The 105,993-nt window shown below is 42.3% G+C and overlaps 2 protein-coding genes across 3 annotated transcripts; one reads left to right on the forward strand and one right to left on the reverse strand.

Moving 5' to 3' along the window:
- The first annotated feature begins 387 nt into the window (after window positions 1-387).
- Window positions 388-38,811, forward strand: SYTL3 (synaptotagmin like 3). Of its 2 annotated transcripts, none has more exons than XM_056342883.1 (16): window positions 388-753; window positions 4,774-5,328; window positions 6,672-6,887; window positions 10,422-10,486; window positions 13,097-13,148; window positions 14,475-14,547; window positions 15,495-15,567; window positions 18,747-18,871; window positions 22,470-22,610; window positions 25,359-25,537; window positions 26,494-26,596; window positions 28,620-28,790; window positions 29,001-29,100; window positions 30,282-30,390; window positions 31,276-31,481; window positions 38,055-38,811. In XM_056342883.1, the coding sequence occupies exons 2-16, from the start codon at window positions 5,219-5,221 to the stop codon at window positions 38,066-38,068; spliced, it is 1,737 nt and encodes a 578-aa protein (XP_056198858.1). In that variant the 5' UTR covers window positions 388-753; window positions 4,774-5,218; the 3' UTR covers window positions 38,069-38,811. The 2 variants fall into 2 exon arrangements, with proteins under 2 accessions (XP_056198858.1, XP_056198857.1); XM_056342882.1 differs by lacking the exon at window positions 38,055-38,811 and adding an exon at window positions 32,752-32,900 and having other exon boundaries at window positions 389-753.
- EZR (ezrin) lies at window positions 33,882-69,919 on the reverse strand. The gene is made up of 13 exons (XM_056342885.1): window positions 69,633-69,919; window positions 51,684-51,767; window positions 47,704-47,799; window positions 46,612-46,886; window positions 45,668-45,751; window positions 44,914-45,060; window positions 42,267-42,363; window positions 39,008-39,171; window positions 37,931-38,061; window positions 37,066-37,226; window positions 36,681-36,773; window positions 35,775-36,026; window positions 33,882-35,458 (listed from the first exon to the last, which is right to left on the reverse strand). Exons 1-13 carry the CDS (start codon window positions 69,642-69,644, stop codon window positions 35,294-35,296), a joined length of 1,761 nt encoding a protein of 586 aa, XP_056198860.1. The 5' UTR covers window positions 69,645-69,919; the 3' UTR covers window positions 33,882-35,293.
- Window positions 69,920-105,993: the final 36,074 nt, after the last annotated feature.

Genomic DNA, 105,993 nt, shown 5'->3' on the forward strand with positions numbered 1-105,993 from the left:
TTTTCGAACTAGGAAATAATTCAGATGTAATTTTGAACTTCATTACTCACAGTTGGTTCTATAATAGACTGACTTAGGATATCCAATCCTAGTAACATTTTAACTTTTAATTGCTATCTGAGATCAGATTTCCAGTTGGAGGTAAAATAATTTTCTTTTCGCTGATGCATAAAAAATAAATTCTTTTGAACTGTTATCTGTACTAATTGCTTTCTCATTCAGACCTGAATAGAAAACTATTTTGTGTCCAGGAGAGAACTGTTTGCAATACAAGCAGTTTTCTGTGCAAGTCCTGGGGACTTTGAGGTTAGTAGTATTTCACATCTATAATTTCTGAAAAAGAAATTATGTAGAACTCAAAGCCACTGCTCTTCCTGTGTGCGGCTTGAAGACGGAGCGTATTTTGATTATATCAGTCAGCTTTTATAGTCTCTTGTGCCTAGCCTCTTTTTAATGTTAGAAAAATGAAGAACTTCTCTTTGATTGTTAGTTGCTGTTGCTGGTAACAAAGCCAGAGACTTGGCAAAAGCTGTTGTGACACTAGAGCTTTGTTGAGTGTATTTGCTTTTAGCTGTTTTGGGGATGCTCCTCTGTACATACATCAGTCTAATTTTGGTGCCCAAAGGAAGGAAAGAGGGTGGAGAACAACCACCAGGGTTTTTTTTAAGGAAAGATAAATAAATGGTAAGAGTGCTACTGATCTCTTAAAAGCAGTTTACTTCCACACATCTTTGTTTGATGGCTGGTGAAAAGGTAAGGACATCAATTTAATCTATTCTATAGGACATTGCATGGGGGGGATGCATTTTTACTTACTGGAATAGTGTTTTTTAAACTGCAAAGATTTCAGGGAAAGACCAAAACTGGAACATAAGTGTTTATGGTTTTTGTTGGTTTTTTTATTGTTGGTTTTTTTTTTTTTAATTTAAGTGCTGGGATGGGATGTTACTGAAATCCCAAGACAACTTTGTTAAAACATTATCAAAGAACTTAAACTAATTTGCATGTGGGTATGCAAGGATATGAAAATTAAACTGTTGCAGCCAGGTAGTATAAAATACCACTTGTAACTTTCTTAACTAAGAATAAGTTTATGTGAATTTATTTCTATTCTATAGAATAGAAAATAGATACAAATTATGGCAGCTTTTGTGATAATTTTTACTCTGAACCTTCTTATTCTGTGTCCTAGCTACTGATGTATTACGTCCATCTTCTGGGTTAATGGATGAAGTAATCCAATTATCTCCAGCCAATGAAGGCTGTGACTTTAGAAGATCAGTTTATTTATACTTATTTAATTGTCATTATTTTGGTGATGCTTAAAGATCTGAAAGGAGATCAATAATACATTACATGCAGAGGTGCTTCAAGACAAAGCTTGCTAAGTCAGGCATTTCTAAGTTTAAAAACTTAAAAAAGAAGCTACCTTTGCAAACTTGATCTTGCCTTAGGTAGGCCTTTTGATTTTTCTTTGGTTACATAACTACATACTATTTTAGCCTGATAGAAAAAAGCACGGTGAGTTTGCACTGTGGGCATCTATGTCTCCCTCTCCTACGGTGTGACCACGTTGGTTGTCCCATCTCCTTTACGATGGCTTTGAGACCTCACAGGTTGTTTTCAAAAAGCTACTGATCCATTTGCAAGGTGCCTGATACTGGATTATTTTAAATACATAATTTAAAATTATGCTTGAACAAAATACTTTATGTGAGCTTTGTGCTGAAAAGGGGAAAATGTCATGGTATTTACTAAAGAGGTTGCAGTTGCTTTTGGTTTTACATAGAAGATGCTTGGCTTTGAGGTTAGCTGATGGTGTAAAAAAGCTAGCTAGTTGGATTCAGTGGGTAAACATGAAAGGAGAGCATCTGTGAAGATTTTTAAGATTGTTTTTTCCTGTCAAGAAGGGTCATTACTGAAAACACCACTTCTTTATTACTGCTAAAAACCTAATGTAATGCAGACAACTTTGGTGTTAGAAAAGCCCTTTACAATGGTAAAGGGCTTTTCAGTCCAGTTTGAACATCTCTGTGAAATGATTATGAGCTCAAGCCTGTTGTGGGGCACAAGGATTATCTCCCATTTTGGGGGATACAATATTTTATTTATTCATTCTTAAAGCTACCTTATCATTAAGCTAGATTTTGAGTTATCTTTGAATGTGCAAGAAAAATTGACAGAACACAGCATTTGTCAGAGCTTAAATGAAGATTAAAAAAACCCCAATTGTAGAAATGTCCAGGTGTAATATTGATAGAACTGTTGACTACATTGATATATTTTAAGCTTTATTCTATGCAGCGTGTGATGATCTTGCCCAGCAGTGAGAGCACCACGGTGGCTTTTTTCCTCTCTGCATAGTGAGAGACACTGTAGGACATAGGGCCTCCGGAACTTTTGCTCTGCAGTAAGTTTGTTCTGTTGTTTGGTGCCGGAAGATGATCCTAGTCCCTGCTGGCAATCTACTGCTGGCATTAGATTCAGTGCTTATGATTTATCACTGTGAATAGGATACGAAGTGTAGCGATAGATCAACTGGTTTTGATGATGGTGTTTGCAGTATCACAGATAGGTTGAGGTTGAATGCTCTTCTGAAGAGTCCTGCATGGGCTAGGGCAGAACCCGTGTCTCCCAGGGGGGAATAGCTGTGAGCCACACAAAGTGGAAACAAGGGGAGGCTCCAATCTGTTCCTTCCCTCACACCATTTAAATTTGTGCAAGCTTGAATAGCTGAAAGCATGTATTAAAAAAATAATATATATGCATCTCTAAATAAGAGTCTTTGTCTTCTCAATATTTTTCATACACTAAGATGTCATCTGAAACCCGTTTCCCAAAACAGGCTTGAAATATGGAAAACTTTGTGCCCTTCTGAATAAGGGAGGTAGTCTCTTTTTTTAAATAATTTGAAGGAGGTATCACATAGTAACTATTTCTGTGTTTGCTTAGCTGCAGGTGTTGCTCTTAGTAACTGTTTTACTTGTTTCTTAATAGCTCTGTAAGTCATTCGTATGTTTTCTTTAAGATCACTAGAGCGGTTTTATTGGATCCACCTAATAGTGACTATCATGAATTTGCTAACTTTTACTGATGCTTCAGGAGGATTTCCTGATGACATTGAAGATATGCTAGCCTTTGGAAGTCCTGGGAGTTTACAGAAAATGTAATTTATGCTGTAATGGGTGTCTTGGTATCCTGTATAATGCAGAGGTGTCAGAGTTTGTACTGACTGCTCTGTTAGACTGTATTAACTTAAATGGAGTTGAAGGCTCTGAACACGCTTATCAATCCCGGGATTCTTAAGGTGAAAGATGAAAGCAGGTGAAGGATACAGGGGCCTTTGAAAATGACATATATTGTGTTAAAAAATTGCTCAGGCTTTTTAGGTTTCAACTGAGTAATTTCCTGTGAAATTGCAGCTGGTAAGGAAATAAAATATGATTATGCCTATCTTTGTCTCTCTTGTTTCCACAGGAAACCAATCTCTTTTTTTTTTTTTTTTTTTTTTTTTCTTTGTTAGCACTACTGTGAAACGCTTTGTCCTTTTGATGTCTGTGGAAGGGTTTAATGGAAATATACAAAAGAATGGAATGCATACTGTTTATAAATACAAATTATTACCTCCTGCTTTTTTTGTGGGAAAATAAGTACAGTAATTGGGACAAGTTATATGTAAAGTAATTCCCTGCACCAAAAAAAATACATTGTCACTGTATAGCTGAAGTATTATTGTTGTTGGCTTGTTGTTTGGTTTTTGTGTTTTGTTGGTGGGGTTTTTTTGTAAACCTTAAAACTCACAGTATTTTAAAATAATGGTCCAGCAATGCACATAGTTGGTCACATTCTCAGCTGAGGTCCATCAGTGAAGTGTCAGTAACTGCTTTGGAAAGCATTACCCTTCTGTCCTACTGTCTAGACATTCTGCCTACAGCCTGACTGTATGTATTTAGCTCAGATTAAGTTTGAAACACTTAACCAATTTTCATATACTTATCTTTAATATTTTGTGTGCCATAAGTGGAACTCTTACGTAGTACACACTAGACAGCAGTATTAAAACTGAATATAATGAGTAAGCTGAATTAGATTGAATAATCATTTTTTTCTCTTGCAAAGTATATTTACATTATTTTCTGTTTTAGTGGGAGTTTTACAAAAGTAAAGGTCACAGAATGTATCCAAAATACAGTTGTGACTCTGTTTAAATACTTCTTGTATATTTGTACATTAATGTCACCAGTTTGAGACCAAAATTACTGGTGCACTGAGCTGGAAATAATAAATGTCTTAACTCTTTAGTGTTTGTGTGTGTTGATGAAGAGCATTATTGGGTATTAAACTGTTTATCTAGACTTGCCAGGCCTGGGTAGTTGATAGAAGTGACTCTTAGAGGGTGTCTTTCCCTCTTTCCTCTTAGGCTTGCAATGTTTTGTCTTTTCAGTAAGATAGGATTAGAAAGGCACATTTCTGTCTCAACCAGCATGACTTTTCCAGTCATGAGGCCTGTAGGCCAGCGTTCAAAACAAGCTTAAGCTTTTTTATTGGTTGTTTTATGCTAACTGTACAAAAAAATGTGAAGGTACATGGCTGAGTGTTGATGGACAGTATGGTGAGACTGTCTGAAGAATGGGACTGTCTTAAAACCTCTGCTGTATCTGAATTAGTGCATGAAAGGTCTGAATATAGCAAAATGTGGTCTTCACATACTATTTGAAATGTCTTGAAGAGGTGAGGAGGGGAGAGAATAATATGTATTCTTTGTCTCCCTAGGCCTGGAAATAGCAAATCTACAAGACCAAATTAAAAAAAAAAACCAACATTCCCTCCACTCCTTGACACTATCTCTTTATGAATTGTCCCTCCATCTGGTGACACTTAAAGCCCTATCCCGGACCTTGCTGCAAGCTCTCATCTCTTTTGGAACCACTTTCAGCAAAAAGAAGAATAAGAAGTTCTTTCATGTGAAAAAGACAAGACTGCTGTGTCCTTGCAAAGTGCTCATATTCTCTGGGTAGCAGAGATACTTCAATGATGACTTGTGTGAAGATAGACATGGTTATTTTTCTCTTCAAGGGTATGACACAGTGACTGTATCACCAATCAAGTAAGGGCAGTTAGTAAACACTCAGACTATATTATACTCTACAAAGTGTAACTTCTGGATGTAGTAGAACCATAGGACAGCGGTCTACAAAACAAGTGAAGCCTGGGAAAAATGGCCTGTGAATATAATCTAAACTTCCTTAAGGAATTAGAACGAGAGGCTGTTCTGGAAGTCCTGTACCGTGACCAGATGGTGAGAAAAATGGAAGAGGAAAGAATAAGGTATCTGCCATTTCCCTATTCCTGTATTTTGGTTCCTTTTTTCTCAGAAGTCCTTTTCTTCCTCTTTGCTGCCCTTCAAAATGTGTTCATTTATTTTAATTCTTGTTAGCTAATGCCTTTTTATTCTTTGGGAAAACTAAAGGTTATCCAGAGCCTCTTGGATTTACCATACTATTGACTACTCTACAGTGAAGATGAGCAAATACTGTTGAATGAATACTTGAGGAATTTTACTTCTAGCCCTTGTAGAAAGTTTAGCTGCTGCTTATATTTTTTCTATGAAGGCTTTATGACATTCTCATCATGTTCCTATGTAGTCCTGGTAACACAGAACATGTTCAGATCTTTGGTTTGCTTATGTAACATATTTTGCCAAGACTGGATTTAAGAATCATTAGATACATGCTCATTGTGCCGAATCCATCACTGTCCCTTCTCACATACAACAGGTAGCAAGTGCACCACACTGTCTTGGAGCTTGTTACCAGTGTCAGCAGATGTCATTGTTAGGAAAAGGATTTTCTGTATTTACTCAAATTATGGAAGTATTTCAGTTGCGAAGGGCATTTTATTTGCCTTATGTCAGGGCTAGGGCAAGGATTTCCTTGCAGCTTATACCTTGCTTTGTCACATTGCATCCCCATGTGAAACAGGGTATTTGTGTTGTTAAGTTAGGTATTTTTATTCTCTTAAATCTAGAAGCTGTATTTACAGCAAATATTTGCATAAGTATTACTGGACATATTGAATGATAACGAAAAATGAAGGGTTATAAAGAAAGTCTGAATTGGTTAGAAAATCCCTTTCAACTGTTGATGTTGCTAACAACTGAAAACATAGATATTGATTATTTGTACATGTAGTGGAAGAAAAGGTAATGAAAGGGAGAGGTTTTGATATTTTGTTCTGATATCTTTTTTATTTAACTTTCGGATGATGCATTTGTTGTGATTATTTTTACTTGATAAAAGGTTTGATTTTTGGATAAATATGATAAAATACATTATCAAATGAAAGGAAGCAGCATTTAGTCTCGGGTTTTGTGTGTGAGTATATAATCACTTGCATACACAATTTCAGTGCTGTGCCCTGAGTGTGCATAATTGACACGAACAGAACCCTGTTTTTACTCTTTATGTGTGGATGTGGTTGCATATACAGTTACAGTGCAAAAATGCTGTGTGTAGACACCTTCAGACAGTGCTCAATTGAGGTAAAATTGAGGGCATATCTCCCATTGCTAATGATATTGCACAACCAGGGCATTAGCTTGTGAATGACCTGGGGGTCTCGGTCTATTTAAATTTATTTATTTATTTACTTTACTTTACCTGGGTTTTCAGGAAACTGAAACTGCAGGTGCAGCAGCTTCAATGGAGAGGTGCAGGAAATGTACGCCATGAATACCAGGAGAGGTCTTGTGCTCGCTGTCAGAAATCACTTGGGTTGTTGATAAACAGAGGTGCAGTATGCAATGGGTGCAGCCATCGAGTGTGCTCTGAATGCCGTGTCTGCCTGAATCCCTGCCTTTGGAAATGCACTGTTTGTTATGCTCACGGGTAAGAAATTTTTTTTGGTTTGGATGTTGGATGAAGTCTTGGTAGCAATGAAATTGATGGTAATTTTGTGTTACACTTCATGTAGTCAGGATTTCTCTTCTTATATTTAGCAAAAGTTAGTGTGACAAAGATGACAATGGTAGAGCATAGGAACAGTCATTAGTTTGTGAACTGCAGAGAGAACTCCTTCCCCTGACTCAGTGCTGCACCGGAGCATCATAAGAAGTCGCTGAAGGTAGTGTGGTATAGCTAATTTCTTGACAATTTCCTAATCGTGATTTTTTTGCCTCATACTACAGGAGTGAGGAACCTGGATTGATGAATAATTTGAAGTCATGCTTTATATAAATTTCAAAAGCTAAAAGCATTAATAACATTATCAGGAATTGTTTAAATGTGGTGAGAAATCCAAATTTATTTACTTTGTATTAGTTGTTTTTTCTTTTAGTATGTCACCTCAGTTTTGTTTTCCAGGAAACCGGAAGCAATCTTACTTTTACTTTATTGGTACAATTTTAATATCCTAATACTCCGTCATAGTCCATTCTATTCATCAGAATCTTTCTAAACCAAATGGTTTAGCTGTATTTCCACCTTTGATGAAAAATAGCATTATTTAGGAAAGAAAGATAGTTTTGGAAATGAATCAGCAGCTGTGCTGGATGATATATATCCCTGTACATAGCCTGAAAATTTGAATGAAATTTTGCTTTATGCCAACACAAGACTAATACACCACTTCAATCCCTCTCGAGATGCCAAAATGAGATTTAAATAATGCCTGGGAAATGTAACGCAAGGTATTGGTCTTAAGTGAAATGAATTTCTACTACTAGTTTGGTAATTTTTTATAGTTTGGAGGAGACTGAAAGCTATCACTACAAAGATGTTCCCTGAATCCTCAATTTCATTTGCAATTACATTAAATAGGCAGATTAGCTCCATCCCTATTTGATGCAAAGCAGTTTCTAGATTTTGGTGCATGTATTTCACTATCTCTGCTTCATACTTTACACACTAAAAGGAAAGGTTATAAAGTTAACTTTCCATATCCTCCTCTAGAGACCTCCCTCTGCTTCCTCTTCCTTTAAATTGGTTTCCAGTTATTTGGTGGCTCCAGTGGAAATCCCCTATAGAGAGTGACTAGTTGTTAAGCTGCCTTGTATAGTGCTGCACAACCTTAATTATTTCATAAGCTTGTCCAGACGTTTAATGTTAAAACCAGGAAAGCACTATTTAAATGAATTAAAAGATGTTTTTACTTTTCCTTGCGGGAACTACATTTTTTGTCTTGCTAAGATAGAGGAATTCTTCAGCTGTCATTGAAATTCTCTTTATAGCAAAGAGGCAATGCATTTGATCTTGTTTAGTTGTGATGCAAACTCCACTAAAATTGGTCAGACTTCTTCCATTACCTTCAGTGAGCTTTACATCAAGGCTGCAAATCTCAAGAAGTATAGGGAGTACAGCAGTGTGGTAAATGCTACTCAGTGCCTTCTATTTACCCTGGAGAGGGGAAAATAGGATGACAGAAATGTAAGAGCTGATTTTCAAGTCCTGATCAAATCTAATTTTGAGTCTTGGTTACCACTAGAGTATTTTTTCCTGAACAAAACATTATCTGCAGCAGCACAACTGAGATTCTCTCCTAGACGCTAGGGTCATGTTTGTAATGAACATGCTTAAACGCCTCAGTGGAAGAGCATGCAGAGATAAGTGAATGTTCACTGTTTACAAAATAAGAAATTTTAAAAGCCTTGTGGAATGACAAAGTTTGTATCTCTCACCTGGAAGAGGCAACTCTTATGTGAATGCAGTTGGTCTAGTGTGTGGTTTGGTTTTTTTTAAGGAATACTGTCTTCTAGGAGTCTAGAAATACATTTGCCTTGAGGGAGTTTAGTCTGTTTTACCTGATTAGGATGGCTCTTTATCAGCTTCCTTGTCACACTTTCGATCATAGCTTAATACAGTCTTTAGCCAAAAAAAAACCCCAAACCCAAACACCCAAAGAAGGCTATTGCCAGAACTGTTTTCGTCTTGTGAGTGGTCTCATTATCACATGAGTGTGCAGAACTGGAGATTAAACTCTGGGAAGATAACTATGGGTAATGGAAAGAATATAAAGGGAAGGCTGGAGATGAAATTGAGGCACTACCAATGCAGAGCCCTTGAAGATCTAGTGCAGCCAGGGTTTTCAGACATTTACTAGTTAATAGATCTCCATCCAAAGTAAGTATCCTGTCTCAAAGTTATTTTAACCTCATTTTCAACTCATCTGTGTTCAGTTGTGCACAAGGATCTATGTTTAGGCAGGAAAATAAATAGTGCAATCTAAACAGGTAGTGATTTTTTTTTTTTAATATTCTGCTTTGCTCCTTACAAGGGTATTATTTTAAATGCCTAAAATGCCTTAAAATCAAGCCACAGAAATAAAAAGCAGGATCCTACCTATAGTTTGTCTATTTTAACATAGAGTAAGGTTAAGTGTGAAATGGCAGACCCAGGGATTTTGTTGCCTGTCCTTTGGCAGATACCACCATAGCTCTCATGTTTAGAGACTTTTGCTTTCTTAAGGAGGTAAGCCCTACACAAATTTGCTGTCTGTATGTTGTTGCCAGTTTCAAGCAATTCTGGCAGAGGAAATGGTAATAAAGAGATGAATTTCATAGAAGGAAAATTGACTACTGTGTAGAGAAGAAAGTTGAGTAGTGCCTGTACTAAGGAAATTTTTGCAGTGGGACTTCATCCTATAAAGCATCTGAAAATCCACAAGGAACAGAGAAATATGCCCTAAAAATGAGTAGGACATTTGGGTAAGAACTTGGAACCTGAAGACACCAGAGAATCCCCCACCTCAGTTAAAATTCTTTTGGTCTCTTTAATAATGGACGAGTTCAGATTGCAGCCTTCATCTAAGTCAGTTGGAGACAAAATGCAAGAGTCAAATCTGCTGAAGATCTGCTCTTGACAGAGCTATCTAGGCTGATATAATTTTATACTTGTTAATCGTTACTTTTCTGATGCTGTGATCCTGGTGTCTGTGCATTGATGTTAGTCTCCACGAAATGGAGACAGATGGGCCATGAAGCCATCACACCATCAGGGTTGTGGAGCTCAGTGGTCCCTGGCAGCCTTCCCAAGTTGTGCCTGGGAGCGTGTCCTTTATCATTAACTTTCCCTGCTCCTCGGACTAGGCTGCAGCTGGAAGCAGTCAGCACACATGCCTGGGCTGTATGGCAGGCTGGTTGTGTAGACTGGAGTGGACCCTGGCGGTGGCTTCAGAGCAGTGCCTAGAGCAGTATGTGTTGTTCTCTACGGGCAGTCCTACGTAGCAAAAAGGAAGAAAAAAATATGGAGGGGGGGGGGAGTCCTTTGCAGACCCACAGGAAAATCAGTCAATAGAGTCGGCAGTCATGAAATCTTATTTTTATTGTAGGATTAAGAAAGGTTGTTGGATTGTTAAAAAGTTATCAAGCATTTGAAGAAGTGTGCTTTGGAAAATGTTGATTCAAATGTCTTTTGCTTGTTTTTCAGAGATGTGAAAGTAAAGGCTGGTGAATGGTTCTTTGAGGAACGAGCAAAGAAATACCCAGGTGAAGGTAAATCACTGGAACAGACTGTAAATTTCTGTGTAATGTTAGTCCTCATCTAAGTGAAGCACAGAATGATGTCTGCTGGTGTATTGAATGTTTCTTCCACTTGGCGAGAGATTTGTTAGAAATTATCATGCAGTGCATCTTGTGTGCACTAAATAAAACATCAACACAAACTAGCAGAATGCATTTGGAAGTATAATTTATTTTGTATTAGTAATAAGAATAAGAAAATTGCTGGCCATATCCGTTTGAATTAATGAGTGTGTAAGACTTCTAAGAAACACAATGACATGAAATAAATATAGAAACGCTTCAAATATATGTGCAGGAAGGAAATGGTCTTGCATGCATTGTTTGTCAAAACTTCGGTTGTTTTCACTGAGAGAGTTCTAAAGCTTAAAGAAATGACAGAATGGAAAAAAGAAAAAAATTATAGCTATAAATCAATGAGAGAGCTAAATGCTTAATGTTTCTTTACTCAGCCATCTGTGCCATTGCTTTGTGTTCAGTCTTTTCAGTGCAATTAAAAAGACAAAGACCTAAAAGAAATTACAGAGGATGTGGATGGATTGCTCTACGGGGAATGTGTTTCACCAGCCAAGGGGCTGTCTTCGTTTTCACTACAGTGACTGCTGGGGTGGAGAGGATTTCCTTCCTCTTTCCCTGGAAGTGCCAGTTTGGATAGGCAACTGTTTCACTTTGTGCCTGACTGTAGCTAAATGTTACGGTTTCACTTCCAGTATCTGTGTTGCTTCTAGCTGGTAAAAAGGAAGATGCTGGGCCTTTTTAAGATCTCTTAGGAAACTTTAATGGAAATAGTTTTATAAATGGAAGAACGTAGTCAGGCAAATTTTGGGTAGTAGGTATTCATGAAAGACAGCAGGTAGCATATTAAGAACTATAATTCCTGCTAAAACAATTCATTTTAAATTTGGAAGATTTCACTGAATTCCATTCTAGTTAACACAATTTCTAATTTTAAAGTATTAGTTGACAGATCTTTTAAAGCATAGTTGTATCCAATAACCATTGTTAAGAATTTTCCCTCATATTCTTTCCAGCAAGTCTAAAGCCAGTCATTTTACCAGTCTCTCTGTTATTGAAGTTGCTATGTTGTTCTCAGACACTGAATCTGATATAGCAAGGTGCTGACTGTCCTTCTTTCCAGTGAAATAAATGAGTTCTCACCTTGCATTATCAATGCTTTGTAGGTGCTTGAAGCATTTTGCTTAGTTACTCTAATAGTAATACTGTTGACGTCACAAAGATCTAAGGATATACAGAAGATAAGCCTGCAGGGAGAAATATGTTTTGTTTAGTTCCTTTGGTTAGACCAACTGGTATAATTAAAGGGGTGAAAAAATGGCAGACTTTGAAATACAGCAGCTGTCCCAGTTAGGTTCTTCGAGCCTGGAGAGACAGTGCCCTCTCTTGGTATGAAAATATAACACTAGTGAAGTATTCACTGGAAAATAACAGGAAATAAAACACGTTACAGTGAAATTTTCTCATGTTGCAGAGTAAAAAACCTCCATGTTACATCAGTATGCTTTTTATTAATTTTGTGTAGCTTCTACCTGAAGAATAAAAATCATATTTCATAAAACTGATGGGTTTCCTTTACTGACTAATAAATTTTAAACGAAATTATTTAACGCTGCAATAAAGATACCAAATATTACTTGCTAATAACAGAGCATTAAGCCTGGAGTTCTGATTGAAATTTGTAGCAGCAATAAGCTGATTATTGTTTCTACCATCACCATGGTCTACTACTTTTACGTAAGTGATATGTTATAATTAATGACATCTTCAGCAAAGTGTGGATCACGTGATGCTTTCTGTATTAGGAATGATTAGTGATTAAGGCCACTCCAGATATTTTCAGTTGGCCATTTGTTACATGCATTTAGCCCTTCTTTCTGTTTGCGATCGCTCAGGAGCAAACTACATTTTTATGATTCTTCATTGTTCGTGCCTGGTGGAGCACTTGCTCCTTGGTGTTCTTTACATCATGTGGCTGCTCACCTGAGGAATGTGACATGGTTGCTATTTACCCACAGGGATGGCCTTAGCAAAGGGGTTTGCTCACGTTTGTGAGTTGGTCATGTGTTTTCACGATTGCTCAGATCTCTAGTAGGAAAAGTGAAAAGAATTTTTCATAAGATGCAAGAGATGACCATGTGCCTACTCTCGTATGCATTTTCAAGCTTTCCATAGTGTTTGAGTTTTATGGTTGAAGTGTGCACTATCTGCCTCCTGGATCTTGGGAAGCTGAGAGCACTTAGCCTGCAGGAATGGGCCTGTTAGCATCCGTGCCTGATTGTCCTCGGCATTTGTGAAAAGCTGGTCTGAACATGTCACCTGCAAGAAGTGAAGGTGGTCATGATACAGTTTGTGATATAAGAGAAACTTGTGTGTTGCTTGGCATGTATCCTGCTACATCGGGTGGGGGTTGATTTCACTCCTGACTTGCATGTGTGTGAGCTTTTGTCAATACAGGCCGCTTTCTGAAAGACACTGAGTTTAAAAAGTGTTGTACAGGTGTTAGTAACTGCTGTTGTTGCTAAATAACCTTTGGGTGGTTTGGGGGTTTTTTGTTCTCCTTCGCAGGCAGACATGAAACAGTTGGCGCAAAGCTCTTGAAATCTTACCAGAAACTGAGGTAAGACTCAAAAAAGGACAAATGGTCCTAGGACACTGAGAATTTGTATAGGCGAGATATTGTATGTTATAAACCAGCCAGAAGTTTGTATTTTTTTGTTATGAAAACCAAATTTCAGTACCTTTGGAGTGCAAATGATAAAAGCATAGAAAAATCGGCACTTTGTCAGCTATCCATAGAAAGGGTCTCAAGTACAAAAAAGAATACTATGTTTAGAGTAATATTGTCTTATTTACTTAAAATGAAGAGACATTTTTGTTATATGTGCTTTTGTTTTTCATAGCTGTTTACACCATTATCTTTCAAATTTACACATTACTTTTAAAGGCTCAGAGGTGAAAATTATCGACTAGGTGTATTAGCAAAAGCATCATTATTTGCTCAATGGGAGATATTGCTGATTTGATAGCTTTAGAATAAACAGTAGACAAGAAGCTCTATATTCAGTAAGACACGTCCACTTCCCAAACTTCAAACGAGGAAAAGGTCCAGCTTACATGGAATAAATATATTTTGACTTGATGCCTAAGCATGACTGTACTTAAGTTATTACCAGTGGTACATAATGAAACAACAGTCTACTTAAACTATATTGTATAAAAGAAACCCTCTTCCTTAAAAAAAAAAAAAAAAGCAAAAATAAGATACAAAGAGATGGCCTCAATTTTACGATAATTATCTGATGAGACATAGCTGCATAAGACAGAAACTTATGGTCAGCTAGATATGATCCTAACCAGGGCTGCATAAGGACTTCCTTTTACCTAGATGTGGTAAAAGTAAAAGAGAATGCAAAAAGGAAGTTCACCGGCAGCCTTAGGGTCCATGATTGTGCTGTGATAACAGAATTGGTCAGATAAGTCCTATTTTTATTTTACAGAGAGGGGCTATTTACAACAGATGAAATGGCTGGAATGCTGTAAAAGGGCTGTAACAGTTTTGGGCCCAGGCAAGGAAGGATCCTTTTAGTATTGTAAATAAAGATGACTGTTTTCTGAAAATAGGGGTGTGTTACACAGGAATTGTGTTTTAACACTTGGGACACAGACTGTAATACTGCCAACCATATAAAAGTCTTGGAAACCTGTCCTAAATTAGGTCTTCCTGATTGTTTTAAATTATTAATTCTGCCTAGAGCAGCCCAAGATTGAGAAGATAGAAAGGTAGTCCTAATTCTTACAGAGGCAATAAGCCTGTGCTGCGACTCTTAAAGACACAGGGTCTCAACTCAGATCTTTAGATACTGTGCATGAACATGGTGTATTTATCCATCTATTAGCATAATATATTAATTGTTGCACTGTTTATTGTCTCTTAAATTCCTAGTAAAATTTCTGTCGTACCTCCAACTCCACCTCCTTTCACAGAATCCACAGCAGGAAGCAATGTGATGGTAAATGTACGTATTACAAAATATACATATACACACACCTCTTAGGGTGTCATGAAAAGACCAGCCACAGAAATACAGTAAATAGCAACTGCTGTAGCATCATATTGCAATATAAATTCTGCTTTATGTTCCTTTGTAAATATTTTTTTTTAATCTGCTTTGATAGGAGAGAAAGGTCAGAGGCTATCATGAGGGATATTTTCAGTTAGTGTTCAGTTTTTGAGGGAAGCAATTAACCGCTCTACCTCGTCCTAGAATACTGCATCTGGGTTTTTTGTGCCTCACTACATGAGGGTTCGACTGAGATCTCCTCAGCTTCCCTCCAGCCTGAAGGATCCAATGATATTCAATAGTCATTTATAAAGTGATCATTCCACATATTACTTTCATTACTGAGTGACAAACAGTGAATTTGATGGTTGCCTTTGCCTTAGAGTTTCTAGTGGACAGAATAATAGGATATGGCTCAGAACTAATCAAAATCACACTACGTTACTCTTTCAGTTCATTCTGTATGGGGTCATAAGGCCCTGGTTTTGAAGCCCACTGCAATTCTGTAAACATTCTAATATGTGTATACCTGGAGACTGATTCAGAGCCACGGGAGCATCTGTAATAGATAGGTCTTTCCTACTTGAAGTATTAATTACATTACAGCAAATCAGTGATGTAATTAGTTGTACTTATGAAATTGCTGTGTGATCTTCCTACAAGGAGTTCTACTTATATATCGAAAAGCGTGGAACTGAAAAGATCATTTTCCATCTTCATACATCAGTTGTGACAGTTTTCAACCATGTCAACATGTCCTCAGATGCATTTGTCTACAGAAGTGAGCAAAGGGCTGCGGCCTTACCATCTGATTGTTATGTGGTCTGTAGATGTCTGATCGTGGAAACTTACAAACAGCAAATATTTTGTGTTTTCTTACTCTTGGCATCTCCTGTTTGCAGGAACTCGGACAGTCTAAAAGTTTTAATAAATCTGTGGAAAACTTGTTTTTATCTCTCACAACACATATAAAAAGTAAGTTGCTTTCACTGCTTTGTCATTCTAGAGTAATGTAGTCAGATGTTTCAAACTTTCGGCCAAATTGTTGGCCAAAAATAGTTATTTAAAAAGGGTATTAAGTAATGGCTGAAATGACTAATGCCAAGACTGAGCCAACCTGAAAAATAATACAGTAAGCCTAATTCTTCAGTATTCTGCTAGTTTAACAAGCTGATGATACCAACCCAGAATGCCTTTCTTGTAGAGATGTGAAAAGAATGTATGATGTTATCTTTAAATGTACTGGGTGTTCAGATGCAGTATACTTACTTCATGTTAGCACAGAGTAATAACCACTTTCTGCTGTAGTGATCTTTGTGTTATCTCACTGAACCCCAACTGACCCTGTCAAAGAATCTATCATGTAATGAAAATAGAGTTTAATATTTTCATTCACTGGCAATTTTCAAGAGGACTTCCTTCCTCTTTCTCAGTCTGTCTAGTTATGTGGTTTCTTTCAGTGCATACTTCTAAAAGCCAGCCAGTCCTAACAACTCTTCTTTCATTCTGGTACTTTTGATTCCTTCCGTGCACTTACGCTGCCTGCTGTTCTTTAGGGTGCAGGTTGTGTATGTGTCTCTGAGGCTAACTACACTGAGAACAGCCAGCCTTTGTGAAGAGCAAATTAAAGGCATCAGTGTCCAGAGGAAAACAGCTTCTGAGCCTTATGAAGATTACAGGGGGTTGCAGATTTGCATGTATTTGAATAAGCCTTAGTGTTTTCTTACTAGCTTCGTTTTAGACAATCCCAAATGTGAGATTAGACCTGAATAAATTTGGCTTTAGTGCCTTTCTGCCTTTCCCCCTAACTCTTGTCTTAGCTCTTGTTTGGTCTTTCCTCTAACTTCTTCCACCCATCCTAAAGGCCTGCTTTCCTTTAACTAGACAAATTTAATGTTCCGTCTGTGTGAACACATGTTAAAGCTATGCAAGCTAATTTAATGGTTCACTGCTACCAAAAGGAAGGTCCTATTTCCCCCTGGTCTGTCTTCTTGCTCTATTTCTGGCCTTATGCTGCCATCGCTCACCTTGAATTAGCACCTGTGTTTCTGGACCCCTCTGGAAACTGATTTAGCTAATTAAAAAGGCAGAACATTAACCCAGACAAAACACATAGGTACTTTTCTGCTGGTTTAGTGAGTTAAATTGGCTCAAGGTAGGGTATATATGTTGGAGCCTGCACAACAGAGGGTGCTGTGCCGTGTGGCCAGGAGCCAGGGGTTAAGGAGGGAAGAGCAGTGGTTGCAGAGGGGGATTGACATCAAGCTGTTCAGTTCAGATGAAACCCCACTCAGGTGCTGTCATATCATCCTCAGGGTAGAACCTTTTAATTTGTGAGAAAATAACAGGCTGTTGCACTCACTGAAGTCCATAATTAAAAAGTATAGGAAGTCTTACAGAGAAAAAGACTGGGGCTCCTCGACTTAAGGAAAGAGCTCTTTCAGACAGTGTGGCCTCTTAATGAAACCTGGTACTGTGCTGATTAATGCTTTCGGTCAGGAGTGTCTAAAGTTAGTACTTAGTATCTTATCTAGATGAAAGTGTCCTCGTTCGCAGAGGTATTTTGTACACCCAGCTCCTGTGTATTGCAGTAAATAAACCCGGAGAACCTTGTTATGCCTCTGATTCTATCACTGGAGCCAGTGAGTGTGTGTGTCTGAGAGCAGTGGGAACAAAGGATTAGCGCGTGCAGCACAATGCCACCATTGTGCTATCTGCTCGTTATGCTGTTACCTCCTGTTCCAGCGTGGTTTGGCAGCAACAGGAGATTATAATCCAATGGTTACCATTTGGTGAATATAAAATGAGTTGCTGGTTGTAGTTTTATTTGCAGTGCGAAATCACCCTTGGCACTGGAGATAGCATCCATCTTACTGACCATTTGGGTAGAGAAGCCAAAGGAGGAATAGATATGAAAACTGAACAAACAATCATTTTTTTTCCTCACAGTAACCTGTTCATTTTAAGAGGGTGTGAGGCAAGCTTGTGTTTCTGCTTCTACTGCTGGTCAAGCTACTCAGATTTTATCTGCTCCTTTAGATTTCTTACTCCAGTCTCTTCTATGATCTCTGATTTCACTGTGTGTTTTAAAAACATGGTTTCATTTACAGCCAGAGATGACTTAATTGAGCCTGCCTGTCAATATATCACATGATGTCTTAATGGTGTACATAGAGTACGGTAAACATCTGAGGACCAATTGCTGCTAATAACAAAACTAACCCAAAGTGGCTTTAAAAATCACACTTTAGAGTGCCATTGTTTTTGAATACCATAATGACATACTGTCTGCTGTCTGAGGTTCCTCCACAGAGGCTGATGTTGTGAGAGAAATATTTATTTCTTCTGTATGAATTAAACATATGATAGCTATTTCATGTACCACTTAAAAGTCATTAATTCTTCATGAGAGACTAGGACTTACAACAAAGTGTCTGCTGCTAAGCCTACTAGTTTTCAACTTCAGAAATCATGGATAAGTGCTGCCCTTTCCTTTAAGTGAAATTCTGGCTGTATCCTGAGGAATAAGAAGCAAAAAGTGGTTCACTAAATGTCCAGTTGCCCTATAGATTTATTTGACAATAAACTAGATGTTACTGAAGTGCTAATTCAATAAAGTACTTAAGTATGGACATAGCTTATCCATATGAGTGATGTTATTGGAGTCGGTGAGGGCTACTCATATTCTTAAAATTATATGTGATTTGGGACCAGAGTATGTAATAGCTCTCCTTTCATCCATATTTTGTATAAATTTCTAAGTATTTTCCAATATGTTTTGCTTTATAATTTCCACTGTTGTGTCACTGTGTTGTTAGAATGATCTTGCTTTTACCCTGAAACAAACCAAACTGCTTTACAAATCAAACTGTATATAGGGACTGTAGTAGCTACCACACAATTCCTTGCAGCAGCTATAATGATAAGAAGCAAGGAGCGTAATTTCCAGTTGAAAAGGCAGGAAAGATTCAGGTAGGCAAAATATAATTATACAAAATGGGACAAGCACTTGCCTTCCCATCTGTTTCTTACTCTTAGGAGATCAATACTAAAATTGCAGGATGAAAGTTTGAAAGCTACAGAATTAACCTATAAATCTACAGGATTGCTCTCAATGTTTATTATGGTGACTTCTCTCTTTATTTTCACTTCAGAGATCTCTAAATCCCAGAATGATATGGCTGACAGACGTCTTCTAACCACAGATTATGGGCAGAGCATGGAAAGAAGGAAGCAAAGAAGGAGCCAGTCTGACACTGCCATCAATGTTACAAGCAGGGTATCCATGTTGTTATACACAGTCTCTAACTCTAAGGGCTGTTTCAGGAACGGAATATATTTGTAAGACTAATGACTTACACAGTGGAATTTTACTTTTATTATACAGGCAGTGCTTAGCTGATGTTCACTGACCCTGGCCAGAAGCCTGATTCCTCACGAAGTTTTTGACTGAGTCTGCACACTTGATCTCAGCTCAGAGCTGGAATGTTAGACTGAGATTTTACAAAGACCCTCACACAGGGAGAGAGAGGATGGGTTGTTTGGCTCTCAGGCACTCACAGGCTCTCTTGAGGCTGATTGATGTCTGCTCTTTGTGATTGTTGGGCTGCAGGGAGGTGCTCTGTCTCTTGTTCTCCTCCTGCCCCTCTTACTGCTGAACCAAGCTATGACCATCCAAAACCCATCCTGATGCTTTCTGAGCACTTTTTAATTTGGGAAAAAGAAAACGCTGACTGCTGTTAGTTGTTGGGCAATTTCCCTTTTCCTTTTGCTTTGGTTACAGTCTCTAGCTTTCAGTGTTTTCCTGAGGAGTTTGACAAAAATCCAGCAGGACTGAAGATGATGTCACGCATCTGCTGTACAGTTACACAGAAGATTTTGTTTTGTACACTTTTACCTCTCAAGTGACAGAACTTTGTCCGTACTCAATTTTCCACATAATGTGTACTTACTGAATCTCCTTGTTCATCTGAATGAGGTAAATGTGGTCTGCTAAGTGCCTGAATTAGATGCTGAGAAAAGCTTTTGCTTCGGGCCAGACCTCATGGCAAATATTACTCACAGCTCCCTTGGTGCACACTTGTCACTTTCCTCTGAAGCGTTAGGTGTTGATAAGTGGAAGAAACAGGATGTCAGACCACATGGGCTAGTGGTTTAAATTGGCCCAGAAGGGTCTGTAAACTCTGGAAAATTAGTTCTGGTATTTTTGTATGCAATTATATTATATGGCAACAATTATTAACTACCTGAGTGCTGCTTTGATTGTGGCAAACCACACTTCAGTGTGACTTTATTCCAGTGGCAGAACACTGCTCTTCTAATGCATTGGAAAACATCAAGTTGGAGGTGATATGAACTTAAACTATGCTTCGTTAAATGCTGATCACACATAGCCTGTCATGTTTAAAAGATGGATATGGATTCTTTGGCTTTTAGAAATATATTAGTAGGAGATTCCAAATTATTTGTGTGTGGGTTTAATAGCCCATTTAAAGATTTAGGACTTAATTTATGTCTACCATTTCCGTTACAGATTTTGAAAGATAGGTTTCAATGCTGTTTGTGTGTCAGAGTACTATTTCTCTGAGTCAGGAAGCTTTTGTTTCATTCAAACCAATTAGACTATATTTAAGCTAGAATTTTAGTTTTGCTAGAATTGCTGTTGATACCTTTTTCTTGTAAAAGTCATCTTAGCCATTTAGGTTGTTTTAATATTGAAAGAAATTTTACTTGTCTGTCCTTGCATTTATATGATGACTTAATGTATCTTTACTGTGATCTTAAAAGTTATTTTTAATCTCTATTAATGTCAATGGCACTATTGCATTATTCTTCCATTTATTTTTTTCTTTTCCATCTTTTTTTTCTTTCTTTAAATAAAGGTAGCTGTTTACATCCTTACTAGAACTATGGCTTAAGTTTAGGGACAGAACCTGTTTTAAATTACGCTTGCAAACCAACTAATTACTCACAATTATAACAAAATATGAAGTAGAAATCTTACTTGTGATTTCCACCCCAGAAAGAGCTTTCATTTTTGGAGAATGAATCAAAACATTATTTGTTCCCCTAGAAAGTGTACATTTTTCTCCTAGGAATGACTGGGAAGTAATAGGTGTAACTGCCATTTTGAATGTGCCAGGGTATAAGACTGGGGCACCACTTTATTCTCAAGAGCACTGTCTGTTTCTTGAGCAAGTTTTCCAAGTTTGTGATATGTTCAGAGCTTGATTTCTTCAGATTAAGTTTGAAAGAGATTGTGTTTAACTTCAGTGGTAGTGAAAAAACAATCCAATGGCAAGAACTACCAGCCAACGTAAAATCTGGACTTAGGAAATTAATTGAATCGTGTTTTCTAGGGCCTTTCACCATCAGAATCTCTTAAGTTCATTAAAGGAACTGCAACTATACCTGCCTTACTGGGGGAACAAGCAGACACATGAAGCTTTGGAAGCTGTCTGCGGTGCATTGGTAGCTGTGTGTTACCCCTCTTGTGACAGCAGATGCATGCTGCTGCAGGGCTAGGTGGGAGTCTTGCTTATGTGACCTGATGTGAAGTTTAGCACTGGTAGTTATGTTGCCTTGTCAATCACTTCTGTTCTGTTTAACACAATAGAGAAGTCTTTATGATCCAAGTAGAAGCTAAAATTCATTGTGTAGTAGGTTATGTTGGTTAGCAAGTGAAATTGGTGGTGTTTCAGTTTTTTCTAATGCAGGGGACAATTTCTCTGCTGAGAAACATGATGTTTTGGTTTTGTTTGGGGGTTTTTGGTGGCTATATTCTAAATGCATAACAGCATACTGGTTTGGATTTTGCACATCCTGTTTTTTCAGAAGTAATCTCAATATATTATCTCCTCTGTTGTCCTCATTCTTTAGTGCTTTCTGCTGATTGTGTAGGAGGGGTTCCCAGGTTTGTTAAAGATATATTACCTGTTCCTTTTATGCAAATAAGGCCCAATCCTTTTTGTCGATTCAGTTACACTATATTCTTTCTAGTCTTTCAGGTAATCCCTGTTATACTTTTTTTAAAGAAATTATTTTCTTAGATCCTAATCACCTAAATTTTTTTACCTCACTCTTTTCCTATTCATTGAACTGTGAACGTACTTCTCATAGATTGTATTCTCTGGGGTAGCTGCATGCCAGAATGAGCTAAAATCTATTTTCAGCATATTTCTAGCCATCTGTATTAGTCTTTTGGCACTTCATTCTATTGTTATTGGTAACAGAGGTGGCTGAAGGTAAAGCTCAAGGAGTTTTGTTACTATATATCATAATTTTTCACAAATTATCAGGGTTTTCTTGGGAAAATGGGAAAGGTGAATGGACTTAGTTAAAGCAAAGTCAAGAGCACCTCAGAAATTTAAGCTTTTCCTGTAAGTAGAGCTAAACAAGAACTTGTGAGTCTGTTTCTATTTTCATTACGTTCATTCTTGCATGGGTAGACATGGGCATGTGTCATGCATATTGCAAAGTACTATTTTTAATTTCCTAGAGGCAAGAGGGTTTTTTTCTTCCAAAATTACTGTTTTGTTAAAGGCTAATAAGGCTTTTATTAGCATATTGCTACTTTTGGTGTGTTATTAGTAGGCTGTTGTTAGTAGTTGCTGTGGTGGTGATCCTTAGGTTAGGTAGTGGTTTGTTGATTTTAGAAAATTACGAATACAATGAATGTACTTCTAGCTGGGATGAAAGAGTTGTAAATCAACATCTAATGAAGTTACTACATTGCCTTTGAAAGCAAGCCAGCTATGTGGCATTGATCAGAGTGAATTGTAGCGATTTGCTACTGATTTTTCTTCCGATAGCATTCCTGAGGGAATCAATGCTTTTTTCTTCAGTATAAAAAAAATTACTTGATAAATTTCTTACAGATTAAAAGTACACCCAGTCTTCAGCAGCTCATCGCTGGGGCCCAAAATGACAGTGAAATTCTGACCAAAAGGAATTGCAAGGAGGAAGACATACCAACCAGTCCCACAAGTGACGCAGTTTTCTGTGATGGCAGAAAACATGTAAGTTAAAGGGTGAAGCACAACAGAGCAGGTGCTTAATGGGAACATACATAAAAGCTAAGATCTTGTGCAAAATGTTCACGTATTTTGGGTTATATTATGAAATGAAGGAAGAATTTTACTTAGGTTTGTATCTGATGAAAGTCTGACTACCCTTAGCACAGTCCTCATAGTAACACTTTTTGCAGTGAACTTTTTGCAGCATAAGCCCAATCAAATTAATAATGGATAATTGATAGATGGATAGATCCATTAATAATGAATAACGGATAGATCAGCTTCCTCTGAATTTTGCAAATGCAACTAACATTCTTCCTATTTTATGTTAGGGTTGGGATCATGGAACATGGCTCTTTCTAACCTAGTAGCTAGTTTTTTCTCTTAAAACTTTATTTAGCAGAAGGGTTTTGTTATTCTGCAAGAACTGTGGTAATGGAAATGTCAGTGGAAAATCAAATGTCAGAGTGTCAGCGGATGAAAAGGAAGCTGACAGTGATGGAAGCCAGGGGAGCAGTTCACAGGTTTAGGGGATGGCACTGAATCATTGACTGATGGATGGTATTTTGCAAATGAGAGAGGAGGAAGCCAGTTATGAATTAGTTCAGCACATGCTTTAAAGCTTCTGTGATTAACTGTGGAAGCTAATTTTTATGTATTAGTGATGAGGTTAGGCGGGGTGAAGTGTCCAAAGAATCCATGGTTGATGTTGTAAAGAAGGGAACTAAAATGACTTTTAGGGAATCAAATCAGCCTGCTCACTTTGCAGAGAAGTATAAACACACACAAGGACCTTGGTGCTCTCTGTCATTTACCACGTTGTGGAGTCTGAGATGTTAAACTGACAAATGGATAACAGTTTTGGATGACATTTGTGTTTCTAATGAGAACCGTCTGAACTGGGCTCTAAACAGCCCAGGCTTAAAACTGAAACATTTTCTATCTTACAAAGGGAAAGATCAAGTACCATTAAAATTTCCTTTGTGGGTAAGTGTTGGATGTTGATGACTGCTTCATGAAAATGTGTCTTTCAAAAAACCAGATGGCATTGCTTCCAGTCATGCCAGCCAGAGTGTGATCCATGAAGTCATTGCTAAACCCTAGTTCACTGAATGAAAACGATGAACGATTTCTGAACGATTTCTGCATTGAATCAGTGTGACTCCTGATCAGGTGGGAGACACATGTATTTATAGTCCAAACATCATTAATCAGAACACCTATGCAGCCTCTCTAAACAAATAAGAGGTTCTGTGGAAGAAATATGAGGGACTTTTGCAGAACTTTTTTGAGCACATATGACCTAAGACAAAAAATCTGTTTGCATTCCTTTGTCATGAAGGATTTTGGTGGAAAATAAGCATTTTGTGGTCAGATGAATAAAAATATATCAGTGAGTGAAAGAGCAGAGCTGAACAAAGCTGCAGGGAAATGGATTACACTGATACACACCTCGTGGAGGGAGCAAGGTTGCACACAACAAGCGTCAGGTCAGGACAATCCCAATGCTTGTTGTGACTTCCTCAGTAAGCAGTCTGACCCTTCTTTTGTCAAGTTTGTATGTTACTTAGAGCTTGTAAGATAGATAACTTCTTGAATTAATTGAGCTGTTGGTATGAATTTTAAAATGAATATTTGGCAAGCTGCTCAAGCGAAGAACATCATCTGCATGGAAGAGAGATACGATCTTACAAACACTGCTCTGCACTCTTAACTGCTGGGTTGTGCAATGCAGAACTCCTGGGTTAACCAGTCCTGTGTGGGCTGGTGTTTATTTTCAGAGGGAGGGGTGATCTGACAAAGGTATCTTAGCAATCTAGGGCAGTGTTGCTGTGAGATTAATCATAATTGTGTCTTCGTGACATATGCTATGTAAGTTTCTAGGGCTCACCTTGAAGAATATCTTTATAAATTAATGCAGACCAAACTATTTTGATTGAGTTGACAGTTTGTTACAGTGAAGGCTAGATAGTACCATAAAGTTACATGTCTGTGCTGGGCCACAGGAAGAATTAAGAGTTTTTTCCTTCATTGCAGTTTTATGGCCTCTGTAAATGCTAGATAGAGTTGCTGTTTATATATGTGGATGGACAGCGTCCAACCTTTGCTCCATAGGCAGAAGTAGATGAAAGGAGAACAAAATGGCTAAGGCGAGTTAGGAAACACCTTCTTTATGCACCAGCTTATGTCAACTGGATGCCTTTGTATTTTAATCTTTCCTGAACAGACTGCTCCGCTATGGAGTATGTAATTTTTGTAAGGAATTGGGGCATCTTGTAGAATATTTACTGGATGTGCAAGGCCACTTTCGGTTCCTGTAATACATGGTAGAACCCAAATGTCTTGGCAGTGTATTAAAAGCAGTCTAGTTCAATGTTTTGTGTGTTCTCAGATTTCAGAGGGGTTTTTTCACTCTTCCCCTTTCAGACACTTACCTTGTTTTTCTCATGGGAAGCCACATGGCAGTTTTATTCAGAGACAGTCTCTAGATCTAGAAGCTACCTAAGAAAGCATTTTCTTAGCCTAGAGAGCTTACTGAAAAGAAGAAGGCAAAGCAGTAGTTGCAATTGCAGTCATGATTTTCACAGCTGTTATGGAAGCAACAGAATGTTTTATACAGGTTACCATAAATTTTCATGATTTACAGTAGCTCTGCAGGCATGTCTGTAAAGATACTGACCTCTGAGGGAAATAAATGCTTTGTCCTGTTTGATCTGAAGCTACTTTCCCCAAACATTTGTCTTTTCTTAGGGGAGTTTGTATAGTCTTAACAGCACTTGCACTGAGACTGGCAATTTTGGCAAGACTAATGTCACAGGAGAAATAGAGTTTGCCATAAGATACATCTTCAAAGCTTGCATCTTAGAAATTTGCATCAAGGAATGCAAGAACCTGGCTTATGGAGAAGAGAAGAAGAAAAAGTGTAACCCGTAAGTATTTTGTAGAGACTGAGAATAGAAAAAAAAAATAAGGAAAATATTCTTGCTTTAAGATACATAATCGATTGATGTATGATCACTCCTTTCCTTGCCAAGCTGCGAGCAAGCACTCTCTATTGGTAATACTCCTTAGTTTTGAAGCCATAATGCAAATACAGCCCACTGAACTCACATGAAAGGGAATATTTAAGTATTAATGTTCACATGACCTACACATGAGGAACTTTGAGTAGGAATGTATTGGTACTTGATAGTGGTCCAACTCAGCTTGCAGAAATTTTTTTACTGGTTTTCCTTGAATCAGTGTTAGGGCAACTTTCAGCACTTTAAACAATCTTCCACTTTCACTGTAGTGGCTATTATAACAATTAGCACTTGTAAGATTTACAAATTATTATATACTATTTGCATGATTATACCTTTTTTTTTTTTGCTACATGGTACTTGGTGATATAAAGATAAGATATTTTCTTCATTAACAAGCAGCAATGATCCTAAAGTTGATTTTGGATTTGTTTTTTTATTTGAGCACATTATATGCTGTTTGTTGTCATCATAAAACTGTTACTACAGCTGACAGGGTGACTTCTTTGGTAGTGATTTTATCAGAGGCCAAGAGCATGAAAATGAAAGATTCCTATTCAGATCCTAATCCTTTCCCAATTAGAATAGAATTGAAACACATTAGCTGAATGATATACAGGGATCCTTATAGTCTGTCTGCTTTTATTGAGAAAAGATATAAACCACAATTTGCCATTTTATTGCTTGGAAAATTACAAAGTCAATAAAATTGTTTAAGAATTAAGAAAAAACTCTCATCTAATTAATTTTTCTTCTCAATTTGATTACTTTTATTCCTGACCTCCCTGATGTTCCCCCTGCCCTGTCCCCCACCTCCCCTCCTTTCTGGTGACTTTCCCTATATCCTTCTCTCTTTCTACAAGGTATGTTAAGGTTTATTTACTTCCCGATAAATCTCCTCGGAGTAAGCGGAAGACGGCTGTCAAAAAGAGCACAGTGGATCCAGAATTCAATGAGACTTTGAAGGTACCATTTTCAGTTGTGTGCTGCAAAGTGTGCTTTTCCATGGTAATGTCCTCTTTTGTAATGTGCAATTCTGCAAGTTCAGAGCTGTCCTGATGGAGCAAATCTAGAAGTCACTGACAACAAATTTTTTTAAAAAAAAAACATGTTTTTCAGTTCAAATAAGAGAAAATGCTTTTGGAATTACAGTAGTAAATTGCAAACCATTGGAAGAGTCTGCCTTTGTCCATGAAAACACTTTTAGTGAATTCCAGTGTTGTTACCATGTGACAAAAGCAAAGTATAGACACATTTTTTTGTACATTCAGGAGCTAGGTGTATTGCAGAGCAGTTAGTATTTTACACAAGTGTCCCTTTCAACTGATGCTCCTTTTGTCAGTGCCACTGGAGTGTCTCTCTGCAGTTAGCTGAATGCTAACTCAGTTCCACCACCTTTGAAATGTTGTCTGCTTCCTTTTCCCTGGGCAACTGATGCCAGGCCATCTTTGTAGTGTCCAATTTCAAACATTAATAATCCCACCAGAGAACAGTAGTTATGTTTTTAATTCCTTAATGCCTTGCAATATTACTTCTTGCATCCTTGTAAGAACTGTGTGTAGAAAATAGGAGCCCTTATTCTCACCTCAGATACACCTAATGAAATGTGAAGCTGAAGCTGAGTACCATCGTCTGGGAGAGGCTGGATTAGTTTGGTTGTTCCCAGCTCCAGTTTTGTACTCAGATTGCTACAAACTTATTTTTTGTGTGCATAGCGAGTTGCAGTAGCACGTAAGATGATGAGTTCTTCGGTAATATGTTATCTTGGAAGAGACTTGAAACGAAGTTAATGGAGGGACAAACTTGCACAGTTGCTCCTTGAACTACTCAAAAGTTTCACTGTTACCCCCATCACTTGGTGTGTATGAACATTAGGAATTTGGAGTGAGGGAAATAGGCAAAATGTTTGAAAAGACCATCGTTAAAATTAGATAACAACAAAAAAGATTTATGTAATGTATGTAATTCTCATATACAGCCCAAAGTTTGTATATAGGGTTTAAGTTGGGAGGAAAAAACCCTTGCAGATGGAATAATTGGTCCCAATGTTATAGTGCCCTTTCTGGTGCCAGAGTCATGCAGAACTGATAAAGCGAGAGTGAGAGCCATGCCTGAACTTGCTGCATGAACGGTAAAGGTAGTTTTAGTTAGAAATCTTTTAAATTCATTTAATTATTAGTTTATCCAGGGTAGCAGAAATGGTCAAAAGAGCATAGTGCTAGTGCAGGTAAACTACATAGTGACACTGAGCTCCAGCTCAGTAGGATTCAGCTGCAAATTAAGGCACGTATATTTAGATAGCTGCATGCATGAGAGATGTGTAAATGCTCTTGGAATCACTGGAGCCCAGGGTGATTCAGCAGCTTAAACGTGGGTAGTGATGTCCTCGTCCATGCCATTGCCTCCAGCTTTCAGTCCAGGTGGGTGCAGGTGACCTGTAGGGAGGCTGTCACATTTGCCAGTCTCATGTGGGTACATTAGATACCCAAAAATGTCTCAGAGGGCTCTAACTATGTTTTGGGAGTGGATCAAGGCTTTAATTAGTGGTCAGGTGAATGACTGCCTTGCCCTGACTGACTGCACTGAGTAATGTCCACTGACCACAATGGAAGTTTTAGCAGCTTTGTTAGGTGTCTTAATCTTGAACTGGCCTCCAGAGCAGCCAAATTCTGGGGGGAGTGTAAAACAAAAATATAAAAAACCACCAGCAAAAATGGTCAAGAATTTATAAAGTTCTGAATTAATAATCAAAATTTTTAGTAAGGCAGGTCAAGGTATTCCCGGAATGTTATTTCATATTTAGATGAGCATTACTTTAGCGTTTAAGTAGTGGGGTAATATGTAGATTGCAAAGCAAATTCAGACAACATGGTTCTGTCTGCATCCAGGTGCCTTCAGCCATGCTGCGGCCAGGCTTCCTTTGAGCAGGTTATGAGCATTGGCCCACATTCATCCTGTATTGCTTTGTAAATGCTGTTTATCTTTCTAGTACAAGATTGAATACTCCCAGCTGGGAAGTCGGCAACTGCAGGTCTCTGTCTGGCATGCAGGAGCATTCAAATACAGAGTATTTTTGGGGGAAGTGGTGATTTCACTGGCAGCGTGGAATTTTGAAGAGAACTCGATGCAGTTGTTCAACTGGTACCAGCTCAAACCCAAGGTGATTCTTAGTTTTTGTGCTTAGTTGTATCTTAAGAGCAAGATGGAGTGAAAGCTATGAAAAAGTTCACCCTTCTGAGATCGTTGAGAGAAAAATGCTGTCAATCCAGCCCATATTAGTAAGACATGCTGCAAACATAAATAAGCTGTGAGAAAGATGTGAAACAGAATGATTGCAGTAACACAGATTTCTGTATGTCCCTTTCTTCAGCTTGAAAAGCCTGAGGTTGATCTTATTCAGTACAGTGGTGAACTCCTTGTGTCTGCAAGACTGTCGGTACCAGCGCAGTATAACAATTTCCAGTTTGAAGGTATAAAATCTTTCAGCATACGTGAATTCCTTGGCTAGAAAACAGTTGAGGTCAATGAAGAACAATGTGTCCATATAAAATTCCTCTATGGGGTTCATAACAGCTCCTGCAAATGGTAGTTTGTGGTGTATTATATTTGAAATTGATTAAAATCCAAACGTTTTCCAACTTCATCTTTTAGTTTTTAATGCCAACAAAAGCTGCACATTATAATGGCAGCAGTATGATGCATCCAGCTGTTTGGCAAGCTTGTGCCTGTCATGGTGTTGCCAGTAGACCTTATTCTGGAGGTGATGCAGCAGTTTTACTGCCCAAGGTAGAGACCAACAATTTAGGGAAAAGGTGGAAGAGAAACGGCTGCAAGGGTACCAGACTGGCACCCTGGGCTTCCTCCAGTGCTCTCATTTTAGAGAGATGGTTTCACTTGGAAGGTGTTACGTTCAAAAGGTAAACTCAGGATTTGGTTTTCATTAATGAAAGACTTGTAAGGTACCTTAAGTTACCTTAAGTACTGCTGTGGTGTGTTAGAGCAAGCACTTGCTGGCGGAGTAAAATAAACACTTTGGGGGGGAGGGGTAGGACAGCCTCATTTTTCTTACCTGCCTAGACCATGGTGAGGTACACAGAGGTTCAGAGCTCTGGTAATGCTGTGTCAGGACCAGAGCAACAGGTAGAGACCAATAGGAAGATCTAATTAGCTGTTAGGTTAATTTGATTGCCTTTTCTTTTCCAAATGACCCCAAAGTTACCAGCTTGCTTTCTTCCATTTTTCCTCCCTATACACACCTGTGTATTGGGTCTCTGCTCTGTAACTAGAGCTGTAACAGAGGAGCATTATCATACCGTAAGTTTGGCTGTTTCTCCTGCTTCTGGCTTTGTTGCAGAGAAAGGCTTCTGTGGGTACTGCCCAGTGTTTACTTTTCATAAATATAACAGAAAGCTCTGTCTTTGGAACAGGAGTCACAAAGCAACCTGCTACTCATTGCTTGCTTTTTTGTGTGTGTGAATCATACACTGTACGAGCAAGTTAAAGTCTTTCAGATGATTCCAATATAGCACTATGAGTCCTTATCCCAGTAGCACTGCTTAGGCTTTTTCTTACTTATAGCAGCATCTTAAGCCATCTAACTTATCTAGCTGAGCTAACTGGTTATTTCATGTGATAAATGCTCATGTTTCAGGAAATAAAGACCAAGGAGTTCCCAAATGCCAGCTTCAGGTTATGATATTTGGGGCCAAGAACTTGCCCATGCTGAGATCTGCTGGAAAGCCAAACTCATTTATTAAAAGGTATGTATGAGACCTAACACTTCAAACAGAAAGTGCCACACGCATTCTGGTCAAATGTATGTATTAACATGTTTTCATCAGGAGACTGGCAGGTGAAAGTGGTGTTGTCCACACTCTCAGTCAGACTTCCTTGTAAATGTGACATTTGGGTGTCTGCACAACAGCAGCACTCACCAGGGCAGTGTGGGTCCCACCTGCTCTTTGGGTCCTGAATGGAACTTCAGAATTTACCAATGTCATTAAAATTTAGAGTTCACTGGTGTAAGTATCTGTTTTTACATATGAGGAGAAGAAAAATAAAAGTCCAAATCAAGATAGTCTTTCTGTTCCTATTTTCAGCTGTGCCTTTGCAGAATTAAATATAGCTTTGGATACACTGAAAAGGAAACTTCTATCCTTTCTATTCTAGATATTTTATAAGAGGAGGGGCTGAGTTTTTCTTCAATGCACTGAGTAGTCTGTATGCAGGATCATTTTACTCTTCTGTCAGGCATCAGAAGCCATTGGAAGTGTCATACTGGGGTACACTGACAACATCTCATAAAGCTGTTTCACTGTCTTCAGTGAAATGGGTGAGCATTTCATCCTACTGAAAGGCAGGTTTCAGGCAGCATTGCATATCAGAAGGGGGAGCAAAGACTCCTTCAGCAGTCAGTGACAGCAAAGGAAAAGCAGACCAGAAAAGCCGACTTGCACTCACACTGAAGGCAGACAGGAAAAGGAGCAAGTCCCAAAATAAACACACTAGTACCATGTTCTACCTTGTACTTAAGCTGAACTTTTTTGCTATTTAAGGCAAACCAAAGGGCCCTAGTTGATTATTGCAAATGTTCCATTTTCTGGATAAGTCAGTAACCTTGCTGAACTCTCGTTGTTTTTGGGAAGTTGTCTTATCCTTCCAGACCGAGCAGAGGTAAAGCAAAAGTCTCCTGTCTTGAAGAAAGAAGCCTGTCCCCAGTGGAAGCACTTGTTTGTCTTTGATAGTGTGACCCCAGCTCAGCTACAGCAATCATGTCTACACTTGACTGTCTGGGACCAGTCAACTTTCAGCTCAAGCGATCATTTCCTAGGAGGAGCCAAGCTTGGTGCAAGTAAGTTATCACTAAAAATTGAAGGTAATTTGGGAAAAAGTTCGCTTAGTTTACATTCAAAATAATATTATTTACACTGTGCTATTTATTACCTGCTATCATGTGCCTACACTTACAGCCCCAGCCCCTGTCCTAAAGCAACTTGGCAGTCTTGGGCTTTGATCCTGCAAGAACCAATGCACATGTTTTAGTTCACGTCTGTGCAGAAGCTCAAGGCTGTCAGTAGGAATTTTCAGGAAAAGCCATTTGCTAGCATGGTAACTTTTAGAGTCAGAGCCTGGCCATGCTAAGATAGGCACAGAGAAGTTGGGTGGACTTAACTCATCTAGAGCTCCATATCTGTTTTTCAAGACTTGTTCCTTGAGTTGTTTTCTATGCAGTGGCTAATTTCAACTACTATCTCATCAAAAGGAAGCATGAGAACTAACTTCTAGTAGACTCCAGCCTTGCTTTTGTTTGTGCTTATTATTTTACATCTACAAATTGGTCCAATCGGTGGGAGATAGAGAAACTTGCTCAGAAGAGGCTATTGCACATCTGAGTTTTGCGCTCTGTGACAGAAGAGCGAGCTTTCTCTCTCAAGACTGAGGAAATACCTGAGAAAGCCTCTGCTCACTGAAGAGGCCCATTTAACTGGTAGTTGAGTAGGGAAGCATTGTCACTTGAACACTGCTCAGTGGAGTCTCTCACCCCTGTCCTCCCAGAGAGTGAGTGCTTTGATTTCAGTATTTGAGATGAAAGGCTCAAAAAGACTGAGGATCAGTCACTTTGTTATGGTATCAACATGCACTTTAGAGTATTACCACTAGTAGTAACTCAATGCTGTGCAGGCTTCCTCGTGAACTTCTTTTGAGTGTGCTTCCCAGCATTTTCCTTTCTGCTAGAGTGGGAACTACCTGCTTCTGAGTGAAGACGACTAGCCAAGCCCTAAGCCCAGCATTAAAGTCACTGGAGATGAACCGAAGCAGTGGACTTAATAGCAGAATGGCATTATTAGTGTGCACGCTTGCTCCTCTGCTTTTAGTCATACAACCAAAAACTTTTTCTTCGCTGTAGGCTGAGTTCTTCAGAGAGCGATCCTAGTTTAACAGGTCATAAATAATGCTTCAAAAGTATAGCTACAATTTATTGCAATTAATGCCTTGGGAGTTACAGAACAGCTGAAATTGCTGTAGAAGTGGGAGAAGCAGGGTGGTTATTACCTCGTCAGCTGGGCCGGAGGCTGGGTAAGGCCAAGTGAAAAGTAACTGTGACTTCTGCTTTCTTGCAGAGGAATTTTTTGACTCTACAGACCTTGTTTCTCAGTCTGTGGTCCAATGGCAGGAAGTGCTCTGCAGCCCAAACGTGTGGATGGACTTCACACTCATACTGCATTCAAATAAGGAAAACTTTAAATCATAAGAGATTACCACACAACAACTTTTCCTTTCCCACATGTGATGTTTTGTATTCTAGTGGCACATACCTTTCAGGGGGGAAAGGTACACTGCAACAGTACCTACTCCAGCTTTTTGGGAAGAGTTATCCATTTGACAGCATGTGATGTTCTGAGGGTTTTACTTCACCAAAAATTCAGGCTCTGTTATGTGTCTCTAGCCGGAGTATAAGGTTAGTATCGTTTCCTCAGGGGTGACTAACTATTTAAAATACATTATGCTGACAAGGCAACAGTAGCCAGATGATATGCAGTTTTCCATTTCTGGGCATAGCAGAACTGTAATTAATTTAATCACAGAGAGGAATACTTCTTAGAGAAAATACCTGTCACCTTAACGTTACATGCTTTCACTCTGAGCTTGACACTTTACACGTGTTCAGAGAGAACCAAGAACTAGCTTATCTTTAACTGCTTGCTGCAGATGGGTGTTGCTAACACCTCTGCTTCAGAACCATCTACAGTGCCACTATTATTTTGCATGACCCTAGAAAGCTTTGGCCTGTGGCTATACGCCTCTCAAGCATGCGCTGTATCATGGTGCTTAAAAACCAATTAAACATTAAGCTCTCCCTCAGTAGGAGTGTGGGGCGACAGCTAATAGAACAAGTGTAGCTGTAGGAAATTCATTGTTCTTATCAGTTGCCAATGTAAGACAGTATTAACAAGTCTGATGCATATAATATACAGCACAGGACAATAATTTAGCTAAGGTTATTTGTTCACGTGAACTGGTGGGGATGCAAGCTTAAGGCCCGGCTACTGTGTCAGTTCAATTTGCCCCAGATGTAGTGTCATGTTCAGCAAAACTTCAATATATACAACTGTAAGTAGTGCTGCTGTTACATACCTCTAAGTCATTACAGCAAGTATTCTCCTTTCTTCCTTTCCAGGTCAATGAGGCCTTTAAGGGCTTCAGAGTTAAAAGTCACAGGGATTCATATGCTCAGCTCAGGAACTAAAAGAGCAGTAGCACACCTTACACAAAATACACCCCACACAAGAAACACCTGAGTCCAAGTCCTTTGTTACTTTGCAGATCTTTTATTTAGATGTTTGCTGCTGCCAATAAAAAAAAAACCACACAAGATTCAAGTCAAGTATAAAGCAGCGTAGATGTTGTAAATGGAAGAGAAGAGCTGACAACATACTGTATCTCACTTTCTAACAGATTTTCAAGGAAAGGGGGAGATTATAGGGGAAGGAATGGTCACAGAAATGCTCTCCACTAGAGAGAATACAACTGTGATATAAACAAGCAGTCCCTTCATCTTTGGAGTCTGAAACTTTAAATCAAACATTTAAAAAAATTAGAAAATTTGTTAGAAAAATAGGTGCAGTAAAATTGTATATATTGGATCAGGTGTACATATAACAGTTTTCATTAAGTAAAAAAATGATCTTTACAAATAATCAGCTGCACTGTATCAGACTACAGTGTTGTTTAGACATTTTTACAGATGCAAGTCTTATTAAATCTGAAAAGTAACAAAATATACAGAGCAAAACTATTTCCCTTTAAACTAGTATTGCAATCCATGTACTGCAAGTTTTACACACACATATATATATAAATACTACACTATAACTGATCAGTAATGAAGCTGGAATGCAAACACAGTAGTGTATGAGATTCCAACAGAGTACTTGCCTAGCTTTTACTCGAGGAGGGTATCATTGTCTCTGAGCCATCACTGCAGTACTTCTCCAGCTGAGAGCAGCAACCAGAAAAAGCCTGACTTCTACGCTAAGTAGTTCTGAGGTGCTGTCAGTTCTTCTGTGTGCATGGTGGGGCTGGGGGACAGACAGGACCTGGGCATCAGGACCACAGGGAAAAACCCAGGGTTTACAGACAGACATGCATCCATGTACACACACACATACAGGTGCTTGCAAATCCTGACTTCTACTCGGCTGTTGGAGACTATGCTGTAGCTAATAACACAAAGATATATGGCACAAAATTCACCCACAGTTGCTTATTTTTAGACCAAGCTGAATCCAGCATCTGCACAGGGCACATATCTTCAAATAGAAGCACGGCCTATGAAAATTTATCTTGCTTAAAGAGAGATGTGACTTAAGGCCTTTTGGCACTAAGCAAAGGCATGAGCAGCTTCCAGGATCAGTGGTATGATGAGTTTTGAACTGTACCAAATTTAATAGAAGGTATGAAATAAAAGGGAGATTCAAACACCTCTGGGTTTAGAGAACATTTGTTAAGTGTCATACAGTGACCCCTCCTCAGGGAAGAAAACAAAACCCAACCACAATTTAAAAAAAAACAAAACAAAACAAACAAAAAACCAAACCAAAACAAGAACACAGCTTTAAGATCTGCCTTTCCCACAGTCCCGCCTTCTTAGTACAAGCATCATTACATCGCCTCAAACTCATCAATTCTTTGCTTGGTGTTGCCTTGCCGGATCTGCCGCAGCGTCTTGTACTTGTCACGTCCCTGTCGCATGTTCTCTGAGTGGATGATGTCATTGTGGGTCCTCTTATTTTCATCTCTGGCCTGGGCCAGCTCATCTGTCAGTGCCTGCAACATAAAGAACATTAAGTTTCAGCTCATAGCAGTAATATTCTTTGGTGAGAGCTGACAGTTGTCAGATGACTGGACCCAGTGATATGGGTACAACATATGCTTTCCATAAACAGTATGGGTAATGTAAGTAATCTCAAAGCCTGAGCAATGACAGTAATCTTTATATACCTTGTCTTTAATTCAAACTGCCTATAAGAACTGTAAATGAAGAGAAACTATCATGCGTTGTGTGCTTAACCAAGTGGTTAAATTATCTATTTTCCAGGAATGATTATTTCAATTACTCTGCCTCATCCAAACATTGTCTTACCCTCAGTTGCATCTGTACACGTTCATTCTTTTCTGCTTCAGTAATGCGTTTCTCCTCGTTACGGTCATTCCTGATCCCCTCACTGGAGAACTCTGCACTGTAGGCAGAGTACTCGGATCCTTCATCTTGCAAGTTATCGTGGACATGGTAGTTCAGTGGCTCGTAGACAGGTGGTGGAGGTGGAGGTGGAGCAGTCATTACAAGGTGTAGCTCCTCCTTTGTCTTTACCAGATCCTCCTGGGCTTCCTTGGCCTTTGGGCAGAGTGAAAAATATTGTAAATGCATTTCTTGCTTTAAACCAGCTTAATGAACGCTTTAATGCTTATATTCCCAGTTTTTTCAATTTACTGTGAAAAGCAGGAAAGAGGGAATTAAATCCCTGCAGCTGACAGTACTGTGTTACAGTCTTACACAGAACAATCTTTTTTTTTTTTTTTTGGCTGGTGATGCTATCATCATCCACTGTGTAATGTGCAGGGGATCAGAACAAACAATCTTCTTCCAACAAAACAGTCTAGGAAAATTAGTTCTGTGGAAAGCTACAGTTACCTTTATCCCGTTCTCCCCATTTGAAGAGCTGTAGACTGTAGATATGGGTTCCACACAGCAAGAACTTAGGTTCCCGGGTTGGCATTTTTAATGCAGTTACACACTAGGCAGTCAGCTTTCTCACCACTTCTGTGGTTCCGCCCTCCCACACGGTCTGCAGTGCCAGTTAGAGGGCACCAGGAGCACCAGGCCCTCCAAGCCTTGCATGGTTTACTTTTGGGTTTAGTGCATCAAATTATTAAACTCTCCTGACCCAGGTACTAGGAAGCCACTGACAACAGCACACTCTGCTCAAGACTGGCAAGTGTTGTGCTCAAGTGTGGAGCTTCAGAGCAACATTGTAAAGCAGATACTCACTCTGATTTGCCACTCTTCAACCTCACTCTCTTTACGCCTCCTTGCCTCTTCAAGAAGCGCAATCTTGGCTGTATACTCTGCAAGCTCTGTAGCCTGTTGAATAGTAGAACTAGAATTCTAAGAACTCTTAAACAAACGAACAAAAAAATCAAACAACAACAAAACACTGCTGACTGAGAAAAGACGCAAGTGTTACACTGCAATAAAGGCTGAACCGGAAATTATGAACAAAACAGCAGATTGCTCACGATAGAAACCAGCATCACACTAATGCTACGACATGGTCTAGTACTTCACTGCACCGTATTTTTCCCCAGAAACAAGTTGTTGCCTTACTCATAGTAACATGCCTCTATACCTTATCCTCAAAATGACTGGGTCTTACCAGCTGTTCCTGGCTCTTCATCTGGTCCATAGTTTGTCTCTCCAGCTCTTCCTTGGCCTGCAGAGCAGCCAAACGATCAGCTTCCAAGCGTTCTGCTTCCTCCTGGGCTCGTTTCCTTTCCTCCTCCAGCTGAATGGCTCTTTGGATCTGAGCTGAGAGCTCTAGAAAAAGATGGATCAATGTGGTTGGTCCACAAGCCTGGTCAAAGTGAAGGGACTACAGACAGTCTCTTAGGTAACTGCAGAAATCATGACAAACACTTTACTCCAGCTTGCAATATCCCTTCACTGTGCACCTCAAAGTAATGTTTTGCATAATGCTTCAACTAACTGAATTCAGAAGTAGTCAACTGCACATTATAATTAAAACTTCTGAAAGAAACTTGCACTGAAGTCTGTAGCACTGACACAATCCTGCTGCCTTTCACTGACAGTTTACTGCAAGGACCTGATGTTGCCGTCTCAAATCTGCTCATGTACATTGAAACAGAAGCCTCTGTTTCACTGGGAAGACTTGTTCCCAAAGTACTTTTTTCTGTTAGGAGTTAAGTAAAAAGTACTTGAAAGCTGAACAGCTCTCTGCTGGAAGAGGCTGTACTACTTAAACCATCTTGGCAACAGGGGAAAACAGAGTTCATGCCTTCCAGTTCCTAAATACAATCAGCAGATATTATGCTACTTTCATACTTTGGATGATCTTGGCAGTATGAGCACATGTGTATATTTATCCATAAAGGCAGATATTGGCAAGCCTTGCCAAGAGATCCCAGTGTCACCAGATCCAGGCTAGGTGTAGGCAGCAACCCATGTAACAGTTCCGTGGAGCAGAATACACATGGTCTGGCCAGCCAGTACAAGTACTTCACCTTTCTCTGCTTTCTGAGTCTTCATCTCATACTCTTGTAGCCTCACCAGCAGCTCCTCCTTCTCCCTCAACATTTGCTCTTTCTCCTTCTCAATTGTCTCCCTCTTCTTCTTTTCATTTTCTAGTTGTTGCCTGTTAGAAACAGATTTCATACTTGAAGCTCATGTCAGACCTAAGCTACAGCCAGGCAAGAAAGTTGGCTGGGCAGCTCTCCAGGCAGCTCAGTGGGAAGTGACAGCCACAAAGCAAGAACCAGAAGACAGAAATACCTATCGCCTGCTCCTTCACCACGTCAAAAGTTTTGCTCAGTTTCGGATATCACATTTCATAAAAACATTTCTATTATTCTTGCCTGCTGCAGAAATTTAGAATGCCAAATAGCTACTAGATGCAGAGAGAGAAAGCCAGGACTCTGTACTGCACAGCAGAGATCTAACTTTGTTACTTCCGTCATGGGAAATTCAAGGTGGTGTAAAAACACGAGCACTGAGGGAATGAAGACAAACAAGCCACAAATACAGGAGAAAAGCAACATTATTTCTTGAATCATGAGCAACCTGCAGCCAGTGGTAGAAGACCAGTGGGATTGCTTATCCTTTTCCCTTGCCTGTGAAAGGTCTCCCAGTCCCCTCTTCTCTCTTCACGCATGCTCCCTGTGAAGGTTTCCCCCTTACTCCCAGCCACCCCATGGTGCAAGAGATAAATGAGGTCCTAACACTCCAGAGTCAGGAGAACCCCCCTTCAGGTGTGTGCCCCACACAGGAGCCCACTGTGCCCTCACCTCCACATCTCCCTGCAGCTCTCAAGACTGCCACCAGGACAGCAGACTACAGGGTCACAGGTCCAAGCAAGAACAGTAACGCTCACAGTCCAGCTGCAGGATAGCCCGAGCTCAGCCCCGTAAGCCAGAGCTCCAGGGCCACACGTGCCTCATGAACGTGGCACAGCTCGCAGCCTTGCTTGAGTGAAACCCACGTCACTGACCGCTGCCCTGCACATACAGCTGCTGGTTGAACCCTGGCAGTTTGGTGTCGTTTATCTCTGCCGCTTCATCTCCGCTGTCCGTGTCCAAGCTCACCTTTCCAGTTGTTTCTGGTGCTTTTCCTCCCGGGCCTGGGCTTTCATCTGCTGCACCTCGATGGTGTCGGGCTTCCTGCGCCGCATGTACAGCTCGTGGTTACCCATGCAGAGCTGCAGGATCCTCTTGTTAATTCTCAGACGAGGGGCGTAAAACACAAAGTCCTAGAAGACAGGCACCACACAGTCAGGTTTCCAAGCATGCTAACTGCTAACAGATCATCTCGCCCCTAATTTCACTGTAACCAAGACATACACACAGGCCACTTAAATATAGCAGCAGGGGCTGCCAATATCATCTGAAGCCAAAACAGTTGTTACTTATATTCTCCAGTTAAACTCTACAAAGAATTGACAAGTTACTCTTTTATTAAAAGTATCTTTTAGAGAAAATTAACAATCTCCATTTAAAGGAGACTGCAGAGTTTGGAAATGCTGCAGAAGATTCTGGGTTGCAGGTAACCATCTGGGCAACTCGTAGACCTCTAGGACTAAGTAATTAATTTTTCAATTTGCATGGGCTTGTGACTGAAAGATAAAGCATGAATGTATGGCAGTCTATTAAAGTAACTTTGTAGAATTCTCTGATCTATTTAAATCAATATTCAAGGCATCATCTGTGTTTTTTCAGAGAAAGAGAAGAAACACCTTCCAGTATCATTCTTTCCTCTCCGTGGCATTTCCTAGGCCATTAAAAGTGTCAAATGAAAGCTCCGCCCCCCCCCCCCCCCTTGAACCACCAAACATAGGGGCTATTTGGAATATTGGGTCGCAGGCAGTAAAGAAAACAAAAGATATTCTAAAATTTCTGGTTCAGCAAAAAGAACCCCAGCTTTCTTCTTATAACCAGGCTTTTACAGAAACTACACACCAGACTGGATCTTCTAGAAGTAGATCTGCTAAGAAGGGGATACCGAGGACCAAGTTCATTGCCTGCCTGGTGATTTTTCCTGAGTCCACAACCACACGTGTTTACAGTGTAGTCTGAACTTACACAGTGAGCAAACTGCAACTTTGTGCCTTTTTTGCGGACTGTGATATGAGCCGTAGGCAAGCTGCCACCATAAACCAGTACCCATTCCTTACACTCACTCTCCTATGGACCACCTCACTTAGGAAGAAGTGGAAGTGAGAAGGGGCACACAGGCTCTACACTTGCATGGCAGCAGAGATAATTTTTTTAAACGGCCTGAGGTCAGAAGCACAAGTTGTGGCCATCTCTGGGGAAACCAGAAGTCACACTAGGAGCGATGAAAAGCTCTCCATGTACTGTTAAGATGAACATGAAAATGCTGAGAAAGCCTCGTTTTCTTCAAGGTGTTTTCCCAATTCCCATACTGACCACAAACAAGGCTGTCAGCGCAGCAAGTCGTGTTCCCCCACCAAATCATGCCAGAGCCGTTCTGAGCTGCACAGGTCCGACACTGCTAACTGTACCTGTTCATCTGACCTCCTGCTTCTGACAAGTAATTTTAAAAACATTTTGTGTAAATTGTGATAAACAGGTCCTATCCTGAGGCAAGTTCATTCACATGGAAGTATATACCGAAGGCATGGACTGTGGTTGCATTTCTCATTTAAGGCCATAACATTCACATGAAAACACAAAAGAATCCCCTTTTCTTTTCTAATCCCCACCTTCCCCCTGGTCTCACACAACTGGGAGCTTCACAGCTCGATATTTTAAAGGTCATGTGCTGAAGATGTTGGAGTATGTAGGCAGAAAGGCCTAAAAACCTGAAAAGTTTATTCTGGCCAAGGTGCCACAGGACTCTACCCATTGCATTAGTGTCCATTTAAACACAGACACGTAGAATCCTCCAAATTAAAGGGCAACTTGCAATCGCATCTTGGGTGGACTGAATGTTTTGCAGTAGTTATAACACTTGCCTTTTAAAAAGGAGACACAAGCACATGAAAAGACCCAGACAACTTCCTGAATGCTCAGAATTAGCACCCAGATAAATTCTTCTTTCAGGCACAACATGAAACAGACCACCACCCAGAGGGACAAGGACAACTGACACAGAGACAGGAAACATCACTGAGTTTTTCAATGTTAACACCTTTCTGTGTCATCCTCTTGCAAGTCTCCCATTTCAAATTCAGTCAGATTTACTGTTGGGAATGGGATGGAAAGCTGTGATCCGTAAACAGGAGATTGATATTTCATAATGTGTACAACATATCCAAGAGGCTCTTCTACTATTGAGAAAAGCATGCCTGACAGACCAGCTTTCCGTCTCTGAGGAGTTTTGCTGGCTTTCACTAACATGACAGAAAGAAACTCTTCTCCCCACCAAACCCCAGGCTGTTATCTGCAACACACTGTGCATCAGCACACTGTGCACCAGCATCCTTTAAATTACTGGGAGGACCTTTTCCTGTTAAAGAGATTTATAAGCAATCACCCTTTGCCAAATCCAAACTGCTTATTATTTCTCAGGGCTGTATTTACCCACCAAGGCCAAGTACTGGGGTGGGGGAAGAGAAGATGAGGCCTTTCTCAACTATTCCAATAGTTTCACAAGACTGACAGAATGAGATCCACCTATACCAGTTATTCCACTATGCTCTCAACAGGTCAAAGTAAGTTGCTAGTTCTTCACTAAAATAACTGAAAACATGTTTGTAAGTATTGAAAAGCAACATTCACAGGTAGCTACATTTCAGTTCTCCACAGAAATCACATCTCTGCCATTTATCCCAGTATTCAAGAAGTTCCATGAACGCCATGGTCCTTAACTCACTTTTACTCTTTCAGTAGCGTAGAAGTGAGCATTAAGATGCAAAACCATATGTATCTATGTGGTTTTGCAGTAGCATTAGAATGATTTTTGTGGGGCGTTTTTTTTTTTTAATGGACAAAAAAAAGTTACCTACCAGCTTCCAGGCACTGAGAGAAATGGGGAGAGGACTGGTCTCAGCATAATCTGGCTACACAAAGACTCACAGAACTAGCAAAGAATCTCAGATTTAAGCATAGGGCTACCTAGTTTTCTAGGAAAAAGGGAAAAAAAAAAAAAAAAAAGACACTGCAGTTGTCAAATCCTTGTCTTTCTGTATGTTAGATACTGGCACAAACCCTTTACTTATACTGCACAGAAAAGCAGACAACTCTAAATACACCTTAAATACTGAGACTCATTTTGCATCTGATGTCTGCAGCTTTCTCCTGTCCAAAGACTACTTTATTTTGAGATGAAACAGTATAAGTTGTTCATATGCAGTATCCAGGAATATATTCTAGTTATACTTACTGGTGCCTTCTTGTCAATAGGCTTTATAACAAACTTCTTGTCATTGAAAGAGATATTTCTGATTTCGCTCCAGGGGAACCCAATCTTTGGAGTCAGTCTGGAAAGAAGAGAAATAGTTTTAAGACATGATGCAATTAACTTTTTTCCCGCCACATTGCTTCTAACACACAGACTCAGTGGGACACAACACTTCCAACTCCCAACAGAGAGAAGACAGTAGTTGAACCAAAACCCCACAGCAGGAAAAGAAGCCCAGTCACCTCCCTTATAGAGTCTCGTCTCATTCTGGTCAGCCACCCTACTGACCTGTGACTACGCAATAGGGATGGTCTCTACTGAAGCCACACACTCAGCTTTACCAAACTGCTACTTTAAGTTCATTTCTTTTAAATCAGGGCCTGAAATCTGCAACATGCAGACTTTAGGCATATGGGCTGTGCTTCCTGGGAGCTCCTCATACATCAAGGGAGGCGTAAGCCAAAGTAACTCAGCTGCTCCACACACCTTCTAGCACCCACAAAAAGTCTACCCTGCTGTGTTACAGCTAGCCCAGCTACCTCCATCCTGCCTTCCCTTCGAAAGTACTGGGCAGGCACAAACACAACTGACAGAAGCAGATTTCTTGTCTTTTGTTTCCTCCTCTTGTTATTATCTAACCCATCCAATACATGTGTGTCTGGCATACGCTGAAGTGCCAACAATTATTTCTAGCAGATATTTGAAGACATGAGTATATAATGTTCAGCACTGAGAGAAACGTCTATCATCACTGAACCACTTGAGCTCTGTAAGAATCCTTTCTATGGAGCTCATTGGTTAAGGAAAAAAGCTGACAATTTTGGAGAAATTTGACTCATCACAGAGATGGAAAGCTACTACATAGCTATTTCATTGGGCCCAAGCACACAAAAAAACCCAAACCTGCCTCATTTAAAATCGGACATCAAGAATAAAATACATCCTCTTCAGAGCTTACCATTCCCTAACCTTTAACTTAACTGCAAGGTTATGCAACACTGTATGTAACATTAAGAACTGTAAAGAAAATTATTTGATTAGACTACAATTAACTAATTACTCCAGTCTCAGTCATATTAAGTGTTTCAACCCTAGACAATACAGTATGGCAGACAACTAAAATAATTCACTTATTAGTAAGTTCTATTGCAGATTCACCTCTTTAATGCAGAAAAAAAAATGCTTGAAAACACCTAGAACTGTGACGCTGACATAAAATGCGGTATAGAGGCTCACACCCCTATAGCACGGTCTCATTTTCCTTAGGCTGAACTTCAACAATGAATCTTTGCTTTTTCACCTTTGCCCCAGTCCCCAAATTTTGCACATACAAACCAGAGGTGAGGTACACATTACTATTTTCTTAGCCCCCATATCTGCTCAAAAGACTTAATTACATAGTAGCAAGAACTACAGTAGAAATAAGCAGTTTATTCCAGCACTGTATTTGTTTTGCAAATGCTCTTGATAGCTCTTTGCAGTCCAGGGCTATATTCTGTCTGCTTCTGCAGCTTGAAAAACCTGTTTGTGTGACCATGGTTACATAGCAAGACTAGTCATTCAAGACTAAAGTATTACATGAGCGAAACTACTTTTCTTTCAAGTGACACTCCTTGCTTTCTGGGTGACAGCACATATTAGCATTGCAGAAGAGACTGCATTTCTCTTTGCCATCTTAACAGAAGCTCCAGAGAGTTCCAATTAATACTTGGGTTGCATTCAAAGCTTTTTGGAGGCAAAGATGTAGGACAGGTGAAATCCCTTCTGTATTACAATGGTAGTCTGTTATAGATTAGTGACATGAAACCAATACTTGGACGGGGGGCAGGGACGCAATGACCAAACAACAGAAAAGTCTAGACCAATCCTTTATCTAAAAAAACGTCAGTTTTAACTTCCCTTCAATCCTTCAGTTGTGAAGTATTAGAAGAGACTTAGCAGGCTTAGACACAGCTGTTCTCACCTTCCTTTTGTGTTTATTTATAGACGTAGTCTATCATTTCCCACCTCTTATCCCATTAATAAAGGTTCTGCCTTTACCAAAAGGGCTGATTAAAACTATGCATACCTCAGTGAGACCTCATTTCATTCCTTGCTCCCAGTAACTATCTAGGTTAACGCTTCCCTGGATTCTGAGTGTTACCCAGCTTTGGGTTTGCGGCTATTTGTCTTTTTTCAAACCCAGGTAGTTGTATGCACATCTGCCATTAACTTCAGTATAAGAACAGCCTTAGATATCCAAACACTCTGCAGCTATGTTAGCCTCTCGAGGTTCTCGTATTGTACCCACTGCTGGCATAACTGGCACCTCAGTCAAGGAAAAGCTTGGTAAACTCCTTAGTTCAGGGTTCAGCTCTACAACTGTGCACTGTTTACCAGGTGGCATTGTACAACTGACATCTCTTTTTATATGTAGGAAGCATTAGCATGTAAGGCTACAAAGGTCAGGAAAGTCAAGAAAGCATAAATGATGTGAAAGCTCATTTCCTAGCACAGCTTCACCTACTGATCCAGAACAGAAACAGGAGCAAGCTCTAAACTTTGCCCTGATACTGTAAATGAGAAATGCCCCTTGGTTCCCACAGCAGCCCTCGCTCTGTGAGATCAGAGGTGAAAACAAAGGCCTTACTTATCATCCTTTTCATAGATGTTGAGTCCCAAGGCATCAACCCCCAGCCAAAGGTCAGTTCCTTTCTTATTCTTGATTTCAAAATAGTTGATTCCGTACATCTCCAGGTCTTGAGCAATCTTCAGGTATTCCAGCATGGCATTCTCTCTGGTTGAGACAGGAAGCAAAGCAGATGTCAGCCCCCCGTTTATCTGACTATTTCAGAAAGCACAAAACCTTTGGAAGAAACACATAACTCCTCCTAAACCCACACATCAAACAGGAGTTAAAAACTGAATGGGATTCACTTTAGAAGTTATGATATTACACCTATGAAAACACACACACACACATTTACCAAACCTTAGTATTTCTGGACAGAAAATTAGCCACATTCATCTCTTTCAGCATTCATCCTCGTCTCAAGATACAATAGGAAAGGTACAGGATCTGAACCTTCTGCACCTGCCAGTGCAAATGCTTCAAGGTTAGACATACACCTTCACTTTTTTCCCCACTCAAAGTCATCACTGATACACTGTACATGGGTCCAGGATCTTCAGAAAGCCATCCCAGACACTTTTCAGCACCACTGCAAATATCCTACCAAGTTTTACTATGTGATTCAATGCTGGTCCAGAAAATATACACCAAGAGTTCCCTACACAGGCGACTCTTGGGAGTCTTATTTCAAAATCACGTTGTGGAACTGCAAGCTTAAGGTAATGAACCAGCAACGAAATGACCAGCCTAAGGAGCAATACAGAACACTTACTTGAGCATGCCGCTGTGTTCAGCATGCCACACCTGGATCCGTTCTTCCCACTGCTCTCTGGAGAGTTTATGCTGGTCCATCACCCTATACAAAGAAAGGCAAATTAGCAAAATTGGCTTTATGTTCTGCTGTATCCATTGATGCCGAGTTTTGCTATAGTCTTACTGAAATATTAGTCCCACCCGTGAAGTCTTACTGAAATTAAAAGGAAGATCCTACTCAGCCCAAAGTCTGTGAATCAGAGCATTACAGAATGAACAAAAACCTTCTGCAAAGCCATTGTGGTCACCGACCAGAGACATGAGAGGCATAAGTAGAACACTTTAAAAAAAAAAAAAACCCACAAAAAAACCCCCCACGCCGACAAAAAAAATCACATATACTCTGTAGACACCAGCAGGTTAAAGCAAAGCAAAAGCTGGTGTCATTCCTGGTATTAGACACTGCTGCAGAGTGTCATCAGGACGCATAAACAGAAGCCATTTCTCTGGTAACAGAGACTTACCCTGTACAGGGGACTACGTAACCTCAAGACATGCTTTCCAGATACAAGCTTTTTAGGACTACAAGGACACACAACCCAGCCTTCTCCAGGGATGACATATCTAGACTGAACGCTGCTCTTTTCTTAAAGAGGAGACATTCATACTGCCAGTTACCAGCATGGCAGCAATGTTCAGGAAAGAAAAGCTGAATTCAAAAGTATACTTCCTCTCCCTAACCAACCCAAGGAGAGAGTATAAAAACATACTCTAATATGACAGAAAGAAAAAAATGAAGGAAAAAACTCAAATGCATGCAGTTCAATCGAAAAAACCAAACATGCTTTTAATGAAGCTCTTTATATTTAACTAGGATGCAAATTCTTGACTTTAAAAAGAAAGCCAAACAACAAAAAAACCACCCTAAATAAAATGGGAGACTGTATCGACCAACTCCTTCACCTTTGGGGGATCAGGCGCTCTGAATTGAGGTATCCAGGCTTGTGCACATCTTTGCTGTAATCTCCAAATTTGGCCTGCACAGCATAGGAGCCAAGAAGTACTGCTGTTTCAGGAGGACAGTAGATCTCATCGCTGAGGATCCCTTCCTTCACCTGCAGGAAGAAGAGCTTCTGTGTGATGTCCTGGATCAGCTCTTCAGGTACATCCTCTGGGAAGAACTTGGCACGGAATTTGAACTGGAGGGGATTCTCCTTTCTGATTTCTTGAGCGGAAACCTGAGGACAGAGGTGACAGCACAACTAAGCAGGGTTGCAAACAACAGAATACACTGCTTTTACTCAGAAAAAAGGATTAGGGGCATTTGCCTTCAGAGGCGAGTGACTGGCAACTCATTACTGGAATGCCTTAATTCTGGCTGCTTACTGGTATGAGAATACAGGGGAAATGCGTTACGTTTTCCAAAGCAGCCAGTGAAATTTTTTTTTGCACAGCAAACCTTGGTCACTGGAGAATGATTTTCCATGCTGTACGAGATGGCAAACCCATCCAAGTATTGTATTCATTTGAGAGAACAGCCCCCTGTTGTTAAACAGGTAAGTCACCAGCTGCCCCATCAAGAAAAACAGTTCATAGCCTTGCAAGAAATGCAAGTCCACAAAAAAGAGCACATCAGAGGCATCAGTGCTCTGTTACAACTGCCCAGCTTTGAACTGACTTATCTTTCTGATTAGTGCAACAACTGATCCTGCACAAGCAGAGACTAAAACCCTCACTAACCATGATGTTCTTCCAGTCAGCAAGAATAGCTGCTTCTACTCAACAAAGTACAAGATCAAGCTGCTGTTGTACATCTGATAAATGCTATAAAGCTTTCTACAATTCACACGGAGAGAAAGGGCAAACTTCCACCATACCACACCTCCTGCAAACAGTTCCCATGAAGGTCAAGCTCTCTCTAAAAATAATCCTGGAGTTATGAGAATTAAGGAACAGTCAACAACAGGCACAAAGTTTACAAAGCTGCAGCAAATAATACACCAGAAATCATCTAAGCTTTAACCTTTGTTCAGCAATTAGCCCAAAGTCTGTTACCTTTTTATCAAGCTTCAGCCAAGTCTGGAATCCTTTGTTGTCCACATACTGAAGACCAAAGTACCACACTTCTCGCAGACCTATGGTTTTAACCACCTGAAACAGAAAGGTCAAATAAAGAAGTTATTGCAGGTAACGGTTCACTTGAAGTCACAGTATCCTCTCAAGTCCCACATCACCTGCGGGTGCAGGAAACAGCCTAAACCTCTCATCTGGCATCTCTTAATTTCATCTTGTTGACAAAGACATATAGCTGCCATAGTAGATGACAGCAATGGCATAGGCTAAGCTACTTGTCCCTCCCAGTTCCTAGAAGACAATTCTGGGGAAACCAGTAGACACAAACAGGGCAAGCGACAGACCACCAACTGCAGATTTGAGACAGACAATGCTTTTAGGATACTTAATTAGTTTTGGCTGTAGTTTCCCGCAATTTTTCTTACTGGTGAGCTAGAGGCCAGCAGTCTGTAGCTTGGAAGCAAAAGCTTTCTGGGGCTGGTAAGGGAGATAGGGAAAAATGCACCACTCTGATTAGCACTCTGTGAAGTACTGTTTGTGTGATGTTGACTAACGGGCAATCTGTAAGGTTTAGTGATATAAGCAGACCACAAAAATTGCATAGTAGTATGAAAAATGTCACTAAGCAAATATAACTTTTAAAGATAAAGAGATCAGTGCCTACTAGTTGAGGAAGTGGGATAGCTTCATAGCTAGACATTGTGGGGTGTATTCAGTAGGCTACAGTTTATATGCTCTACTTCAGCAGGGCCGTAAGTAACTAGTTACAACTACAGTTTATGTTAAAAAAAACCCCACAGCCCAACAAACAAAAAACCCCAAACTCCACAACTTTTTTTTTAAAGGAGATGGGGTCTGAAAGTACTTCAGCCTTTACTTGACTACAATTCCTTTTCCCTCCTCCCCCAAAGTGGCTTGTTTCACCACAGAACAGACAAGTTTTCCAACAGCTAGATGTATTTTTAGAAGGGTCTGAACCAGGCTTTACTCAATCTAGCAGAAAAGCAGGGGTATGCTGAGCATAGTGCTTCCTGTTGCACAAAAAAAGTGTTGCAACTTTGTTAAAATAGAGTTGCATAAATCAAGCAGTTATCTGGTCATTATCTCTGAATGCCTCTTACAACAGAAAAAGTACTTTTTCTGTAAATCAAGTCAGAAAGCTTGCAAAAGTTCTGACCCCTCAAGTTCTTCCCAAAACCTAAAGGCAAGGAAGGAGAAAGTACTAAGCTAAACTTCATAATTTGACTATTTGAGTTCCAATACAAAGATTAAAGATGTTGATGTTTTATTCTGAATTCTGGGAAATGGGTTGTAGACTTCCTCCATAGCAAAACACGGAACAACTAAGAACCAAGGCACTAAATTCAAGATGGGAGATGCCTCCCCCACCCGCAAATGCATGAAATGCAGAAGCTAATCTTAAATCTGCCTGTTCCACCCAGAAATGCATTCGCTCCCAGAAACTGCCAGCTCGCCTCCATCTGAATTTCTTCTCCTTGTAGTCGGGATGGCACACGACTGCCTGGGAGGTACTCCAGCCAGCTGCAGAGCTGCTGCGTTGGTTCCCAGGACACTTCGGACCATTGTGGGGTAAACTCTGCACAGGTCGGGCCTGAGTGGAGCTGAACTCTATAGTCACAGGTTTCCACTATTTTTCCCTTTCTATAAAAAAAGTGAGCTATATTCCACCTTATGTGCAGGACACACACTAGCAAAGCCTAAAGCACAAGGGCACTGCCAGAGTAGTTTTGCTAGCTGACAGCCAGGTCGTCTTGTGGTTTTTAAAAATAGCCTGCTTCTTCAAATGCCCTTCCCCCTCTACAGTGCTTCTACAGTTCAAGTTGGGCCACTCCCCATACCTGCAAAAACCTGTTGCCTTCATATGCTTTATCTGAGTGTAAACTCCATCCAAGATAAGGGCCTAGCAAAAGGCTTGCACAGCAGAAGCAAAGAGAGGATGTCAGAACAGCTGCAGCTGAACATACAGTCTTTACCTTCCCTGTTTTTGTGCTGCACACTTCCACCTTAGTCTTCTCTTGATATGCAGAAATGCACTCCAACAAGGAATGGACTACAGATAAGAATTTCCAGTCACAGGTTTTAAACCTGAGCCATAGGATGTAAGGAGCAAATCTTCATGAGGTGATAATTTATTCCAACTGTGCAATAAGTGCTGCAACAAAAGTCTTCAGAAATCTAGAACTACCTAGACAGCAAGCTAGAATTATCTTGGACCTGAAGCATCCTGCCATTTTCCATGTTCTCGGGATTTTGTGCTTCTCTGCTGGAGGTCAAGAAAGTGGTTTCTTCTGCCAGACAGATGACCCTAACTCTTAACACATGTAAATGTTAGGGAATACATGGAGGACAAAAAAGTCCTCATTGAATCCTTGCCATAAGGAACATAGGAAAGGACATATTCGTACTGTCTGGTCTAAGGCACTGCTTTTAAAAAACTGGGATGTGGATTTTTGTACTCTTAGACACAAAACCAGAGTTCTCTCTTTTGGGTTAACATGGAAGGGGCTGAGGAAAAAGTCATCCCGATGCAAGGGTAATCAGTAGTGAATGAAAGGTCAAACACCAAATGGTGGTTCCATAAAAATGCAGGTTTTGTATGCACTTCACCAAAGTTCCACTCAACAAGTACTCAATGTTTATCCCACATCAGTAATAACCAAAAGGAATCCAATTTAATACTCAACACAATTTGTAGTACTCTATTTTGTACTGTGAAGTTCTGCAGCGATTATAATTTGATTTCCTCCTTTCATTCCCTCCAAGAACTCACTAATAATTTTTTTGTTTGTTTGTTGGCGTTTGGGGTTTTGGGGGGGGGGGGGGTGGGGTTGGTTTGTTTGGTGTTTTTTGGAAAAGTACTTCTCACTGCACAGCTGCCATAAGGCCTAGCAAGTTCTAGCTAACTCACTGAAACAAGAGATTGTGCCAACAAAAACTTCGAAGGAATGGACATTGCTTAGCCAATTCTGCCTACCTGAGCTAAATGACCCTTTGCTATCAAGGCCAGCAGTGGACAAGGGGAGAAGTGCAAAAGGATTGCTGTAACACTTCATGAACAGCTTAGTACTTGTAACTGAAGTCAATTCTTAGTTGTTTTTTTTTTTTTTTAAATTCCAGAACAGTATTTTTTTCTGCTCAAATCTAGGCCTTGCTTCAGTTTTGTAAGAGCAAGCTACTTCAGAAAACAATAAAAAAGCTTTACAAAGTGCTCTCTGTTTATTTTAGTTGTCTTTATCTGACCTTTGTAGGTCCATCTCCAAACAGACCTGTGCATTGTTAATGCAGTAGCAGAAAGAGTAACAGCAAGGGACAAAAGCGTTGGCTACTCATGCCTGTCACTTCCCCGGGAACCCCCAGAGGAAAGCTGTACAAGTCTCTGCTCCATCCTGCTGCACAGGGACTTCTCACAAGGTATACTGCTGTAGCTGCTGCATGGAGATCACAAACTCCTCTGGTTTCCCAGTAGTCTGGCAAATTTGAACACCTGTGGCAAATGGCTACCTCCAACCCAGCTTCTGAATGCACGCGGCTATGCCTACACTTTTGTCAGTCACCTCAAGACCTCATTCTGAAGGGTTTTATGTACAGGGACAACATTGCAACTTTGGAATTTAAGAAAGAAATAAGAGCTAAGCTGCATTTCAAAGCACGAAGTGCATTTTTACATGCTACCTATGCTGTCTAAAAATTTTGGATCCCTTATATCACCCAACATTGCTAGGAAGGCAGGTTTCACAGGAAAATAACATACCTGCAAGAATTTTTGCTTTTTTCTTTTACTGTGATGGAATTTAGAGATCTTAGTTCAGACTAGAGCCCTTTGATTGGAAGGTGGAGAGAAAAGAGAGAGGTAGGTTTGGAATCTAGACTTAAGAAAACATTATAGTGTGAGATGTACCCCAAGCTTGAACAACAAGAGCCCATACCAACCCTTCACTGACCTGATCAAACAGCTGTTTGCCTGTAGTGTTTGGCTGGATGGCAAACTCCAGTTCTGCATCCATAGTAACAACTCGAACATTGATCTAAGGAGAAAAACAAAAAGCATTGTTTAAGATGTATTGAAAGCTGTTTCTCAGTGTTAACACAGTACTTTGTGTACAATACAGTCTTCACGCTTTGATGCACTACCGTAACCTCTGTAATATACACACTTAAGCCCCAATTAGATTTGTATTATCACACCAGCAAACTTAATTGGGGCACTGAATTTGCTGTCTTATCCAGATTGTCCTGCAGGTTTTCCCACTCAACACAGGACTGGACTGAGCTTCTAGTTACACAAGTTACAAGTTGACCATTTTAGAATTGACCATTTCCAGGCCTAAACTCCCCTAGAATAAGGGTTCCTGTGAGTGCACGGCATGCTTGCCTGCAGGCCATTCCTTGGATTACGAGAGGCCCTAATGACTAAATTAAATTTAAGACTTATAAATTAACTTCCATTTATATTAGAGCTGGAATTAATCTGAGGTTTTAAAGGCAAAAGGCTGCAGATTATTCTTATGAAGCATTAACCCGATAAACATTCATTCTTTCCCTCAAAAATCTACTCAACACATAAAAACAGCAGTTAAGGGTACTGAATGATACTACAGGGCAAGAGTTCACTAAGCTATTGCTGTTAGTGAAGAAACAACATAACCAGATTTGCTGCAATGGCAGTAGATTGCAAGGCAGAGGTTACTATTGTATACAGAAGGCAAGAGTGTTTAATGACAAGAAAAAGTCTATTAGCAGTTAATCAGGAGACAAAATGAGCAACTAAGCTTGCAGGGAATAGCATAAGGACCAGCAAAATGGCAAATCAGGAAGGATTATCTCCAACTGTTCCAACTACAGGAGACTATTGCTTGCAGTATTATACTAAGTCTCAAAAAAACCCCCAACCACCAAAAAACAAATTTAAAACAAACAAAAAAACAAAACTGGGATGATTGTGTAGTATAGTTCTACTAACAAATTTGTAGCTTGGTATTTTAAAGGAAAGAGAGAAAAAGGTGGACATGTAAGCACAAAGCTAGACAGCAGGTAAGCTACAGGCACATAAGATTCCACGACAATTTCCCAACATTTTTCACATTACAGAAAGCCAGAGCTAACAGATCAGGAGAGCCTGTTACAGCTGCAGCACTGGTGCCCAGTGCAGAGGCACACACTTTAAGAAATGAGAGGAAGGGGCAGAAGAGGAATAGAATCACTCACTACAAAGCCTTGACACTGCAGTAGTTTCCAGATACTTAATTATGTATATTTAAACTCTAGGAGAAACGTCAGGTAAATCAATGTTACAGTTAACACAAAACTGTGAATAGAACAAGTTGCCTCAGCTAGTTTTAGTCAAACATATTAGAACAGTTTGCATTCCTTTTTTAGCGAGACATGAAAGCATCAAGTGCCTTTTAGCCTTTATAGAGTTGTTTCTTTCTGCTCTCTCCCAGATGCTAGAGTACCCTCCTATAGGAAGATAACTGAAGGCAGTTTCCAAGTCATGGAACCCCAGAACTGAACCAGAGAAGATGATGCTTAGATGCCCTGTCACTTACAAGCTGTACTTTTAAAACACAGTCCTTTAAATCAGGACTTTTTTTTAAAAAAAATCCTCTAAAAGCAACAAGAAAGAACAAGCACTAAAGGTTTTCCAAGAGCTCCTTTTCCCAACTGTAGCATCTGAGATCCGTAATGGAGCATGGAAGTATGCTTAAGGCTTTCTTCCTGTGCCTTAAGAATCAAAAGTTTCCCAAACACCATTTCCAGCGTAGGAAGGGAGAGGAAGTTCAGATACCAAATTCTCAGGAACAGCAAGGCTGCAATTCAGAGATGTGACCTTAAAAAGCTCCTGTTGCTTAATCCCTCTCTTAACAATAAATCCTTAATCATATTCTAATCCCTTTCTACCCCCTTCAAGAAAACATATGCTCATAATCCACAGTTCTGTATTGTGCAAGTTACTGTACTTCTGGCTGAAACGCTGCAGTGGGTGTAAAACAAGTATCGCTTTACACACTGGAGAACTTGAGTGGATGTGCTTCCCACTCCTTCCCAGAAAACCTGCAGGATGTTGGCTGAGCAGAGAATTCCAGCTGGTGTCAGTACCTCTGTCTTGCGCTCTACCTCCTTAGTGGTTATCTGCTAGTAAAAAGAGGTGAACTCCCTAGTCTAGGGGGATACTCTGTATTATTTCAAACCTAAAAGACCCTTCTGGATACAGTCCCTTTCCCAAAGGATCAGCTACATAGTGAGCTATTTAGTGCTAAAATCATCTACCTGCTATATCTTTTAAGAATTATTTTAGTATTAAGACTAAAATTTGAAGTAATCTGCTTTCCACCTCAACCATTTAAAGCCATAAGCATGTAGGCACATGACTACTTGGTTATCCAAAAAGCTTTCAAGGACACTTGGGGCATACGGTAAAGGTTAATTTCTGTGTTCTTAAAGGGCTGAACAACCAGCAGGATAAAGAGGAATTCCCTGGTGTGCCCTCAGACAAGCTGCTAGCCGCACGACAAGGGCAGCAAGAAGAGACAGGGCCTCAAGCAATGTCACTTCAATGAGTTGATGACTGCCTGGCAAAACCCTTTGAGTCTCTTTCATGCCATATTAAGTCTTCTTACTTCTCACCTCCAAACCTTAGCCTTGAAATCAAGAATATAATGGTTTTAACAGTGTTTCTAAACAGATGCCCTACAGAGAAGCTGGTAGTGAAACAGGCAAACAGAGCTTAACCCACTTGAAACCCTGGTTTAGACAGTCTGAAGAAACCTTGACATCTTTTAGACTGAGACACAACCAGTTTGGCATTCAGCTCAGACCACATGAAACTCCCCATGGCACCAAGATGATTAAGTCAAAACACCCAAGGGTGCTAACAGAGTCAAGATATTGTTGGGGAGAAAACCAGGGAACAACTCAGACTAATTTGTATCAGCAACAAAAAAAGCAAGACACAGTTAAGACAACTTTCACAAGTGAAGTCCTGCTTACCCTGTGTAGGCAAGGCAGGTCATTTGTAAGATCCCCATCAAACCCTGGCAGTTCCCCAAGACAAAACTGAAGCTATAACCAAAAAGAAACCAGTTTTTAATTGTTTCATAGCACAGGTGCATGGAGGTGGAGAGGAACACATGGCTGTTATACATGAAAAAAGGGTTTTTAAATACACATAGCATGCTAAAAATCCTAGACAGTAAGATGTAACTTCCTTCTCAACAGGCCAGTGCCATAACACTTTATGATTACACTTTTATGTCTGAGACTAACATACTCAAAATGAATGACAAATAGGGCCTTAGAAGGTTTGCTTGTGTGTACGAAAACATTACAGAAGACAAGGACTTTCCTCTTCTCTTGTCTTAGGGTGCATAAAATTGGTAACAGATTCGATCCAGAGGGAAAAAACATGCTGTTGAAAAGACAACACCATTTGCATTAAAAGGAAAAAAATCTCTATGCATTGTAAGAGACTACAGAAACCAAAGAACTTACTACACTGGGTGACTGAACACTAATTCCATGACATCAGACCGTTCAGGGTAGACTGTAACGTGTTACCTACTTTTCCAACTGGGACAAGAGAGTGGAAGTAAGATGAAAGACTTAACATCTCTTCTAATGTTAAGTCAGTAGATTGATCTATGGAACACTGCAGCCTTTCAGAGACTGTGCACTATACAGTATCTAACTTGGCAAATTAACATGCCATTTGAAAAACATTCAGAAAACTTTGCCTCTTATGGAGGAAACAAGCTGCCAACCAGCTGAGTGGCATCATCTCCTCCGTGCAAGATCCAAGGCATAAACAGGAATCCAAGATGACATTGCCTCTTCAATTCCTTCCTCTCAAACACCCAATTTCCAGGTGTGTTGGACACTATGCATACGTAGGTAGTTTCTCCTAAGGTCTCTCTTGAGCTATACAGCCTGTTGGTCAAGAATCTGTCTCCAGTTGCAGGTAACATGGTATCTCTGAAGTTAACCATCCCCCACCCCTCCCCTCCCCTGCCCTGATATTGCAGCTCCACTGCAAAATATCCTACACTCAAAAGGAAAAGGAAGGCAGAACAGGGAGAAAACCCACAGCCAACACACACAGTAAGCCATCACGGATATTTTGCACCTTGATGCATGAAATCTAATACCTCTTAAGTCCACCTGCATAATAATATAGTTCAGTAGAACCATGAAGTTGTGCAAGTAAATTTAAATACCATACAATTATTTCCAGTGAATATATAAGATAAAGAACAGTAAATACCAACTTTTACCCATACACACAAGACAAACCAGTATTTCATGTGTTGCATATCATTATAATTATGCAGTTCTAAATACCTCAGACAATGCTCAGGAATATTTTCTTCCTCTTTCCAAGCAGGGATAAAGACCAGTCTCTTAAATAGCAGGTTTACAAGTGCAAATGTTAGCGAAGTATCTTCCCAAGTGGTGGCAATTAGCAGTATCATAGTGTAGAAACCTAGATAGGCATGCCTTCTTTCTTCATCACTGGATGTCTGGAAATCTCAGGCAAGTAGCTAGTACACGTACAGCATTTAAGTGCTGTACCTGCACAACACATACCATGAAAAACAGCATGCGGGCCTATTAAGGTTTCTTGCAAATAGGCAAACTGACCGTACAGCACGTGGACATACTTGTGCTGAAGGAATACGGCAATCTTAACAAATAAGAGAAAGCAGTGGTAACAAGAATACTATTAAGCAAGCAGTAGTATTAAGCTTGCATCCTCACTTCTGCAGGTCTAATCCTTCACCAAATAAGCAACAGCTACCATTGTACTTGTAGTAAAAGACTTCTGCCCTGAGTTGCGATGCATCTGCACAGATGAAGCAATCTCATTTCAACCTTAGGCATCAGGCCTCTTCATAGCCACATGTAGCGATTAGGTATCCGGTAACAGGAAAAATAAACTCATGTAGCAGCATCACAAAGGCACTGAAACTGCTCTCTCTTCTTCCATCTTCTTCCATGCATTAGTGTTCATTGGTTCCAGGCCCAAAAATAAAGATTGATATTGTGCTAACTGATGGAGTAACTGTAGTCCCAGCTCCTGGTAACTGTTTTTGGAAAATTTTCAACTCTGATTAAAGAAAAAAATCCTACAGGCTCCAATGCTCAGAGCTGACATGCTAACACCTTGCTGTCTGCGTTTCTCTGTCCTCTACAAGTTACTTAAGTCAACTTAAGTTCAGAGACCGTGGAGAGGAGAGGATAACTCTGGGAGGGTAAGTAGCACAAACAACTGGAAAGATATTTGTTCAATTTTTTATATTATTCTTCAGTACCTAAAAACATCAACATGTCAAGAACACAGCACTTAGAGCCAGTTCTGTTTCTTCTCTCACTGAGTAACCTGTCTGATGGATCAGACCTCATCTAATAACATATTTTATGTGGCCCCATGTGACAGACTAGGCATACAACAAAATTTGAGCCATGTGAAATTACAACTGAATGACAAGTTGCGCATCTGAATTCTCCATAGCTTCTGTCAAAGCAGGACACAATATCATGAATATCAAGCAAATTTATTTTATGATATCAAATTATATAAAAAAATTTGATTTGCTGATGCAGGACCGCCAAAGCACGGCTTCCCTCCCAGTTGGGCTCAGCACCTTCATCTTGCTGGAACTACTGTAGCAACACATTCTGACCTGTAGGTCTGAGAAATAGTTACAGGTGTTAACTTGGAGAGGTCAGAACAGACAAGAGGCAGGTGAAGGGATGAACAAATTACAGGCCTGCAAACAATGGCTTGCAGCATGACTGAAGACAAGGATGTGGTCTATTACAATCCCCAGAAAAACACCCCATTTCCTGGTATGATGCTATTGCATAGAAGGAAAAATTACATTCTTGTGTGTATGTGTCACCAGAAGCATTACAGGCGACTGTTCTGTTCTGCTTCCCTGACGACTTGCTGGTTGGAATGCTGTCACCCAGATCTGAATGCCTCTTTTGGAAGGGAGCAAGATATTCCAGGAAAGTCTGCACTACTCTGCAGGTCAGGTGGTTTTGGGTTGGTTGTGGGGGTTTCGGGGTATTTTTGTTTCAAACTGGAGTTGATTTGTTAGCATGGCACTGATCTCTTCCAAACGCAGTTGTCTGAAACATGATGTATCTATAGAGAAGACAGCAACTTTTAAACCCACAAGGCGAAAAATACCAAAAAGCCCTCTTACTTTCTTTTCCTGTTACCCAGCCTGCAAAATAAGTGCCCTGATATCATCCACTCCAGCAATATGTAACTACTTCCACACAGCCTTCAGACAGCATAGGTTCAAGTCCTCCCCAGTGCTACATTTTTATGATTTAAAGGGTCTCCATGAACTAAGATGAGAAGGCAAATGACAAACCTGCAATTTCTTTTCTATGGGAAGGAGACTCTGATTCTCATGAGAGTGCGAGAGAGATGTACAGCACAACACTGAAGAAAGCCTTTCACATGCTCCTACTCTGCTCCCATGCCAGAATCATTTCTGTGCTACCTGCCCAACACACCTAGCATTTCAGAGAAGGCAGTGGCAGCACAGCAAAACAGTCCTGAGCGTTCCCTTCCAGACTGAAGAGCACACAGTTTGCCGACAAGGGAGAAAACAGCCTCATCAGTTCACAAAACACGAGTAGGGGATGGTCTCACTGGCATCCACTTGACTGACAAGGCAAGCTCATTGCACCCATTTAACCGACCCAGTTTCTCAGCATACCATGTTAAATCAAAAAGACCAAACTGCAAATGGAAGGACACATTCCATTTCAAATCTCGTGTTAAACATTGCTTCCTCATTGCAAATAAATGGGAACATTAAGTCACATTCCACTGAAATTCCTCCGAATCCATGAAGCACTTAAGTATTGCTGTACTTGCAACAGGTGAAATTAGAGTCGAGTAGTCTGGTCTTTGTTCCTTAAAACCTTGCTCACCTTCCCAGAAGAGGGGGAAATACCATTGAGGGCAAATACAGTTGCATATAATCTAGAAGGTAGTAGTTACTTTAAAATTGTCTAGCGTGGTTGTTAGCCTTAACTACTAGTCAACTTTAATGCAACAGCTTGTACAACCATATTTTTTTTTGTAGTATTCTTATGTATTTAAGGAGCAATAACTGTATCAGCTATACTTAACTTTAATTTCTTAACTTTACACTAAGTTTACTCAAGGCAATAGGATCCCAGGTATTTGCTGCTCTTGTGTAAGGTGAAAAAGCCTTATAACAACTTAAGAGGAAGATCTTCTGAAGAGAAAAAAAAGAAAAAAAGAAAAAAAAAAAAAAAGAGTACTTTGAGGGGAAGCCAAGAATAATTTTTAAGTGAAATTTGTAAGCTAGACTCTTTTGGATGAAGGGGGTGGGGGGGGGACGCTTATGTGTCAGGAAAACCTTGAATACCCATATCTGGGGAGTCATCCAGAAATTCCAGTTTTAGCAAAGCAGGTTGACTTTTCAGAACAAAATCCTCCCTCCCTGCCAGCATACACAAACAGATCATAAGAAAGCCAACCTATTGAGCTTGCTTTTGCAGCCAGGTCACTTAACTCTTCTTCATGAGATAGCACAAAATCTTCCTTATAATTAAGCATGAAGATAATCCTAGCACATAAGTTTAAACTTTTTTAGTTTAGATGAGCAGAAGAAGATGATATACTAAATTACCTGCCTATCTCAGTTTCCTTAACCAAAGCCTGATATATCCTCTGTCAGCACATAATAACTGCATAGCAGGCATCTGCATGAAAAGCTGAGAAGCAGCCATGGCTGTAATCCAGTTCTTTACCTAAGGTCAAGCAATAACGTCCTGCATGCCATAAGATCATGAAGATTCCATGCAGGTGTGGCAAGCTCACATGACACCACCTCCGATGGCCCCGGTTCCCAAATGCCTAGGTCTCAGCCAGACTTCCAGCACCTTCCACCACCTCTAGTCAGCTCCATACAGTTAACATTATTTGCTCAGTGAAACAGTAAAAACAAGCAAGTACTCTTCCCAGAGAAAAATCTTTCTTCACCCACCAAGGTTTCCCCCAACTCTTCCTTAACAAGCAACCTACATCATTCTGTCTTGAGTTAGGAAGAAGTAAAAAAAATTGAGACACAGATGCCTTATTAAAATTTTAATTTTTTTTTTTAAATGTTCTGGCAAGACATAAAGCAATGCAGTTTGAGCCTGAAAGGCCCCAGGATATTGCCCTTAAACAAAGCGCTTGTGCATTTAGGAAGCCCATATGTTCTTCATGCAAAACATTTGCTCTCACTTTCTGTGAGGGATCCAAGAATGGCTTACTCTGAACACAGACAACATTAAGAAGCAGAAGGAGGGTTTATGGTGTTCTGTTGAAATACATTAAGTTTTAAGACTTTCTGATGCTGTATAATACTGTTAGCATTGTTGGAATGTCTGTGTACAAGCTAGAGCCTATTCTTTACAGAAGGAACACACACCAGTGACAGCAGGCTCAGCGCGGCACTGCTGCTTGGACAAGCCATTTGCCCTCAGTGGATGTTAGGATGGATTTAGGAACACTGACTGCAGCAGCAACAAGAGGTCCTTTGTACCTAAAGGATAAATACAAAGGGAATCTACAGGCCACTGGAACAAACTCTTTCATGCACAGACTGTTTTATCATGACTGCTGTTGCATCTAATTAAACGTAATGAAGTTGCAAGACTAAGGCTTTACACATGAAGTTTAAACAAAAGCCCCACAACCAATCCTTAAATAAGCTTTATCTCACTAAGTCACTCAGAGTCCAAGTGAATCAGATCATCTTTCGTGGTCTTCCATCAAAAACATCAACATGGGGACAAGTGTAGATAAAACAGAGGTTTAAGATGTCAAGTTTTATTAGGATTTAAGAATCTTGTAAACAATGTAACATCTCCAATATTTATATGAGTCAGCTACATAAAGTAATATGATCCTTCTGTGATTCTTGTAAGGGAAAATAAAATTAAAAAAATGCGGAGTACATCATAGTCTTGATCCAGAACACAAGCACAATTTCATACCTCTGCTTGGCTTTTTCATTTGGAAGTGACAGGCACACAACAATTTACGCAAAAGTCAAACTCCACACTACCAAGTCGCAACAAACAGTGAAGAGGTCTGAAGGCATGAATAATCTAAATAAAAGCTGTAATAGCCTCAGAGCTTCCCCTGAATCCAAGGCAGATTCTACACCAATACTGGTGCCTTTTATTCCAAAACTTATGCAGAGGCATAGGTTCTAACGACATGCATGGAAAACCCAGAGCCATTCCGAAGAGTCAGAAGTCTGACAGATACTCACCTGGAGACCCAGCAGCCACACAGCCTGTCAGTGTACAGCTCTCAACACCTTCAGTAGTCCCTGCATGAACAGTACTAGCACAAGGTATGATGGTTGTTCTTCAGGGGTGGACAACCAGCACATTATATTGGAGCAGAGTGGGCTGTGTGAATGCAGGGAGAGCCTGTGACTGTAAACAAATTGTTTAGAGGAAAGTAGCCTTTTTTGGGCTGCTTGTTTCTGTAGGGAGTAGATTGTGTTTCTTCCACACTGGAGAATCAATGCTGGGGAAAGATACTTCAAACAGGACGTTATTATTTCCACTGTGTAGAACTACTCTTGAATTGGGGTTCTTTCCAAGCCAAAAAGCCTCTTCAGATACTTGTTTCCCAATTACTTGCTAGAGAAACAGTAGGCTTCTGTCACTTCAAGTGACAGCAGAGTTTGCGTTTCAGTTTGTACAGCCAAGTTTCTACAGTTTCTGTGACTGGTGTTTTAGGCCAATAGCTCAAAGAAAATGAGATGTCTAGCTGGAACTCCAGGTAGTCAATTGGCAGGCAAGCCAGATTAGTAGCTTTGAAAAGGCTTCTCTCAGAGACCTAAATTATTATTTAATCTCACAGGATTATGCCGTGAGCGTTTAAGGGGACCAAGAACCAGCTGTTGGAGAAATGTTCTCAACAACCATGCTCTTCCTAGATGGAGATGTTATAGGACACAAAGCAGTATTTTCATCAGATGCAAACTGGAAAAAGCTCAAGGATGTTCAAAGGCATGGAATAATTTCCATGCAAGGATCAACTAAGCTAGTTAGGACTTCTCAGTTTGCAAGAAAATTAACTGAGGCTAGGATATAAGAGCACATAAATTAATGAGTTACATGAACAGGGTGGACAAAGACCACATGTTCATTGCGCTATCAATAGTATAACTAACAGGGCATCACCACTCTGAACAAGAAAAAGGCTTTTTAAATAGTGTTGTAGCAAGGAGTTTTTTAGATAACTTTCCAAACAGTGTGAAGGTTATCTAGGACAGCCTTTGTTAAAGCATACTGTGGATGCTGGAATTCACATGGCTTCAAGGGGAAACCGGACAAGTTCACAGAAATCCATTTAGTAACTCATTATATAGGAACTTCCAGCCTCCAAAACCTCTGCAGCAGCTCAGAGGAAAGCAATGATGTGTATCTTTGAAATACTCTTCCTTAGGCATCAGCTTTTGGCCAACATCAGGGGTATACTATCAGGCTACAGGGGCTTTCTGCCTCACCTACAAGGCCAGCCATGCTCTTACAGAAGTCTAAGTGCAGAAGGGACATGAACCCCATTTACTTAACAAGAAATAGCAGTTCAGCAAGTCACACAAGACCTGGTAATGATGTACATTCATTCTGCGTTCTAGATAAGAATCCATTTGTCAAAGAGGGATTTATCGATTCAATACCCTACCCTTCTGTTTTACCTGTTCCATAATCAGCGTCTTTCATTTTACCTCATGGACTTTGGTGGAACGTACCACATGGTATTTGCGAAATTTATGAGTGGGATTCTGTGATGTGATCACCTCTGATAGCTTGATAACCTGATTTACATCCTATACATTACAATGCTTACACTTCCCAACAAGGTACTTCAAACAGTACAAAACAGGTACTATTTGCTCCCTGATAAAGGTAGGTCATTGCAAGTCCTGGAATGTCACCTAAGCACAAAGAGATTGCTCTTGAGAAGCTATAGATCACACAGGGAAAGTGATTGGAAGGATCAGCAAAATACCACTTCCTGACCCCTCAAACAGCTTGAGGGCTTCTGAGATGAAACTCTTCACAGGCCCTTCACTACAGAAGTGTGATGGCAAACAAATATGCACCAGTGATTCCCAAAGCGTACCCAGAGAATAGTGTGGGCAGAAAAAGTAACTTTCAAAAGTTTCCTTGCACAGCTGCATCAGTTTTTAAAGGCAAAAGCTATTCTCTCCTACAGCGAGATCACTAAATATCAATTACGCAAAGCCACCCTCTAATTCACACCACATACTTTGTACACCAGGAACTTTCTATGATCACTTATATCTACAAAGACAAAAGGTTGTGAAAGCTTAGCTTGCTTAATTAAAGTGTACTCGGCAAGATGTTAAGAGTAACTTTAGCTCCCACAAAGAGCTCTGAAGCCCAGATCTTACCATACAGACTTTTAAGTCCTCTACCGGGCTACACTGGTTAAATTCAGGCACCCCAGTATAAATGTGAGATTCTTTAATCTCTACTTCTTCAGGCAGCAGGCAGCTCAGATCTGCTCTATGCATCTGCAGAATGGTGGTCTCTTGGCAGAACTGAGCATCTCTACACCCATTTCATAAGTGTGTTCAGGATTCATCAACTGGATGCCTATTGACTCATCCCCAGAGAAGCCTCTCACACACATTACACACACAGAGGCTGTAATAATCACAGCAAATACAGATAATTTCATGTAAAATCAAGACAGGAAGAGATGGTGATAGTGATGCCTCTGCATTTTACAAAACAGCTAGAGCTGTTCATGAAACTGGGAGGGAGAAGCAAGAGCACAATAACCCTCTCTCAAAAAGGGCAATTCCACACTCCCTTCCCAAAGCTAGCAGGCGGCTACAGACTTACTGTAGGGGTGTCAGCACCTCTTCCGTTGAGCCTACACAGTAAGTAGCCAAATACAAGTCTTTGGTCATCAGGCAACAATTTCTCTAGCTTAGTCAATTAGAAGATGAATCCTGCATGTTAATTCTTAGACTTCGGATTTTTACTTTAATTGAGAGCTGATAGTATCAGGTGCTCATCAGTCCCAGCTGAGCACATGGCTGCTACTCATGCGCTCTCAAAGATGAGAGCGGATGCAGAGAAGGCAGGTGATTTTTCCCCACTATGAAGTAGGAATTAGGAGAAACAAAATCTGGATCTGAACAGATGAGCAATATGGAAGCAACATGGTTAGCTGCTGTACTTGAGCTACGTCTTGTTTCCAGCCTCACATAGCAAAAATTTTCTCCCTTTCCTAGGGGAAAGGATCCCATACATGGCTCAGTAAAAGCCAGACACTTCAGTTACTTCTGCAAAAAGCTGCACTGCTCAGCTCACAGGCTAAATTTTTATCTAATGCTGAAACCAGGCTTCAAAGCAAGCACACAACACAGCTAAAATACATTACTTAACAGTGTGCAGTGTGGTTCACTGATCTTAGGCAGCACTGCCTTCCTTCAAGGTCAATTGAGTGATTATGGGATTTGCAGCGTGCATAAAGCTCTTTGGACAGAGTGCCAAACAAGAACAACAGTGATTCGGGAATCTTCAGTGGTCATCAAGACGACTTATTCTCAAAAAGTCCTGACATACCACAGCTTTTTTTCATGGACTGAGGAAGACGTTCATGTAGGCGGAGGGAGGAAGAACAGGAAGGCTTATCTCCCCCCCTCTGCCCTTTAAGAAGGCTAAGAAATTCTTTAAGCAGTGACTAACATAACAGTTAACACCCTTGATTTCTCTGGAACAGCTAACATCCCAGAACAAACTGCCCTCAGAAATGCTTACTCAGCTCATGCAGTAAATAAGGTTTTTGGCACAACTGTGAGCTCATTCTCTTACAACTTTAGTTGCGAACTACTCCTTAAATTTACTGTTAATAGGACCCTCCACCTTCCTTTTGCAGCTATGAGTGGGAGTTCTCACATTTGGCATAGGGAAGCTTCCTTACATTTCCATTTTGCACCACAGATACACCTCCTGGTATCAAGTATGCTATACACCAAATCATCCGATGTACTGCAATTGGTGCTTACAAGGAGAGTGTAAGATTTTATTCCTGGCTAAATCTATAACTATCCATAAGCTAAGAGTATTTTAATTAATTATAAGCACTTAAGGATATGAAAATATATTTTTATTTCTGTCCAGTTCTAGCAATCTGCTGTGAAGAACTCAGACAAAACTGCTATGTGTAGTTAAAAGATACATAATCAAGAATAAATTAGGAATATCTGAGAACAATTATTATTTGTATTTAGCATAAATTCCTGTCACTACATTTGCATCTCTTTGGCCTAGCTTGTCATAAACCTGTTGAACTTATGATGCCATAACCTGTTCACAGACAGCTGAAGGTTTGGCAGAAGACTTGCATGCTGTCTTCAAGGACTTTTTTTCAGAATTCATGTATATTCAGCATCAAACAGGTATGGAGGACTTGTCTAACCACCTAATGCTTAGCACACACTAGCACATTATTAACAACAAAACGGGTGGGAAAAAGCTTTTGAGTCATCGGTTCCTGTTCCCCACTCCTACAGGCAGCAGCATTAAATCGTCTCCTTGTCAAGCTTTATGTTAAGGGATGTTAGGTCCTGGAACAGTCTCCTAATAAGAGCAACAAGGAGTAAAAAAACCCCACTCCTACCCACCCACAACACCAACACCACCAAATCCAAAAAAACAAACAAAAAAATATCCTAAACCACACCACACACACTTGACTGCTCTAATGTTTAAAAGTCTCTTGAGCCACGAGTTCTGCTTAGAGCAATTCTTCCTCTTCTTTGGCATTTGAACCTTTACATTTTATACAGGTGAAGGAAGAGGTAACTTCTTTAATTCTGCCATGCTAAACCAGCCAAGCACTCTCTTATTGTGAAGTGGTTTTCTGCCTCTAGTCATCCCCAAACCCTTCTCTACATTCAGCTTTGAATTTGTCTCTTCTGGACACAGGTAAGGGCAACTTATATTCAAGGAAAGAGTTCGCTAGCACCTTCTATTAATGCTTTCTGTTAGAGAAACCCTATGCATTGCAGATGGCATGCACAAGACAGTCATACTACCACCGATGAACCCATATCCTCCCATCCTATATAGTGAGGCACCTTCTTCCTCCACACCTCCAAGTTTAACTATTGCAATGGGACCTTCTTGCCCCAGCCCTTCAACCCCCTGTATATGGTGGTCCTCTGCATCAATAATACCTCCCCCTCAACAGCACGGCATTAGCAGATTTCATTAGTATGCTCAGCTTTCTGACCACAGGCTATTAGTAAAGGTATTAAAAAATGGTGCTTCTGGATGTCATTCACTTTATTTTCTCTTCAGCACCAGAAGCTGTTAGACTGCATTTACTGCTGTGCTCTCCTTACACATTTTATACGCATACACACAAGTATTACAGATTCTTGTGTGACACTACATCAAATGCTCTACTGCAAAGCTGACTTCATTTCTTGTGAAGCTTTAATTTTTTTTTTCTCCCAAGAGGAAATTAAAAAAAAATAAATAATCTACCTTCGATAAAGTAACTGCTGGTAGGTCAGATCAAATTAACAGGTCTGCAGACCAGAGATCATATTCCCTTCTTCAGTAAGCACTGTTCATTAGCCCACAGCCATGCTGTTCTTGCCACAATTTATTAGACTGGTTTGTTTTGCAAAAGGATGTAATTCAGCTGAAACACCATCCATTCAGTGAGTCAAACAGAAATAAACTGGTAACACACACCTAAGAAAAACACGGAGTGCATGCAGGCACTACAGCAATGAAAAGATGTAAAGCTGAGCAAATAAGTTTATTTAGCATTTCACTTGTTTCCAGATAGCATAGCAAGATTTGGACAAGATGACATCCCTTGCATTTCCTTACATAATAATTCACCACCTGTGAAGCCTAATGAACCTCTGTACAGACTAGATGGAAATTATGTATCTGAACTGTTGATGAACTCCCAGCCATCAGCCCTTATGAACTGCTACAAGTTATATATTTATAGCTTACCTTAGAGAGACCTCATTACTTTGTAACTGTCAAACATGGCAGACTGACTGTATTCGAATTATAAATCAACACTTGCCTATACTAACAAATACATTTATTTCAGATATTTTTTTTTTACTGTTACTAAAATTTGAGTGCTATAAACATGCATCAGATCCCACTAATTGTGATTAAACATTACCATAAAATCTGGAATATAGTTCGCTTTCTAGCACTTTGGTACTCCATTAAAATATGTTCTAGTGTTAATGGATTTACTATTTTTTTACTGTGAAAGAATAAACTACATGATCTGTAAGCTTTGTGCATACATGCTTAATTTTTTAAAACCAACAGTTTCATATAAAAGGTTTAACTTACTGGTTTTAGGGGGTGTGGGTTAGCATTGCCAAAGTTTTGCTTTGGCATCTTAATCTTTACTTATAAACAACTGATGACCAGTGTTTCAAACTCCCACAGCAGCATGAAGTCTGCCAAGCAACATCATATTTACTTCTGCCATGCAGACAAGACACATGCAAATAAGCGTAGGTAATAAATATTTAGTAGCCATGTTAAACACCTCTCAGAAACAAACTGCTTCCCTGTGCGTCCCAAGAGTTCATGCTATCATTCCTCACGCATGCCAAAGGCTGTTGTCACATTCATCCTGAACACAGTTCTGCCTCTGGAGTGACGGCTTTACATTCTCTCCCCCGGCCCCCTGCAAACGCACAGGAATCCTATTTAGCTGTATTAAGACCAAATGAGCTGGGTTGGGAAGGATCCAAATCCAGTCTCAGTCTGAAGCAGTCAGACCAAACAGTGTGTTTTATTAAAATAACCTCTGCAAAATTCCTTTTTGTTTTACAGTAAGGTGGCAGTTAGCCCTACTGAGCAGCAGATTAAAAAAGGCACTTATATTGTACAAGCTACTGGCATGAAGCCGCGTCCATAAATCCCAGCTAGTAGGTCACATCTCAGAAATCATTAAAGTACAGCTGTCCTTCCCCAGAAGGCAGCAGTTTACACCATCCATTTCTGTTATTCAGTGGCTAGTAAGCAAAGAAACAAACAAAAATCACCATCTATGACAGAATATGAACATAGCCATGCCAGGTAAAAGGATGAATACAGCTGTTTGATTTTTGGTGGGGTTTTTTTGTTGTTGTGATGTTATTTGGTGGGGTTTGTTTTGGGTTTTTTTTGTTGTTGTTGGGGTTTTTTTTGTTTGTTTGTGGGTTTGTTTTTTTTTTAAGAGATTAAAGAGTCTTTCGACACCTATCCATGGCTTCCAGTACGACTTAGTCCTAAATCAGGATTTCAGATTATTCTGACCAAGATATTTCAAGAAAGCACTCTGTAATTAGCAAATGGCTAATAAGGCTGAGAGAGATTATTCACACACAACCTTTTATATCCATGCATTATAAATTATATATTTGTTCCCGCAGTTGCAGAAGGGTCCTTCCAGTATACATTTTTATATGCAGTAATATGTCACCTCCTACTGATGAAATACAGCCAAAGAAACTGAAAACGACTTGGTACCTTTTTTTTTTTTTTAGTTGGTTTACAGAAACTGCAATCTAAATTAACCTAACCACTTTTTTCTTTTTTTTTTTTTTTTTTTTTGGGGGGGGGTGGAGTACATTAAACCTAACTTTAATGTTATGGTGGTAAAACATCAATTGCTTATTACCATAAAGATAAGCCTGTTAACTCTCATTTCACAGAGTGCAGCTAATACTCGCTTGAGTCCTTCACTGTGCTGTATTTTAAGAAATACTGCCTCTATTGAAAATAGACAGCAACAACAATTCGTTCTGATTATGCTCATCAGGGCTCAAAAGTGTGCCTGGTCCAACGACTGCTCAAGGCTTCGCATCAGGCAGTTGGTTCCCCAAGGGAATTAATAGTTTCTAACCAGCAGACTTTAAAACAAGCAAAATATGCACTATGAGATTCGGGGGGGGGGGGCGGTTGTTGCATCAAGAAAGTGACAGGGACAAAAAAAGATAGTCAAGTTTGTTCAATTTAAAAAAAAAAAAAAGGAGACAAAAAGAAGAAGCAGGTTTTTGATAGTGACTAGTAAAGAGCAGCGTGGAGAAGTGCGTTAAGAGTCCCTGGCATTAGCTTTTAGCAAAGCAAGGGGAAAAAAGTTTCTCCAACGTTTACAGGCACATGCACGTTTCCTGTAGAAAAACGCACAGGCCATGCAAATACTGAATGGAGGTCTGCGCAGTTTGGCTCTCTCTCGTTAGCGGGAGTGTGGTAAAAGCTCTTTCAGAGTTGCTGGGGTCGTCCGTATGTTTCTAGCGCGGCAGCGCTGCAGAAGACGGAGCGATCCACCCTTTGATCCCTCCAGCACCCTCCCGGAGCTCCCTCCCCTGCCGCCGCAGCGGGGGGGCGGCGGGAAGGCGAGGCCCCGCACCCCCAGCCCACCGAGGGGCCTCCGTGACGCCGGCGGCACGCACGGCCGAAGCGAGCCGCCCCGGTGAGCCCTCCCGCTTCCAGCGGCCGCTTGCTCGGCTCTGGAGCGCCCGTGCGAACCGGGGGGAGCCCGCGGCTCCCGCCGCGCACCGCGGAGAAGTTCTGCGGGTGCTCGGTCCGGAGAGCCCCGTCCCGGTGCGGGGAGCTCGGGCCAGGGGCGCGGCGGGGACCCGGGCCCAGCCCTTCCAGCGCGGGGCAGCGGGACCCCGCAGAAGCCGCCGCCGCGGCACCGGGAGCCGACCGCCCCGTCAGGCGCCCGGGCTCGGGCAGCCCCGAACGGCCAGCGCCCGGCGGGCCCCGGCACGGCCCCGTAGGGCGCTTCCCCCACCCCGTGCCCCGCTTACCGGCTTCGGCATTTTGAGGGGTCCCGGTGCTTCTCCTGCTCCCAAGACAAACGCTCACGCAGCGGCTGCCTCGCCTCAGCCGAGCGCCTTGTGAGGAGGAGGAGGAGGAAGGAGCCGCTCCCGGCCACGGCAGCAGCACAGCCCACGAGTGCGGCGCCGGCCGCCCGGCGGCGGTTAAGTACGCAGGTGGGGCCGCCGCGGTGACTCACCGCCGCCGGCCATTACCCGCCGCTCCCCCCGGCGCTTTCCGAGCGCGGCACCGGCCTCCCCCGGTCGCCGGGCACCCCTGCCGGCCTCGCTTCGACGCCCACGGCGCGCAGGAGGGACCCGGGTCCGGAGCCGCCAGCCAGCCCCCGCGGCGTGAGAGGCAGGCGGGGCCGCCCGCCAACCGTCGGGCAACAGGTGCTGCTGGGCGGGGGCGGCGCCGCGCCGGTGGCCCGCCGGGCAGGGGCAGGGGCAGGGGCAGGGCCGCGGCGGGCACTCCTTGCGCCGCCCGTTCCGTGCCCCCCACCCGAGACCCCTCACCCCCGGCGCCAAGCCCCGCCGCCCTGCCCATCGCAACATGGCTGCCGGGGCGAGCCCCGCCGCCGCGCCCGCACCTGCCCGTGCCGCCAGCCGGGGCGGCGGGGCCGGGGGTTGGCTCGGGGAAGGGGTCCTGACCAGGGGACGGAGAGGGGGCGGCGGGCGGGCTGCCGTGCGGGGCTCCCCCAGCGCCCCGCTGCCCCTGCCTCCAGCCCGGGGAACCGGGAATGCCGTACTGCTCCCCGTAAGGACGGGCGCTGGCACTTCGTGTGTTTCGTCGCTAGTCTGTAACAGTCGCTGTGTTTCTTGAAGTGCCAAGTCGGGAGATAACGATTGCTATAACAAAACACAGGATTGCTTTGCGTAGTAAAACACGTTTTCAACAACGGCAGCAAGAGGGAAAAGTTTGAAAATCTCAGCTTAGAAACTAGAAAGCAAAGAGTATACTTCAGTTGGCCCTGATCTTTCATCGAGACCACAAAAGATCATGCAAGTAGCCTAATACTTTATAGGCAAAGACTACAAATTCTGTGTCTCTGCCCCTTGTTCCTTCTCCCTCCTCACCCAGGAACGCACTCCTGCAGATTGTGTCTGCGAGTTCTGCAGGTCTCCCACAGCATCCCTGCTCTTGGCTGGGCACAAGAGCACACTGTATTTCCGTGGGCATAGGCAGCAGCCTGTGGGACGCAGCTTTTCCATTGTGCCGGCAATGGCATGAGGTTGAGCTTGTAAGGTAAGGAAATCACACAGCCGGTACCTGAGCTGTTGCCTGCAACATCCCCAGTTCAAGCAGCGTCTGGCTGTTTGGTCAGAAAAGCATAAGGTGGGAACAGGGAGGCACAGAACAAGGCGAGTAATGACCCACTAAATGGAAAAAATACAGGGCAGGAGAGAGCCTGGGAAATATCAAGGGGTGGTAACAGAAAGGACAGCCCTAACAATACAGCTCTGCACCGAAGGAGATCCAAATGGTGTCTTCCTTCACAGAGTCCACTAGGCAGCAACTGGTAGTACCACAGGAAATAAAAGAATCATTACAGTGTCACGTCTGTGAGAGAAAGGGGAGGGAAGCCAAATCAGAGGCTGAGAGAATTCACAGTTATATTCCGTTCCTGTTGCATGATCCTCAGGGATTAAAGGAAACTTTACTATCAAAACGGAGCCATGGGGGCGGCAGTTTGCAACAGCAGGTGAGAAGAAAGTCTGAGCTGAACAGCTTCCAAGAAAAGGGCCATGAGATCAAACATCTGTGGGAAACAGTTACGGCTTCAGTTTTCCGATGAAATAATTCCACTGTGATTTACTTGGATCAGGTCAATTTAACAAAATATGATTTGTGAAGCGACTTTCTGTGTTCTTCTATTAAGCAATAAGTTTATGCTGGGATTCATGCCTTATTCAGTAGGATAATACTGGACATGGACCAGACCAGATTATCACAGTGTTTTGTGTAGGCTGCCAAGCGTAAGGAGCAACTGTTCCAAGTAAGGAGTGCTTTAAGAACCCAGCTTTTGCAGCTCTCATTCAGAACCTTAAGTGGCATCTGTGGGGTTTTTTGGGGGGTGGAAAAGGATAGAGATGAGGTATTTTCATTCCTTAGTCTTAAAATCCAGAGTTTTGGCTGTGACAGGAAAAAGAAAAGCCAAAACAACTTCTGTGTGTCTGCATACCCTAGAAACAGAGTATTGCACTGATCTAATGGGAAGCCCATTTCTATCCTAGATTTCTATTCCCAAAATCCTTTCCTGTCTGTAGCTCAACATGGGTGCAGAGACCATCATCCTGGGGCTCCATGCTGGATCTATTCCATGTCAGAGTGATGCCTCATTTAATAGATCATAATATCTTCAAAGTTTATGAATCTTGAATCAGTCAGGTAAGTATTTGTTTCCATTTGTTAGTTACATATCCAAGCTTAACCCCCTGATTATTTTTTACGCTTACCATTGCTTCCTAACCACACAGACCTAGAGGCAAAAGGAATTTAGGTAACTAATAATTAAGTGTGGCAACATACAATCTTTAGGTTCCTGTTTGCCACAGCACATAACCTTGTGCTATTCTCCCATAATCGCTTGCAATACATGGGGAAAGGTAGATACCTCAATGGTATCCATAACTACCAGCTGACTCAACACCACTCCACCCAAAACCAACCACCATGAACATATCAAGCTTAGACAGGAAGAATTGTCTTCTGTGGAAGGAACCAGAACAACTGCCAACTTGGAGTATACATTAGAGATCCTTCACCTCCTTAGGCTTCCACCTTCTGCTATGTGTGTTTTCAAACCCTCTTGCCTGCAGAGCACGGTGCCTTATTAAACACTTTTTTAGTGACAATATGAAACTTTCTTCTATAGCTGGGTCCCTGAGCTCCTTCCTTGATATTTTTTTTCCTCTCCCCCAAAGGATGGCAAGGTATATAATGCCAGCGCCTTCTTCCCTTTATACAGAAGCCTACTGATCCTTTGCAGATGCAAACCAATCTAGCTGTCCTCTCCTCCAGAGGTGGGGTGGAAGCCCTCAGTTCTCTGGTTTTCCTGAGAGTATCCTGACAGGTTGGGAGCATGGGCACCATGTACAATACTGAAAAGCATCATCTAAGAATGCTTACAGACTGAATCCCCTCTGGAGTCTGGGTGAGGGAATATTTGAGCAGACATGAAATGGGTGCAGAGCAATCAACCCCCATCAGGACAGGCTGGGGCAGAAATAGAAATCTGGGGAAAAAAATATATAAATGTAGAAGTTGGGGAACATGAAAAATCTATGGAACTTGGTTACTTCTAGATTTCAGCATTAGCTAAGAAAGAGAGATTTTATATCTACCCTAATCAGAGCACCTTCAGTCAGACCTCACAATTAAGCATAACACTCAAATCAAAATGAAGCCTTTATGTTACAGGATTAAGATCTGCTCTGATCCAGCACTTATTCTTAACCTGCTTTATTAAGAGGATAGCATTACTAACATTTTACAGGAATTACTAAGGCAGAGGAGGTGATGAAAGGATCTTGATTGCTCAGCAGGTCAGTAGCAGAACCCAGTTTCTGTTTCCTTCTCTGTAACAGTTTCTGTACCTTACTGACCCCTAACCAAACGGTCATCCTCATCAAGCCTTCCCTTAAAGAGAAGATTCATTTAATTTTCCTGTTGTGCTTTAACCTGTAATAACACTCCAACTTGATGTAAAACATTTATGAAATCCAAGTATTTGCCAGAATTTGCTAAAGCAACTCCTGTTGCTATAAAGTGGCCTTTCCTTAACAGTCTTGGTGCCTGCCAATTTTTAGTCAACATAAAACTTCCTAAGCCGGATCATCCTGGAACTGGGAAAAACATGGAATCTTGCACCCTAAAAAACCCCATTCTTGGTTGCTCATGCAAAATCAATACTCTCAACAAAAGCAGACCTGAACTCCCTGTTTCTCCATATAGAAATCTTTATCCAGGTTTGGCAAGGCATAGCTGGAAGAGTTTCGCAGCACCTCTGCTGGTTTGTTTGCAGTTTTACTCCAGGACTTTTTCACTAACTGGGAATCTATAGTAGCTAACTCTGTCCTCTTCACAACTCACAGACTGCATTTATTATAGCAGTTAAAAGAAAGGACATTCAGTACAGCAGTTAAAGGATGCCATGTTCTGAGCCATGTTGTAGAAATTTAACGAGATTTGCTGTCATCTAGGACAGTCAAGAGGGTGATTTTCTCTGTCAGTTGGAAGAGATGCAGGAGAAAAAAGAACCATATGGTATTATTGACAATAGCTTCTTTCCATTGTGCATGACTGAATAGGAAGCTTATTCCCCATTGCAGTTTCTGAGATTTTAGCATTATAATTCCTGAAATGTCAGCCTTCAAGAAGAGTGGACAAGGACCTGGAGAGTTCTAGTTCTGTCTGCACTGAGAACTGCTTCCCCACTACCCATGCTGAGCTTATTGAAAATCCAACGAATTCAGGTCACAGTGGACCAGCATCTATTGACAAAGTGCTGTTGACATTCTCTGGGTTTCTTTTAAAGGGGATATAAGAGGTAAAAGAGCACAAAGCTTGCACTTCATTTTCACTTGTTGCTAAATGTGAAGCTTCTGCCAAGTTCAGTTAATGGTTTTTTTTTCCACTAAACGTGGGTTCCCACAAGGTTTTTTTGTACTAACAAATGGTTAGGTGAGTTCAGGCCTGGAAATAAACCTCATTAAATGATCCAATGGTTACATGCTGGAAGAACCTTATCTTTGCATTCGTTTTATTTTCCAGCTGCACCCCCAAGTTTTCCTTGGGATTACCTTGCCCTCTGATTGATCATCATGCAGCCCTATGAGGACATGCTAGGTTATGAAGAAATATATATATAATGAAGCTCATGAAGGATTATTTTAGATGTGGTTAGAAGGAAAAAGAAGCAGACAAGACTTCAGGATTTTATCTGGTTTGTTCTTACCCATCATAAAAGGAGAGAAAAGCTTAAAGGAAGATTCTGAATATGTTTCTTCTCAGCAAAAATTCTGAAAAGTCCCAAGGCCAATTTGCTTTCAGTTCCCATGACAGTTGTCTTGGTAACAACTCCAGTAACACATTCTTCACTTCTTCTACAGGAAACTTTCACAGGGAGTGATGCAAACTGTGCAATGAAATCTTCTTTTGGACTGAAACAAATCATAATTTGGCATTTACATTTTGAATACACTGAGACTGAGAAATTATTTACAAAGAATGGGGAAGGCAACACTTAGTGGTAGGTAAAATATAGATAAAATATTACTCAAAGGCAGGTTTAAACATGCATGTGGTCAGGGAAGGAAAATCTATAGTAATCATCTCTGTAACTGAAATCCACAATGATTTATGGATCTTACCAAAAAAAAAAAACCAAATAGAAAAAGCACTGAGAGTTTTCTGAATCTACTGAATGAGAACAATCATGTCAAAAAGCATTGCTTAAAAATGTGTAAAATAACAAGTTCATGACATACTGAATTTGTGGAGATCATACCACATGTATATTCAGCTATGTTTGTCCAAGACTCAAAGCAAATGGAAACTAGAGGCAACACAGCTTTTACGTCTCAAAATGAAATAATGATCTTAACGCGTATGATAAGAAAGGAAAGAGGAAGGGAGTTCCCCTGGTTAAGTAATCTCTGTTCCACCTTGATATCATCCTTTGTGCTTTTTTTATTTGGAATCTGATTAAAACCAGACTTGAGTGCCATATACTGCAAATAGCCCCTGCACATCTGAACTCTTTCTATAGGGACCAGCTCGTCTAGTTTTGTTTTTGGTTTGTTTGGTTTTTTTAACGTCAAACTAGAGATGTATAAAGCCGGTGTTGACAAAAACAGCAGGTCAAATAATGTGAACTAACTTAGTTCACATGCTTCACAAATGGAGCACAGATGTGTTCTTAGAGCAGGCATGAGTAGTAAGGAAGGTGAAGGCAAAATAAATGCCCACTCATTGACAGAGGAAAAAACAATTCCTGTCTGTGTACTGAAGTTTTTTTTACTCCAGGTTGTTTTATAATTATATATACCGCTGACATCTATCACTGTCACTGTGGGAATGAGGCTGTAAGAGTTCAAAAATACAAATAGTAAGTTAACTAAAAGTACCAGAATTCAGGATTTCAGGGCTAAAATAAGAGTGCAGAGTTCAATGTACAATTAATGGACATAGAGTACATTTTCTTTTCCTGTGGTACGATGCTGACTCACACCTTTTAAGATCAGAAGGGCTATGTTGTTTGACTTTCAGCATTAACAAAACTGTTGAGTTTCACCTGGTGATTCTCAAACCAAGCCTGTAACATTAGAAAGGCTTTAAACTCCAGCCTCAAGACTGAATGACAGTGATTCTACCTCCTGTCCAGTTCTCTCCATGGCCAAGTGCCAGTATAAGTTGTAGAAGTCACTTGCGTAGACTGGTACTTGTATTTCTCATTCAGTTTCAGAAGATGCACTATCTATAATGCAATTTGCAGTTAAATACTCAGCCAAGATAAAACACCTAGCATGGCTCTTGCCCGAGCCAAGTCAGTGATACAAGCTGTGCATTACTGTGCAGTTAGGTGCCAGCTATCAAAAGACCATTTTCTCATATTCTTCCCTAATGGAAACAGAAATAATTGCTTGATGCAGAGGTTACTAGGTAAAGTTCAGAAGATCCCAAATATCACTCTAGTCTATTTTTCCTCTCAGGACTGGCTCTTCCAGATTATCTTGCCATATTTTAGCCTTATTTAAGGGCTCTATACACAAGGCCTCTCCCCCTTTGAACATTAGAGATCAGGTTTATTTTGTAGTGTAAGGCTGGTTAACCTTAAAATATGCATCCAATAGCAAGGGAAACAGAAAATATGTAATATTTGGGCTGCTGTTTATTACTGGTCTGTACATTAGCTCTCCTACTCTGCACCACTTGCTTCTGCTGTGGATACGAACATTTCCAAATGTCATTAGGAGGTAAAGTTATTTCTGCTCCACTCAAGCTGCAGCTGCTCAACAGCAGTAGAGGCTTCACAGGGAACTCCCAGCACTGCATTAGGAGAGAATATACAATGGAGACTTCTCTCGGAGATAAAGGAGGGTAATTTTGACTTTAGTATATCGTGAGTAAGACACTAAGCTGGAGTCTGAAGTACAAGAATCCACCTATCTCTTGGGAAATCCTCTGTTTGCTCTTTGATAACAAAATAATGCTAAAACAGGTAGGCACTGATAAAGACATCAGACCAAATACAAGGCAGGTATAAGCAGGGTGACATTGCTAAACAAAGCAAAACACTGCCTACTTTCACCAGACCTGAATTTTAACTCTGATATTTTGCAAGGCCTTACTTGGATCTGTACCTCAATTAAATATTCATTCATGAGAAAAAGCTATTTGTGTTTCATAACAAATGGCTCATAGGCAATTTACAAATGGCTACATATATCCTTAATTAGTTTTCAACAACCCTGCTAAACACTGAGGGCAAACTAAATCCACTTTATGTCAAGGTTGCAGATACACAGTCACCTTATCTCATCAGCCCTTGCTGCCCCAAAGCCAGTAACTCAGAAACAAAGAGGCTACCAAACCAAATAACTTCTGTGAGGCCTCACTGGAGGAGAAGGGGATGGGGCTGATTACTGCTCACCTGCCACACTGAGGCATGCAGGCAACCTGAAACAAAGGGAGTTTTCAGTCCTTCTTAATGACACACCTAGTTTGTGAAGTAATTACCTCTGACGCATGACACAAAAGATAAACACCAAGTCTCGTAGCATGTTGGCTAGCAACTCCTCAAAACACTTTGGAAAATAGTATTATTATGCTACCTTTAAAATAGCTGGTGAATTTCACCTGTTTGCAGCAGATAACTCAGGACCTAGGTACTAACTAAGTACCACTTAAGCCTTCAAAATAGAGCTGAAGTGTTGCCTCAGATGTAACCAGGATCTCACACAGACTTGGTTTGCTCCTGGGCAGAACATGGCTTAGCTCAGTGTTTCACTTACTTAGTAAGCTGATTATCTTTTAAAAGTGGCACGATGAATTCTTCGGCCTCTTTTAATAAAAGACAAATGTAAGATGAGGGGGTGAAATCTATAACATGTAACCTTATGATTGCCTTCTGTGCCTTGGTTTCATCTGCATGACCTCTCGGCAATTGCTAGCAACGCCTTTGAAGCCAGATTGTTGGTCCACTGCTCTGTTTCGACCTTCAAGCACTTACAGTGTGGGAGGAGAAGGGTGAGGTGCCACTGGACTCCAGAAGCAGGGTGTTGTGTCCCTCCACCTGGTATCAGTTGAGAGCGAGGATCTGGTGACTCCAGAGCTAGTGGTTCATGAGTTAATTGTTCAGTATGTTTAATTATCTTGCAGCAGTAAAAACATTGTCATTGCAGCAATCACACATGGAGTTTCTGTATCCAAGAAGATTGTCTGTTTTTCCCATCTATGTCATTTGGCTTTACAGACTCATTTGGGTGGTTTAGTACAAACATATGTCCACTGGAGACCTTCATAGACTTGCCTTGGAATACCTCCTCCAAAGCCAGCCCCAGAGACCAGAAGCACAACAGCTGGAAACATCTTGTAGACATGGGTGAACCATAGAGTCCCTCAGGCACACTACACTGTCAGGTGTGGCATTTTCCAATGAGAAAGTTGGTTGCTCTGTGTTGTCCTCCCTGACTGTGGTCTGCCTGCCAGAGCAAATGGAGAGTGAGGTGAAAGTATGTCAGCTATGGCCTTCTTTTGCAGGGTTCATTTTTAAGCCAGATGTGAGCACTTGGGATGTTGTTACAAGAGCTTCAGAGCAGGCCACACCAAGTAACGTGCCCTGCTTTTGACACCGAGTGTTGAAGCGCAGTCACCCCAGGCACAACCTGTGCTCAGAGCATCCAAGGCCCTGGGCCTAGGGCCACAAGTGGCGTCTTGCCTACGATCCGTGGGGAAGCTGGTCTTCGAGGCTTGCAAAAGCCTGTGAGAAGGGCTCGGCCCTCTCCATGGGCACGGCAGGCCAGGCCAGTGGGGCAGCTTCCCTGGCCAGCCCTCCATGGCTGCTCTGCCAGGGCAGGACAGTAGCACCAAGCAGAAAACCCGAGTCTTGGCTGCTGGCCTCGCTCCCCTTCACCTGCTGACACTGTGTGGCAGGAGGATGCCAAAAGGGCCTCAGAGATGACAACCGAGCAGGGTGTGCAGGGTGTGCACGTGCAGCTGATTCACCGGGCGGAGCAAGAGCTGGATGTGCTTGCAGAGAAAGCCACCAGGCAGTTGTGCAGGGGGGGACCCTCCACAGAGCAGATGTGCCTGGCAGGGTTCAGGGGCAGCCTGGAGAGCTGCACCTAAGCTGCTCCTGGGAAGCAACATGGCAGGGCTAACAAAAGCACTTCACCCACACTCTTCCTCTCCAAGCACAACCATCTCTAGCAACACAGCATTTTTTCCAGTTGTGTTCAAACTGATGGGAACTCTCCTGATCCCTTTAGGAGGCTGTCCTAAAGCGAGCAATGTCACGGAATGATTTCTACTGTGTTATCTTTCCTGATATCTAAATGTGCTCCTTCCCTGCATTGCTCTCAGTACCCTCCACCCCTGTCGCCTGAAATAATTGCTCACTCATCACTGTAGTGGGTTTAGCTGTGCTGTACGAATCCAGAATGATAAGAAACAATATTCTTTAGATAACAGCACAGTCTTGCACAAAGTTCTTTCTTGTCTCAGAGTTCAGTCTGCACCCTTATTTAAAAAAAAAAAAAAAGAAGAATGTAACAAAACTCCCCTCTTTAAAGGAATTACCTTAAAATGCAGCATGCAGTATCATTAGTGTATTGCTAAGGCCTTTTGAAATACTGGTGGAGTTTCAAGTAAGATTACGGTCACCATTTTCCCCACGGTTACCTATGTGTACTATTTGAAACGATCTCTTTTTCTGTGCTTCAAGCAGCAATTAAGTATTGTGTTTCAAATGCCACCACACAGCAATGGTGAGTAAATAATGGCTTAAATAATAAGAAGTTTTGTTTGCTTTTGCAGGTGTTAAATTTCAGCAGAACAATCTAACTCAAACAAAGCCCTAAACAAAAGTTGCTGCTGACTGGCAACCTGAGTTTCATGTTAGACAAAGCAGATAACCAAAATTATCTCTCCTGGCTGTAAAATCCCTAAGCACTGACTTTTACTGTGCCTGTAAAATTCTGAGATTGAGTTTTTTAGCTTCAGGTTTAACATTTTTGTTTAATTTTTTAATGCATGGGAAAAACAACTGCAGCAACTACATGTGGTTACACTATTTATTTCTGTAATGAGTATCCTTAAAAAAAAAACAAGCCACCGTAAAACTCACATTGACAAGTACATTACAGTGAATTAAATGTGAATTCAGGTTATTTTCTTCTTCTTCTGGTAACCTGGTTACTTGTCCCTTGAGAAGAAATACAATGCTACATATCCAGTACCCAGGTGGATTCAAAATGACATCCTGTAAGCAATCTCAGAACATTAGGAAAAAGGTAACTGAATCATTTTTAGACCAAGTAATTAATTCTGTGGCACTCATTTACAGGAAACTCAGCTGCAGTGAAACCCTGCTTGCAGAGAAGAGAATGAAAGCTGCAAGTTGTTTTAATGCAAACTAGTGATGCTTGTGGGCCTGTTCCCGCAGGACTCAAGCTTGCAATCATCCCCCAGTGTCAAAGCCCTTCAGAGTCAAGATGGTGGGACCAGGCCCGTAACTGAGAGGTTTAGTGGAGAAAATTCCATGACTTCACTACAACAGGCTTCCATTGTAATTCTTAATTGGTTACTTTAGATTATTCTCTCAGCCAACATTCGTTAATGTGAAATGATAACCTTGAACTGTGTTCGTGGTTAAAGTATTATCCAAAGACCTGCATGCAGCACACAGGGACAAAGTCAGAAATTCTTTTGCGCTTGTATGAGGTCAGAATCAGGCTGATTCTGTCAGCCTGCTCAGAGGATCGCAGTAATCCAGCTGTTTATGGGCCTTACGAAACATTAGATTAAGAGTTTGTGCATGCCAGTCTCGAAATAGAGTTTACCAGCCTGATTCTGCTACTTCTAGCCATGGTACTATTACCTGATTTCTTGTGCAATCTTATTTAAACATGAGTAGAGGTGGAACAGGTGAGTTTTATGTTCTTTAGAAAACTTGAGATAACATGCATGAAACAAATTAGTGGTTCAGCAGTTATGAAAACCTGAGGCAGTTAGGGGAAGCTGAAGTGGTCCTGGTCAGTACAGTTGTCTTGTTCATTTTCAACTCAAGCTAAATGTCTGTGTGGTGGTTGTCCTGGAAAAAGACACAGGAAAAATTCTTTAAAATAACAGATTCCTTTTATTCTGATCTTTGACGTAATGATTCTCACGTTTCTGCTGTGTGTTTTTGCAATGTATTGCTGTAACATTAGATACATTCTATATGTGTTCTATGTATGCATTAATTACATCTGGCTCTGATATGCACAGATTCCTCTTGCTCCTTTGAGAAGCCTAGTAAGATGGTGTTTGGGGCACTGCTCAAGTGAGGGAAATCAGCCAGATTTGGCTCACATCACGCAAGGATAGAGAGGGTAAATATGAACCTAGTCCTTGATTTATTGAAGTATCGCCTTTACTTCTTCTTCCAGGATTATTAATCTACACAAAATTTCCTTGGATCTATTGCTTCTCAGCACCCATGTGCTGCTTCCTAGAGCCCCCAAAAACCTGTCTTCTCTGCTCAACCATTCCTTTTGCATCTTCCAACCCAAAGCTGCTTTATCAATACCTGTTTACCCAGTGCCTGTTCTGTTTCCTTTCACAGCCTGTCAATGGTGCCCTTCAAGCCACCCTGTGGTTTAGCTCTTCTCAAAGTGTCTGGAGAACAAGTCTTATGAGAGGCAGCTGAGGGAACTGGGATTGTTTGCTTGGAGAAAAGGAGGCTCAAGGGAGACCTTATCACTGTCTACAACTACCTGAAAGGAGGTTGTAGTGAGGTGGGGATAGGTCTCTTCTCCCAAGTAAGAAGTGATAGGACAAGAGGAAACAGCCTCAAGTTGCACTGGGAGAGGTTTAGACTGGATATTAGGAAAAATTTCTTCACCAAAAGGGTTGTCAAGCATTGGAACAGGCTGCCCAGGGAAGTGGTTGAGTCACCATCCCTGAAGTATTTGAAAGAAGTGTAGATGTGGCGCTTAGGGACATGGTTTAGTGGTGGACTTGGCAGCGTTAGATTAACAGTTGGACTCGATCATCTTAAAGGTCTTTTGCAACCTAAATGAGTCAATGGTTCTGTGACCCTTCCTGCTCCTCTTTGAGCCCTCCACTCGTTCTAATCTCAGCTGGGAGCTAGGGAGGCAGCTGTACCAAGGGTCCTGGTTCTCCCCTGAGGCAAAGAGGGAGAGGACAGCATGGTAGAGCGAGGAGTGGAGCAATCCCTGCTGTTCACAAGAGCTGGAAGTAAGGAAGTAAGGTGTGGCTCATCCCGAATTTGCCTGAAACACTGTCTCATCAAAGGACAGCTGGCAACCAGGAAGATGGTTTATCAGGCAAGGGTTACTTGTAATCACCCATCCAGGCCTTACAACAAAGGCTGGGCCTTATGGGATTAATATTTTTGTTCTGTGTAATATGGTCAATAAAAAAAAACTTGCCCATAAACAGGGTGAGCTGGGTCCAGGTGTTCTGGGCTAGGAACAGACTTCTGTGGGACACACAAGGACCTTCACTGGAGCACATGTACAGAACAGCACATGCAGGATGGAAAGGGCCTGGTACAGCAGCAAGTAAAGGTTGTATTACCCTAACAGCATAAGAAGTCAGTTTTGCTATTCTTCATGTATTTTTTTTTCATTAATTATTAATATTCAGTTAAGACAGCAGTGAGCAGAATGTACCCACAGGTCTACCCATAAAGGAAATAATTTATTGCCTACTTTACAACAGTGCTGTGTAAACACTTGAGTTGCATCAAGTACTGCATTTCTATGGGAGTAGTGGCACATTCAGGTGAGCAAACAGACCACTTTGGAGAAAACCAAGCACTTTTGGTCCAACCCCAGCCCGCACTGCTACTAACCCATAACAGTGTAAAAATAAATCAGTTTTAATGAAAAAATTGAGGAACTGAAAATGATCCCCACATGCTCTTTAAAATTCAATGTTTCTATTATTTCCACAGGACTTCTGCTTCGTGCAGCTTGAATACAGTGTTAGAGAGGCCTCAACCTTACTCCAAAACTCTCATGGATTTCAATCAGTCAGGATCAGGTCTAGCATGGGCACTGAAAACCAAAGGCGTGAGAAAGGAAGCCCGAAGGATCATCATTACCTCCCAGTATTAGGATGATTACTTATAAATGCCTTAAAATACTCTTCAAAGAATAGATGTATAAATATATCATTCTACAACCCCTGTATGTCATGTTACATCTGCCTCTGTATGAGAGGCAGATTTTCCTCTATTCTTGTTCCCTAAACCACAGAGCAGGTTTCAAATGTCATTATTCACTTGTTTTTTTCTTCACAGATGTAATACTGCTTCTCACAGTGCAGTTTCATTGCTGAACAGCAAATGGAACTGACCCAGATGGAGACTGGGATCCTCAGATTTGCAGTGTTTCCTTGCCTTTAAGCACATACCTGAACTGTTCATTGGGACCCTGCAGTAAGGTATGTATCTCACTGTGAGCCTACTGATTTTAGTTCATCCTTGAATCCAGCATCCTCCAGAATTCAGTGAAATTACAATACTTCTTTAACACTGTGCATACACGTAAGAGTCTTGCTGAACTGGTGCCTGAATAAAGCACAGGTCCAGCAGACATTCCTATACATGCTCAAGGATAACAGTTGACTAATCCGTTTGGGGAGAGCTAACTGACAACTTCTAGTGACTGTGGTCTTCAGTAAAACTAATCTTCATCCTTAACATTTTTAGAATCATTTCAGTATGGTGTCTGTACATCACAAGTCACCTGGCATACATACTGCCCTGTTTTCTTGCAGACATAGGCGCTTTGAATTTTTACTCTCTACCCTCCCACATTCCAGTGCAATTCCTTTCCTTAATGAGCATGCACACAGAATGACCTCTGTGTTCCCTTCTGCAAAATTGTGCACTGTTTCCCTGAACTCTGGAGCTCACATTTTCATGATAAAAGGTGCAATTATTTTCCCGTGCAGCAACATTTGCAACAAGACTAGCTCTCCAAACAGATTTTCAGCCTCTCATTAGTTGACAAGAATTTGGTCAGCCTGGTAAGAAATCTTTTGCATGTGGCAAATTAATTTTATTTAAGCACCCTTTTACCCTAGTCTTTTAAAAGAACCTTCTGAATGCAGACACTACTGCTCAGTCTACCCTTTCCTATGTATTGCAAATTGTTTATTAATGAGAAAGGTAGAATCTGATTTTATGCAATTGATCATGAAAATGTGTTAACAACTGTAACCTAAAATTAGCACCTTTCATAACTTTAACATCATTCCCAAACTTCCCTCAATTACATGCTGTTCCTTAATGGTTACAGTTCATTCTTCGTCATTCTGGAGTCTCAGAAAACTCTGAGCAGTGTACTACTCAGACTGGTGACTCAGGCACTGGCAAGGCAGAAACGGGATCTTTGTAGTTCTCAAACACTATTCACAGATCCTCCCCCCACACCGCAGATGAGACTCAGTGAGTGCAAAACTTCACCGACATTACTTGATGACGCCTTTGATTTGTGGTGGTGGCAAAAACGCTTGTCCCAGTAACCTACAATTATGACATTTAAGTAATAAAACCCGCACAAATCAACATCCCCACTAACAATGCAGTTTCACTATTTTAATGTTGGGGAATTATGTCCTCCAATATACTGAAATTTTTGAAAAAGCTGTCATAGGCTTCAATGGACTTGTAATCAAGCTCTGAAAGTAAGAGTCAAGAGATTCCCCTATTTCATTTTCTAGTTACGATCAACAGTGATGAAAGTGCCTAGCTCTGTAAAATGGTGTGTAAAATTTTATAGTACACTCTTGTATATGGCTTGATAGCGGTGCAGATGTGACAGCCGAGGAACCCCTATCACATAGAATACGTTAATTTCCCAAGTGAACCACCTTCTGGAAGAAGATTTTTTTTTTAATGAATTAACAGGCAGCAGATGCATTTCTCTTACTTTCAACAGTGCTTCAAATGTAGAGTAAATGTAAATACACATGAAGCATGACACATTAGAAAGTACAAAGCACTATCAGGTGACTAGTAGCACAATCTTTAGTTTAAACAATTCAGTACTTTTGAGAATAGTTTTTAAGCCATAACACAAATAGGTTCTGAAATCCTACAACAGAAGTTGGACAAACAGAAACAGATTCTGCAAAGTTTAGGTATGGCACTCCACTTACCAAAAAACATCAGGAAATGGCATGAACTAAACCAATCAAAGTCCAACTCATTAATATTTCACTATAGCAGACAAGTCTGTAAAAAGTCCTTCTTCCCTGTCTGTGTGCCTAGCATGTGATAGACCTATCACCTGGCAGAAACTTTCCAGGAGTCTTTTGGCTCAGGCTCCAGATTAACACAGATCTTGCATGCACAGACAAATTCCTGTGGGAGATGAAGGACTTACACAAATGAGTATTTCACGGCCACACCAATATGTTCTTGCATCTCCAACCCGTCTGACTGCCAGAAATACACTGGCTGTAGAAAACTGGGGATTTCCCATGACACCCATCTCCACATGGCTTGACTTCTGCATCCTTCAAGAACTCCAGGGATGATTTCTGCAAGACTTAAGGGAGGCAATTAGCACTGCTTGTTCAGTCTCATGCTACAGTTGCCAAACTAATACGTGGCACCTTTCTCAAAGTGCTGTTTTAGATGAACAGAGTTTGGTGAACTGGAGACAATTCCACACCTGTGTCAAAATACTGGGCAATTGAATCTTCACACCGCTTACTCTTGAGTTTTGACCACACAAGATGGCAAACTGGTCTTTCACCTTTACCAGTAGTTTTCCGACCTTAATCTCAGGTGCATAGTGATGTACCAGCAGACCTACTGGAGACATGAAGGACTGCAGCTGCTAAAAGCGTATGTCCCAACCGTAATCACAAACTGTTTCTATAAATAGAGCATGAAAGTCACACATGGGTTTTATGGGCCAGGTGTTCTGGAGGCTATTTTTGAGTGGCACTGAGTCCTGGCAACATATTTAGCCCTTTTATTAAACGTTCACAAAGTGATTGTGCTATATGCCCAAAATCTGCAGAGAACTGATCCATCAGACTCTGTGCCATCCCATCATGGAGGAGTGGGGATGTGAAGATGCTCCTATCTGGAGCCCCAAATCAGCAATTTTTTTTTTTTAATCTTTTATCTTTTTTAAAATTTTAATCTTAATTAAGGTTGGTTGTACATCTAGCAATTGACATATCCTGGCTGCTTCCTCCAGGTTCGTTTCACTGTGTCAGGGGTACACAAAGGTACCATAGCGTGCTTTCACAGCTAGACCAAGACCTAATGCGGCTGTGGCTGCCACAGCTGGCCCCTCATACCACCCCTCCCCTCAAGGACATGCCTAAGCGCAGTTACCCCTGCAAGCCTTTCACCCGCTCGCTGCTGCAAGGGCATGGACGACAAGTGACAGCAGCATCACGGCACGTTCTCATCCTCTGCAAGGAAGGGTAAGGACGAAACCCTGAAGCATGCCTCTGACCCCCCTGCCCGCAGACCCCTGGCAGTCCCACCCCGGACGCTGCTGCCCTCGCCAGCCGGCCCCGGGACACCGCCGGCAGCAGCGGCCCTCGGCGAGAGCCTCCCCTCAGCCGCGCCGCCATTTTGAGGGGGAACTGCACAGCCCGGAGGTGGCTGAGGGGCTCGGGGCAGGGACGACCGGTGTCTCCCCCACCTGCAGCAGAGGAGCAATCACAGAGCCGTTTAGGTTTGAAAAGGCCTTCAGGATCATCAAGTCCAAGCGTTAACCCATCCCTGCCAAGCCCATCCCCGCACCAAGGAACCCGCCGCGTCCACGCCAGCGCGACGACGCTCTGAGGGAGCGGCCCCACCCCCGGGCGCTGCCCCAGAGGCGGCCCCGCCGCGCTAACCCCCGGGCGCCCGGGGCTGCCCCACCCCGCTCCGCAGGGGCCCTGCGCATGCGCCCAGCGCCGCACCCCGGCCGCCACCCGTGTCACCCCGGGGAAGGGGGAGCGGTGGGACTTCACCCTGGGAGAGCCGCTGTCGTCACACGGCTGACGGCCAATGAGCGAGCGCGATTAAAATAGCGCGCTATAAATAGGAGCCCCGGGCCGCCCTCGGGGCCGCTCGGGTGCAGGTGCGGCGGTGGTGGCAGCCTGCTGCCGGCAGCATCGCGGCGGGGCGCCGGCCCACGCCCCGGGGAGCTGGCTGGGGCACGGGGACGCGGCCCCAGGACAGGGCACGACGCCCTTGGGCCCGGGCCTGGCCTGGCCTGGCCGGGTCACATCACTTAATCTCCCTTCAAGGAGTCAGTGATGCTTCCTGCTGATTTTACTTCTGCCCTTAAAGCATGCAGGCCTCCTGCCTCTGCAGTACCTGGGGGTAGCCGGTCCCGTGCTGTCATGACAAAACCGCTGTTCCAGGTGGTAATGCCTTGTGTGTGCTTTTAAACGGCCTCTGTTTAAAATCTGAGACTGGCTGTTGCCGATAAAGGAAGTGGGAGCATTACAGCTTCACCGTTGTGGCCTGTGTCATCATCTCCATCGCATCTTCATGCAGTGACAAAAAATAGTTTCAGAGGTGTTACTGGGCCAGGCCCTTTCTGGATCAGGCCCTGCTGGCCAGGCTTCCTTCTCAGGCTGCTCACTCCTGTACAGGTGTGTGCAATCAGTACATAAACCCGCCAATGGAGAAACATAAGGAGAGATTTTCTTTTTACCTGCTTTCCCTCTGGGAAAGATAGGGATGTGTGGTATGGAGGAGAACTAGTCTAAATCAGATGTGACTCATAATGAAAGCAAATAGACTTCTGTTTGAAGATTCTTTGCTCTGTTTTTAATATGTAATCAGGAAAACGTTAAAAATATGCTGGGTTCCTGGCTACACTCAAGGTTGCAAGTGCTAGAAGTGCGGCGGATCACTTAGAAGATGTATTCCTACTTGCTTAAACTGCTGGCTTTGTGGAAATGCCCATAGCACACCTGTTCTTTGCACTGTGCAATTGTTGCACGTGTTCTCGCCTTACTAATCGCATATACTGCATTGCTGCTGTCATATCAGGTAAGTTATCATCTGCAGGATCACTGGGGTTTTGTTCTTTTTTTTTTTCTTGGGTGGTTTAGTTTTGCCTTTTTTTTTTTTTGTGAGGCCTTGCTAAGATCATAAAAAATATGCATTTGCTAATTAGGAAGAGCTCATGCAGTGTATTTTATATAATTACATATGTACACCTTCAGCTGAATTCTCTAAACATGAAGTTTATTCTCTATCTTTCACAAAGTTGCCACCAGATTCAAGGAGAAATATTTACTGAAATGCTTAACATAGCAGCAGAGGAAAGAGGGCTCATCAAATGAAATTATGGGGTGGCAGGTTCAAAAGAAGTAACCTCTTCACACAAAATTAGGTCTTGGAACTCATTGCTACGGGATGTAGGGAATGTCAGAAGTTCAAAAAGCAATTAGGCATGATCATGGAAGAAAAATCCATGCAGCAATGTTCAATACAAACACCTCTGACTCAGGAGCTCTCTGAGGTGCAAATTCGCATCCTGCGGAAGTGTTTTGGGGAGCAGCCTCCCTTGTCCTCATGCAGTCATTAAGTGATTCCTGTTGGCTGCTGCTCTAGGAGATAGAGTCCTAGACTGGACTAGAAATGCTGCTGTTCTGACCCAGCGTGGTCATCTCTATGTTTAACTGCCATTTCATTCAACATGTGGGGTTTTTTTCACAATCTTTAATAAATCATAACCAGCAATTCTTAATAAACTTTTGTGTTTAATTTAATTTAACATAAATGATGTTTCCTTATGCTCTTTACAGCTCTGTTCTTTCTTGCCTGTTACTTTGATTGAGGGATGGAAGGTTGCTTTGCTGTGTGTTTGTTTAATGCCACATTATTAAGCTGAGCACTGGTCTGTGCCTGTATTTCCTAGATAATTATTTTATAGAAATAAATATTAATAATCTGTATTTCTGAAGATGACCACAAGCCAAAAGGTTTGCTGCTTGTATAAACACCCTAAGTAAGAAACCATGTAGCTCCAGTCCTCATTTGCTGGCAGAATTGGCCAGATGGGCCATTTGAGAAAGCAATTAAAATACCAGCAATACCTGCCTGAAGAGTTACAAATTCCACGCTCCACATCTGCAAGGGCTTGTATTTATTATCTAGGAGCAAGGGACCAGACCTTGTGAACCCACTGATGCTGAAGGGTAGGATCAAGGATGAGATAGCATAACAGGCATGGGGGCTGCGTGGTGCCAGCCCCCACCTCTGCCCTGAGCCACCCCTGTGCCTTTCCCAGTGAAGCCTGGTGCTGGCTGCAGGCCCACGGTGGGCCTGCGCACACCTCGGCAGAGGACTGGGTTTCCCCGAGGGGGCATGGAGGGCCTTGCAAGGGGCTGAGCAGGTACCTGCTGAGGGCTGCGTGCTTACAGCAGGCTCGGACATTGGAAATGGGGTCAGCTGGGCTTGGTCCTTGGATTTTTCCTTGTGGCAGGGAGCTACAGTTGCTCTGTGTGACACAGGTAGTTCCTGTTCCAGCCTTGCTGCCGGAAGGAAATGGGTTGATGCATACATTTTCCATTGAAAATCAGTTATCCATATTCATGGATATTTTTTTTCCAAAGTCAAGCCTAATTTTAGTGCTCAGGAGTGCAAGTGCCCTGAGATCATATGGGGAACAGGAGCATGACCTTCTTATTGTATTGAATAACATTTAGCACAGGTCTTCTGGAAAAGCCCTAATTCCTTTCTTGCCAAGGCTGGAAAACCACTATAGATTCTCATGCTCATTTTAAACATAATGGAAATCCAGTGTATCAGTCCTAGGGCAGGGGGGATCAACTGGAGGGAAGATCTTTTCCCTAGGGAGAAGTGAAAAGAGGAAGGACGTATGACTGCTGAGGGGTATCCTTGCCATACAAGTAGGATTCTATGCCAGCGTACGGCTCTTGGCTCAGAGGCACAACCTCCCACATAGATAAGGATCCAACTCAGGATGGATGTGGGTAACACAGCAAAAGCCAAATGGTAAACCTGTTGTTCTTCCTGTTTTTCTTACCCGTCTTCCTGTTGCTGTGTTGATTTTGCAGGGGAACGGCGAGAGGCTGCCTACATACAGAATGAGAGACAGCATGTGCTTACAGAGGTTGACAATAGAAGCCAGTCCTGCTGCAAAGTCACATTTCTTTTATGCAACTGCCATTTGTGTTGCAGATAACCATGCAGCTCACGGCTTTAGCAGCCCCTCAGATGTAACAGTTTCATAAGGGTGAGTAGGTCTTCAACAGCTTCTTGAATATGCACCCGTACCTCAGACTCAGATGCTTTGTATAGCACTTTTCTCCAGGAGTGAGTTAACATGTGGTGTAAATGAAGACAATAAGACTGAATTTATTCTTTAGTCGAAGGGCACAGGCCTGGAGGGGATGGGGTAGGTCACTGAGCTCTGTCCCACAGGGCCAGCAAGAGGGACCAGCCTTCAGTCCAGAAAGGACCGCAGAAGTTATTCCACCTGTCCCACGCTCAACATACATTTATACCACATTGGCTGCACTCCCATAGCCACCTTCTCTACTTCCTGGTACCTTTTAATAAACCTCACACTGTTAAGTAGACATCCAAAAGTCACAAGTGTGAGGTCCCATGGGAAGAGAGGAGAGGTCGGGGGCACTGGCACTGTGTCCCTGTGGTTGAGAGGTTTTCCAGTCTCAGGTCCCACACTGCTGCAGCACCTATTAAGCTTATTTAAAGTCCATGGAAGAACAGGAAAAAGCTCTCCCAGCTCCTGTGAGTTTCAGCTCCTGAACAAAGCCTGACTTAGGTACCCTATCAGTTTTCCTTCAGCTCATCGTGTCCATTCCCATGGGTGCTGCTGCAGCCCTGTGCCAGGCAGCTCCTGCAGCACATGCATGGGGTATAGGTGTGTTCCCATGGAGTAATTCATCAGCACAACTGTTGTAGGACCCCCAGGTCATCAGTGGCTGGGAATGGGCAGGAGATCTTGTGGCTCAATGGCATTTGGTGAGCAGCAACATTTTCTTGGAGTGAGGCAGTACCTGAGAGTCTTTGGAAGAGGAGAACTTTTGTAAATTACCTAAAGGGACAAAGGTGGTAATCTGCCACACAGGGATAAGGAAAGAAACACAGAAAGAAAAAAAAAATTGTAAATTTTCTTAAAAAAAAAATCCAAGAGAAAAACTTGTCTTTATTGGCTAGTGTATCTTCAGACAGTGCTGATTTACAGACACATATAGAACTTTTTCCTTGGATCTGTGTTTTTCACTAACCAGAACTGGGCAGTGCCTGTCATTTGGGCAGTTATACACATGAAAATACATTAGTTTAGATTTGTAATTTTTAGATTTTAACGAATTACATTTTTGCTCTTCATTTGGTGTGTCAAACTACTCTTGGAGGGAAATTGCAATTCAATTAAAAATTCAGAAACCACAATTTTTGAATTGTTTGTTGGAAATAATCTGGGTGTACCTACCAAATAATATAATGAATCAATATTTATTAAACAAAGGTAGTACTGCTGGGTTTGTAAATTCCACTATTAGTGAACTGATTGTTTGCAATAACCATGTTCTTACAATTTTTTAAATTAGTAGATTTTTATACCTGCCTGGAACAGATACGTTTATCAGCTGTTTCACTCATGGTAACGCAGCATCACATGTAACCTCAGTGGAAAAGACAAGCTTTGGGGAAGCCCAGAGCTAGTGCCCTGCCAGCCTGCTCTGTCCCTGCCTGCAGCCCTCTGCCACAAACACACCAGTGTCCCCAGCAAGCCCCTGTAGTGCTGTGGTCTCAGGTGGCTCCCACAGCAAGTCCATCCTTGGCACTGCATGGAGCAGGGATGCATGAGACTTTCCATAGGCACCTGTAGAGTGTCCAGTGTCAGGACCTTGAGGGCTGCGCCAGCAAATCATAAGGCTTGTGGATTTGGCTTTGCCACATCAGTAACATACTCTTCAGCAGCAGTGTATGCATTGGGAAGGACTGAGTTATTGAAGAGTACAGATCAGGGGTGGCCAGCAGTAGATCCTTGAGCAGGACAAGTGTAGTTCCCAGGCTGGAATGGCATCACACAACAAGCAGTGAGCTGTGCAGGCACAGAGGCTGCCAGGTGACCTCAGGCACCAGCTCTGTGAAGGTGTACATCGGCAGAGGTGGCTGTCAAACTCCATGGAGACCATGGGCCCATGGGGAGTGGGTAAACCCATGCTGGGAGCTCTCTCCTCTTCCCTAACCCTTAGCCATGTGAGGATTTTGGCAGGCAGCTTACAAGAGCGTGAAGGTTGATCACCCTGGAGCAACATCACTTCTCCTCCAGCCTCAAGACATCCACTTGCCACCACTACACAGCAGAGACCCAAGGGTCAGCTGTAACTCTGTCAGGTACACAACTCTCCTACCTCTCATTACCTACGGCGAGCTCCCTCCCCATATGTCAGTTTGTCCCTGCTGCGTGCTTGTAACTCTGCTTTCTGTAAACGTTTTAGTGCAAATGGAAGGAAATGCAGCAGAATCTGCCCAGCCACTGATCTGTCTACTAGCAAGATGCCCTCTCTGGGTCACTGCAGTGCAATTTATATTGGCATTGAGCAAGATGGGCTCTTAAGTAAATTCTGTTGCAATTGCTGTCTTTAAGCTAGAGCGCACTTCAATAATTCCCATTCGGCCAAAGGAATGTGACTGCCAGGCTGACTGCAGAGCACAGTAATGTCCTTCTACCAGCAAAGAGTCACTTGCAAAAGGTGGCTCAGGGGTGGCCAATAGAATCTTTTTCTTTTAAACCTGGTACACCTTATCCATGTGAAGAAATATTTTTCATCAAATAAGCATTCCTGGCACCCATACTGCTGTTATCATTAAACAAATATTGTATTTAGTGGGTATGGAAACAGGTTTATGAATTTTTTTACCAAACAAAACCATTAGCTGTTGACAAAAGAACACAGATTGTACCATACTTTAGGGCTGAAAGAATTGGTTCTCCTATTCTAATACATTCTGCAGATTTATCGTAAGATAGTTACAGTGTAGTATTATTTTCATGCCACATTCATTTTTCTTAAGTGCGTACTTCAAAGAGTAGATACGATTTACAGGCTTGGATTGTATTTGTAAATTACAATGAAGTTAAAATGGCACTTTTGTATGAATGATGCTGCAGGAAAAATCTCTAAATGTAAGTTCTCATATAACTTTCTGTAAGTACCCTCTACCCACATTGCAGCAGGTGGAGGGTGAAATCCTAGGCAAAACACCTTAGGTTGACCTTGTAGTCTCTTGACCATTTTACAGCATAAACAAATAAACAAACTCTTCACATTCTACTTTTTAACATTGTTTTGAAGGCAGGATCATGTCTTTCTGGATATGACCAAACCTGCTTTCTTTTCTGTAGTTGTGCATTGTTCATGTTACCTGAGGTAAGTGAGAACAGGGACTTTCTGAACAGCACTTTGAATGTTATGTGAAAATCATGTGATGTGCAAGCTTTGGAATTTCTCTTAAACAAGTTCTTGACCTTTCATAAACCAGTATTCCTGAATTATTTCAATGGATACAGTTCATTAATTTTTCTTACAGAAATTTAAGATAAAAATAATGTCACAGAGAATTTAAATACAACAATTCAACACTCTCTAACTAGACTTTCCAACTAATAAAGCACAAAGCAGAAATGGCAGAAATGAAAATCTTCCAGCTGACAACTTTCTCCTTGGATATTTCCCAAAACAAATATTCAAGTCAGCATTCAGGTGCTTGAACCTTTTCACAAATGTCCACAGCAATCCTCTTAGTGATGCTAAATCTCTTGTAAAGATATGACAAGACATCCAGTAATGAGTAATCCCTAAACGTGACATTTAATATTCCACTAAAGAAGCTAAAACATGTACAGTTCTTACAAGCCACACCATAGTGCCCTTATTATTTATTTTAATCCAGATAAAGTAAGCCGTAATAAGACTGATTTATATGAAATCATGACTGGAGTCTCCATCCTTGTGGAAACAAAACCATTGTGAAATCTTGGTCCCATTGACTTAAATTCTAACCGAAATTCTCACTGCCAGCCTTTGACTCCCATCTTGTGTGTCATCAAAAGAAACTGAACAATTGTTCTCAAATACTAGCAGGCAGATGTGGTGAGTATGGATAATTTTAATTTCTGACAGATTACATATATCTGGATACTTTTAGGAATGAATGATAAATGAAAAATATAACACAGTATGCTGAATTACTTTAACTTAAAAAACAGAGTTTACAGAAGAATATCCATCTTTAGAAGGTGTCCATAATGCTAGCCTAATTTTGACCTCCAACCACCTGACTACAGACACTCCATTTAGCACATTCAAATGTCCTGACTCACAAACCACTGAGTGGATTTGTGGGTGGTTACATCTCTTTACTTCTGATTTTCAGCTACCTTCAGAGACAGGTAAATACCTGAGACCTTCCAAGGGAGCTTTTCCACGTAAGCAATAGCTGCCCTGATTTCACTGGATGTCCTAGCTTAGGATGGAGGGGAGGCAGCATCTGCCTTGGAAGCCACACGTACAAGTGGCGCAGTGAAAAGTCTGGACATCCCTTTTGAGGGTATGAGATGCGGCACAGGTCCTTATCTCTTCAGCTGTCATTCCTGACATCCCACTCTCAGACTGGGATCTAGCCAGCTGGGTTAGCACACATGGCAGATAATTCTCTGAACCTGAAAAGCTTCAGGAACAGCAGCCTTCGTCCCATTGCCTGCTGAGATGCCCATGAGCAGGTGTGGCAGGGCAGAAGAGGCAAATGTGGTGGTAACTTTCCTGTTAGTCATTTCTCAGCACTCTGCTGGCCCCCAGGCCCATCCTGGCTGGGTCTGTCCCCTCCACCGGCTCTGGACAAGGGAGTGAGGGTGGCTGCTGGCATCCCCTCTGTGTAAGCTGCATCAGGCCCCATGACAGTCTTTGTAGGATGAGCCTAACCCTCTGTTTCCAGCTACAACCGTTTTTTTACAAGTCAGAAGGCAGAATGTTATTACCATTTCAGTTATCAGGTTTTTGATTTTGACCTGAAGCTGTGGAAGGCGTTTGGTCCCTCGCCAGGTAGCACCAGTAAGCCTGATGCTGGTTTCCCGGTCACTCCTGCATGTTTGGGAAGCCCTGTCCCTAAGCATATCTCCCTCCATCCTAGGGAGATTCCAGCAAAAATGTTACACAACCCAGCATGTGTGATAAGCAGGAACAATGCTAGGAAGTGCTGTACACTGAATAAGCTTTGCATGACAAATGCTAAATTAATGCCTGCAACGTCAGCCATCCGTGGCCGTGGTGCAAACTGTGGACAATGGGTGGGTGTGCGAGCCTGCCTCTGAGCGACGGCTCTAACGGCAGGTAAACGGGCTTTGCTTCAGTGTTACCCGTGACATCTGGTGGTAACAGAAAGTAAATTCAGTTTAAACCTTAAAGGTTATGTACGAGTTTAAACGCCTAATCCCAATGAAGTATATTACAAAGTTGTATTTCCCAAAGTGTATTTCTTTCTGACTGCCTGTACACAGCATGGTGGGTTTTGGTGCTGGGACCAAGGAAGCCACCGAAGTATTTAGTGTGCCTGAAAAGCAGTTGATGAACACCTGTTATTTATTACTGTTAGTTACGTACAGCCTTTGTAAGTTTTCCAGACCTCATAGCCCTTCCAAATCAATGAATATGGCAACAATTGAACTCCCAATTTGCAATATAAATTGAGTAATAAACACGACAAATTAAAAAGGCCCCCAGTGAAGGTGAAGGAGTGTAATAAAGAAAACAGGACAATACAGGGGTGCTGCAGAAAGCTCCATTGGTAATTGTTGGGTTGGGTTTTGCACAAGAAGAAGGAATTGTCACCAACAATTGAGTTTAGCAGTGGGCCACCAAGATGGTCAGGGCTGGAGCACTTGTCCCGTGAGGAGAGGCTGGGGGACCAGGGCTGGTTCAGCCTGGGGCTGAGATGGCTTCAGCAGAGCCTGACAGCAGCCCCCCAGGGGCTGGAGTGGTAGGGGTCAGCAGGATGACAGAGCCGGGCTCTTCTCAGCAGTGCATGGCAGAAGGTTGCCCTGAGACCTTCAGAGCTCTTCTCCAGTCTGGGCCAGATGGTGATCAGCTGAGGCAGCAAGTGTGGAAGAGCAAAATAGGGACAGACTGGTGGTGGTTGTTAACCTCTCTGTGCATCCCAGATATGGTGTATCTGGTTGTAAAAGTTAGAAGAGATATAATGGGAATATGATGGACTTGATCATCAACAGCGTATCCTACAGCAACATTTTCCTTGGGATGTTTATTCAAAAGTCACATACAATACTTACTTAAAAGGAGAGAAAATTTGCTCCCTTCTGAAGAGCTACATGAAGAAGTGATCTGTACATACTGGCACATGTATCACAGGATAAAATACCTAGCAGACCAGCTGTAATTACCGAAATTATACCTTAACAAATAAAATTCAGGGTCCTTGTTAAACCAAAAATAAACCCTAAGGAAACAAACACAATTGTAATTTAAATCCAGAATCACAGCAGGAGGAAAACTATAGGAACTCAGTCAACCATGGCCTAGATAATCCTTCTCCTTTCATGCAGGATGAACATGTTACTCCATAGCTCAAGGAGCTTACACGAACAAGTGGTGTTCATGGTATACATGTGGCTGTAGACAGAATGGGCTTTGCTGTCCCACTGGCACAACAGGCACACTACAGAGAGTGGCACAGCAATGGTGGCTGTGTAACACGTGAGAAATAAGAGTTCTGTAGCAGAGAAAATAATGGTGTTCTTTAACTGTTCTGCTCCTGCTGCATCTCCCAGCATCAACACACCTCAAACTTTATAAAGCCAGCAGAGAGAGGCTAGTGCAGCATGACTGACACTATAGTTTCAGCTGAGAATCCATCACTGAGTGTACATAGTAGTAATTTTCCAACATTAAACTCTTTTCTAGTGTTTTTTCCACTTCTGCTCTCAGCCAGGGAAGGAATTCTGTGTCAGTATCTAAGAATTTGGCAAGAAGGAAGCAAGAAGTATCTTTTTATTAAGGATTAGTGATAGGATCTTGGGCTCAGTATTCATTTGCTGCAATCATTACAGTATTAATGTCATTGCTGGAAGACACTTGCTTTGCAAGAGCCAGATGAAATCTCCCAGGAGGTGCTGTTGTCTCACCTCCTGCCTCTTTTACCATTACAGATCTAGACCAGAGTCCAAATTATTTTGCAGCTTGTCTTTCAGTGCTGGAAATGTTTTTTTCTCTTCTGATGAGCATTCAGAGACGCTTGCTCTGCTGTTAGGAAGTCCTACCTTCTCCTCGCTGTATCGCCTGTCCTGCTCTTCCAGGCGCTGTACTTCAGCAAGCTCTGCATTACGCAGCTCGGCATAGGCACGCTGATGTGCCCACAGCTGGGCCAGCTCTTCTTCCTCCATGACTTCCAGCAAAGCTTGCTCAACCGTTTTCCCAATCAACACTTCCAGGATCGGCTTGACTTCAACATCAAAGTCAAACAACTGAGGATGGAGTCAGGGAAACGGAGAGAAATGTCCCTTGATCACAATCGCTCTTAGCACCGTGGCAAGGAGGGAAGGAGGGTGAGCAAAGCCCTTGTGCTGAAGGCAGCCTGAGAAGTGCAGGTGGGGGCCAGCGTCAGCTAAATCCGAAGCAGGAATGCAACTGGGGGCTAAGTGGTGCGTGGGCTGCAGTGAGACACCACACACCCGACCACAGCCAGCGGGGGGGCTGCCAGGGAGAAGCAGAGCACTCACCTGGACCCTATTTCTGTGTTCCCAACCCCTTCTTGGGCTGGACGCTACTTCTACAGGGGAGAGCTTTTCTCAGCATTGTAGTTCTTAGCTGAAAGCAGCAGAACCAGTGCACATGAAGAAGCACATACAGTGGAGACAGTTTTAAATACCTTCTGTGAGGAGTTCTTTCTGGTTTTGCCCCAGTTTTGCATCAGAAACTTGTTTCATACAGTGCTTGGGGACCTGCACCTCTCCTTTTCCTGCTTGCATGGTCACATGTCCTCCTCTTTCTTCTTGGATGAAGAATGGAGAGCATTGTCTGTCCAAAATAGCACCTTCCTGGTTCTCTGTGTGCACCTCTTGCTGCTCTTCTGAATGCAGCTCTGGAAAGCAAAAGCTACAGGACTTAATTTTTATTTTTTTTTAGTCTGACAGTTCACTAAGGCAAATATTATCCAACAAATGAACAGTAAAATGACCTTTATGAAGCCAAAACCAAAATTCAAAACCCAACTTAAGATGTACACCAGGCGTCTGTGCATGCTCTGATGCTGTGTTCTTTGTAATATCTGCTGCTCTTCTTGAAAATGGCTCTTGAGAGGACATTTCACTCCACAGACTTCTGAAGTCAGTGTCTAGACCTTGATGTTTCAGCTCACCTTGAAAAATAAACAGCTCTTGGAGGAGTTAACTTCGATAAGGCAAGTGCAAAAAAGGGCACAGATAGCATATCAACTATGCTGAAAATGTGTCTGTCTTTTCATACCCTGTTCCTCCTGAGAAGCAATGGCAAAACAGAGACCTCTGGACCTCTCAGGTTAGGAGAATGATGCTGTTTTGAGCCCTTTCAGAAAGATCCTTGAGCTGTCCAGAATGTGCTTGAGGCCGATGTTTAACATCAGGATTTAGTTTTCTTTTGTACTTTTGGAAAGTGTTTCTGTAGAAAAACACTGCAATAATGAACTGTCTGGGACTCTCTGTGTTTCCACAGATGTACCCCCATATCAAAGCCCCAGTCTGTGACACCCTCAGTACGTTTTCATACCTGTGGAGCTGGTGTGCTCCAGTGACCCCTCAGCCAAGGCACAGGCAGGGAAGGCAATGTCGTCCCCAAATATTTCTGAGCAGTTATTTATGAGGAACTCCACCAGCACTGTCACCTGCACACAGAAAAAAGGTTATTTCAGTCAAAAGGGCTGAAAACATACTGAACAGTGTTTTCTGCCCCTGCCTGCTGTCTTGGTATGAAGGGAAGCACAGAGCAGGGTATTTTCTGCCAAAATCCTAGCTTAAAGTCAGAGGGTGAGTCCACTTGGGAGGGTGAGGGCTGATGCTGCAGATGAATTGATCTGCCCCGATACAGACAAAACGCCATCAGCCACAGGCCTGGCCTCGCTGTGCAGAGGGCCCATGGTGGCAATGCCACCGGGTGCCCCTTGCCCCCTGCATGCCAGGCATTCAGGAGCTGTGCTGCGACGTAGGGGGCTGCAGGGCAACTGCTACTTTTGCTCAGAGGCGGCGAGAGAAGGGGCAGCCTTGCCCATCACGTTGCAGGCGCCCGAGCTGAGGGGCATCCCCGATGTGTGGGGGTGCTGCTTTGTTCAGCTTTTGCCATGGCAGCGGGGTCCCTATGGATGGCTCTGAGCTGCCTCGAAGCGGGTGGCTGCCTGGTGAGTTCAACACACCTTGTCATTCATCTCCTTCTGCACTTCCAGCGGGAGCGTGTTGTCCGACTCTGGGCTCAGCATGTTTGGGCCGATGCAGATGGCCAGATTGCTGGAGTCCATCCTGTTGGTGTCGGCATTTTGGCTGATGTGGTGGAGCAGAGAGAGCAGGTGCTTGAGCAAGACCAGGTTTGGTCTAGGCAGTTTGTCAGCCACCCTGCATGAACACAAACAAAATGTGATGTGAATTCATGGTGCAGCAGCCGCTGCTTCTTTATTTAGGCGAGTCTCAACTGAACTCAGCCAGATGACGCTTCCTCCAGAAAGAGGCAAGCGTGTGCTTTTTTCACTGCTTAGCAGAAGTATCATTCAGAAATCCCCAACGGCATCTGAGTGTGTGGTTAATTCTAAGATCTTGAATTACAAGGTCTTGACTGAAAGGCAAGCATTAGAGCAGTGCACGTCCTTGAGTAGATGCGATGCCGTCAGGAGATGTCACTGGAGGCTTCCGAAAGGCATGTGCAAGCCTGCAGTTGTGCTGTGCGGCTCTCAAAGGCCTCCACATGGCAGTGGTCTCCACGTGCCCGTCTTTACTGGCAGCAGATGTGAAGGCTCCCTGTCAGTGCCTGTCCCACAGCACTGGGACTATGCTAGCTGAGCCACTGCAGCCTCTCACCTCTTCCTACACTACTCATTTTGTAGGGCAGGCACCGGCAGGGTCTGTCACAGGCATAATGGAGTGTAGGGGATGAGGCTCCCTGGCAGCGTTACGAGGGACTTGAAGGCACGTGGCTAAAGCAGGGCTGTGCGAGCCAGTGCCAGATGACTCCAGGAAACAGGAATATGGAGAGGGACAGGGACACACTCTCCAAACAGCCTATGGGCTGCCACCACTGAGTCCCGGGTGCAAAAGCGGTTCAGGGTCTCAAGACGCTTTAGTAAAAGAGACAGTATTTGAACAGTCCACACCGGAGCAATGAAGGAGGTGGTTGGGTGTGGGTCCGGGCCTCCAGAGGGCTGCTGGCACACAGCCACTGCCTGCACATGGGTCTGCACAGCTGGGCTGGGGTGCTGCAGGGTGCCTGTCTGCTCCAGAGAGTGTCAACTGGTTTTTTTCGAGCACTGTGAAGAAATGCAGTCCTGGATGTGTCAGCTGGGAGGAAACAGTTTTGACTTTGTGTTTGATAAGAAGCCTTCCACCTCCCTACAGGGCTTCTCCTGATGACCTCCCCTCCAGTTTGGCTCTGCACCCACGGTGACACAGGGGAGGCCCCGGGGGTTTCCAGCTCCTGGTCCCTACTAAGAGCCACAGCAGCATCCCTGGAGTGTGCATGTGCACGCGGGTGCCAGGGGAAGAGGAGAGGGTATGGAGGGCACTGACCCTGCAGGCACCAGAGGGCAGGACAGCTCACAGCAATACTGCTACAGAGACGTGTAGAAAGGCAACTGGCACCTGTGACACCCACGTGGACTTCCCTCCTCTGCAATAACCCCCAAAGGTGTCGACATTTTGCAAAGTCTGGGTGCACTTGAAGTGTGAGGAACCAACACTTAGGGTGACCCTACACAGTCCACACTAAGATAGACTCAGAATGGTTTGGTTTGGAAGGGACCTTTGAAGATCATCTCTAGTCCAACGCCCCTGACATGTCCACATGTCTCCTACTCAGTCCACACTCAGATCCTGGTTTTCAGGGCTTACTAACTGCAGCTGTCTAGTATCTCCACACCATGTCTCGTCCCTGGGCTGAACCCTTTCAAAAAATTCAGCAGAGCTGTTTCAGCCCGTCCTTTAAAATTGGAGGGAAAATACATTTCCCTGCCTATATTCAACCATCTTTTCAGATGTCTTGGTAAGTAGTCCCTGCCACCTTGCCAGGATTTGGTGGTTTAGCTTTGCACCATCATCATGAGGTGCTTTAGCTGGGAGGTGGGAGAAACTGTGCAGCACAGCTCCAGCACACTTTGTGACAGTGAAGCAGAGGCTTTAGCACACAGATAGGCAGGATGCTGGAGTTCTGCTTTGTGTTTTGAGGCTCTCATGGAAATCTTCCTGCAATTTTCAGGAGGAAAAAGCGTGTGGCAGAATCAAACTGCTGAAAACCAGAAGTTATTCTCTGGAGCAGATGGAAATTTTCAGAAGAGCTTAAGCTCCTGGCTGCTTTGAAAATATGTCCAGGGACATTGTCCATGTGGAAATCTGGAAATGACAGGACACCCCCTTCTTGCTATGCTTCACATCTGAAATTGAATACACAGAAACAAACCCAAATTGCATGCGGAGCAGGTTGTATAAAACCAAATGAAACACCCAAGAGCCACCTGAAAAATTCATGCTGTGCCTTGAAAAACACAGATTATTGTGGGCTCATTACCAAACCCTGTGTAGGGAGCAGCCTTGTTCTGTTTGCACACTGCATTAAACTCATTTAGTCTGCAGTCCCAGAGCTGCTGCTGGTGATTCATCTCCTCCAGCACCTCTGGCCACTTTCCCAAGAGCAGAACTCCTGGCACAGCCCCCAGCACTACTCCTACCTCAGTCCCCACTAAGCAGCTGCCTACATAAAGCACTAGTATTTTCTTCTCATGGGGAGCTGGAGGGAGTGCTCAGCAAACATTCAGCTATACATTATGCTATGTACTTGTAGCAATGTTTCCAGAAGGAATGCATTCCTGCTGTCTCACTGCTTAGGATCCACCAGCAATTCCTCTGGTGCTTTTTGGCCTAAAGGGACAAATACTGCCTCATCCCACGCTACCTGATGCCTGTTTCCCTCCATACCATGGGCCTGGACTCTTTTGGAAGCAGCCTCTGCCAGTCAGGGCTGGGAACAAGAAAAAGATGCAGATGTGCCTCTGTCTGAAAGCATACAAACCCTTCAAGATACAGTCCCTGAGCAGTTGTCATGAAACATCCTGGTATATGCAGATCCACAGCATTTGCGGTGCCTGACCTGCCCGCAGCAGACTGGGGTATGATCCATGACATACCCCCACCTCGTTAGCTGACATGGACAGAAATACCCATCCAGGGATGACATGAGCTCCGGACTTGGAAACAAAACCCCAAAAGAGACCCTCAAGAGCAACAGGATGACTGATCAAGCCTACCCAGGCGCAGGCTGCCTCACCCACGCTGGGCTCTGCTGGCTGGCAGCACTGCAGGCAGCGTTTCTGCCAGGTGCAAAGTGTTCCTGTGGCCCACCAAAGAGCTGGGTGCTCTCTATTATTAAATCTTTTCCCAGGTAGAGACCCACTGGGCTGCACAGGCACACACATACACCCCCAGTATACACACGAAGCAAGACATGTTTTCCATCATGCTCCCCAGCCCTCTGATCCAGTCCACAGAGCTCCACACAGCAAACAGCACACAAATGAGAGCCTGCACATCTTTTTTGATAAAAGCTCAGAGGAGGCAGGATTATGGCGTTTGTCTTCCTAAGCCACCATTATACATGCTGAGGCCCTGCTTCCCATGGCGTGGCTGGACATCTGCCTGCCCATGGGAAGTAGGGAAGGAATTCCTCTTTTTGCTTTGCTTGCACACGCAGCTTTTGCTTTTCTTACTAAATTGTCTTTATCTTGAGCCATGAGGGGTTTTTTTGTCATCTTATTTTCTCCCTCTGTCCTACTTAGGAGGAGGAGTGCGAAAGCATCTGGGTGGGCATCTGGCATCTGGCCAAGATCAACCCACCAGCCCTTTTTATTGCTGCCCAACATGGGGTGTGAGATAACGGCAGTTTTGATCCAGGCACACTATAGCTGCGGTAGCTGATAATTGGCAGGCTTCTGCGTGGGTCACAGAGCTCGCCTGATTTACAGTGTCACAGAGCCTAGGGCTCAGCAGGGCTGCCTTCAGCTCCTCCCTTTGCTGCATCGCTTATCTGTGTTTAACTGTGCCTGGGAACACCCTGATAAAAGCAGCAGCCATGTGCTTGGGTACCGCTCTCTGCCGTCCTGTGGGCAGTGAGGGGCTGCACCTCCCCTTTCCCCTCTGGGGCTGAGGGGGCTGCCTTTGTTGTGTGGGCTCCAGAGGTCCCCGCACATCCTTATCTAAGCTGCTTGATTAAAGTTGTCATCTTTTTGTCTTTTGTCGTGTCCGTTGAAACTGGGTTTGGTCTGCTGTTAAGAGGGAACAGTTTGTCAGTGAGGTGGCAAGGAAATGGGCCTTTAGTCCACCTAGTCCTGCATGGCAGGATGTGTGGGAGGACTTGGGCAGGTGCCTGGGGTGGTTATCACCTCCCATAGCCTGGGATCTTACATCTCTACAGGCATGTAATCCTGGGGAACTGGTGCACTACTGGGTGGAAGGGTGCCTTGTCTACCCCAGTGAAACCCAGCAGGTCTTAGCACTGCACTGAGGCTTTCCTCATGCCTCTTGAGCCTCCCTTCAGCACCACCAGAGGAGCATGGTTGAGACAGGGACCCAAACCACATCTGGGAATACCATGGGTAAGATAGGAACCCAAATCCCAACTACAATAATTGCCTTAGTAGTCAAAAAGAAGCACTGGACACATAGGTCAATGGGTCCATACCACTGATTTAGTACAGAAGGAGGAAGAGGAAGGGTCTGATCAGGAAGCTGGTCCTTCATCAAGGAAGCAAGAGGCAGAAGTGAGAGAAATCACCCAAGGTGGAAACTGGCTGGTCCCTAATCTTGGGCAGAATGATACGCTGAAAGATTGTAGCTGCCAGCCAGGCAAGCACATTGCTGCCACTACCACTGAAGAAGGCATCCAATATCTGGGAGAATTAGCAGTGCTGCAAAGTCTACAGTGACCTGGATGACAACCAGGTCTCCAAAGATCTGTATGATGGCCATCATACACAGGCACATGCAGAAGGGTCATCTGAAATGCAACAGCATTCTATTCCAACTGCCTGGCAGTGATGGACTGACCAGGCTTTGATCCACCAACTGTGGAGAGAGCATCCCACTGGCTCTGAAGTTTTGAAGAAAACCTATCTCCTTCGTCGTCCCCACAGGTCAGCATCTCGGCTGTCAGGGGTGCTCTGCAGACCCAGCCCCCCCAGACAGAGGGGAAGGGAGCCCAGGCACATGCGGTGTGACACTCTCTGGTTCCTCCTGTGTGACCAGGGGGAGGACATGACCAAGTAGGATAGTGAGCCCACCTCCAAGTTAGGACCCCAAGTGCACACATTGAGAGGGAAGACAGCTGATAAGAAGGGCCATCCAAGATGGCTGTCAGTTCAGCTGCTCTTGAGATGGTAGAAGGCAACCAGTGATCCCCCGGGTACAGAAGAGGACTAAGAGTACCTCCCTCGATTTTGGTGAAAGGTCTTCTGGTCTGACACTGCAGGGATCTCCAACCAGGAACAGAGGATCTCTGCCTTTGGCCAGGATGAGGAAAGGGATGGCTGGTTTTACTGGATGATGTGGATTTGATGGCCTGGCACACCAGATCTACAGACTAAAGCTTTGGTTGTCGTTGGTGCACAGTATTCCCTAATGCCATCAGGGTATGGCAGGGAGGAACCTATCTGGATTTCTGGATTTCTGGATTGACAGGGGCATCCCAACAGCTGTCTGCATTGGAGGCTGAGGTGAGCTTAACAGAAGGCAAGTGACAAAAGCACCCCATTGTGACTGCCCCAGAGGCACCATGTGTCCTTGGCATAGACTACCTCAGGAAAGGGTACTTCAGGGACACAAAATGGCAGTGATGGGCTTTTGATGTAGTGGCCATCGATTCAGAGAAGGTTAAACAGCTTCCTGCCTTGCCCAGCCTCAGGATCCCTGTGTTGTGGGGTTGCTGCATGTCAAAGAACAGCAGGTGCCGATTGCTACCACAGTGGTGCACCCTTGGCAATATCACACCAGCCAAGACACCCTGGTTCCCATCTGTGATCTGATTCATCAGTTGGAGAGCCAAGGAGTGATTAGCAGGACTCAACCACCCAATCATAGTTTGCTTTCACATGGAGGGTAGTCCAATGCACGTGCAGCTGACCATACCAGGGAAGCACAGTCCTACCATTTGTCATGGATTGATCCAGACTGCATTGGAACAGGACAATGCCCATGAACATCTGCAATACATCAACAATATCGTTGTGTGGGACAATGCAGTGGAGGAAGTATTTGAAAAAGGGCAAAGAATAATCTGAATCCTTCTGAAAGATGGTTTCCCCATTAAAAAAAACCAAAACCAAAACAAACCCAACACCCCCCCCCCCCCCCCCCCGAAAGTCAAAGGACCTATGTGAAAGATCCAGTTCTTGGGAATAAAATGGCAGAATGGATGTTGCCACATACCTACAGATGTGATCAGTAAGATAACAACTATGTCCCTGCCAGTTAACAAATAAGAAACACAAGCTTTTCTAGGTGTTATGAGTTTCTGCACAATACATGTTGTGGGTTACAGTCAGCTTGTGAGCTCTCTTTGTCAAGTGACATGAAAGAAGAGTTATTTTGATTGAGGCCCTGAGTAACAGCAGGCTCTTGAGCAGATCAGCCAGGAGATAGTTTGTGTAGTAGCTTTTGGGCCTGTCTGTACAGGCCAGCTGTGTAAAATGTGCTTTACACTGCAGCTGGGGAGCATGGCCTTATCTGGAGCCCTGATAGAAAACACCAGGAGGAACCTGTGGTCAAGCTCTGGGGTTTTGGAGCCAGGGGTATCGAGGATCTGAAGCCCACTATACCGCAGACGCAAAACAGATACTAGCAGCATATGAAG

Source organism: Falco biarmicus, chromosome 6 (assembly GCF_023638135.1).
Source record: "Falco biarmicus isolate bFalBia1 chromosome 6, bFalBia1.pri, whole genome shotgun sequence".
Lineage (NCBI taxonomy): Eukaryota > Metazoa > Chordata > Aves > Falconiformes > Falconidae > Falco > Falco biarmicus.

Excerpts from the sequence above, each read along its gene's own strand:
- SYTL3 (XM_056342882.1), top strand. The coding sequence starts at position 5,219 with ATGGCCTGTGAATATAATCTAAACTTCCTTAAGGAATTAGAACGAGAG. Across the intron at positions 15,568-18,746 it reads TCTCACAACACATATAAAAA|AGATCTCTAAATCCCAGAAT; the intron begins GTAAGTTGCTTT and ends TTTTCACTTCAG. Across the intron at positions 22,611-25,358 it reads TCTGTGATGGCAGAAAACAT|GGGAGTTTGTATAGTCTTAA; the intron begins GTAAGTTAAAGG and ends GTCTTTTCTTAG.
- EZR (XM_056342885.1), bottom strand. Across the intron at positions 36,774-37,065 it reads TGAAGAGCCAGGAACAGCTG|GCTACAGAGCTTGCAGAGTA; the intron begins GTAAGACCCAGT and ends ACTATTCAACAG. Across the intron at positions 36,027-36,680 it reads TTGAAGAGTGGCAAATCAGA|GCCAAGGAAGCCCAGGAGGA; the intron begins GTGAGTATCTGC and ends CTCTGCCCAAAG.